The sequence below is a fragment of the Haliotis asinina genome, chromosome 8 (assembly GCF_037392515.1).
Source record: "Haliotis asinina isolate JCU_RB_2024 chromosome 8, JCU_Hal_asi_v2, whole genome shotgun sequence".
NCBI lineage: Eukaryota > Metazoa > Mollusca > Gastropoda > Lepetellida > Haliotidae > Haliotis > Haliotis asinina.
Genome location: NC_090287.1, coordinates 11,457,631 through 11,601,809, shown reverse-complemented (window position 1 = coordinate 11,601,809; position 144,179 = coordinate 11,457,631). Strand labels below are relative to the sequence as shown.

At 38.4% G+C, this 144,179-nt stretch overlaps 3 protein-coding genes across 4 annotated transcripts; 1 reads left to right on the top strand and 2 right to left on the bottom strand.

Annotated features, from left to right (window-relative positions):
• Nucleotides 1–48,135: 48,135 nt before the first annotated feature.
• LOC137294554 (uncharacterized) lies at nucleotides 48,136–123,042 on the bottom strand. The gene is made up of 12 exons (XM_067825598.1): nucleotides 122,843–123,042; nucleotides 120,892–121,176; nucleotides 98,206–98,321; nucleotides 96,152–96,867; nucleotides 95,309–95,414; nucleotides 90,228–90,357; nucleotides 89,193–89,259; nucleotides 83,680–83,835; nucleotides 82,961–83,038; nucleotides 60,940–61,022; nucleotides 57,615–57,884; nucleotides 48,136–53,298 (listed from the first exon to the last, which is right to left on the bottom strand). Exons 1-12 carry the CDS (start codon nucleotides 123,028–123,030, stop codon nucleotides 53,238–53,240), a joined length of 2,256 nt encoding a protein of 751 aa, XP_067681699.1. The 5' UTR covers nucleotides 123,031–123,042; the 3' UTR covers nucleotides 48,136–53,237.
• Nucleotides 123,043–124,524: 1,482 nt separating this feature from the next.
• On the bottom strand, nucleotides 124,525–134,697 carry LOC137294013 (SUMO-activating enzyme subunit 1-like). The gene is made up of 9 exons (XM_067824930.1): nucleotides 134,490–134,697; nucleotides 131,889–132,000; nucleotides 131,206–131,265; nucleotides 130,672–130,928; nucleotides 130,107–130,212; nucleotides 128,808–128,913; nucleotides 128,341–128,485; nucleotides 126,972–127,041; nucleotides 124,525–125,648 (listed from the first exon to the last, which is right to left on the bottom strand). Exons 1-9 carry the CDS (start codon nucleotides 134,573–134,575, stop codon nucleotides 125,550–125,552), a joined length of 1,041 nt encoding a protein of 346 aa, XP_067681031.1. The 5' UTR covers nucleotides 134,576–134,697; the 3' UTR covers nucleotides 124,525–125,549.
• Nucleotides 134,698–136,458: 1,761 nt separating this feature from the next.
• LOC137294555 (signal recognition particle 14 kDa protein-like) lies at nucleotides 136,459–140,850 on the top strand. 2 transcript variants are annotated; one of them, XM_067825599.1, is made up of 5 exons: nucleotides 136,459–136,535; nucleotides 136,653–136,725; nucleotides 138,147–138,253; nucleotides 139,008–139,040; nucleotides 139,583–140,850. In XM_067825599.1, exons 1-5 carry the CDS (start codon nucleotides 136,515–136,517, stop codon nucleotides 139,661–139,663), a joined length of 315 nt encoding a protein of 104 aa, XP_067681700.1. In that variant the 5' UTR covers nucleotides 136,459–136,514; the 3' UTR covers nucleotides 139,664–140,850. The 2 variants fall into 2 exon arrangements, with proteins under 2 accessions (XP_067681700.1, XP_067681701.1); XM_067825600.1 differs by having other exon boundaries at nucleotides 136,502–136,531; nucleotides 136,648–136,725.
• Nucleotides 140,851–144,179: the final 3,329 nt, after the last annotated feature.

Genomic DNA, 144,179 nt, shown 5'->3' with positions numbered 1-144,179 from the left:
TGTACTACAAAACGGCAACTAATTTATGTTGATTACTTTTACCTACAACAATAACATATATGATATCATCGCTTACCAACACAATATATAATCTAAGAGACTTTTATTTATCACATACATAGTGTACATTTCCTGACGTCACACTTACACAGGCTTTACCTGGATCGAAGTCCTTGATCTTCAATAAACGTCGAAAGATCATCACAAAATCATCAGATTTTGGTTGCTTAGTTACTGTTAAACATTTGAAGAGAGGAAGTCATCCCATTATGTGTCACGTCAAAACCATCTCTCATCCGCCCAATCAGAGCTTACGAGATCAGGAAAGTGGTAGTTGGAATGTTTTCTAATCATACAGCTCCGAAAAGGTTAACACGGGGTATTCCGAACGATGGTTGCGGGATTTACTTCTGAGTCCGCCACAATCATCGTCTTTCTCCCGCTAAAGTGAGATAAGCATTTGAACGGAAACGACTTTGCCATCCAATCTTTTCGTGGGAAACACTGCCATCCAATCTGATCCATCTATGAGAGTTTATCCTTTAGATCGGTTTTCAGTGTTTTTATTTACGAAATCGGTCCAAATGTGTTTCAAACGTAAAGTCTGGAACGGAAGTCGTCAGTTTGAAACTTTGCAGGGCAGCTCGAGAAAGATGTTTTCTGATTGGCTGATATCGCTCAAAGTTCGTAAAAGGGCGTTCTGGCATAAAATGGCATGCTATGTCATCAGATCTTGGTTTGCTGTAACAAGAACGATGATCTTGTTTCACTGAGATAGCACGTAACTATTTAACATCGAATATGGAGAAAGATAAATTCTACTTCTCCACCGAAAGAGATGCATTTGGCAGGGAAAGCTAAAAAATCACTGAAAATCAGCCAGGTGTGTAGTCTCATACCTCTGCTGAAAGATAAATGTCTCGGTCATAACGGGCCAGTTCGTAGTGGGTGGGATAGTGATGCCTGTATTGGCGAAGCAAGTGTTAGTGATGCCTTTGTGACTGACGGACGAGTACGTGATGGTTGGTTAGTGATGCCTGTTAATGATTGGTTACTGATGCCTGTATTACTTAAGGGTGGGTTAGCGATCCTAGTATTATTTAACCATGGGTTAGCGATGCCCGTGTGACTGACGAGCGATTACGTAGGGGTTGGATAGTGACAACTTAAGCATAATTTATCACCTGAAGTTCGAAACGATGGGATGTGTTTTCTGTCCAGCCTACTGGTAGTGCATCAAAAATGCATACTGTCAAACCTTGTTGAAAGGGACATTGCGCTTTCCGGGACATTACTGTGTCATTACCATCATAGTAGTACCTTATTAATCCGGACATTGAATGAATGTAGTTGTACGGAAGCCGTATGTCAGGTTACTACAGCGAACTGTTACTAAACAATGACGGCCTGTAAGATCCAGGTTACAAATCCGATAGATTTTGTCCGGCTCGTTGACGTGCTTCCACGTTGTCTTTACGCATTGCACAGATCGAAGCCCACGGGGTCAGTATCTGGACTGTCTTGTCCAGACACGACTATTTACAGGCCGTGGTGATATGGCAGGGTCATTATTTTGTGCGGCGCTAAACAACAAACAAACAAATACAACAATTCAAACAGTTTGTGAGTGGGTTTTACATTATACCTCTGCGGTTTGTTAGATCTCGCGTCAAACGATTCAAAGAAGTGATTCATGAGATACGATCCACACTTTTCACTTTTCGTGTTGACCACCCGATCCTCAGTTTAGTCGAAATTGGTGTACTGTGCACCAGGGTAGAACATGCCCCCAGCACTTGTAAGAGGCGATTCTGTGACCGGTCGTCAGGACCTGTGAACATCCCTTGTGTAGCTGAACAATTCATCTATACCTTATCTGCCCCATACACGATTGTGTCATTGCACAGTCAAATCCTGTTATGTCGGTGTATGAAGTGTCGAACTTATAGTTGTCAAGAAGTTCAAGTTTTGTCCCTGCGAGGTCCCTATATAGTCTTCATTTTCTGGTTGCTTCGAATCACGGATAGCACGAAGTTATGTAGGTCCTTTCAACTTCGACACAATGTTTGACAGTACCTGGGATAGTGCTGACAGAAAGTGTCAAGCACACAAACAGTCAAACATTGAAGGCGACAATGTCACATATAGAAATATACAAAAATAGACAATTAAGGATAAATTCACCTTTTAGATGAAGCTGGCATCAACTTACTTAGCGTAGCGCTACGGCAGTCGTAAGCCTATGATAAACTGTTAAGGAAGGGCAGGTCATAACATTACTAACGCTTTGTGGATCGGGCCTTGGTGTCTTTGCTAACTGCACATTGTCATGGTAGCGAGAGATGGAAGGTGTAGTCTCTAGACACCCGGTATCTTTGCTAAATGCACATTGTCATGGTAGAGAGAGATCGAAGGTGTGGTTTAGACACCTGGTGTCTTTGCTAACTGTTAACTGTACGCTATCATGGTAGAGGGTTATGTAAGGTGTGGTTTAGACACCTGGTGTCTTTGCTAACTGAACGTTGCCATGGTAGCCGGAGACAGAGGGTGTGGTAAGGTTGGAGCCTCGGTTGTTTGTCTGTTTGACAAGCGACCAAGTATTTGTATTACGGCTGTGTCAGTGTCTTTCTATTGAAGCTGTCAGTAAGTACTCACGTGGTACAAGAAGACGTGGCGCAATCCCGTGACCACCCGCGTTTACCCAGCTGTTGACGGTGTAGTTACAGGAGATATTCGTGAGAAAATCACGGACGTCACATGTGCCATACTTAGGCGCGTGTGCAAAAGCGTCGTTGAAGGATGTTATCAGAGACGTAACTGCAGATTCCTTATTGTTTTTCTTCTAAGATATAATCTGAACATCTATCAAACGGCATACCATACTCAACAAAACTTACCATAGTCGTAGCTCCGATTGCTTTCTGAATCGGATTCGGGGAAATAAATTAGACACCAGGTCTTCATACATGTTCTGAACATACACGTAGATGTATATTCATACAACATGTAAACCTCAGCGAAGACACAACAAGCACTCCTCAGGAAATGTCGAACAGAAGCAGTTGCATTCGATGTATAACGGTCACACAGACAACAGCTGAATACGTAACAGTTACAAAAAGACAGTTGAATGCATGACAGTTATTAACATGACAGTTGAATACATGACAGCAACATATACATTGCACATGAAGTAACGGCATGTTGGCATATGAAGTTCTTTTTTTAAACATCTAACGGCGCATCAAACACACCACCAATGCAGCCTTTGTCCATTAGTTCAGTAATGACTTGATGGCCGTGCTTACTAATTGCTATATAGACAAGTCTCATTTCGAAACCTGGTCAATGTAGAATGTAAAGTACGTGTAATTCAGCACTTATCCTTCTCTTTTGACTAGAGAAAGGCCATTACCGGAAGAAGAGGAAAGGCCGCGCTGGATCGAGCTACCATAGTAAGCGGGCTTCAACATCGACGGCCTAATCAGCTAACAGAAAATTCAAAAAGCAGGAGGATTGAATATCATAGCCCGTACAATTATCGGAGGATTTTATCCCGAGTCCGTGTCTCGAAGCGGGATATTAAAACAAACAGCTGTTCCAAGTCGGATTTCTGCGTCACGAAGCTGGTAAACAAACATATGGTTAAGATTCGGAATCAAATGGAAACGATAGTAATGACGATTGGAAAACAGTCAGCATAACAAAGCCTGAATAAGACTTGACCTTGTTTACCTCGAACTTGTGCCTGATGATTTGGAGAAGGGAGATAAGTCTTGTCGGTGATGGCCAATTCCCGAATTGCGTGAATAAGTAGTGATGAATCGAACAATTGAACAAATGATAACACTGGTTGTAAATGATCAAAGGGGGGTAACTGCAAGATGGCAAACAGTACGATTTGTCTGGTCGACGGTTTTGTTGCAGCTCTGCTAATGACAAGGATTTTACAAGATTGAGTTTCAAAATTTGAACGGTTTTGGTGTAAGGCACCTCCCCCATTTCTGAAAGGGCTTGTTACCGGAGCAATGAGTCAATAGCGGCAGAATGTTGGATTACAAGAGGATTTCAGATGAACTTTCAGATCAAACATGGTGTGCCACCTGACCAGAAGAAGACGAAAAAACAACAGAACAGATCCCCCCCCCCGCCAAACCCCACCAATTGACGTCCGTCTAATCTACCATGATGGTGGAAGCGAGGAGAGTTACCATTCTTGATGACGTAGTTATACTTTGTATTTACATACAATAGAAAGAGGGACGGTGTGCTGAGAAGATATAACCCAGGGCCCGGGTCCACCAAGCGATCTTAGGATTAAGACTGCGGTAACACTGTTTCAGTCGAGGTCTCTAGACCTTGGAATTAGTATCATGTGAGACTGCGACAATCCCCGTGTGTTACGAGAGAAGTTATTAAACGCTAGATCAATGTATATCAAACAAAATAAGTTTTCAAACGAGCACTTGTGTTTGTGGAAGTAGAATCGAACTTGTGAGGGCTGACCATTTTGTCCATAGCTACTCACATTTGCAGAATATACGTAACAATGGCAATTTTGAGAATGGAGCAAGAATGTTAATTTAGGACTGCTGAAGTTAGATAAAACATCTTTCCTCTCCCATGCCATAGTTCAGAGATATGATCGAATTTGTGGTCGACGGCGTTGTTTGCAGGTTCATAAAACAAAACAATGAAACCTTATGCCATTTTAATCGACTTCCTCTGACGATACAGCACAGTTATTCAGCTCGAATAGGATGAGACCAGAATAGAATGTCATACCTTAATCCAGACCAAACAGCTCATGAAGTATTACTGTTAGTTAGCAATTGATACATAATCTAGGAAATCTTCACAGAATGACCATTATGCGACTGGGACTCTATTATCATGTGCTGAAGAGCGATGACACCAGGTGTTGTTGGAAAGGTCTGCATGCTAGTAACATCTGTCACAAACACATTGACCCGTGAAGGTCCCGGGGTAGAATAGGCCTTCAGCAACCCATGCTTGCCATAAAAGGTAACTATGCTTGTCGTAAGAGGCTACTAACGGGATCGGGTGGTCAGACTAGCTGACTTGGTTGACACATGTCATCGGTTCCCCATTGCGCAGATCGATGCTCATGTTGTTGATCACTGGATTGTCTGATCCAGACTCGATTATTTACAGACCGTCGCCATATAGCTGGAATATTGCTAAGCGCGACGTAAAACTAAACTCACTCACTCACTCACTCACAAACACATTCAAAGCCACGTCAGATATTTGGCTTGCACCAAAGGAGAATGTAGTACAAGACAAATAGGGGAATTAAATCGGATATCAGTTTAATAGCAGAAAGTCAGTAAAAGTCAAAAGTGAAATGTCCTCTAAATTATTTAAAACTTTATTGAGGCCTTGAATGAAGGTTTAATGTTTATTATACAGCTCCAAGGTGTCTTGAACAAGCTGGTGTCTAATGACGTGTCCATTCTACATGAAACCAGAAACAATGGTGAGAAGATCGGTTAATATGTACACGTAATCAGAGATCCTCCAAAACAATCGTTCCCAAATACATCACTCACCTAGTATTCAAATTGGTAGATACATATGGATATGAGTTGTCTCTTAAAATAATAAATCCAATTACGGTTAACAAAAATAAGCCATTGTTCCAAATATCCAAACACAGGACCTTGACACAGATGCAAAGGAAATCTTGTCTTGTCATGTCTTGAACAATTTGTCGGGTTTATTTCCAACGTCTTGCTCTCATCCTCTGTCCGCAAAATTTCTTAGTTTTGATACACTTGCACGTGCTGACTATTGAATGCACATGATACATCAACTGTCATCTGTCATATTTCGGTTGTCAGATACAGCGAGTACGTTCAAACACGTATTGCTGTCTATGTCAATATTTCCTGAAGCAGTTTCCTAATGTGATAGAAAGCTTCGTACTGAGCTAGAAAAGGGTTGTTGATAGAGAAAACATGAAATGAATATACGCAGACTTTAATCATATCTATTGTAAATATCTGGTTTTATATTTCATGTGAAAGTAAGCTTTCCTCTTACCGTAGATGGTTGAAAAAGCACGGTTCAATTTTCAGGCGATGGCAGTTAACGTGCACATCTTCGTTGAACAAATGTATGTAAAGGTCACCTTTAAGCGAGGATAAATAAGCATCAAAAGATATTGACAGACACAGCGAACACCAACATGCATATGGTGATAAATGGTCATTTATTCCGTTGAATGTTAATTATTACATATAGCCGTTTATAATGTTCTCCGCCCCATATAAAGATTGATTACGAGTAGATTTCACTATAGTTCCACCAAGAACCTGCAGCTTGAAAGTATTGTTATTTCGGCCTTGACTTGTGATAAAGATTATGTGAGTAATTTTCACATTCACCGAAAGCACAGAAAAGGCTATTAACATGAATTGTTTATGCAGAAATATCCTTCTCGATAACCAAGCTCGGAAACGTGTTTGCCTTCAACGAAGCAACATATTCAACAGAGGGATGGAAATTATACCTCTTTATCTCTAGTGCCAGGCACCATTTGCACCCACACCCCTACCCTTGGGCAAAACACGAAAGGAGGGGCGGATGGGATAGGGTGTTTAATCCAAGAAGAGGGCTAATTAAGACAAATACGGCCATGCCTTTTGTTCCGCGTTGCAGGTGGTCCTAGTTTCTCCGCCGGTGGACTGAGTTACACAGGGATGTGTTCTCTCCCCCTCCCTATTAATGCTGCTCATTCCGGGTAGGCTACCCTACAACAGACAACAGCACTTCAATGTCAAAACGTGACGTGACCCAAAGACTGGAACAATGTCTTTCGCACCAGACTTAATTAACCACTCTTATCTCGGTGAGTGTCAGGCACAATTATCAGTAGTAACGAGACCAAACCTCATCATGTAGTCGCATCTACACCGGTACCCGCCGTAATGAAAAGGTCTTATTTCACACCGGGGTTAAAAACCATTGTTCGTTTCCGAAGGTGGGTGTCAGATTCACATGGGCCTGATGACGTCAACGGGTGCATCGGTCTATTGGAATCGTCCTGATTGGTGTTCGACAAGGAGTTTAATTGTCCCCCGTGTCAAAGGGGTGCATACGGAAGGGTCAAGGGTTTTATGGTATAGCAGTGATATTCCTAATTATTGCTCATAACGGGGAGTGTTTAGACGATATTGAGAAATCCAGAGTCCTTCAACGATGAATTAGGTATTGTCAAGTGCACTTATTATCTCTCGATGTTCATATCAATCAATCACTCGGTAACGTGGAAACGCCTTTTCCCTTTACACTTGTACATCTTCTGAAAAAATATACAGTACGGGTGTGCAAAAAAGAATTTTTTCAATAGGTACAGAATTAATGGCGTGATTTATGAACATTATGGAAAGACGCGTGTAATTTGGGGAAATCGATTGTGATTATATGGCAGGCAAAGAAACCATCTCCAAACGGTTTTATCGAATGTTTTATGTAACGCGGTACAGCATCAGCATTTAAAGTGATCAATTCCCATTTAAAGTGCAATCGAAATGTGTACAATTCGCGCATTGATTCCGAATTTAAAAGACGTTTTCTGTAAATACGAATACATTTAGAAGCCTTATTCATATGATAATGTATACACACAGCGGTAGAATGGCGATTTCTTGCGCTGCATCAGATATATAACTAGGAAAATATATGGAAAAGATTCGGGTTTGACAAACATTTTTGGCAAAAGGAAATATACACTTGAAAAACTCACAATTACTGTATTATGAATTGTGAACCCCACCTTCATCCACGCCTACACTTCTACACCGTTCGTTGAGCAGGACTGTGTTGAGATGCATGTAAAACTGGCATTTATACGGGAAAAAAACACATCGCATCAAATTCAAGTTTGTAATATTTTTACCCACTGGGTGATTAGTTTAGGATTTTTTTGGTTTTTTTGTTAATATTACTTGCAACTTTAGAATGCCTGTAAACTGTTAATATATATATACATATATATATATATATATTAACAGTTTACAGGCATTCTAAAGTTGCAAGTAATATTAACGACAAGTCATAGTGGATGATCAGCTTCTTTATCTTATCTACTTCTCTTTGTTTCGGTATAGATATGTATACTCAAGCTTGAAAACCGCATAAGTATCGCCGCTAATATAGAACTTGATCTCCCATATAGACTTGTCATTCCTAGAATATATTCTTATGTCAAAACCAGATATGGAGGAAAATGTCTTACATAAAAAGAACATGTTTTGTGCCGGCACTGAGTTTAATATATGAAAAAAGGGACATGTTTAAGATGGAATTAACTCACAGAAAGATGTTCTGACTTTGTAACCGGTCTAAATGAATATGAGATGACCGATATACATGCAAACAAAAACGTAGGGTTCAATTTGAACCCGATATGTAAGAACATGCCAACTACATGTAGAGAGAATAGATATGCAAACGAGAGTTCCCCCAGTTTCTCGTCCATCATGGGTAAAAAGAAAGGTATTCTATATATGTGCAGAAAGGTATTCATATGTGCAACCTGCAGATAAGAGCTGTCTTGTGTGCAACCGACAGGTAAGAGTTGTTGTTCCTTACCTGATATAAAAGAGAATACAACAGGGGATCATGTGTGCAACCAGTAGATACACTGTGTTCCCGTTCCTCTTCCGATGTACATGTACGGGCAACACATGTCCATATAAGGAACTGAAAGAAATGCTTGATCTTGCTCCTTTATCGATGTACTGGTAAGTGCAGCAGGGGTCCATTTGTGCAACTGGACATATCAACATTTGAAGCATAAGTGACCACGACGATGTCCTATTCATTTCCTAGAGAGAGTGCGCTCAAGTGCCATAGGTAGGGAGGGATACTTTCTCCTATCGCGAAATCCTGGTATTATGTATGTGTGTGTGCGTGCGTGTGTGTGTGCGCGTGTATGTGTGTGCGTGTGTGCGTGTGTGCGTGCATGTGTGTGATTATGTAGAGATATATGGAAAGGTATGCAGTTTCTAATTCTAGGACGTGTGCAACTGACCTGTGTTTCTCATTACAGTGGTATTTACAACCATATCATGCTACATTTTTTAAAAGAACACCCCCATTGTTTCGTATGAATACGTGCAAATATTTAGTTGCGGGTACCGCAGGCTGCAGTTAAGAAATTATTGTGACTATGTGTCCCAGTCCATCCAGCTGTGAATGGGTACCTCGTAAACACGGGAAAGCCACATTAACTTATGGCTGCAAGAGTTGTATGATTGAAAAAAATTGATTGAGATTGAGATTAACACCCAATGATGGAGGGACACATAAAACGCCTTTACGTCAGATTCACCATAAATTAACCACAGCCAACGTTATGTTTTTTCTTGATACAGAAGAGAAATTATACAGTATTTTCGTGTTGACGATTCCCTGTTGCTTCTGGCTTTAAATAAATTTGGGGCGGTTGAGTAGATTTGTTTTTAAAGTATTCGTTCGTTGCTTTGGGATGATTCTCCCAGCGTATATCTGTTAAAACTGTGTTTGTTAGACTATAAGGAAAACAAGACAACAGTATTCTCCACATTGCTACACTGTGTGAAGAAGCCCCTTCAGTTGTATCCCGTCTTGATATTGCTAGAATAATGCTCGAAGCAGTGTAAAGCACACTCCCTCCCTCACTCACTCAGAATGAATGTGGTTCTGCACAGAGAGTACAGCAGTTGATAGTGTATATAAACACAAAGACATTGCTCACGGCGGGGTAGCCTAGTGGTTACAGCGTTCGCTCGTGAAGCCAAAGACCCGGGTTAGATTCCTCATATGGTTCAATATGGAACTCGTTTCTTGTCTCCTCCACAGTGATATATCTGACATATTGCTAAACGTGGCGTACAGTTAAAGTCACTCGCTCACTATCTATGAAGAACACCTTTCGATGTTTTGTACGGTCCGAACCTGGAATCTGAACATGGATATGTATGCACAGCAAATACAGAAAATGAAATGGAATTCCACAGAAAAACAGTTGGTAAGAACATATAAAAATATATAAAAACACGTATTGTTATAAAAAAGAATGTATAGGAGATATATCTGTAAGGAAAACAAGACAACAGTAAGGCTGTATCTTGGGAGAGGTAGGGGTGTGCAGAAACAAGTACGTATTAGCATACGAACAAAACAAGACACTACAGCGAATACATTTAACAATATAAATGTCCCTCTGCAATTGTATTTGTAAACAATAAGTTGGCAGGTAAACAATGTTCATTTGTATGACAGAAAGTGAAATGCTTTCTGTTTATTAGCCATAGTGAAGCAACAGGTACAATGTCCGGAGATTTGGTGTTTTCATAATTACATTTCTTTACATTTTGGCAATAGGTGGTATGGTGTGACTACTTGCCAAACATTTTCAGTTTTCTAATTGTGTCATTTCTACAATTCCTGGTAATGTGACGAAATGTGAACCGTTTTCTTTTTTAAATATATGTATATGTATGTACGTGCGTGCGTATGTAGGTACGTATGAACGGGCGGACACACGCACGCACATACATACAAAGCTGCACAGTTATTCTGTTAAATCTATTAAGCAAATACTGTTTAGATATGACTAACATTTTAATCATTCAACAGTACTTTTGAATGTGAGCAAATGTGAAATGCTTTCTTATTAAAAACTTTCAAATTTCTACATAATTCGTCAAAAGCATGTTCAATGTAAACTCTCGTTCAACACGAACACATGTGACCGTCCATTTTATTCGATTTCCTCTTGGCTTAACTTGACAATGAACTCTCTTCGCGCTACACCCTTCAACTAAGAGCTATTAGAGCGCTGACATTGCCGATCAACAAACACAGCTTATATAAGTCACATGTGATCGTTATGAGGTAAAGGATATCATCTTATTCCATGTTTCCTTGAAGTGAAATGTAATACATTTCATTTGTTCCAGAGTAAATCTCCAGTAATGATTGAGCGATATATACAAACACGTGTATGGTGCTAATGGAACCCGTGTCAATATGGTATGTACACTTTTCGTTTGAATGACGCCTGTCAACCTACTGAAATTGACAACATATCTAATCGCGTCGTTAAACAACTGGCGATAATAGGCGATCGGGTTCTGTGCTAAATTTGCATCCACGAGACTCATTTCCAGACTGGTTGTGTTACATAACGTGTATGCTGTTCCGATGGAAGGAACTGAGAATGCAGACACGTCCAGTTCAATGAATAGAGTACAGTGAGGTCTGTACTCGAATGCCTGTAAAATGCTACCTACATGAATCGTGATCAATAATTGCATCCGTAAATGTATTGTTATACGTACTAGTTCACTGTACGTGTTCATGCGAGTTTAAATGAAATTAAAAATGTAATAACTGTGTTATTTTATGCTTTTTTAAACATTGGGTGTAAATAATATCAATGGAAAACAATTCACCTACCCGCCAGATAATAATCGATGTCTGCTGGCCGGCGAGAGAGAGAGAGAGAGAGAGAGAGAGGGGGGGGGGGGTCAGAGAGAGAGAGAGCGAGAGAGAGAGCGAGAGAGAGAGAGACTGTTGATGTCATTAAGGTATAGACATCTATGTAGGCATATAGGCATTTGCAATGCTTTTAATGCATAAACTTTATTTTAACTGATTCAATCATTTCAATATGGGTACTGTCGGTGGCGTGTATAAATGACACTTCACAATTCTATCTATTCGTGCATCCATTATTTAATGTCCTTTAGTTCAAGCGTCCCACGTCTTTAAAGAGAAAGTACTACGTACCTTTGAATACGTTATCGTCACACTGGTGCTGAATGTTCTGTTCTATATAATTGACTATCTGTGTGATGTGATAATCATTATCGTTCCAATACGAGCAGAGTTTCCATGGAAATATATGTCTACATAAATACGAAATGCAATATGTAACCAGCCTTGACAGAAAAGTAAAGTCAGACGCACTTCTAATTTATATGAAAACAAGAAAACGCCACTTAAAGGTCAAATGGCTCCTAGGTAAAATGCTCCTGTAACTCTAATTAACCTGTCCCGTCCCGGTGGCATCCAGTGCGCAGCCTACGCGACACTCTAATTGTCTGCGTCTAAACCGCTCCAGTTTCACCGGAGTTTTACCTGTAATCTACCTTAGATGTGCCCGTGCCCCTGGGTGGCCGGCTAGGTGGGTAGTACTCAGCGAATATATCCAAAATTCCGCGTAGGTGAGCGACAGCGAGCGCACTTTCTGTCCACCCTGAAATGGACGCTGTTATTTCGCTAGCTTCTTTTTGAGATACATTGTAGCTGGTACATCGCCGTTATACGGGCAAGCTAATTAACGCTGACAGACGAAATTACGGGACGAGATTGAAAGGTGTGATGGTTTAGATACAGTGGTTGAATAAAATGCCACTGGATATAATTGCCTCAACACAAGGACTGTTTTTTGGTATTTTCATCATAATTGGTTTGGGTAAAAATCTGACACATAGGGTATATCTTATTTACTTCAGTAACTCCTCGAATAAAGGTCAAGCATGTGAGTTTATTATTTGCATGGAACTTATCGTTTGTAAATGTTATGTCTCCTAGCTAAGTTAAAGTGTAATAAGACTGAGCTAAAACAATATTGTTTCTTCGATAATCTGTAAATACCGACTGGCAGCGGCGTTCACGTGGAAAAATAAAACACAATATAAGTTTTGAAAAGAAAACACTTCTCCGATGTCCATATCGAATAAGTGAACGACCTGGTTAATGCTTTCACTCAAACATCAAATGTAACATCGTATATACTTATCTGTGATGTATGCTGTCCACTGTGTCATATATGAATACAGTATTGTGTGAATATCCTCGTATGGACCCACATGTTCAACAGCATACAACCACAGTTCAACAGTACACACCCGTAGACACAAACTTCAAAGATATTAACAACACACATGAAACTTTATAAAGCGGACATTAAGAGAACAGTACTAAAACATCCAGATTTTAAGGGTTCCGTATTAACAGTGTCCATACTAAGGGGATTCTTTGTTTCATATGGGTATAGACAGCGGATGTCAGATAACAATGATGTGTTTATATCAAACAGGTTTATAACGATCCAACAATCTTCATTTAATGTCATATATATTGTCAGTTGGTTAATCTTTGACAGAGGTTAACCTTTAAATGATGTCATGCGATTTTCCTGTTTTGTGTTCTAGGGCTGCTTTTTCATTCCGCTCTATGTTTATCTTATATTTATACTCCTTTGTATATTTTTTCTGCAAATAGCTGATGGCAAAGACAAATATTGTTTCAGTTGGTATCCAAACCTATACTCGTCACGATCACCTGGGTATTTAAAACAAAAAAGTAAAAGTCATGAATTATTCAGAATAAATATCGAATTAAAAAATACACCCACTTAATATTTGTTTTGTAAATTGTACATAGCATTAACGCTTTTAAGACTGAAACCATATTGATACCCTATTTACTTACTAGGCATATTATTTATAATAAATATCAGATTTTGTTATGGCGAAAGTTATGTTTGTGGTATGATCACAGAGATGGATGGCAAATGGATACTTCGACCTATTTAGCCCTGAAATTAATTCAAAGAGATAATATCAATTAGATAAATGTTTATCTATGAATTGAAATATTTGTCTACTTTGTACAATAATGTGTTAACTTTCAAAATATTGTTTCTGCAAACAGAGTTTATATACTTTCAATAAAACCGAAAATGTTGAATTTGAACATATTATGTAATTACGAATTATATAAATACACGTAGATTTTTTATTTTTGTTTGTGAATTCATAAAAACGCCAACGCGACATAAACGTAAGTAAACACAGACTGTCATGTTATTCAAAAACGGACAAATATTTCAATAGAAATATTAAAGAATTCATTTCATACTTGAATCACCCAACTCATGGTTCGCAAACGAAGGGGTTGGGGGTTTTGGAGTTAGGAAGGTTGAGGATTAAATTGTATACAGGATGTACAAACAAGAACAATAAGACCTAACACATAATATACCTGACGCTTTAAGAGCGATATGATCGCATATGACACACACGGCTACCCTATTACATCACTTACATATTTGCACTTGATTCTACATGTTTGTATTATTGTACATTAATAATATCAACGCATTTAGTTTGCTGTGAAGCTGACACTGGGAAATATGTTGAACATGTGATATTAGCAGGAAATTTCAGTACAGTTTACAGATGCATTATCGTCATATAGGAACTATGGTCTGCTGTTGATGTTTGACCACACATGCTTACCAGCTCATCATCATCGCCAAGTCCGCGTTAAATATCAAATATTAATTATTATGGAACTAATGTAATTTTCATTCGCTGTATCAGCATATCAATCTTCCTCAAAGAGACTTAGATGAAAGTGGAATCAGACATGATTTTATTAGTCAACCGGGATTTAATTATCATAATGTAAATAAGACTATATATCAAACAGTTATTGTATGTATTTTGAAATATACTAACAATCTCTAATGTGTTATATGGTTGATTGTTTAAATTTTTCTTAAATCTTGGCGAGGGAATTTATTTTCTGAAACGATCTTCTGATATCGTTGTCGTGCACAGAATCCAGTTAAGAGAGTCCAGTCTTACTTGGACAGTATCGCAGGAATAGACAATAGCCTGTATTCACGTGGTCATTTATAAATGCAACACGCACCCTCAGTCGACTAACGAAAGAAAAACAATAAAACTATTGAATAGTGGAACATATCATTTATTTCAATGAATCGGGTGTGATATTCTATTGAAAGAAATTCATCAAGGTTGGGGTAGGAGGTGATTTGATATTTAAAATACACACACACAAACATACACAAACACACACACACACACACACACACACACACACACACACACACACACAATATCATACTGTTTAAAGACACTACACAACACCATTCACTGAACATAAATCACTATGCTGGACCTGTTATAATTGCTTTGTAACGTTAATATAGAAACTAATAAATATATCACAAACAACATCAATTCATGCTATACTTACATTATGGATTAACAACTACATTAAAGATGTATAAAATCATTTTACTTTGACTCTCTTAAGCAAGGTGTTACAATTAAAATGAAAACTTGTATTTATAAATACATCCCACATTTCAAATATACACAGTTCTGGGAGTATTTCATTTGCCATATACGCTTCTAGCAGCAAGTGCCCACAATACTAGCTCCTCGTGTCTACAATCCCTGTAACATTTAACCCATGTAGAAAAGGCGGTCTGTTGTCTAGAGTTCAAAAGCCGTGTTGCTTGTAATATAAGTCTTTTTGATGTGTTTGGTGACTTAAGTGGCTGCCCTGCCCACGGGAATATAGACAAACTAAATTGTGACCCTTAGTTTCACGTTAGCACGTCTGGTACATCTGCTCATATTGGTCTTTCCACTCGTCCAGGTTTGGGAATTTGCAGAGTAGATCTCTCCTCAAATACAGAGGTTTGAAGAGAGGTGACAACAAGCGATGTTACACGCTTGATTCTATGTAACGGTATAGGTAGCGATCGCGTAACTTCACAGACAAAACGGCAAAACAATGCAATTTATGTCAATAAAGTTTGTTAGTCGGCCTAAGAAGGGTTGTAAAAGTTTAAGCCAAAGACGGTTATTTTCTGCAGTAAATGTCCCCTCCAAGCGCTGGAAACTGAGATGAAATTTTGGAATTCCGTTCTCAAACATTACTGTTTGAAAAGGAAATCACACATAAATAATGACGACGAAGGGAAGCAAGGTTAAATAGCTGTATGCTTGCTTTAGTGGGGAGAGAGTCAACAACCCTCTGCGCTGAGAAAGCGCGCCTAGGGGCCATGATACAAGGTATTGTTTGAGCTGCTCAACGAGCACACAACAAAGTTATTGTTACATGTACAGTCTTGTCTGTTTGTTGATTTTTCACACCTTCGTAAGAAATTTGCATTCAAAGTTTTTCTCAGTAAGCAAAGGAAAAGATCTCGGCATGAAGACAACGGACACCCTCCTTAAGAAGAATTAAGTTTGATTCTGGCGCCAAGATAAATCGCGGACGGAAATTTGACGTTTATTCCCTTGTCTCTATCAACATGGCTGCCATTCAAACCAGCGATGGCACTGGGTTTGCAATAGGCATCTGTCACTCAAGTGCTAATAGCAGTAAAATGTGCTCAAATGTGCCAACAAACTATGGTTGGTAAAGGACGGTATTCATTGCTATACCATCGTTAATGGATGATTCCAGTGGTTAGTTTACTTCCGTAATAAGCAACTGGAGACATGTTGCTGGTGACGTCACGTCGCAAGCGTTTGTCTATCGCCCATCATTAGGTTTGTTTCGCGATTCGTGCATGTCAGTTTCAATGTGAAATGAATAACGGTGAAAATTACGCGTATTTGTTTAGTTGCTTTTCATTTCATATCCTAGCGTGTTGAGTCGTGGAGTGTGTTCGGACGAAGCGAGACTTTATGTACAAAGTGATTTTGGGACGTGCCTTACCGTTTTCTATCCGGCCCAGAAGCAGGGAGAGGTTTTCCGGTGCAAACGGCACAATTCGCAGAACAAAATGCATTTGTTTTGTGAGTAGCAAAACGGTGTACCATTAAGGCACGATTTATACACAATAACATTGACATGTTGTGCAACATGATCCAACTAGGCCACTGACTCCTGACCAGCGCAAAGACAAATAGGGGTGTAGATTGCAGTCGAAATACCCGTTGTGCGACATTAATATAGAAGAAAAATAATCCTGTTTAATGCCCAACTCAACGTAACAGTTCCCTATGTCATCTACCTGACATGGGTATGTTAGTTTGACATCATTTACTTTAGATTTCTCATGAAGCCACGACATTATGTTTTATCAGTTAATCCGTTTTAAACCCTCCACTCACATGACCACAACAAGCTAATGTATCATTCGCTTTAAGTATATCACCCAACACAATATATTCCTCAGTTTATTTAACACTATTTAAAGTAAACGTAATTTTCCAGCATGTTTGGAAATAAGCATTATACACGGTGTTCTAATGAAGAGGCTGCGTGTCGATGCGAAAATATACGACCATAACTTTACCTATGAACCTTACATTCAATAATGTGTATTATTAACTCAAATACATAGTGTAAAAGTCCAATGACCACTGATACGAATCAGCCTTAACTAAATAAACAAATGCATGTAAATGTGCACCATCAAATGCAACACGAAATGCAACTTTAATTCTAATAGTTTCACATTTTATTTACCCATTGCTAAATAGTCTTAATTTGTTTTCGACACGCGTCGAAAGTATCACTGCACAGGGAGCACAGAACGTGGAAAAGAAATAAACAAACCGATTACTATACCATCAGTCCTAACGTTGTGACAATATTTGGAAAATATCAGCTCATTTTACAATGTAATGAACCCGTTACAAGGGTCAAGGCATTTGAAAAAAACCTCTGTTATTACGCTCGAGTGGTCGACTACGGTGATCTCACTTTCGTTTGATCATGTGTAGTGAAATGAACTACAGTAACGTGATAGACAGGGACATGTACACATGTCTATTTCGTTGCTGTAGATGCGTTATTGGTGTTGTGTATAGTAAATGCCCTATAAAGATAACTGATTAACAGGCCGATTCGGTTTCGGTTCATAATGAACACTTAGCGTGTTCATAACATGTGATAAACGTGCTTGCATTTATGACAGTTTTAATGTTGTGTTTATTTTCCATGTCAAAGGAAAAGGCTTCCTTTATTTCAAACACACACTCACCGACCAAAATGAGAAAAACGTGATTATTTCTAAATGATTATGAATAGCAAATAATCAGAGTGCGGTTGTGCGGTGCATAACAAGTTTAATGGGACATTCAGAAACTTCACAGAAAATTTAATTAGATATGATATTGATGCATTCTAAGGTACTCTCGCACAATGCATCAGAGCAGTGTAATTACTGTCAAAGATTTGACTTTTAAACCAAGGAATTACATACAAATTTCTTTTAACACCGAGATACGTGCAAAGATTTCTTTGGTACGTTGTGAATCACCGACACATCATCACAGAAACAAGGGATTTACATTCAGACAAACTGTAAATGCGTGACATGTCTTGATTAAATGGAACTTTCTCGGAAAGGAACATTAATATTATATAATTGCATCTGCGCAGGCCTCTTTCGTGAAGTCTCCCATACCATTTCGCTGTGTGTAGAAAGTAGAAATTTTCATTTCACATTCTGCTCCAAAGCCATTGCAAAAACACCGTTACCGAACATCAAAGCCTTAATATGTGTATTTCAATAACTAGTTTGGAAAGGCAGAAAACCTTCTGATTAGAGACAGTGAGTTCAACCTGTATAAGAAGCAAGAAAATTGGATTTCTCAAATAATGTTGGCTGGAAATTAAAACCCGCTGTGCAAACACAAATCTTGAAAACGCTGCAAATTTGGACTGTATCCGTTCTCCGAGTGGTCCACTGCAAGGCAGATCTATTGATCCCTTTCTTTTGCCACTGACATTTTCCAGACGCTGAAAAAAGTTCAGAGGTGACCGAAGAATTCTAGCGGCTCCTTTCCCCGTATCTTACCTTCATTGAAAAGAAAACTATTTGCAATAAATGTGTTTAATTTACTTGGCAAGCGGCAGCGAAAGAAGCGACGCAAATTAGTGAAATGCTCAGAGGTCAGAGGTGGCTATATTGAAACATAGGACGCTGTTGCCATTTCGGCCAAGGATAATCGAAAGCTGGATAATTGGCAAGAAGAAGCTAATTAGGGCGGGAAACAGGATGAGTAAACACAAAATCCCAAACTGGGAGGTCGACAAAAATGAGATAAAAGCCCAACTTTTATAGTGTACAATATTCCCAATTGCTTGACGTCAATAATGCGACGTACGTCGAAAAGGAAGAGGTTTCAGGCCTTTATGTTCTCCCAATCACGACTTTGAGAGGCTACTTTACATCTCAGCTATACCCGTGTAATTTACACCAATTCAAATCTAAATTTCAAAGTACACACGTAAAACAACAATTCTGCGATTTCTTCAATGACGATCTTGATTTGAAGTAAGTCCGTCTTCCAAACCGACCCAGGGAGTGGTTTGTCCCCCAGGGCTAATATCCCGACGGATTACACTACTTAAGAGTCCTAGAATCGAGCGAATAGTTCGGAACGCAACACAACAACATAAAAATACAATATGACCCCTGAATATCATCAAAAGGCTATTTTCTATAAACAATTCTCCAGTTCAAGCGGTGAGTCAACGATCTTCGTTTGTTTGGCTCGTTAAACGACATCTGGTTAGAGGATTGGGATTTGTATCATACGAACAGATATGCCGATATTCCAAAATATTAAATATAAGAATTCTGGTTAAGTGACCCTTTAACTAAACCGACAGATGTTGCATTATACCAACAACAAATATTTCCGGCTTAAGGGTTCAACTGTCAACGTGAAATTGACATGTTAACTAATTCTTGGCGTAATTGCATTGTCAGTATAATGAGATTCTACCAGTGAATTAGTCAGTTTAGTAGTATAGCGAGAGAATCACGTCCACGTGCTGTTGTGTTGTGGCCAAGGGCGATCTTGAGAGAATTTTGTATTGGCAATGACACGAGTGTATCAAAAACGACATAAATGTTCTTAAATAATTAGATATCAGCGCAGAAATAATCTCTGGGTTGACAATATTTTGCGTTCAGACTTTTGACAAACGGACTATTATGAAACGTATTAAAATGATTGATTCTTAATAGTTAACTATTAACTGTAACTTTATGTGCATGCCGTTTTCATGATATCATTTTCATGTCTTTGAGTGAAGTGACTTCGTACGTTTGATAGAACACAGGATAACAAAGATACAGAGGTTGTTCATTCGCCATCATCTTCATGTCTGAGTAAAGGACGCAATACAAAGGGTCAAATTCAGAACACATACTATCACAGTTATTCAGTCACATGAGTATTTATTGATTTTAAGGTCACCAATAGAGTTAAGCTGTCAATAATCTATAGAAATGACAACGCGCTCTGGCGAACAGAACAAAGATGACCTTTGACATCACGCGCCACGTGCTGCACGTGCATATATCCGACAAGTGTCGCGAATGACCGCAGTACAAAATACTACATTATACTAATTTCTGTTGCATTGTCAATCTGGGCGTGTTCTTTATATACCCTACCCAACACAAGTTGTTCGTCGGACAGTGCATGTGAGTAGCCCCCCTACCGATCAATATCATCGTTTTAGCCACGTCGCCGTTTGAAGTGTAAATAGGAACGAAACAAAACATATAAGCTGACTTTAATTCTACGTGAAACAGACAAGAATTCAGGAATCCAGGAATTGTGACCACCGGCCCAAAACTTATAAAATATAACAAACTTATAACAGAATACCATTTGGTTGATCAAACGCCCGATAACGTTAGGCCTATTGCCATTGTAATATATTTATAAAAGTGAAATCTCTTATAGTTGAAACGTTTACAAGACATTTGTATAGTAAAATTATCTTTGTACAATATTTCTACAAAACTACCATTTGATTGGTCGTCATTAATTTTCTGCATGACTATTGTCTACAGTACACACTAAAGTGATTTATTACAACGAAATATAACGAAAACCGGGAGATATCGAAAGACCAATTAAAACTCTGCATGTAAATATTTTCTTCAGGAAATTGCAAGAGGGAAGTAAAAGCGGATTTATTGTATTTGTACTCCTGCACGTCTTGATTATGTAACGTAGATTACAACATAGGTCCTATCTCCAACATTTATTCAAACTTTAACTACGCTCCATTTCATAGATTTATGTTGTGTTATACCCTAGTCCAATAACATGGGCATGTGACTTGAAACAAATTCGGCCTCGGTCTCCTTAAAATACCATTAAAATTACCCAGAGTTTGACAAATTAATAACGCTCTTCATACTGTTCCATTGTTAGCTGAGGGGACACTGAACACAATATGGGTTGTATATCATTCAACTTTGTTAATAAGTTCGTTGAATCGTGTAAGTGACAGACCCGTGTGTTGTTAAACACGGCGGGGCCTCGTTCTGATCAAAAACACCTCTTATGAGGGTATAAAACCAGGCAACTAAATGATAAGGAAAGAATATGAAACAGTCGGTTAAATCTCTCGGTCTTTGATATGACAGCTTTAGCCTGCAGTAAATCCCAAAGGGAGGAGACGGCACCTTGCATTTCCTAGGCCACAAAATATGTTACCGCTATCGCTTACACTTTATAACCATCTTTTGATCCGGAGGAATATTGCTTTCAAGGAAATGGATCGGTGGTACCTGTCCACCCTGAAGATTGGTAATAGGTCAGGCTATCGTTTCATATCGACCAGTCGATTTGACCGTAGAGGTCGAGTATGAACAAATGTGAAGTGAATTTACATTGTTTGATAATAACAGATAACCTGAGATCTTAGGCTTGATTTATACATGAATGCAATTGACTTCCAGTGTTGTCCCATTGGCCGTCGAGGGTTGGACTATTACTAAATGGATTTTATAAACATCAGTGAGACATATAAAAAAAATCACATACCTACCCACATTACAGAAAATAAGCATAATCCTATTAAATCCGTCTCCGGATTAAGATTTTAATCGAAAACGGGAACAAACGAATCCTTTCGTCAGCTCACGTTGAACGAGGATAAAGCTGATAAAGCTATATAGAAAGCCTCGGTAACGTCATTGTGGCTATACATTACACAAATCGAGTTGTGCAGAGTTCGTTCTGTGCAAACGGAGTGTTGATATTTGAGTACATGCGCATGCACGTGTGCGTGTGTTTCTTGCGTGCGTTTGTGTATGTATTATTTAATGCCGCTTGACCAAAAGGCAAGCGAAATGACTGGACCTATGTTCGAATCTAAAACCAGACACACCAGGTTTTTATATACTCATGGAAACTAATAAGGGAACACATGAACATACCAGTGTTCCTTTATTCTTTTCTAAGTATCCTCACAAGGTATGAATTGCTCCCGTAGGTGAAATTCTGGAACCAACCAAAGGAACACTTGTACTTTCATGTATTCCCTTATTTGTTTTCTTGAATATATGTTTCAAAAAAGCAAGGATTTAATGGTCGCAACGATCACACGCTCCCCACCGGAAACGCCTGCAAAACGTCATCGAGCCTGAGCTCCTGGTCCATCAAGTCAACCCTCGTCGGTCGCTAACCGGTCTAACCCGGTTCTTCTTGTTTATTATATACTAGCGAATGTCGTCAACAGCTAATATTAAAGTGACAGAATAGAACACACGTGCTCCTTAGTATTAATGGGAATGTTCTTGTTTGTTTGTTCTTTGTTTGTTTACAGCTGCACGCAGTAATAAGGCAGCTGTCTGTAAAGAATCAAGTCTGGACATGACTATCCAGAGCATTGATCTACCAATGTGGATCAGGATACGATGTCGTCAACCAACTCAACCATCTTGACACCCGTACCTGTTAGTCGCCTTTTACAACAAACATTTCTTACTGAAAACTGGATCACCTATTTTTCAAAAGCGAACGTCAGCAGTAAATATTTGGTGATAAATAGTGGACCGAAGAGACTACCAATGCTCCAGTGAGTTTAGGGTGGATACAGTGTTATCAAGATGCTGGAAAATCATCCAGTCCCGACGGCCCAGATCGTCTCTCATGCTATCGATCATTGGGTGTACGTTTAGATTTGATTATTGAAATGCCGCCACCAAACACGTGCAACGTCGTCAGACAAATTTCACGATAAACAAACATTAACTCAATCTGACTATCCTACGTGTACATATCCAACAATCCTCTTCACGGTATAGATGTTTTAGCAGCGGTTTGAGCAATGGCACGTTTCAAACGTTGACTGAAACTTGAAATCATGACATAATTTCATTACACCTAGGATAATGTTGGTATGAATAAGCCTTATCAGCCGCAGGTATCGGAAACCCTTATCTCCATAAACATGTCACCTATCTAATGTAAAGATAATACTGTATGAAACACGGAAAATGTGGAAAACTGACAGTTCATCTCATCCATCGTGACCTCTCATGTTGATTTACAAACATTCGAGATACGCGTACAGATATCGCCAACGTGTTAACAATCATGAAACTCTTCCACACCAATTACTTAAGGTTGGACATAATGAAACACTACAGACAAGCAAGCGTGAAGGTATTTACTGGCCTTAAATTTTAAATCTGCATCAACTTACAGGGTTGTCAAGAGTATAAGAAACGACCACCTACCCCCATAAAGGAGATTTTAATACCCCTCCGTGCGGGTTTTATCCCACACAGAGATGCGTTACAAACGTGCTGCAGATTAAGAGACACTGAATATGTGCTTGTATCATTGTTGCAGCCCTGCTAGGTTTTATTTTACACGTTTCGTGGATATGAAAGTTTTTATTCCGGGCAACACATCAACACGTGTCTTAATATGTAACGTGGTATGACCTCTAAATCGAGGGTTTCGAACTGCTGACGACAAGGCGTTGACATGAGACATATAACATTACAAGCTGAATACACGGGATTTGGGTATTACAGGGCGCACACCTCTGTGTTATTCTGTTCATGGTATGGTGCAGAGATATGTTATCTTGAATTTATGGCTTTTGAAAGCATAATGAGTTTGAATAATCTCTTCGGATAGCGTTGATAGTACAATCGCGATCGGCAAATAGTGTGTTTCGTGTTTATCCTCCTCAACAGGACTTCAATAATTGTAAACAAGTAAATTCGACATATCACTGGTATCAGAATTGTGAATATAATGCCAACCATAACAAACACAAATAAGCCTGAAATATTGAAGCACCAGAAGCACCAGAAGCACCAGATGTAACACTGTGCATGTGGATGTACATATGTCGAGTTTAGATTAAATGTAAATTTCGGGGACAATTGTTCTGTCATTTGAGACGCCCAAAATGTACCTGCAGAGATGTGACATGCCATCCTTGACTCAATGCCTGGCAGTACCAGTTCTAGTATTACCAATATCAGCTATAGTTTATGCAGTATTATTCGCACTGTGCATCGGCTGTGGTATAAACAGTAACTACTGAAGCAAAACCTTATCTGCTGTAGCACTGACTGGAGAGGTTGTCGAACGCTGTTAGATTTAGTATAGCCAACAGTTTTTATAAAGTATAAACAGCAAGCACGGGATGTAGTATAAGAATATGTAATACTATATATAAGTATATAACCTAATGTAATAGTCTTATAACGTTATAAGATGCACATACTGTAGTATAATTAAGCAGGACAAGTTATACCATAAGCACCATTAGATTTTGTACATGCAGAACATATTGTACTACAAACAGAGCAAGCCATACTATAAATATCATCTGACTGTGCTTAAGCACCAGGCGGTCAACAGACTGATTGCTTTTGTACACAAGGTCCAAGTTCGACCATTAGTAAACCCGTACTTAAAATTCTTCGTATTCCCTCTATATTTCTTTGAAAGCCGGCTATAATGCATTATATTAAATTTAAACATTCGATATAATTAGGAAAACTTCCCGACACAACCTCTTCAGTTAGTTTCGGTTTACCTCTATCGAATATTCGTAATATCAAGATTTGAAAATATCTAAACCACAGCGAAACCCGAAAACAGTTCATCCATTGAAGTGATGACCGAAGAGACATTAAAAGCATCCGTTTGGGGCGTTTCGTATGTTAAAGCAACGTCACAAAGTTTTGTCAAAAATGGATGAAAACTCGCACTTGCCAGAAAACGTCGCAACGAGGTGTTGGCAACGCTGTGCAAGCAAGCTCTACATCCCAATCGTGGAGCCAGGGAGCATCATGCACATTCACACTCCGATATGGGGCTTAATCGTCGGGTCATTTCTTCTGATCGGTACACAATTCAATTGCGAGGAGTCACGTACGTTGTAAGCGTTGTCTCCGCACGTGACGGAGGCCCGTGTACCACCTCGGGGAGACATCCTATGAAATGTAAACGAAATCACCCTAAGTATCACTCTTAATTTGCTTGCCCTGCTATCTGGTTCCGGAATATTTGTCTCAAATCAAATTTTTACTGTTTGCGAGGCTAAAATAGTGTCTTGGCAAGCTCGTCACCGCATTGGGGAACCTGGATAATTTGTTGGTAAACAAATTAAATCCGAATTATTCTCTCTTTGTTGGTAGACAAATATTTTCCACTGTACCTTGGATTGTCGGCTGAGGCCGCTAAATGGACTTCAACGCCGAGGTGTGAACAGAAACGTTGTGTGTAGATATTATTTTATCAAACTAACCTCCCCCCCCCTTAACTCTACCTTAACCCCAGGGCATATCGCTTCAACCTGAGTCGGGAATAACATCGGTTATATCCCCAAGTGAACTAGACAAAAATCTATACTAAACCGTCGAGCCGTTTGTCCAACGTCGACGAGGTGAGGAGATTGCAAGGTAAATTTAGAGGACTCGTTTGCGATGAGGTCTTGTATTTGGGATGAAAAGGCGCAAGAATTTGGATATTTTGAAGAGGAAATTAACAACGTTTCCCAGAGCGATTCTGACAATAGAAAAGCGAGAAAGGTTGGTGGTTTAAGAAACATGGAGATTACGTGTGAACATTACCATGAATTCCTGTCAATACTCACTCCCATAGCTCAGGTCGCACAGCAAAAGCCATCAAAGCTAACCAGACGAAAATGTCGGGACAAACTGAGGAGTTGCATCCATCAACATTTGCACATTTGAAATTATTCCACCGCCTCCGGAGACGCTACGACCGATCGCCCAATGGTCTCTCCTTGGCATACACTGTTATTCTGCAGTCCATGTTTTGAAATAATCTCTCGTATCGTTGTAACCAAATAGTAAGCGTCACTATTAAATATAAATACAAATAGTTGAAAACTGCCAGTTTTGTCCAAAATAAAGTACGATGGCGCTATATTGTAGATATAGGAAGCATTAATATATGTTACGAAATCTGAGTCGATAGTCCCATTAAACATCGTTGATAGAGGTTTTTGTCAGCCGTTGAGAAGTACAACATGGCGTCATGGTTCTCTAACGTTTCTTTCGCACACGTAATACGTAATAACTCTCCTATGGGTTCTTTAAGTGGCGTTTTTCAAACTAAATTCTACTGGAGAGTGATTCTGCCAAACAGTAATCCTCTGCTCTGTTGAGCTTCACGTGTGCTTAGAGCTGATCCGCGCAGACCGCGGGATTAGAGCTGCCCTCAACACTCAAGGTCAGCTCAAAGACGTCGCCGCTGAAATCGACAACTGACATGAGATATCGTACTGAGACTAGCCTTCGTCTTACTCTCACTGGGATCTCAGAAGGAGAGGTTTCGCTCCCACTTCGGCCTCTCACAGGGCCGCAGGTTGAAGGAGAATGCTGTCACGCTGGTTAAAGTGGATAGAATTAAGCTGTTTTGGTACTTGAGAGAATTATCTATCAAAATCGACACCGTGAAAACCTAATGACAGGTTCAGGCATTGAAATTGGGTTTAGTGACAGCTAGTTGAAATGTACATGACTACTTAGAGAGAACGCCGTTACCTGGCGCCTGAATGAGGGGCTCACCCCAGCGGTCAGCAGCTCACCTGTTGTCTGGACCGTGTCCACTGATCGAAGTACTGGTCAGTACAGTAATTACCGATCGATCGCTTCGACTGTTCATTAAATTGGTCCTAACAATCTGGAGTAGTTCTAGTCATCGAATAGTAGTAGTTATACAACGGGTGTTTACTCTGCTCAGGTCAATACTGTCACTACACATCGAGTACTTGCACTCAATTGGTCAGTACTGTTATTTTAGGATTATCAACACAGGACAGGCCAGAACTGTTGTAACAATGCAATATTCACACACACGTCCTGATGAGTCTGGTGTGGTGGTGTTGTGGTGTGGTGGTGTGGTGGTGTGGTGGTGTGGTGGTACGTGGTACGTGGTACGGAATAGTTAAAACGTATGTCCAGCATGTTGTTACACAAAATGGTTAAACAGTATTGTCAAGCATTCTGTTACACAGAATAGTTAAACAGTATTGCCCAGTATGTTATTAAACTACCTAGCTAAACAGTATTGTTCAGTATGCCACTGAATACAATAGTTAAACAGTATTGTCCTGTAGGTTATTGCACAGAATAGTTAAATAGTATGGTCAAGCATGTTATCACACGGAATAAACAGTACGGTCCAAGATGTTATTACCCAGAATAGTTAAACAATGTTATCCATCATGTTATTACACAGAATACGTACACCGTATTGACCAGTATGTTATTACACATAACAGTTAAACAGTATCATCCACTATATTATTACACAGAATAGTTACATCGTATTGCCCACCATGTGTTTATACTGAAGAGTTACACTATATTGTTCAGTGAGTTAAACTGCATTGCCCAGGTCAGTATACCATTATACAGAACAGTTACATGTATATTATTTCATAGAAGAACTATATTGCTCAATACTGTTTCAACATATTGAATTTTCACACTATATTTTTCAGTACCGTTTTGACACACACGTCAGATAAACTGATAATGATCAGTACCAAAACCATTCCTAATGGAATTGCTTAACAGTCACAAAAAAGTATAGACAACAAGCACGATACGTTACGGTCTTTTCAATAATACGATTCATCATTCATCATTCATCATTCATCAATTCATCATTCATCATTCATCATTCATCATTCATCATTCATCATAGACGGAGTAGGACACAGCTGAACAATGATGTTTCAAACGGAACTCGTTAAAACACTAAGTACAAAGGGAAGCAACTCGCGGTAAATATTTTAAACTGGATTTTGTTATGTAACGTGTAAAATAACGGATGATAACAAACAACACCTCAACAGTCTCACGGAGCTTATAAACTGACGGGATGCTGTCTGTATATTGATTGTTTATCTGTGAGTTAAATCCAAGCAAATTTCGATGTCAACGACAGTGTGTAGTACTAGTACATTCTGGTTCCAGGACAATCTATAATGATCAAATTAAACACGATGCCTATCTGTCAAGAAAAATAAAATTAATTTATGATTTGTCTAGTCACGGTTAGTTCAGCCCTGGAGCTAATTATTGTTCTTGACTCAATGTGATTTTCATCATTTTATTTCATAGGTATATATTTTCAAACAATATAACTGTATTTCTGGAAAAGTTGTTATTCGGAACATCCATCCGTGTTGACTATTAATTATCTCCCAGAGAAGACAATTATTTTGCATTATAACTGTAACATGTCAGGTCAGCGCGATAGACCAAGTTTCAGTGTAGTAAACAATGCACTGTGGTAATTAAAGGACATAAACAAATAATTTAATATTGGTTACATAACCTGTCCTTTAAGCACAGCGTAATAAACAACAGCGTAATAAACAACAGCGTAATAAACAACAGCTAATAATGACTATGTAAACGTCAACTTGAATGGCCGCTTATAAAAAAACAAAGACAACAATGAACCGATTTTAAGTGTAACATGAATCACGCTCCCCTCTTGTGAAAGTTCCACCGCGTTTAGGTCCATATTATAAGTTCTGTAAGTGCCTTGCAATTATGCTCCACTTAATGCTCTCAAATGACAATCCAAACTATACTTATCACAATATATTGAAATTCGTTATGAATGTACGGATTTTTTAAATTTTGATATTGTATCTGCTATGTTCCAGCCATATTACGAAGTGAACAAAGTGTGCCATATGAAATCCCCCTTCTAAAGAAAACCACTATATGCACAGAAGCATGTGGAAATTAACTCATGGAAATATGAACATGATATGTACCGCTCTGACTAAGAAGTTAAACATTTTAAACCTATTGAAAAACATTTTGCATGTCATCATTTGAAGATTGCAAAATCCGAATATAATGAGTCACCATGTCGGTTAACACACAACTGATACCTTGTGTTGTCATAGAGGCAATATAGACTTGCTCACGGGATACAAGTTTCAATAGGTTCACCCATGATCCTTTGCGTGACACTGGACGGTGAAATACTATAGAATTAATTTATAGAACTTGCAGTAGCGAGAAATCAATTTTCAAAAATTGTCTTCACATTCCCCGTTACACTTTGAAACATGCAAACTTGAAATATGTTTGCACTATAAAAATCAATTCATCGATAAAATTCGTTTTTGAGTTCACACCAGGACGAAGGATATGTCAAAGAAACTATATTTTTCAGGTTTGCGATCAATCAGTAAACAGCCATCCCGCTTGCCATGTTCCCAGCAACACTTGAATTTCCTCGAAATATACAGCGAATGTGGCAGTGCCACGCTTACTTTTTTTCCGAAGTAAACTATTTCAAACGTGTAAATATAGTTTTAAACACAAAATTTCTTATATCCATATTTACTTCACAAATAGTGAAAGCTTGTGAGATGAGACGCTCTTCGGAAAATATTCTTCATGATATTTTCATGTCAGATAAGTTATCGGTTACGTTTTCAATGTCTTACACCATTTTTTAAATTATCTAAATGGCTGTTTACATATTCTCAAATATCTGATTAGATTCAGCTCAAGGCTGTGCATTGTTATGTTTTGCAAAAGTCATTAACTTGTCTTCTACATGACATATCTTAAAACGTTTTCATTCAAATGGAATATTCACCTTGGCAGCTTTGCGTAATGAAGCATAATTCACATAATGAAACTTTCCTGGTAAATCAGATTCGTGGATATTTAAACTCATATTTCCTCATTATTGTACTTAAATGAAATTCAAATTTCTATTACACTATAACTCCCCGAAGAAGTTATTTTATAATACAAAAAGTAAAAACAAGTAGACAACTATTATTAAAATGCATCAATATACTTCGAAATGTGTAGTAATTCTTTACCGTTATTTCATTCAAATGAAAAATAAGGGTAACAGACACAAATTGTTGCTTTGTCATACAAGTTCAAATTAACAAGATGTAAATATACCCAGCGTTCAAAACGTATACCGAGCAAAATGATAACAAACTATCGATAACTAAATAAATACTATTTGGGGTCATACGTGAGACGGTCTCGTTTGTACATTGTAAACTGTAAATATTTTAGAGACTGAATATCGTGTGTTTACAGTTCACTTCAAGGCAAAGAAAGACGTGATTTTGTCAACACTGCATTCTGAAGCAGCTTTCTGTTGATATCAATACACTTTATTGTAAATTCGTTTTCAGTTTACGGTGTTGGGGGATGTCATTTTAAACTGATAAAAATCTTAATTTAACAAATAATTATGCAGTAAGTAAGATGATTTGGTTGTCTGTCGAAAATAAAACTAAACTTAGTGAATTAGGTATTTTATCTCCACAACATGTACTAAGTGCTATCAGAGTGAAACTGTGAAGATCAGCAAGAAACTGATAACAAACGAGCTGTTTGTATGTAGGTATGACAAGCGGGTGTTTGTCTTTTCAAGCATCCCAAGAAACGTTGATATCATTATGTATGTTTGGTAGTCATAACATTATCAACCTCATGATATCAGTTTAAAAAGATAGGCATGCCATTTGAAAAGAGAAGGAAAATATTCCTTTCTTTCCTATCCACAAAAACGTATGTATGTTGGACGTCTCGTGGGGTAGTAGAACAAACACTAGAAATAGATGTTACCTGCGTTATGCCACGGATGTTGAAAGTGTGTATGAATAAATACCCGTTTTTCTTGACAAAATAGTTTACGTTCACTTTTAATAGAGTTTATTTTTGCAACATATTTGGAACGCCTAGGGATGGTTTTACGTATGCGATCATTTATAGTCTATTTTGATATGGAAATCATGTTGGTTTGGCCGGTCGTGGCAGGGAGGAGGGATGACGCCATGAGCTGTGGACAGAATAGTGATATATATAAGAGAAAATGTACACAAATTCATTCCCTATAAATCACAGTGATAATACATTAATTAAATCACATGGTTAATAAATCAAACATAACACTTTTATTACGTCTGAAATAAATCTCTTTCTGCAATAGTTTGAAACGAATACCACATGACCGCAAGCATGAGTGAATGAGTACTGTTTTACGCCGCCTTTAGCAATATTCCAGCAATATCATGGCAGCGGACACCAGAAATGGGCTTCGTATTTTGTATGCATGTGGGGAATCGAACCCAAGTTCTCGGCGAGACAAGCAAACCGTTTAACCACTAAGCTACCCCAGCCCTCTGCAAGTATTATATTAAGTATTTTTCTGTAAACTGTGAATCTGATGTGCGCTTAGTTGTACGTTATATGTTGCATTGTCTTCATTCAGAATTTATAGTAAAGAGAGAGACTAATGTTTTGATGAATTAGTGACGCAGAAGACGTCTCGAGAAAATAGAGTGAGGCAAATACAATTTGTGGAGTGAGTGAGTGAGTTGGCTTTTACGCCTTTTGATCAATACTTCATTTCCGTACCTTGTGGTATACATCTATGCCCCTGTTGAGTGAACAGAGAAGGAATTAATAATGGCGCACGACCCACCAGCAGACTCCAGACGCGGATAAGGGAGACAACCGATCATTGTTAAACGCGTTACTAAAATCACTAGGTCGAACACAAAGCGTTCGGTTGTGCAAGTGTTCCCAGAAAGACCCCCTTAGTACATCAAATTTGATTTAAAATGCACCAATCTCACATACCGTACAGATTGTTTTGTTTATGCGTCCTCTTATAACACCTCTTAGCTGAAAACAGAGGTAGAATTGTGAACAATTCATGGTTATCATACGAAGTAAGGGAATAATAATCGATGACATATTTGAATAATTTATCAGTTTCAAATCTTTCCACTCATTTTCAGGGTTTATTCTCAATTAATCCGACTATAATGGTAAAATAATTGTCTTGCCTTACATGCCACTGGTATGCTGATTGCAACTGATATTTGTGAAGCAAGAATTTCACACAGTAATACCCCAGTGCCACGTAATGTACTCCACGTCAACGGATCCACCTTTCCCAGCTTCCCGTGAATCCTGTAAGTACAAATAACTTATTACTCCATTCCTCTTTGTGTCAAAATTTAAATACCGTTATATTTCATCAGTGCTCGCGAACCCAAAAGAAAAGCCATTTGATAGTTTGAAAAAATATCTTCCAACACGTGACATGTAATAGAGCTCAATACAAAAAAAGTAATTTTTTCTGTGTATTCAAAGCACTCCTTTGGTACTTTAGTAGATAATAGGGGGCGACGGAACGACGTCAGTTGCGACATGCGCGACATCGGCGTGTGGGCACTTGGTACAGACTACAGAATGAATTGACAAAATTCATATCCACGCATCTTAATCCCTACTACGGGATTATCTTGGTTGGATCTCTGGGCACGTTCTGGAGTCTGACTCACCCCGATTCAGGATTATCTAAATAAAATTTAAAGGTTCGGAAGTACGTCTGTCTAGCATAAAACAGGAAGTTGTCCTGTTTCACACTTCTGGGATAAACTAGTCACACATATGTGAACTCAGAAAAAACATCCAATGGCAGTTGTCGCAAATACGTTATATTTGTTTGTTCTCTTGAGAATTCAACTGGCAAACTTTATGAGAATATATATGTCACATATATTTCAATAATTAGAAGAAATCATACACTCTTTTAACATTTGAAGGAGGGTGTCAATTTCAAGAACATGAGTCTTAATAATGACTTTTGCTCTGACTTGCTAAACATGTTATAAATATGGCGGTAACTAATTAAACATTAACACCCGTTACTTTAAATGTTGTGAAAAATCACCAAAGAATTAAAATTGTAGACGTGTAAATCACAATCTTAACCCTACGAAGCATCCGCCTCATTTGTCAATGGCTCTGAAACATCCCACTTAAAACACCCTGTTCTGGATTGTCGCCCATCGACTCCCATTCACTGGTGTTGCGACCAGTGGTAGTCTGGGATGGTCGTTTTAATTAAAGACGTGGTATAAAGGGGCTGAGATGGACTAGCTGTCATCTGGAACATCTAAGTCACTTGACTGCTATTATCAAATCATGTTCAATCCTTGATCAGGACTTAATTTCCCGTGGAGAATAGGCCCGAATAAGCGCTTGAAATGAAGCGCTCCCGAGTGGCCAAGCTCTTCATGGGATATACCCTTTTGCGCGAAATACAGGAACTCGCTAACAGAGCATAATCTAATAAAAGCAGGCGAATTCAGAATGCATCTAAATTTTGGAAATTGGAAATTGCGTAAAATGAACAATCAGAAGCAGTTTTGTGTAAATATGCTGGCTTTGGAGTAGGATAAATGTGATTTGTGCCTTCTACCCGTCAATAGGATTCATTGTAAACGCAGACCAACGCAGGGGGCCTCGGAGATGAAAGTCTATTCAAATATTTACCCTTACATTTCGCCAGATAATTTCCCATCATTACGGCTTTTTCGTAGGAGGTTGAAACTGTCATACTTTCCTCATTCGATCCCGTTTCTTTATTCTCGGCTTAAAACCCTCCCCTACTTTAATTTTTTTCCGTTCCGTTTTAGTCCCATTTCGACATATGCGTAAATGGCTTCTAACGAGAGGCTAGCCTGTACGCATTTCCATCTTGAAAGCTTCTTCTCTGGTCAAAGGTCACCTCCGCCTAATTACGTCGTTTTGAAAAAAAGTATCCCTCCGCTTCTCGAGTCACTCAGTGAAACATATTTGATTTTCGGTTCGGTGATGCGGTTCCATTTAAAAGTTGACAAACAAGTCCGGTTTTTAGTTGACAAATGGAACGAACGCATTTGGTCTTATTCAATTTCAAACACGCTAACTCCACGAACGTGCGCGAAATATATGATATTAAATTTCATATTAACAGCTACCATGTTTGGTTTGAAATCAACATTTTACGGCGGTGATCGTCCGTATTGATAAAATTCCGACCCTTCTATTATCAGCTAATAGATCTGAACATTATGTCTATAGCCATGTACACGGCGCCTTTAACGATAGATGTGGCTGTGTGAAGGTATTATATGATCACGACTGTTCGAGTAGCATTAGAACCCTGTATGGTACAAGCGACATATTGCTAATAGAAGGGGGTCAAGTTGGGCTATGGTTGGGCATTAATTGGCCACCTCGGGGCCGAAATATCAGTCACCTATTGTGAAGATTCGTACTTCACCTTTTGCACAATCGGAAAGTACCAATGGGCCTCTTTAGTTTGGAATTCTGTCCATAGAATTCATATTCGGACGACCGTTGCCAACCAATTTTTTTCATGGTCGTGTTAATGCAGTACTTCAAGCGAAATAGGTAATTTAGAATAGAGTCGTGTTTTTAACAAGCGTAGCCTTAAAGGGGTAGTTTCGGAAAGAATGATGCTGTCTAGCATTACAAACTTAACGAAACTATATTGTTATTTGAGATCAGCGTCTAGATCTGGAATCATCCATGGCACTCAACGTTTAGATTTGGTATTAGGTGATCGATAGCGAGGTCATCTGTGGTATGTCGTGTTGTGGTTGGGGTGCTGAGGAATCGTCATTTAAAGGTATTCCGTGGAGCTAGTCATTGCTCTTGTTTTGAGCCATTGCGTTGGCCTGACATGACATGACATGGGGTGACTTGGCGTCAGGCCATAACGTGCTTCTTGTACATGTGGCGATCCGAGACAAAAACGCGATGCTGAAATACATTTTATGTTCATTTAGGACACACTCTTGCGCAAATATGTATATTTTCAATACAAATGAGTGTAGGAGGTTAAACACATTTATGTACCTTCACGGTATGTCAGCGTCGTGAAGAGGGAAACATGAAGTGGATCTTATATTTTGGCGACAACCACGATCACAGTGTTGTGGATTGGGTGGGTTGGGTTAACGCAGCTTTTAGTAATGTTCCAGCAACATCATGGGGGGGTGGGGGGGGGGGGGGGGGAGGGTACGCAAGAAATGGGTTTTACATATGTGGAACGAGGGTAAGCTTTAACCATTAGGCTACGCCAACGCCCCATCACGGGATAGTATTGACAAACAACGAGCATGGCCACGTTGAATGCAGGATTCGAACACATGAGTGAGTGAGTGAGTGTGATTTTATGCCGCGTAACCACTAGGCTACGTTACCTCCCCACAACTACTGTAGATTATTGTTGTCATCATACCCATGGTATTATTGGAGCATGTTATCAGTAGACATTGGGCGAGGTCTGCTTGGGAGGATCCTGGATATATCATGATACATACCGCACAATATATAAGCGAAACAAATGACGACTGTGGACTTGCTGGACACAACTGAGTGGGTGGGCAGATTGAGAAATATCACTGATGTTTGTAGTTTGGAGTCACTAAAATAAACACTCCATTTCAAACAATAAAAAACATCAACACATACTTGCAGAAGACCATGATCATGTTTGGCATTTGAATCAGCGGTTGCCACTCAGCGTATAATCAAATATTTTAACTTCCATATTTAACAAGCCATTGTGTCCACCCGATCCCCGAATTTAAGGCCGTTTGCCGAAATGATGAAAGAAGACAGGTTTTATCGTACGATGTAGTTATGATTTTACAAAGCAATGCCATGATATAGTTAGGGTGTTAAAAAGCGTTAACTGGACACCATTCACTGACAAGCTGACGTTTAGTTGTATTAGTGGAGTCATGTTCTCGGTTTGATTCAATCAAATCTATACACTTCCCGCCTTCTCCGGATATCTGATGGCGAAATCGTGGCGTCCAACTCCAGCGATAACACCAAAATATTGACAATTAGGAACTGGAAGTAAACAGTTTTTGCCCAAGGAAAGCATTGAAATCCCTCCATTTTAACCAAGCATTAACTAGTTGACGATAAGTATAGCCGCCTTCGATTGGATAACCCGGTTGAACATGCGACGGTATGGACAAAGGGCTCTGCGATTAACCGGTGTCACTGTTATTTATTCCTTTTTCAGACCCTAAGTAAATTTGTGGAGCCAATGACTGAAGAGTGGCGGCCAAGTCAATGACTTCACAATTTGTTGCCATTTGCAATCTTTGGTTTACATGCAATTACAACGCCAAAGGGAACTAAATTACATCATGACGTATTTTCAGACCAAATTTTGCGAGTCATACCAAACACGCTGTTCGTTCTTGAGGGCTGTCTGTTGCACGCCGAACTTTTGGTCGGTTCTTTGTAAACAAAAGGTATCGATCTAGAAAAGGGCCTTCCGTCTGGCTGGTCCAATGCAAATAAATTCAACATATTTCTACCGGTGTTCATGACAAAATGCGACGACACATCATCCCTTGAACGACGGCCAAGAGAACAAACAAAACGTCTTTGTTTTAAAAGTTTGTGAGAATACGAGCGTTCTCATGGTAATCAATGCAACCCCTCCCTCACGTCACTTTCCCCCTCCGTCCCCTCATATAACGCCCTCCCCTCCATGTCTCACAACATTCGTTGTCAGTTTAACAGTATTTGAAACAAACAAGTTCTGGTCCAAGAGGCCCATCCTTAACCATTATTGTTCGTGGAATGTTCGAAACTTTTCGATCATCTGGGGCCCGTTTCATAAACCGATCATAACGTTATGCCTGGTTTAAGTTCTATGTCTCATTGTATTAGTGTACGAGACCGTGACTGTAACACTACGACTGTAGTAAGTATGTCTAACCAGGGATAATCTGCAACATATATATTCTCCCTGGTTTAACACCGGGTTACGTACATGCACGGCCACCAATGCGCTAACACCGTTTTGTGCAACAGCACCTTGAAATAATGAACAAACTTTACTTGGATGAATTATAAGCACACATATTGAACCTCTACATATCCATGACAACGTAATCAGGTTACATATAGTGATTGAGTAATGAGTGAGTATAGTTTTACGCCGCTCATCTCAGCAATATCATGGAGGGGTACAGACGAAACAGCCACACATTACCCATACTGAGAATCAAACCCGAGCCTTCGCTGTAACGAACTAACAATGAAGACAAAATATCTTTTTTTCTGATAAGCATAATAGTAGAAAAACATGTTACATCAATCAATGACTCAAAATTGTAGTGAGCTGAGTCTACAGAGGCTCTGAACACACCTACATGTCGATTTACAAACTGAAGCAACAGGTTACCACTGAAGCGAAAGGCAAAAGTATTTGAAATCGACAATTAATAACGAAGTGCTGTATGTAATTAATAATTATATTATAACGTTAACTAGGTTTACAAATCAGTTGCAATGGCAGTACAATTACAAGAGCAATACAAATATACCTAGAAACGGGGAGAAGCACCAGGTAAGGCCTTGGTTGGATATCCAGAGAGAGAAAAACCTTAGGGGCATGTACTTGCTCCCGCACATCGTCTGAATTCGTTTTTGAAAGTTCCATACAGTGTTGAATTACTCTTTTCTACAAACTAGCAGATTACACTTGAGTGCAAAAGCATTAAACGTACTATCTTCCTGCAAACTGTTCCTCGCTTTAGATAAATATATATGACCGAGAACTAATTTTTAATGAAACATTTCTGCGCGTCTCCTTAATCTGATTAAAAACATTTGTAACAATAACTCTACAGTCATATACTAACAGCACATCGGTTTCATGGGAGGAAAGATATATGTTGTAGATATAGATAGAAGACGGTTACCACGGTGATGAAGCTCGGGCGTTGACAGTTCAAGGACTCGAACGCGAGACCAGAACGTGCTGGCACCAACAGAGACCCAAATCTTCACTGTGAGATGACACCTAGGACACTGAATCACCATTTCCCCGAAAAAGAATAACAAAGGTTTCTAAAGAGTAATTTCGATAGGTAGGTATTTCTCTACAGTATCCACATAACCATAAACCATATGATTACACTGATCACTGGTAGATTAAACGCAGAAATATTCACTCATACCAGTGTCTTAAACAAAGTTATTTACAACAAATTGTGTGACATGATTTTGTGAAATCGAACTAACATCAATCAGTACGAAAGTTTCAAACAATTTCAGGCACAAGACTATATTGTTTCGGTCAGGAAAAAACGTCACAATAAATGACGATACTCATGCACCAATCATGTGTGTTACTTTTACTTATAAATTACAACTATATATACAGGAACATAATCTTTGAAGTACTGTCACAGAGCCTTTGTAGTTTTTAGGTGCTTGTAACTCTAAACATCGACATACACGCCGACATATAGCTTTAATATCATCGTATTCAACTTGGCGATAAGAAAGGGTTTAACCGTGGAAGCTGAGAAGAAAAAGAATTACAAAGTATCCGCAAAAGAATTTGACTCCAGAAGTGTGAATTTATCATTGAAGCTCGAAAACAGTTTGCAATAAGGTCTGGCAAAACCAAACATCAAAAGGCCGTCTATGACAACAGCGTTATACATGAAATAAAATTTTATCCAGCACCCTAACGCAATGCGGACATGTTACTTCGTACATTTAGGACTGATTCGCGAAACTTGGCGGGCGTTCCAGCCTTCGTCCTAGACGACGTGTTGTGTAGCATACGTCTTCCTTTAGTCACGAGTAGTGCGAAGACGGGGTTTAATACGCTGACAAGATAAGGTCCAGCGAATGGCATTAAACACAAAATTTTGCATACGATGTTAAACACTCCTGGTCCCGCAACATCAGCCCCCTGTCATCAAAGGAGGCATTTGGTATGTTCGTGAAAACACTGGAGAATTCGAACCCTTCAATCTGATGTCTCAACGCACGTCGGCTTTGTTTGACGATAAAAGTTCAGGTCTGCAACTCATAGTTTACATATTCTGGCAGGGGATTGAAGCGTCGTGTCCCTGTCAGCGAGGAAAATACTGGAAGTATGAATATTAAGCAAGCCGGAGATTAATGGGACATGTTTTGGTTTCTACAAGTACACAGGAACGAGGCTGGGGTGATGCTGTGCGGATAAATTGAAGTCCACTAATGATTCCTTTTGTCTCTTGTCAGGATTGTATTTATACTAAAATGCAGACAGATCAGTTAATAAAATTAACTTTGACATGTCTGCTTGTACTGTTATATTTCACTTCAAATGCCACTTCAAAAGTTCAAGAGCATTATACAAGCTTTATTTGATACATGTCTTGTACCCGTATTAACAAAGCCGGCCCTTTACTATTTATTTACTATAATATATTTCAATGAAAGCCTAAATGTAAAAGCATGTATCAAATAGGATAAACACATTAGGCCCGCATTGAACAACACAGGTATCTTCTCCTAATGTGATAATATTTACTCAATACATATGACTTAAAAATCGATTTTCCAAAAGTAGTCGTTTTTCCAATACAAACCTCTATATATGAAATGTGTTTGTAGTTCTTGTGGCATGCACAAACTAACACACTGAGTTCGATATCAGTTATCTGATATGTGTCGTCATAAATCCATGGCAATAGTCCTTTCACCGTATATTTACATATCTATGGTATGCTGTTTGTTTCTCTGTTTGTGGCTGTCTAACGCCGTCCCTACCAATATCCCTTCTATATGACAGGGATTGTAAATAATCCTGTCTGAACCAGACAATCAAGTGATGGACAACATGAGCATCGATCTACGTGACTGCAGTACGAGGAAATGCATGTCAAGTTCAACCACCCGAACCAGTTATCACAACCGCCTGTTATCACAAACAACTTGCTAAAGATCAGTTCTACCCCCTCTTCAAGGGTTTCTCATCATACGAACATGCAACCCTCTCAACAAACACATCTTTTCCCTGCACCAGCATGTGAGCAGAGACCAACTGTCACTTAGATATATCCGAAACTTTAACAGTTGCCAAATTTCATGGGCCTTTACGATATATGGATATAGAATTCCATCTTCAGATAATTACAAACATCAGATAACTTTCTAAGTATATTCCAATGTCAGTAAGAGAGAATAGTTCTGATCATTATACGAATGAAACACTGAAAATGTGTTATAACACCAGGTGTTCTCAAAAAGAAAGTAGAAAACATTACTTATTTGATCTAGGTGCAGCTGTACAAAGCGATCTTAGAAGTGAAAGTCCCCTCCTGTAACATCGACTAACCACAGACGTAGCGCTGTAGGTTTTTTAAAACAAGTACATTTATCCGTATATACCAGTAAACGTGTATATTTCATAGCATTATCAGATTAAAAGGAATATTCCAAGAAGGACCAAATTTCACTGAGAGGCAGTAAACAGCTTTGATAGTCTTCCCCACGCGCTACCTCCGAATCTGATGACCTTCCAGATGACCATTGTTTACACAGTGAATTCAACATGGCTCTCTGTCATTACTGGGTGGTACAATAATGCTTTGTAGTTTACATACATACAGATTCTAAGAGGAGTCGCGACATCATAACTCATATGTTTTATTTCGTTATCATTTACGTAGGAAAAAAAGAAAGCTATTATGCTGAGAAGACCACACGGCGCCCTACAACAATGTTCTACATGGTCAGAACTTGGGGACTCGTGTAATCCCTGTTCGTCTGTGCATAATGTTCCTCGGGACCCAGGGAACGGTATCGTGTATCATAATACATATGTTTGTACGGATTTGAAGGTAATTAACGATCAAAAGAAATCAAAGCAATCGGCATTTAAAAGGAAAACGTAATCTCGAAAATGGGAGCGAGTTTTCTCTTGCTGCTTGAAGCAAGGATTCACACGTAACGTCACGAAATAGGAAGGGGACTAGATGAAACTAAATTGACGGTCTGATTTGAACAAACAAATGTGGGAAGAAATTTCCTTTCGTGCAAGTCTAACAGCGATAGGTAGCATTGGCCATTAGTCAGTTTGGGATTAAGGGAACGGACAAACACACATTACCAGTGAGTGTACGCACATTGCTCTCTCTCAGGTCCACGCATTACGGCGCGGCAACATCAAAGGATGCCGGTTTCAGCTGAAACCCTTGACCATTTCTGGTGGCGGAAGAGCCGTCTCGATGAACCAGTGAGATTGAGAGTTGCAGAAACATCTTTTTAAATACTTCAGACTTGTCTCAAACACATACATATGGTGTTTGAACATCAAAGGGAGCGCTTGTGTCAAGGCAATCTGTCACTCTGGGTAGATATGATAACAAATACCGACAGTATAAACGTTAGCACATCTGGTATATAATAAGGGGATGGCAAAGATTAGAAACGCTTCGATCTCTTCAAATTTGAGGTCATCAACACAAACATAAAAGCTAGGTTGCAACAAAAGAGTAAAAGTTTCTGCTTAGTGTAATTACAAACGTGCAATATGTGATGAAATTGATCAGTCCGAATAAAACAGTGTCCACCTCAAATACTTTAACACTAATATCACATGCAGACGTCTAACACAGTCTGGATGGTCTCATAGAGGATTTGTCGTGTGTTCGCCGACAGATTCACCTGGGATTCAATGACAAAAGTGATGCAGCTTATATGAAAGGGTCAGTGAAAAAAATAACGACATCATATGTGCACCGAAAGGCAAACATCTCCACTCGCATGGTTGGCAAGATAATCCAGTAGATTTGCCAGATTTGGCAGCAAATATACCGATCTATATTTTGGTATGTATATACCTCATTCCAGTATTCTGTTACCTAAAAGGGTGGGGTAGACTTGTGGCAGAGGCGTTGGTTTACCATGAAGGTTCGAGACCTGCACATGGGTAGGAGATGTGATGCTCGTTTTTGGAGTCACGATCAATGATAATGGAACAATGTTGGAAGGGCGTAGAACCATAATCACTCACTCACACTGTCAGACAATAGGCAGTTTGTTAATCTGCCTCAGATTCAGCTATGAAAGATACTTTTGAGTCTAAGAAACGTAATCAATGAGTAACAAACCCAATAATACAGGTTGCAACACATGTTAGGGCTGGAACGGGAATTTCTACCGGGTCCCTCACCCCCTATTAACCTACCCTACCAAGTTACACGTTATGCTAATTCTTGACATCAAATCTGAAAGAAATGTCAATGTATATGTTTTAGCACGGAAGCTAAAATCTCGAGTTTTTCCATGTCTTAACCATGCATCATATTCAACAGAAGTGACTTCAAATCATATCTCAATCTTCAAGGTATTGCAACCCTTTAAACACGGAAGAATAACATATTACATCGTTAATGTTTTTCAGCCACATGATCATAAAGGGCCCGGTTATTAAGGCGGGTACACGGGTCCAACTCAATACCCACCTGTCCAGGGTATCTGGGTTACCCTTCCCAGTTCTTTGTACACGTCTTCGGATATATCAGAGATAATGTATTTAATGTTCAGTTTGTATTATTATGGGGTATTTATATAGCGCACATATCCATGCAACTAGTGCTTGTCCAATAGCTGGCATATAGTTCCCTCGACATTGGATGTCAATGCCAACGGCCCATCGTATCAGCAGTCGCAACTCCCTTGGGAGTATACAGCTCTTGCTGCCACTAGGCGCACCAAGTTATTTGTGGCTTTCTCATCCTAACGAGGTGCCCATTCACAGCTGTATGGACTGGGACATATACCCACAGTACTTTGTCCACGTTTACTGCACGTTGCTATACCCGAAACTAAGTGTTTGCACGTATGGCACGTGGCCACCATCTGGTCATCTACCAACGTATTCGTGGGTTCTTTTAAGCGCACAGGGTGTATACTGTACAATAGGGGTTGTGACAACACTGAAATCGTCTGCACACAATGCTGACTCCAAGGTTTTTCACACCCGTTCACAGATGGGCTCGATCCCGACACCTCAACCTCGCTGGATCACTACCCAGGTGCTTTGGTCAGATCGCCAACAATGCCCCCATTTTGTAACAGATTTAAGTTCAAACACTAAGCTAGACAGAACTGATTCGTGTTTTTCTCGAATGCAATTAGCCGTCCGTGCCCTGCAAATTGTTATACGAGAGAGAACTACAGCCTGATCGAAAAATAGGTCTAAAACGGGATCAGTAATCGCATGAGTGAGTGAGTGGGTGGATGGGTGACCGAGTGAATGACTGAATATAGTTTTATGCCATTATTAGAAATATTCCAGCAAATATAGTTCGGAAAATTCTCTGGACATAGGACCTTACGTGACATTGACAAACGGTCCACGCGCAGGCAGGGTATTTATATATTTCTGGACATATAGCATACCATGTATAGCATAACATGTATACAATGTTTAGTGAAAAGATACATGGTTTAAACGAAAACAATTCAACTTGTGAAAATGGATAGTTATTCGACGCTACGCAATATATATAGAGAAATGACATTCCAACACACCTCCAAACATTTTTTGTGCCTGAGATATGTCACATTTAGGTGCCCCATTTCCCTGTCCCTCCTCCGGAATCAGGCCCAACTACCCCCATTACACGCTGGTAAGAAGTGTCGGGATGAAAGCCTGTATCTCCCATCATTATGGAGTCCGTAAAAAGGTATTGAACCAGACTGTCGGTATCGAATCTACCTCATTGTTCAAGTACTGACCACCATAGACCTCTGCTATAGATTTAAATGTGTCGATGTTCCTTAAGCACCCTCAGAGGGGTCATTTCGCTTCGTTCCCATAGGGGGCACTTTTAACCAGGGTTCTCGTGCTTAGATCATTCTAACATAGATTAGAACATGGGAGATGCCAATAGGGCGGGGACAATTGGGCTGGGTCACGTGACCCTACTCTCGCCCACCCTTTAGAGGTACCCAGGTGCTTCGAAATAACAGCTTTTGTTGTGGTACATTACTAAAGCAAACACGACGCTGAATAGATTCGTTCGACATATATTTTCGCACCGATTTTTTAAGGGAGTAAAGGGTTTGCTGAGACACAAATATGGCGGTGCTCTGAACGACGTATGGGAAAGTTATTAAAAGCATCTACGTTCGCCTTGCAATATTCTTCCCTGGGTATAGAATTTAGAGAAAAAAATCCCGTTATGACTAGATCAAAGACTCCCGAGACGTCGCTCACAAAGCCGGGGAACAGGGATGTCAGGTTACGTAGGGGAATGGGTTTAGAGAGTTGAAAGCAACTGTTCTATTATCAGGGACATGTAGGCGCGGAGTTTAAGTCCCCTCATCCTAAGTTTTAAATGATTACGTACAAGAAATTGAAAAGAAATAAATTCCGTTCGGTGTCATCTCAATGTCGTAGGCAGTTTGCTGAGTAAGAAATTACTCATCATTATACATATTTAAATATAAAATGAATCACGTCATATGTACGTAAAGGACTAAGTTTGTGCGTTAAACAAATAAAGGTAATATAGCTATACTTTTTTCGTTGAAATGTTTTAGAACATAACAAGTGCCATGTAGTGTAGACAATTTATGTGGGCAATTTCACAATAAGCGATCGGTATCATTTTCAGTCTTCGTATGCACATTCCAATTAAGGATCTGGTACTATGCATTGAACACACGGAGAATTTGCTCATTTCAAATAGGTGAAATTTAAAGAGATCAGATCCATTGTCAATAAAACATATGTTATATACACCCAGTGTAATTATTCTGTAAAACAGAAATTGCGTGAGAATGAAACTGAGTTTAAAGGTATACGTTAGATCGTGCTCAGTCTGTGGATATTGTTTACATTAATATTTCATATAAAATATTTCTTCACATGAGGCTGAAGTTTGTTTGTGATTACTACCTAGAACATGAATATTTCTTTCACATCAAAGCTATCAGATATCAAAATTATACATTTGTTTGTTTCAGCAACACATTTTAATTAACAAACACTCACATGTTACATCTTGTTACGATTGTTATCTGACAAATATATAGGGAGATTTCGTTTCCTGGATGCATCAGACTCGCATTACAAAATTGATTGTCATTGCGTAAACGGGACTGTCACATGCTATGTCGTGGCACCAATATAATGTTTAGTTATTATCATGTGATCACGCTTGTTTAACATAATAATTGTTAGCGTATTGATGCAAAACGGGAGAGCTTCTCAAACAAGCAGTAAAGACTGCGGGATCGTCTACATATTGTGCTTAAGGATTAAGTGAGGGGTCAGAAAACATTGTACGACACCTTTCTCGACAAATCTACAAGCTGGGTCGTGGGGTAAAGCTTACAGTGAAAGCTCCCATCGCCTAACAAACGTTTTAGGCCGTGATGTTTGACATCCTAAATAAAGTAGTCGTTTTGAGCAGACTGTTACGCGCTTGGCCAAGCGTTAGTGAAAAGTGGGAAAGCCTTTTCACAAACATGCATACTCCGGGACGGTAAACTCTGTGTTTCTTTTGGCACAAATCCTAAAATGTGTTGCGAAGTACAATATAATTCCAACCGAGGGAAGCAGTTGAAGCTGTAAAGCGTCATGGCCTTGTAGGATAATCCGGCGGATCTACCGAAACGTCTAGTTCGCACCAGTTAAGTCCCTCAACGTAGCTCCTCGCTGGAGACTTAAGCCCTATTCCTATGCCAATTGCTGGGCGGGGAAACATTTGCAAGCCAATTGGAAACGTAAATTTTATTTTAGATAAGGAAACACTGATGGGGAGTTCGAGATGTGTGTTTAATCGGGGACGACTGATGCCCTGACCGTTTTTACCTTCCTTACTGACATCGTTGCTGTCTTACTCGGTATTTTGAGCGTATCTATAAGTATGTCAGGCATGATAGGTGTTTATGGTGGGCGAATGTTGAGGTACAAGCGGCTTACAGTGATACTACATAAACAGTTCGTGTCCATGAACACTATACAGATTTACACGTGAAAGTCCTGCCTTTCCACAACAAGACTGTGTTAAAAAAATCATAAAATAGCATTTCTCGCTTTGATGAACAGGTATTAATAAGGTTGCAATACTGATTTGTCACATTAATTCGTTGGTGCAAAACCGCGCTACGTCATCATCAAAAATTGTCTCCAACAAATATAATAATTTAGAAACAATAGACGTGGAGATAACAATGTAAAATATGATGGTTCGTATTTTCAGTAGATTTGTGAATTACATGCGCTGCCTGTTAACCCAATCCTATAGTCCGAGACCTCAAGTTAGGTGTATGAAGACATTCTCGACACCTACTGCCGCCATCAAGTGAGTGTGTTCGCTCTGTTTCGTACGTTCTTGGGTAGAAAGTGTATCGATCATGAAAAATTTGAATTGCTATTACAATCATCACGAGTGAGATTAGTTTTATGCCGCAGTCAGCAATATTCCATCTATATGACGTACCAGGCAATCCAGTGATCAAAAGCATGCACACAGATCTTCGCAACTGGGATACGATGACATACGTCAACCAAGTCAGCGAGCCTGACCATCCGAACCCGTTAATCACCTATTGACAAGCATGGGTTACTGAAGATCAATTCTAACCCGAATCTGCACGGGTACAATCATCATGACGCATCATTACAAATATATGGAAGTTAAATACACAAGGTAATGAAAGGAAATCAAATTCACGATGCGATAGACAGTTGGTTTCAAGATTCTCGATATCTGAAACGTGAGACATTCGTCCGTGGAACATTCTAGTTCAACGTAAGCCTATCTAATGAAGGTCACCCTTGACGATAGCGCTTAAGTAGAGGGTTTTCCCATAGCTGACCACAGAATGTCTGCTATTGTCCGGCTTCAAGGGTTGTTAGTAATCCACTTAGAAAATCCACATTTACATAGAGTGGGAGGCGAAACCCTAAGTCGCGGAATAAGTGTGGAAATTGTTTTCTTTGGGCTGGTCCTGGTTGACAAGTAAAGGCATTGCTTCATGTCGGTGTGGTCCGCTCGTACAGGTCACCTGTAATAGGATTAGGTCGGAGGAAGGTCCTTCTTAAATGAAACGTTTCCAAAACAAATATGGTTAAAATTGTTCCCTGACCTGTCAATTACACGGTGTAGTGCCATATATGAGCTGCAGTGTGAGAACAAGATGCCCTTTAGTCAGCATTCTTGAGTATGAGAATAAACGTGGTCTACATACTGTATATTAATATCCACAGTATTTGTGATTCATCGCGTACGAATTCCATAAATGGTTTCATAAAGGAGAATAATTGGTGAAATGATTAACGCAAACAAAGGTTTCAGCTAAGCCTGACCTGGAAATATGGCAACCTTTCAAAATATGATTTCTTCAAAATACCATTTACTATGCTTACTGATGGACTTAAACGACAAAGAGGGCTAATCAATGCATGTGCTGTATTCACAGAGAACATCTTTTCAAACTGACCATTCACTGCACATGGAAAGAGGGCGACATTCACCAAAGACTACACAAGTGAGGAGTCCAAATGATCTGCATTCGCTGCAGGCGTCCAAGCACGTCATGGTTGATAATTTTTCAAAGAAAGATTGAAATACAAACATGTACAGCATACAGACCTACAGAATGAGATGACACTAATATTACTCATGGAAGAGTAGTTCTTAAGTTATGCTGTCTCTAATTCAGTCCAGTAGTATTAATGGACTTTTAGCATTGGGTGACAGCTGGATGGTTCCTAACAAGGTGTGACGTGCGTGCGCCATGTTGTTTTGAAAACGTGCAGGGTTGGGTATTTTATTTGAATTTCCATGTACATTGTCCTTCAAACGTGTGAGGCCCAGTTAGTAAGCCTGGTCATATTCGTGAGACTGGTGATGCTGTGGCGGTGACGTTTTGAGTCTACATCTGTCCAACATGAAACCTACGGTCAACAGTACTGAAGCAGTATAAGTACATAAACTGCCAAGTATTGTTGTCAGCATGCCCAGGGTGTGAGTAGGCTCTGGGCCACCAGGGCTTTGTTAGGATTCTCTGTACCTTCAATATCCTACACACACGCACACACGCACGCACACACACACACCAATGATGAAGATCTACAACATAGAATGAATAATGAATGTGGATTATGTACAACAGACACAAACATTTGAAAAGGAATTGGACGGATAGTTAAAGGGATAATCGCTTAGTGCTGGGCAGGTAATATAACATAAATGAATAGATGCCACCTTTCATGAAGCTTGTGATCCCTTTTGATACCAACTTGACTTTACCGACAAGGCCAATCAGAACAGCAGGAGTAAAGGAAGATGCAATACAACACCACATCGTGATGTATAGGAATATTTTATTACAGATGGTCACTCAATATTGTATGTCATGGGGTATTTTACTGGGATGTCTTTCCCACTGAAAGGCAGTGGTCCCAAGGAGGATGGCCATGAGACAAAACACTACACCAGCAAACATATACTGAACAAAATATGTTTGGGATATTGGTATTTTCATGATTGTTATTTTTTCATTGTGTCAATGAATGGATAGATCATTATTCATAATTTCAAAATTTACCTATATCCCTAGCTATTTTTGACCAGTATATGTATAATGTGTATAGTGAGATCAAAATAATGCTGAAAACAATAAATTACAAAGGAAAAACAGTGGCTGCTTTGAACATTATTCTAGTGTTATCACAGCAAGTCAGGTAATGTTGGATTCTGTGGAAAGTGATTGAGTCTTCAGATAAACAAAGGAACCACTGGGCCTGGATTTAAACTGACAATCACGACTTTGTGGAGTACCAAAAGAACATAACTCAGTGAAAAAGTGCAGATGCATTTGGCACCTGGGCCATCAAGGTATCCTGGCAAAACAGAGCAATATGTAGCAGATATAAATCTAAATCTTGCATGTTACCCTTCACTCAAAATCACAAATAGGAATTGCTCCCACATCTCATATAAGAAAAATATGTGTGCTTGGGTTGAACATTTGATTTTCTGAAGCACTGGAGTGTTTGATGCAAACTACTTGTTCCTGGGAGGTGCTGGAACAAATTCTATTCTTCTGTTTTACAAAAATACTACACACTATTCACTTGAAACGCTGTCATATTATCTGTGGGTTACAGCCTAATGTTTGTGTTCTGTATATGGAAAAGAAAAAGTGACTTTTGAGGCACTGACCTAAAAAAAGATATTGTCTCAAACAAACTTCCCAGGCATTCCTTTTAACATCAAATGGTGGAAAAGACTTCCTTAAACCTCACATAAGGCACATGGTATCCACAGAACTGGTATCCACAAGTGAATGTCATCTTTATAGTTTCAATAGGAAATGAAACTAAACCAGGCACATATTTAAACCATTTTCCTATTCAGAACCATATAATCAGAAATAATTTAAAGCTTTCAAATAGTGAATGAGATGACAATATGCCAAGTCCTTTAGGGGATGTGTGGTGAGAGTGTGGAGCGTGCTTAAAGCTGTGCACTTGTTGCAGTACAGACATCCATATGAGTATTTATGCACATTTCTGTTAGCATGTGGGCTACATTGTCCTTGAGACGACTGACAACAAGAGAACTTCCTAACTAAGGAAGAAATCACAAAGATGAATGAAGACTGGAATGCTTTCCTTACATCATCAATACACACAGCTGAATTATGGCAGGAAGGCACCTCTCAGACAGGACATGAAACATGACATCACATATAACATAAATAATACCATAAATGTAAAGTCACACTCATATATGGAACACACACAAGTATAATGCAGCACCCTTAAGTATATGTAGCTCAAAAAAAGCAAACAAAAATAAAGTCACTTTTTAGCCTGACAAAGGTGTAAGAATCTACATCAAACTGTTGCATTATGTAATGAGCAAGGAAGCTCAATAAAGTCATATTCTTCATTTCTGACTCAGGAATGCCAACCAAACACCAAAACAAGTTTCTGATACACAGTTCTACATAGCATAATGTTTGACTTCTCAATATTGTTCTTTCTCTTTCTCTTCATCTCCGCCATATGGTTGGAATATTGCTGAGTGTGGCGTAAATCTAAACTCACTCACTTTCTGTTCATCTCTTCATGAACTGTTCAAGAGTTGCTTCCACTACACAGGTTTGTGTCAGATCATTAATAAAAGGACTGTTCTAACTTGAGTCATCTGAACATTTGACTAATACCAGTACAGCAATATAGTATACTTGTTATCATCCACAATCGCTTCCACATCGCTTTAGTAATCATAGTTGAGCATTAATGAGTTTTCCATTCATGGATTCACATAAACATTTGATTTATTTCTCAATATGCTTGTGAATCTGTTTCATCATTTCACAATCACTTTGTATCATAATTATTTGTTCATTTGATTCATAAACATATGTTCGTAAAGTGGCAGTACAATAGTGAGACATCCTCTGCTTATAGATACATTTTTGTCATTTCTATTCACCGGTGGGGACCAAAAGGTTGATAACCTGGAGATGTGGCTATGAAAACAATATACTGCTACCAGAGTGGACACCTACTAGAGATACACCCTCTTCAAAATGTCAAGATTATGCAACTGGCAAAAAGAACCCACCAATAAATTCATTTCATGATGAACTCTCAGATCCCTATTGCATCATACTTCTTTAAGACAAACAGGGATCCCTGATTATTTTATGCTACATCAGCTGTACCCTGTTTATTTAAAAAGAGACAAAATATTCCTGTTTAAATAATGTGACATTATTAACAAAGAACAGCATTATCTCAAACTTCAATACAAAATCTTTTTCCCAAAATCTGAAACATATATTTATGAAACACTGAATAAATAATGGAATGAAATATTATTATAAATCAACAATATAATATTCAATATTTACTTAATAGTGCACATTAAACACTATGACAAATATATACTTAGTACACAGTCAGTAATAGTATATTGGACTGACCAACCTTTCAAATTCTTTTGAGTTAGTTTTCTTCTTTCTACATAAAGTATCAATACCTATTCCACCCTCAGTTTACTATTAAAACAGTTGCTTACACAAGAATTTACAATCATGTCCTGTTATTATAACTGTATGTGAATCTGAAAGGTATTCCTTACTTTACTCATTCAAGCTGTGAAAATTACAACTATTTTGAAAAACGCAAACATATTGCCATCACAGTGAATATGACGGATAAGCCTTAGAGTAATATACCATTCTTTGTCATGATATCTGTATGAGAAAACATTTCTGAAATGATTTGAAACGTGGCATTCAAGACAAACTTCACAAATATATGAATATTGTAAAAATAGCACATACAAATGAGTACTTTTATGTAAACAAAATCAACAGTATAAACACCAGGCTGGTAATACAAGTCAAAGTAAATGCATACATTTTCAAAACATACAGACTCTTGCCATCACCAAGGTTATATCTGATTGTGAGGTATCTGAAGAAAACACCCGATTTTCACAAAACACTTCAATCATAGCACACACACACAATGGAAGACATGTACAATTAACGTGGAAAACCTGTCAATTGTCATGGAAACCAATCATACAGAAACAGCTTATATAACGCCTCTGAAAGTTGACTTCAGGAACCCTTAGATGTGTTTTTGTGCATATATCATGACATATAGAAACACCTTATATGTCCTTACCTCCTGAAAAAAATTAGATATAATTGGGACTGACAGATGGCATTGTTACATGTAGTCAACAGGACCACTGGCACAGACTCACTCTGTGTGGATGTGTGTTTCAATGCTTGTGCATGTGTATGTGTGTACATGTGGATACATGTGTGTTCATGTGTATTCATGTGCATGTCTGATTGCATGCATGTATACATGTGCATGTTGATGTGAGTGCATCTGTATACATGGGCATGTCTGTGTTTGTCCATGTGTATACATGTGCATGTTGATGTGAGTGCATCTGTATACATGGGCATGTCTGTGTTTGTCCATGTGTATACATGTGTATGTTATGCACGTCTGTGGGTGCATTTGTGTCCGTGTATATGCATGTATATAAGTGCATATCAATCAGTGTGCATCTGTATACATATGCATTGTTGGTGTGTGCATCTGTGTGCATGTGTATACATGTACATGTCTGTGTGTGAGTGCATGAGCACACAAATGCATGTCTCTGTGTGAGTGAGTAATAGAGGAAGTAAACAAGTGTGGATGTAGTGGAAGACAGAATTCCCAAACATATATCGTCTGTTAACGTCAATCATCTTCAGAAGCTATGACAATATTGCCTGATAAAGCGACCATTCAGACCAGGTGTCACAGCATTAATATCATGCCCAACACATATTGCAAATGAACAAGGCAATAAATTACATACATGCACAGAAAACCAATTGACTAACCAATCACTAACATGCAATAAATTGGACGGTACTGTTAGCTGCCATAAAAAATCTATCACTGTCCCCAACGTATCCTACCTGAGGGGCACAAACCTCACCAAAGGAACAGAAAGGGGTCAATGGAAGTTATAAATCCTGAAATAACTTAATTAACAAGGGAACGCAGCTTTGGTAGTGAGGAAAGGTTTTCAAGGAAGATTTATAAACACTCCATTGTATATAGCTGTGATAAATATACACTGGGCAAGCTCCTTGAAGTTCAAAGTCTAAGATATAGCATTGTATTGACCACAGTTTAAGCACAACACGGAGCAGGACAGTATGAGTGTGAACTTCCACATAATGGCATATTGATGACAATAATATATGCACTTAAAGTGTTACAGGTGATATTGTGACTAAGTGTTTTGAATGTAAAGTTCCAGATCAATGGTACAGTGGTATTTCATTTTAATTACAGCTTTTAATGACCAAAGAATGAAAGTGTAAAGTGCTATAAAAACAGCATTTGTGCAGAACATAACCTACAGGTTTGTTTTTCACATATGATGTAACAGAAGGCAGTCACAATACAATTCACAAAACATTTGTTCATATACAAGTAGTTGGAAGGCAACATTTTGTAGAAGTTTCAAAACATATACAATAATTTCCTTGATCAGTTCATTTTAAAAAACTTTATCAGTGCTGTTCTATCAGGAAGACATACAAAGACTGTTTGAATTGGCAAGGAAATACTCTAGAAATAATTAACAATGATAAATATACAATACTATGACTATTCTCAGGTAAAGTCCTTATACATACTGAGATTATCCTAAAGCAGTACATTTACTGGCAAGTACGTATACTATAAATGCAGGATAAAATACCTTCTTTGAGGACTTCTGAAGGACTTGTATTGGTAAATATTTTGGCATAAATATAAATATGACTAACAACTTTGAGCCAATCAGAAAATCAGACAATGACAAGGTCATAAATATATAAACAAGTGTAAAGTATGAATATTATGGAAGACTATGACTTGGATTTATTTAGAGCTGTAGCTTTCAGTGAGTTTACGCTGGAGAACAATCACTTGTCTCTCAAGTCTGAAACAAATGAAAACAATACATACATATAAACTGGTCAGAGATCAGTCCATATCATTTATCTTAGAACACTGACTTATACATGGTAGAGAGCTGGTCATAGATGGACATGGGGTGTCTCGTCAGTCATAGGTGGTGGGTGTCTGGGATTAGGTAAACTCTCTGTAGGAGAAAGGAATGGTGTAGTCAGCCATGAGAGGTGGATGTCATGGAATAGGTAAACTCTCTTTAGGAGAAAGGGAATGCTATGGTGAGCCATGGGTTGTGGGTGTGTGGGATTACGTGAAATCTCAGTAGAAGAAAGGGAATGCTATGGTCATCCATGGGTTGTGGGTGTGTGGGATTAGGTGAACTCTCAGTAGAAGAAAGGGAATGCTATGGTCATCCATGGGTTGTGGGTGTGTGGGATTAGGTGAACTCTCAGTAGAAGAAAGGGAATGCTATGGTCAGCCATGGGAGGTGGGTGTCTGGGATTAGGTAACTCTCTGTAGGAGAAAGGGAATGTTATGGTCAGCCATGGGTGTTGGGTGTCTGGGATTAGGTAAGCTCTCTGTAGCAGAAAGGGAATGCTATGGTCAGCCATGGGCAGTGTGTGTGTGTGATTAGGTAAACTCGCTGAAGGAGAAAGGAAATGGTATTGTCAACCATGGCTGATGTGGGTTGGGATGAGGTAAGCTATGGATGGTGGGATATGGGATGTGGTAAGTTATGGATGTTGGGATATGGGATATGGTAAGCTATGGATGGTGGGATATGGGATGTGGTAAGCTATGGATGTTGGGATATGGGATGTGGTAAGCTATGGATGCTGGGATATGAGATGTGGTAAGCTATGGATGTTGGGGTATGAGATGTGGTAAGCTATGGATGTTGGGGTATGGGATGTGGTAAGCTATGGATGGTGGGATATGGGATGTGGTAAGCTATGGATGTTGCGGTATGAGATGTGGTAAGCTATGGATGTTGGGATATGGGATGTGGTAAGCTATGGATGTTGTGGTATGGGATGTGGTAAGCTATGGATGTTGTGGTATGAGATGTGGTAAGCTATGGATGTTGGGATATGGAATGTGGTAAGCTATGGATGTTGTGGTATGAGATGTGGTAAGCTATGGATGTTGGGATATGGGATGTGGTAAGCTATGGATGGTGGGATATGGGATGTGGTAAGCTATGGATGTTGGGATATGGGATGTGGTAAGCTATGGATGTTGTGGTATGAGATGTGGTAAGCTATGCATGTTGGGATATGGGATGTGGTAAGCTATGGATGGTGGGATATGGGATGTGGTAAGCTATGGATGTTGTGGTATGAGATGTGGTAAGCTATGGATGTTGGGGTATGAGATGCAGTAAGCCATGGATGTTGGGGTATGAGATGCAGTAAGCCATGGGTAGTTGGGGTATAGGATGCAGTAAGCCATGGATGTTGTGGTATGGTATGTGGTAAGCTATGGATGTTGTGATATGGTATGTGGTAAGCTATGGATGTTGGGATATGGGATGTGGTAAGCTATGGATGTTGTGGTATGGGATGTGGTAAGCCATGGATGTTGGGGTATGGGATGCAGTAAGCCATGGATGTTGATGTATGGTATGGGGTAAGCCATGGATGTTGGGGTATGAGATGCAGTAAGCCATGGATATTGTGGTATGGTATGGGGTAAGCCATGGATATTGTGGTATGGTAAGGGGTAAGCTGGATGTTGTGGTATGGTATGGGGTAAGCCATGGATATTGTGGTATGGTATGGGGTAAGCCATGGATGTTGGAGTATGGGATGCAGTAAGCCATGGATGTTGGGGTATGAGATGCAGTAAGCCATGGATATTGTGGTATGGTATGGGGTAAGCCATGGATGTTGTGGTATGGTATGGGGTAAGCTATGGATGTTGTGGTATGGTATGGGGTAAGCCATGGATATTGTGGTATGGTATTGGGTAAGCCATGGATGTTGGAGTATGGGATGCAGTAAGCCATGGATGTTGGGGTATGGTATGGGGTAAGCCATGGATGTTGGGGTATGGTATGGGGTAAGCCATGGATGTTGGGGTATGAGATGCGGTAAGCCATGGATGTTGGGGTATGAGATGCAGTAAGCCATGGATGTTGGGGTATGAGATGCAGTAAGCCATGGATGTTGGGGTATGAGATGCAGTAAGCCATGGATGTTGGGGTATGAGATGCAGTAAGCCATGGATGTTGGGGTATGAGATGCAGTAAGCCATGGATGTTGGGGTATGGGATGCAGTAAGCCATGGATGTTGGGGTATGAGATGCAGTAAGCCATGGATGTTGGGGTGTGGGATGTGGTAAACCATGGGTAGTTGGGGTATGGGATGCAGCAAGTTCTCCAGCAGACCAAGGTGTGGTAAGCTATGGGGAGTGGGGGAAATGGGGTGTGGTAAGCTATGGGGAGTGGGGGAAATGGGGTGTGGTAAGCTATGGGGAGTGGGGGAAATGGGGTGTGGTAAGCTATGGGGTGTGGTAAGCTATTGGGATTGGGGGAAATGGGGTGTGGTAAGCTATGGGGAGTGGGGGAAATGGGGTGTGGTAAGCTATGGGGAGTGGGGGAAATGGGGTGTGGTAAGCTATGGGGAGTGGGGGAAATGGGGTGTGGTAAGCTATGGGTGGTTGGGGGATATGGTGGTGTAAAACGAAAAGAAGTAAAACATTTTATTCAACTTGTGTGCATGTTGCATAATACAGTTTTCTAACTTCATCAGTCCCCTACCCGAGTGTGTCCTAATACCCATCATGATAAACAAATTCAAATTAACCTAATCCATATCACAACTGGCCATTTCCCACAAGATGGGGAAAATGTCAAAATTGCAAAAGCTCCTGTTTCTATAGTTGTGCGACTCTGGACTTAACAACACATCAGCTATAGAATCATGTACTGAAGCAGGATCGGACAATCTTGACGTTGATATTGTGAGCAATAAACCAAATAACCAAACTTGACATCCCAGTCCATCTGGTAACCTCTCATGACAGCACAGTTGCTGGGGACAATTCTCTAACCAATAATCTACACAAGATAAAAGTACATGATGGGACAAACACCATTGACTGACCACAGCCGAAAGCTGAAACTGTTATGTGACCATAAACTTTGTGAGATTATTTTATAAGTCAAATTGATAAAAATATCACAGGGCCTGATTAAATACTGGCGAAAAAATTGAAATTAAATTCATTGACCATGAGAAGCGAACATGTTGATTTATGACAAGGACAATGAAATAAGGTTGTAAGTGACAGGTTAGGCTGTTGTTTATAAGCCATATGCTGTTAATCAATACAGCGACACCTGGTAGCCAGGCCTAGTGGCATGAAACAAGTAACACAATCACTGTAGGAAAACAGCATCCGAAGGCTGTTATACTGCCTGCACTGTAAGTCCCACTGTAGGGGATGTGAGGCACAATACTGGGGGAGATTATGTAACATATGGCTGGTGGATTTCAACAATAAAGACATACAAGCCTGACTTTAACAATAAGAGAGTTACAGACAAAGGGAGATGACTCCAACTTGATAGGCCTATACTCCCAAATATTTCTCAGTGTCTCCCCAACAATGGCATGCAATGCATATTTCATGATTATGCTTTATCTGACTAAATCATGGTATTTAAATGTTGTGATTGGTGGTCCCCCTCCCAATCCCCCCACATGTCAAACATTTCAATGCAATTTCATTACTTTGAGCTATTATGGCTTAGGTTACTGTGTTATGGCATATGAGTGAGTGAGTGAGTGAGTGAGAGAGAGTGAGAGAGAGAGAGAGATTTGGAATCCAGTATTCAAGGTTTAACACAGCATCTCAGTTTGATGTTGGGGAGAGACTTCTGTTCTAAGCTCAAAGCAGGTAATTATGTAACATTATTTCTTCATGAATAGTAAAGATATTTTAATTGTAGCCAACTACTGAAATGTAGGATAATATGTTGGAGACACCACAGTCAGTATGAACACCCCACTCAGGCACAATATACTGATTGAGCCAACCAGTCCTTGTTGTACCCATTAATGCTGATCGCCAGGTAGGTACCAAGAAGTACCATATTTTAATGTGTTTTGGTATGGCACAGCCAGGGATCAAACTTGCTACCTTCTGCTCTTTGGGCGACAATGAGTAAAAAATGAAAACTCTTCATAGTTTTAATTATCCTAAAGGTTTAAAAAATAAGACCAAAATATGTAGAAAAGACCCACAATCCACAACCAAAAGCGTCTGGTAGTTAAATGGCGACCTAACGAATTATTTCATTCAGTCAGCAAGGTTATCATTTCCATAGTGATACATACCGCTTGTTGTTTTCCTTGGTGGTCTTCAGCTGCAGGTTCAGATCATCCCGCTCCATCTTCACATGCTGCAGTTGACGCACAAGTTGGTTGTTCTCCTCTCTCCACTGATTGTTCATATGCTGAAGGTCAGACATGTCCTTGAGAGGTCCATCACCGGCCCAGATCCTCTCCTTTTCTGGTTCCTCCATGGGAGAGCACCTGGATTTGTTCTTCTGTTTCTGTGCATCTAAGGTGTTGTGGATCACTTCTGGTGACAAAGACTTCTGAAGGCTAGAAAATATACACAAGTACTGTAAAATCATTGCAATGATATAAAACAATTGACAAATGCACACAAATATTACATTTGAAAACCTTATATGGATCATTACTGAACTGACAATTGCCAACCAATACAAGCTTGACATGTCAAAAAGGACAGGGACACTCATCATAAGCTTTTGAAGGAAAATTGCTCACTCATTGCACTGCCTGTGCTGTGTGTGCTAAATACTTTCAAAATATTTCTGGGTAGGTCCTAGGTGACATTAAACATTTCAAACCTGTTACAAACTTCACTGTATACAACTGCTTACTTTTCAAGAAATTTGAATCAACAAAGGTGTCTCATCATGTCAGTTATTAGAAAAGGGTTAACTCTGACCTTGCGACCCCCATATGGATACTGATATGATTTAGATTACTATTTTTGACGGTTACATGGATCTACAGATATGGATGATCTATAGATTTTTCATATTTTGATCCGTAAAAGTAAACCAAGGAACAGGGTACAGGGAACATAAACAAACATGGAGGGTACGTCAACCCATGCCGCCTTCCCTCCTCCTCTTCCCCTCCCTCCCCTGACCAAAGAACAACTTATAATATATACATACTACATAAAATAGACACTTACAAATCTAGGTGAGTGAGTGAAGTTTTATACCACACACAGTAACATTCCAGCTATATGGTGTGTAAATAATCCAGTCTGGACCAGACAATCTGGTAATCAACAGCACGAGCATCAATCTGCGCAACTGCAAAACGATATGTGCCAGCATGTCAGTGAGTCTGACCATCTGATCCTATTAGTTGTTTTAGTAGTTAGTTTTAATGGAAGCATGGATTGCTGAAGACAAATTCTACCCTGGATCTTCACAGATACACTTAAAAAGGACATCTACAATGGTGACATTGACCTTCAAAAGTTGTTGATAAAACATAACTGTAACTTAGTCAATCTTTCTAATTATGGTAGGGATCACAAACATATGGAAAGACAAGTCAAACTAGGAAATAATACATCAGGTGTTAATAAAGCAGAAAAATCTAAGACAACCTCTTTTGTTACAACAATTCTGAGTTCAGAAAAATCCATTCAAGAACCTTATCCATGCTGATGAACAATATTGTGGTTGATTGAATCTGTGACTATCAATCACTCAAGATCTACCATCAGTTAGATTTGTTCACTCAATTTAGCTCATCAGGTACAGACCACTCCATGGAGGAATGATCACTCCGGTCCCAATCCATCTAACAAATCTGAATATGATCTTCTTGTAGAAACCAATGAATATAGAATCAGCTATGCTATCCAACAGTACTGGTCACATCAAGCTGAGGAACTCTATCCTAAGTCAACGTCATCCACTAACACTACCTCTGGAGACCAAACACTGGAGCATTGTGGCAGTATGGTGGATGATGACAACATCAACACAAACACAAGGTTGGCCACACTGCCCACTGAAATCTGAACTGCTGATATACACACAGCAAACCCTTTCACGGCAACCTGTCCTCAAGACATGACACCTCCAAATGGACGAAGTTCCCTCGGGAGAAAAAGGATCTTGTTCTTTTGGTTCCTGCCTATGAATGGGGGTAGGGTTAAGTGTACGAAATGTACAACATTTGTGTGGTAAGGTCTGTCATCGAAAACTAGGATTAGACATGTAGTTGTCTGTTACTAAAATATAACATAACAAAATGATATATGTTCTTTGTCTGGCCCTTTGTGTGTTCTGAGTGCATAAAAACAACTTATTTTAGGAAGAATGTTTCCTATCACAATTTTTTTCATTCATTTTCTTTGCTTGATAAGGTTACGTGTGACATGAACAACACATAACCATAGATTTCCAGTTATGTATGAACTTCTTGTCAAACTGTTCATTGTGAAAACATGTCATTTTGGAAGATGAGGTAAAACCAGTATGTCCATGATGTGTAGCCTCTTGCATTATTAATAACAATTTACAGAAATTCACACCATCAATATCCACCTAAACAATTTTCTGTTATCTCTTACAGAGATGTCACTGGACGAGACCAAGAGGGGCATCAAACCTACCTCACTCATTCACTCTTCCAAAAAATAGATTTATTCTTTTTGCATTTAATCTGAAGTCATATTCCAGGAAAGCATCATCTGTCTGGACAACTGCATGTAGATGTTTGAAACATCATAAAGGGACTGGTACACAAGTTGCATATATGTAGGGAACCATGATAGAATACCATCTAAAAAGGGAGGCGGTATGTCATTAGTGATGAATCATCACTCAAACAAGGATTTAAGAAATGATATAGTCTTAAGTACAAACTCAAACAAAATGCCAGCACCTAAAACAAAACCACCTTATCCTGTTCTAAAATGGAGCAAAATCGTAATATTCTTCTCATCTGCATCCCAGTACAACTGTCCAATGACTTAATGTGAACATCAGAAAAAGGATTTGGTTGGCATATCATCATGGTAATGACCCATTCCCTCCTGGAAGTATCATGTCCCTTATATGAAAGAAACAAATTCCCTCCAAATGCTGGCTCCGAATGACATACGCTGATGTCTTTGATGCTGGATGGACCTGAGGGACAATACCAGTGTTGGATGTTTAAACATGAAATGGAATGGTTTTTGAACTTCATTACTTACTGTGAAATCATGGACAAAGAGAGATTCCGATATTTACTCTGTGATGCGTTCTACATCACAAATATAAAATAGCGGGACAATTTGCAAAATGTCTAGATAGAATGATATGAGTAGCATCCAAGTACACAACTACTCAGGGCTAACTTAAGCTGAAAGTGAAACAGACCTTTTGATAATTTTGTAAAATTCATGGTTTTCAAATTAGAAAGCTTAAGAAGGTTTTGCTTGGTTTGTTTGTTGGGTAATGCAGCACTCCACAGTATTCCACCTCTGTGGTGGAAGTTTGTAAATACTGGCACTTGGGACTTGTTCTCCCTTGTCCCTACAGTATTGGTGACCTATACTCCCTTGAACACCTACAATACTGGGGACCTATACTGCCACTTGTGTTGAGCCCACCTGTAGGCTAGCTGTGTGTGTTGCATGCTCTCTTCCATGTGCTTCACCTTCCTCAAGGCAGTATCCCTCTCCTGCTGTAGGACCTGGAAACAACACAAAATGACTAGAATGTTCAACCTGATTCAGCTTAAGGTACACAGCGATACTAACCACTTTTTATGGCCATGTTTAGTATCACAGGACCTTCAGGTGGAAAATACTTTATATTCCATAGAATTGTGAGAAGAGTGAAATGGTTGCATCATGTAATATCTGATTGGGACCTGTCATTTATCTGAGGAACTGTGACTACTGTATCAAACACTCAAGGGTGAACTTACTGGCACTTCGAACCTTAACAAACACCTTATCTGTCAAGACAGTTGCATAACTTAATATCAACTTTTCCCCTAAAGAAACCAATATTTTAATAATATTTCATAATGCTGAACTACAAACCCAAACAAGCTGAAAAGGAGATTTCAAAGTTTAATGCATTTTGATCCAAACAATCTATTTAGTGGTTGGAATGTATATATGACATTAAGAAATTATGTGGTGTTTGTTTGTTTGTTTGGATTTTTTGCCCTTAATACCACATTTAGAAACATTCCAGCTGTAATGTGGATGTGTGTGACAAGTCTGGACAGGAAGATCCAGTGACTGATGTTTTGAGATATGGAAATAGCCTATTCTGTGCAACTATTTAGCCAGGAACAGATCCACAGCACAAGCATATTTATATATCATCATTCCCCATATTATTCAACAGCTTGCTTTGTCTTGCAATTCTTGTCCTGTCGTAGATATTGTTCAACCTGGCTGGGAAACATACAGAGAACTATACAACAGTAATGGATGTTCATGTTTTGCAAAAATAAACAACATTTTCACTTCTACACAAAGCATCAAAGAACACCATAAGAAAATCTATATCAACTTGGAATCCTGCTGCATGTGCACCAGCTCATCCCTGTCAATTAACCTTTACATGAATACCATATTATACTCAGCTCTCTATCTTCAAACAACTTTCTGAAATATATTATATCCCATTAGTAGTCAAAATCAATTCAGATAGCAAATTATCTTCTTAAACTGCTGATAAAAAAAATTAAACTTATACCAGTTTGAATGGAATCAGTAATTGGCTCAAAACCAACATGAAGAATGGAAATCAGCAAACAGTTTTGTTTACCTAAAATTAACACACAATGCTCCTTCAGATTTGAAATTCAAATTAATTTACACCTTTTCATTGTGTGCTGTAATACATATTTTATCATAGAACATTGCTTGAAGCACCTAGTTCATGACCTTTCATGTGAAACAACATCCCTGGTGCCTGTCCATGAAAACAAGGAAGGTTGGGAAAACTGACAAGGTGGATTAACGAGCCCCTTCAGGTGGGAATGGCAGCTAATTTACATGTGTACAAAGCCCAGGTGGATGATAGCTCGTGTCATCACACCACTAATTGGTCCAAATTTGTAAGTGAGGAGATAGCTTGCGTCTACAGCACGCGTCTAAATTGGATGAAAATGAAACTGTACGTAGAGGACGAGTTGGACGATGAAAATCGGCAACATTGCCACAGCCGGTGAATTTCAAACGAAACTGATGGGAAGAAAATGGCTTTGAATTTTGCACAAAAGCAAACATTGGCAACAGAGGCCGTGCAGTGACATGAAGAAGAATCAATGTGGCGTGCTGTCCTGAGAATTGCCGGAGATTCTCTGCGCCCGTTTCACCATATTCGTAGTGTTTATTTTTCATGTCTGGGCATGCTAATGATAGAATGACTTGATACCCGCTTCCTGATTCAGGAACATATTAATACACTCCCGCACTCAGATGAGACCAAGATGAAATTGTAGAACTTAGGAACAAAGCCCTTACACATCCATCCCCCATTCATTAGCCTGTAGGCCTTGTGTTGTCAGCTAATGAGTGAAAACGGCTTGTTTTCTTACCTAAAATCCTCCACCAGGGAAAGATCTTTTGATAGAAGTTTATGTTTTTTAAAACACAGGAATTTCCCTTCTGAATGTTAATGATGTTTGACAGCGGGAAAGTTTCTTAAAAAGAGTTTCATTTAAAAGGAATAAATTTTACCTGATTCTAGGGACTGTATTCTAAATTGGGTCTAAACACAAAATTTATGTATTGACTGAAAGGATTTGGTCCTTCACATTTCAGCATCCACAATTATCAAAACCTAATCTGCCCATAATGGTTTCTTTAACATAAGCCCTTATGTCAGAAAAGAGAGTGTAGTTCCTTTGATGCATGAACACATCAATATCTTCCTGCTTTATAGTCACTTCTTTAATAAAACACATTAAACATTTGAAAAAGTACAGACAACCCAGGATTACATCATTATAATTATCACCAATATCATATAAAAAACACAAAGGCACAAAACAGCATGCATGCATCCCAAGAAAGATAACACTGCAGAAATTCTGCAATAATTTCATCATTTTCTAAAATATTTACACAGATACTAACATAACCTAAAGAGCCACAATTCATCATTAAGGCAACAAAGAACCTTTCACTGTACAAAAAATGAAAAAGGTATATTTACATGAGTGCCATTTGGCTATTTGACAAATGACATGTACGTGAAACATGTTCTGGACGATCATCTTCACCACTGACTAAACTTGCCACAGATTTAGACGATTCATGAAAACCAGCAACCAGCAATCAAAATTCGCTCAAAAACAACAAATCCATGTTGGAGATGATGACAAAGCGACCTCCAACTTTGACGAGAGATTACAAGCAAAGCTGTTCATGTAGGGATTAGCAAAGCCCCAATTCACTTCTGTGTCGACCGATGGATAAAGCACTAATCCAGGGATTATTACACAGGTTTTTACTAAACACTCTAATCTATCATGGCCTCCTAGCCAAGAAGCTGTCAGTTAGGATGGAGAGTTCTGCATTCTTTTTCAAATGTTCAGAATTTGATGTCAGATTGATATCTCCAAGGAAATAAATTTTTATTTGCATGTTTGGGCAGGTCAAAGTAGAGTGAGGGAGATACCTTCCATTTCTGTTTTTCGTAAACTTTTAAAAACTAGTGGAGGAAAATGTGCTTTATCCTCATTTTGATTGAAGACACTTCACAGTATGTATTTACAAGTGAAGTAATACTATATGCATTGAATATTTTTCTACTCTTTCACTGAAATACACATCCTCTTGTAAATCCAGCCGTCATATATTAGCAGCACCTGGAACACGACTGGTGCACTGGCTGAAATGTGAAACTAATGAAGAAAGTGCAAAAAGTTGCGACAAATATAGTATACCATGTCAAATACAACAAAAAGAGGATGTTCACAATTTTCATCTCAATCTCCATATAAGGAGATCAAATTACTTTAAGATATTAGTATTGTCAAGACATTCTAGTATTTTCTGTTTCATAGATATGTAGAACAAAAACCTAGACTGTCATAGTTTATAGACGAATATCTGTAATGAATGTACATTCTGGACATGACCCCTTATTTCAAATTTGTCCTTGATCTCAAACCAATTCTTTCTAAAGCTTGGAAGTAATTATTCAATGTATGACAGAAAGTCTTCCCAGTAAATGTAAAGTTTGCACAATATGTAACCCGAAGATGCCACACTGAATCAAAGACAAGAGACCTTCAAGAGTGCTTTCCTGAAATATTTGAAAAATTCATGAAGATTTTGGATCTTTAGTCATGGGATTTAGCTGCTCGCAGGCTTCTTTTCGTACTTTGTTGACATCACCTACGGATTGGGGCGATTATACCTGCGAGCTTTTGTCAGTGCGTTGTGGGATAGGTGGAATGGGATCGATTTTCGGCATTTCTGTTGCGGCTTGGGACATGCCGTTGCCATCACAACAGGGCGCGGCATGGAGCAGCCACATCCTCTTGACCCTGGTTTTGAGAGTGACAGTAACACATGGAGGAAAGAGATATCGGGCTAATCAACTGTCAATTGTGCCTGATCAATACATGTAATAACCAATCCATGATGCATCTATATTCACGGCCATACTGTTTACCTTCCCTACAGGAAAATAAAGGCCAGACCACTACAGATTACACCTTTTCTCTGTCACATAAAAGGACAATGACGTGGTCACTTTGCATGATATATACCACCGGTGCAGCGAAATTGACGAGCCATCAGTGCTGTGACCTGACTAATAGTAGCCATCTTGTATTGGATGAACGGTCAATACACAAGCGATACTGATAATTAAGTCATAAGGAGGCCAAGCCCAAAGACAACAGGAAAACAAATAGGGAGGCCATTAAATATCCATTTCCTTGCTTACATTTAGATGCTACACCTTTCTCTGTTGTTTCAGATCTTCTGTGGCCCACATTCAATAGAACTTGCTGTCTTCACTTGATTAACTCACTCTACAACAATGTCAGGTGATTCAGTCCAAACGATGACCTTTCTCCGGGAAATGAACACTTTCAGAGCTTGATGATCGGGAAGGATATTATATGATGGCCAAATCAATATGAAATGTGATAGCAAGAAAATATACAGGGATAATACTAAATATAATCATGCCTGTAGTGTCCTGTTTCACACACAACTTCCTTCTAAAGTAATGTTTACCAGATCACTTATAAATGAATAAAAACTATAGGGATGAGTACATATGTCACAGACACAGGCTTTCCATGTTATTGTTCACTTTAACATAATTTTTACAAAATTCTAAAATAAAATGAAAACATTATTTACACAAAAAATCTCTGTTGAATGACCAACCTTTCAGCGAAATCTAAACAAACATAAAATCTTGTAAACAGTGTAGGTAAACATGGAACTTCACCGAGTAAAACAGTGAGGATGATGAAAGCTCTCATGAAAAATCTGTTGTACGATTCCAACTGTATCGTAAAGGTGTTTATTTACACCTGACAAATATTGCTAGAATAACCGAATAATGAAACAGGGTTCAGAGTCGTTCCCAAATGACTGCTCACCCCCCTTGACTGCTCCTCCCATTTAATTGGCAGTTCATGATTCAAAAGTAATGATTCCTTATGTTTTCACAATTACTACAGACATTATAATTAATTATAATTATTACAAAATACCTCCCTAAAATGTGTATCGCCAGTGAAAACCCTTATTCTGAGCTTGAAGTATTTGTGGGTGGTATATTTCAGTTTAAGTCTGAACTGATGAAAAATAATCATAAAACTACACACAAATATTCTAAATGCTTATGGTAGATATTCTATAAATAGTGACGAACAAAAGAAAATTATCTTTATTTATGCAACAGCTTTGACTGCTGGTAGAAATACAGAAAGAGACAATATTCCAATGACATGTTCTGATTTAATAAATACTATGATTAATGTCTACCATTAGCGACAGGTCTATCTATCTCTGTACAAACACTTTAAAGAGGTGTAGTGTTGGTAATGTTTTAAGGCTGTCAGTTTCATTGATAAGGTGAAGTTGTTCCGCTATGTTTGTTGGCTAAATATTGTGCTAGTTGAGTGTATACACAATGAGGGAGAACTACACTGAGCTTTCCAGCACCACGCTCATTCATTCACACAGACCAGTCAGTCAATGACTGACACAAATCTACAACGCAAACACACACCATGAATGCTTATAACTTGCACTTATAATTAAACTTAACATTTCACAAGAAATTTTGACATTACCAGTGTTGTTGCTTTAGAGAAAAATGTAAAGTAATTAAGATCATTAAGCAGCAGTATTAGTTACACCACTTATTAAATGATTACTTACAGACAAAAATGGTTTTGAACAGTGATTAAAGTCATAAAATCAACCACTGAATCACAATTTGTGTGAAATAACTAAGAAATTCATACAGTCAGAAGATTAAGTCAGGTTCCAGTTGCAGAAATAAGTCCATAACAAAACTATTTTCCCACTAAAATTAACATTAACTATGTTAACCCCAAATTTGTGTTCATATACAAGTATTGCACGAACATATTAAACTTTTCAAATATAGAAAATAATTAGTCTCACATCTTGCTAATACCCTATAAAAATGTGTCTTAAATTGCCAAAATATTACAACTCAAATATTTCCACGCTATTAAATCAGATACCTAAATCTTAATACACATCTACTAAAAATGAACAAAGTAAAAAATTAAAATTGTAATTCAACAAGCAAATCTTTCAAAGTACTTATTGATTAGGATGTATAATGTTTAATACTTTGCCATACAATACCATGAAAGTATAGCATGCCTATCTTAAATCTTATCTACAAGAATCCATTAGTCCATACACACATCTGATGATCCCTAAATCTTGCTATATCCAGTCACAATGCTTTGATATGGCTTTTCAGTCTGCCATTAGAATTATAGGGATTCGAGTTTTACATGAAACCAGCCATCGTGTATTGTATAGGTGATATCATAAATACACTCCAGTGTATGAAAAACGCATAAAGAGTTCCGTCTCAAGACCAAGTAAATAGTCCTGTCTTTGTAGCGAATCTCCTCGCTATGAAGCATATTGTAGTTGGAACTTTCAGGTCTTCAAATTTTCTATAGATGGCCAATAAAATGGGATCTTTCATACAATCACTATTTAAAGGTAATCATAAAGTTGATGTATTTTGCCTCAGTAATTTGTATTCTGTTCAATGTACGATGATTTCCCTGACCCTGAAAACTAATAATAGTTTATCAACATTAAAGCGCTTGACATTTCTAGTCCCTGTGTAAATACAGGTGTGGACCGATCCCGCTTAGCCGCCCCGGTGACGAGGCTTGCTTCGGGTATGTCTCATTACCGGGGGCTGTGCATAATCGCTTGGCCCATCTACGCACTATGTACGGCATGCGCGTGTGATTTCATCCAACGGGTACAAGATAAAATCTTTAATGGTAGGCATCTGCAATCGATGATTTCCTGAAAACAATGAAACCTGAGTTTATAGGACAATGGTATTGCTAACCGCTTCATAAATGAAGACAAAAGACATATAACAGAAATAATTTGCTTTGAAAAAAAGTACTCCCCGCTCTTGAAATACTGTTAGCTTTTAAAGTTATCCGTCATTTTAGTTTGATAAGCTAACATGAAACACAATTGGTATTCACTGATTATGTTGAAGGCTGCTTTAAGTGGATGTTTGGAAAGGCTTATTATTGTCTAAATTTATGCTGTTCATGGAACTGAAATGACTTTAAAAAACATAAAAAACATTCATGACAATGACTTTTTTCTATTGTCTCAAAGTACAAAGACAATGGAGAGCTCTCAATTTACCTGAGTGCCAAACAAAAACCTATTCTATAGCTCTGATGTCATCATCACATAGCTGAAATACCTTTAAATTTTTTAATAAAGTTTTTTTCAAAATAACAACAAATGGTATCAATACTTCCTACGTCTAGTCTACTCACACTGAATCGGGAAATTTTGTGTTTAAGTCCACAAAGGGACTTTAACACACACAAAAAAATCAAAACAATGAATTTAATGAATTTTTGTTGCTAAGTTACACAAATATTGAACATGACAGTGGTGAAAGTTGTTTGCCAAAAATACCATACAAGCATGAACAGTAAGTGACTTTTCTGTTACTTTAGTCTCAAACACTTTGTCCTGACATTTGAAGTGGAGGACTCCACATCATGCTTGAAACATTTCACAGTAATTCCAATCGAAATGAGAAAAAAGTCTCTCCCATCCTTCCATTATCTCCCAAAACCAATCAGCGAAATAAATGTTGTGGCCGAGATGTACAGCTTCCTTAAATCCTTCCTGGATAGACAGTCAGCGAAATAAATTTCATCATGGTTGTCTCAAGTTCCTGCTTAAATACATCCGTTGGGTTTGAACGAGGGTGAGTATGTCCACAAATGTTAACCTTACTAAACCAATGACGGCAAAGATAAGAAAAAAACAAATTTACCTACTCCACGTTCCAAACACCTCAACACACCCCCTGTGATCCTATCATTTACGAAAATCATGTTTTGTTCACTGTAGTTTGATTGTAAATCATCCTGATTCGATGCTGATGAAGATTGGTTTTATATGAGGATATTAGTGCTGGTATAGTTGCCTGCCGAGGGAAAGGAACACACTATCAAGCCATTTTCTTGTATTCCCACTTATCAGTTGTGATTAGTAATGTCATCAGAGAGTGTTGACTGTGTCTATTTACATTAAAGATGTGTTCGCAACTTCTACACAAAACAAATTTACTCTACTCAAGAGGTGGGCTAATTTAAGTCAACACCGACAGGTTCCTATGTAGTGGAGTCTACAAACAAAGAACTATACACTATCAAACGCTAATTCATTCATGACCTGGATGAGAGAAATATTACACAACACGTTCGCTCAACGAACAACACCGAAAGCTTGGCCTCCACTCTTTTGTTCAGAATGTAATCTCTCCTCAGTCTTGGTCAATCCCTGAAACTTAGAAGATGATGCCATCTTTCTGGCTCCTCTGTCGTATTCTCGACACTTTTAATTTTGCCTGTGCAAACAGTCTATGTACGGTGTATTAGTGAACGATCTGATGTGAATGAGGCTGGGGTAAGATGACCCCTGAGGAAGCCCCAGCCCTGATCAGATACCCTCAGATTAAACGCCAAGGGGGCCAGCAGGATGGATTCACAGCAAAGGCGTTGAGCGATTAGGCTGCGTATGAATACATCACTGCCTCACCCATGACCTCCAAAATATATTCTTCTGTAGACACACCAGTAGTGGGCACTGAGGGTATCTTGGCAGTTGATGTCAGTGAGGCAACCTAAGGATTTATACTCAAGTCATAATTCTTGATGATTTATTAATATCATATTGTCCAATAATATACTTTCTGTAAAATCAACAACAATGGAACAAAGAATAATGACGTTATTGAGTGATATATGAGGTGGGGGTTGAACAGGAACAACGTCAAAATCAGCACACTTAAATAGTCATGTGCATGAATGCATGTGTGAGTGAGTGTGGGTGTGGGTGGGTGCTAGTGTACCAGCAGTGTTCTAGACCCAGCCCAGTGAGATACCATGCGGCAGCTTACAACTGACAACCCAGTTGTGCACATTATACACACTCTGAGCCTGACAGTTCTTGTTTTATACCCTTGATGGAGAAAGCCAGGTAGGTAACATCCTCGATATCTCCAGGGTATACGTTCCCATAAGTCTCCAATATACCGTGGATACATCTACAGCTAAGCCCGATAAATTTATTACCTCCCTTGGCTGACTTTTTATCCAATCAGGTGTATACGCCAGGAAGTTGAGCGAGCCAATCACAACACACTTTCACTTTTTAAAGTATCTAACCGATTAAATTCTGAAAGAGGCAACAGGAGTTCTTGCATATATTTTTTTTGGAAATTTTCGGACCCATCAATGTGTCTGTATGATTTCTCCTAAATCTGAGTCGCACTGCGAACAAACCTTCACAGTTGCAACTGCTATCTTTATTGACACCGGCAAGTTCAGGTGTAACGGCGGCTTAGCTGATTGGCTGATTGTGAGGATGCGAGCCAGTAAAGGGAGGTAATAAAATTTTCTGACCCGAGCTGTAGATGCATCCAGGGTATGGTGGAGACTTATCGGAACATATACCCTGGATATATCGAGGATGGGTAGGTAAAAGCAAGTACCATCTTTTATCACTGGATGCTGGACCATACAAAACAAATGTCAGTAACGTGAGCTATGGCATTAAACCAAATGACCATCATGAAACCATGCTGTTTTACCAGGGCATTAAACCAACTGACCGTCCTGAAACCACACTGTTGGACCAGGGCACTAAACCAAATGAACATCATGAAACCATGCTGTTGGACCAGACATGCCAAATATCATGAATGTCACCAGGCTGTTGGACAGGCAAACCTAATATCTTGAAATAATGCCACTGGACCAGACAAACATAATGTCATGAAATTGTCACCATGCTATTGGACCAGTCAAACCTAATGTCATGAAAGTCATCATATTATTGGACCAGACAAACCTAATGTCAAAACCGAATGCCCAAAAGCTGCCTACTACCAAACATCCCGTTAAGCTGCATGTAAAGTGATGTGTGAAGTTGGGCTTGACAAGATTTTCATTATACATTTAATAGAACGCTCCCCTTTATTTCGACATCAAAGAAAATTACAGATAAAGAATTTATCTTTAAATTTCATCTATGATATTCATACAAGAAGATTCATGTCAAATTTCCTGATAGGTAAAGTATTATTTCTTTCGACCTTATAAATGTTGAACTGTTTACTGATTCAGCTCATGTATGGATAGGACTTGATAGGATGGGATTCACAATACATGTCTAAATGGTATGCAAAAAGCTGAAAGCTGCCTGTCTGCATAAGGAGCATAATTAACACAAGAGATTCCCCTGATTTTCCCACACTGTCTGCACTGAGTCATTCCACACCTGGGGAGGTAGCATCATATTCATCTTATTTATAAATCATCCCAATATCTGTGGATGTTATTCCTGGGTGTTACCTGCTTACACAAAATCAGTGGTCTACACCCCCATGAAGTGTGTACTTTCATACACCTTAACTCATTCAGCATCCAGGTATAGATGAAACAACAACACAGTGTGAATACGAAGCAGGGAAAATGGACACAAACTTAATCAAAGCGTGAAACGTTTTGCCATCCTCCACAATTCTCCCCGACCACAGAACACTTTTTCTCTGGCCACAATCACACTCTCTGCATGAGAAACACTCAGCAGCATTCTTTATCTACACGCCACAAAAACCAAAGCACAATTTTTAACTCATCCCCTTGAAAGTTCACCTGAGTTCATGAAAACACAGAAACAATATTGAGGCTACGGAGACCGAGAGAAGTGTCACCTCATTGCTAGATGAAGGTAGGCTGGTGATCGTCAAGCTCTCTACAGCATTCTTAACACCTGGGGATCCCTCAGGCTATGGGTTCTGAGGTTCTGCAGCCCCCAACACAGAACCCTATTATCCTGTATACAGACATGAAACCTTCACTTGTTTTGACATTTGTCAAGCTGTGTATTATGAGACGAGCATCACAAGGTTCATACGAACATTATAGGTATGGCATCCTGGTCCAGGTGTACAAGATGTAACTGCCTTCATCGCACAGTAATAGGATAGTCATGTGCCTATTATAATCATGTAATTGAAATTGACAAATACGAAATATTTGAGGAGGCCAGCAACAGAACTTGTGCCCAGAACAAGTGTGAGGAACAAGTGACCTGTACTCACTCACCAAAGAAGTAAAAAATATTCTTGGGCAGATTAAATTTTCAACTGAAAACATGAAAGAGGTAAAAAGATCCTTGTGCTCCTTGTGACCCTATTCAATAGTTTATCCTTGATGGGGTACAATTTCAATGGTAAAATTTAATTCAGATCCGTGTGGTGATTCAATAAATATTAATACTCATTCATTATAAACAGACATCATCCACTTAAATTTCCTTGATATATATATATCTGTGTGTGTGTGTGTGTGTAACAGTTTGTGTATGTACAGACAATGAGTCAGCATCACGTTTAATTGCATTTCGTCTCTTCTCTTATCTGTGTGCGTTTCCTAGTTCATGAGGTGTAACCGGTGAACAGGATGACCAACAACATGCTGACTTTCTTATCATGAACTAGGTGTGGGTTTGTTTGCTTTACTTGGCTAAATATGTGATACCCATTTTAAGAAGGCCTTAATTACTATCATATTAATATGCAATTATATTCACAAATTTATTTGATAACCAAAACCAAACAATTCATCAGAAGTAAACTAAAACTAAAATACACAAACACACAAGCTTCGTCTGAAGGACATCACATTCTGAGCAGGGTCTGTACATTGTTGCAACATTGATGACACACACTTACTTCACTTTTCAGCAGAACAGTGGATGGAGATTTTAGCAATTTTATTAAATGGTTAGAAATTGAGCCTGTGATTTTGTCTGAAACATTGTGAACGTGTAACACAAATTTCTGAAGAATGCTGCTTGTGATTATTTGAGTGCATGATTTCAGCTAAAATAAAATTAGCACTGAAACTAAAACATAGCTTACAGGTTAACTATAATTCACCTCCCTCATATACTGGACAAAATAAGTTAAGGATATTAGTATTTTTATGACTGATACTTTATCAGTATGTCTGTGAATAAACACAACATTATTCATAATTTCAAAATTTATAAATATCCCGAACTATTTTTGTTCAGTATTTTACAAATGTATCAATCCATGTCCTTTAAGAAATAATTCTGTCTGTAGGAAGATTTAGAAACAGTAATCTTCCTTTCTAGTTGGTCATACCCCAATGAAATAGAAATGTTGCTTGTCAGCTGTACAAGTTTAACATAACTACTATACTACTTCTAAGGAAAACATTGTCAAGTGAAATATTATCCATGAAATGAAATAGTTAACTTATTTCTCATCTGTCACAATGCACCACATCACTACATGCCCGCAGCTTGCCCCATCCCAGCAGGGAAGCTCTTGACACAACTGAATACTATTTAGATAATCCAACTTTATTATTTAGAATTAAACCAAGTGGGCCAACAGTTGTTTGAGGGTATCATGAGGTGTTATCAGGGAGCCTTACATGTGACCACTCCATGACGATAACCAAGCGTGTCCAACATGATGCATTTCAGGCAATAATCAAGTGGACAGCAGATTGACTGGAGTGGACAATGATCTCAGCCTTCCGACATTACACTCAAACTAATAAAACTAGTCACAATATCATCAGAAATTTGTAACCCTACTCCAGATGTTAAAAAGCTTTCGCAAGCAACATCAGTCCTCTTCCCAGATCACCAGTCCTCAATGTCCACTCAGAGAAAATTGTCGACCTTTGTCCCTAGAACTGGCCATTTCAACTCCAGCTTTTAAAGAGACCATTAAACTCATAATAAGACCTCTGTCCACAGATGAACAGAAAGGGCAGTTCTTTTCAGGCCAAAACTGCCATGTGCACCGTTAGGGTCTACCAAACAAACCTCAAGACAAGAAGCTAGAGGAAAGAATGGAAGGAGAGAAAGAAAGTTGGACAGTGTGATAGAATCTATAGTAGCACAGAGACAAGGCAAAGAGCGTTCAATTTGGTTCTATCTTTGCCATCTGTGCGCAGAAGAGGGGTATATTGTTGGCGGACTGCCTTGTACAGTCGTAATCGCCAAGTGTCAACAGTTTCGGTAATTGCAATCCTGCTGGGTGCTAAGAAGAGGACAAAACTAGGGTGATAATATTGTGATGACTTCAATGGGATTCCATAAATCAGAGGCTCCATTAAATGAAAATGATCGGCAAATGAAACCAGCCAAATGAACACCAAGCAAAAATGTTATTCATGGATGTTATTCTTGTGCAGATCAAAGTTTGTTTGAGTGTCAGTGATTCACTGCTTGTTCTTCGATCTACGTCTCAGTTTAGAAAGCGAAAAAGTCAGGATCAAATTTCATGCATAACAAGCATTTAGTCTTCTTAATTCTGGCCAAATATGCCAAAAGCACAAAACTTGAATAAATGAAGAAAACAGTTAAGAAGGGGAAAATATTTTGACAAGTGACAAATCTCTTTGTGTCACACAGACATGATGCAGACGCATAATCAGAACTTTAACACTGAAAAATTGATTGTATTTATACAAGATTAAATTCAAACCATCTTGGTCAAATACCCATTGAGGACATTCAACCATGAAACACTGCAAGTCACACTTCATCTTCTCTTCCCCTCTTAAAAAAATATGGAATGAAATTCTGAACAACTGTGAACACTGATGACAAAATTGAACACATGATATAACAATGGTTGACTAAACTGTACAGTAAAGTTTCACATAACTGCTGTTATCATTTCATGTTAAATGAAATTACTAGTATGGCAGAAAGCTTTAAAAATCCACAAACAATTAAAAAAAGCCACTTATGAGAAACATTTTGTATGAATATTTACACTCCTGAAAGTTTGATGCTTTAGAAAATTCGAAACATCTGCATGTGGATACATTATATAGTGCTTTGTAGAGGATGGGAGACAACTCTTGGTAAACATCCCTCACACCATAATAACCATCTCTCAGTGACGTTTTCCAAAATGCCTCCACTACCAAACCCATTTATTGAAGATGACTCTGAAAGTTACATTAAGTTCTTCTGTGCCATAACACTTTTCTAATTCCAACAAAATTACAAATATGAAAAAACACCTTGCGAACATGATTCTTTAATTAATTAGCAAATCTCTCTTAATTAAGAAACATACATAGAGAGACATGATGCAAGTTAACAAAAAATATACCCTAATCCTATCACTAAAATTAATTAATACAAACTCAGCAGTGGACAATACCCAGTACATGAGAAGATATGCAACTGTTCCTAAAATAGTCTGTATTGCAAACCTCTCTCATTACATAAAGAACCTAAGCCTTGTTAAATGCGATAATTAAAGGACAAGCTTTTCACACCTAGCTCTGAAAACTAATGCTAAATCTCTTTTTTTCTCTTTCGCACATCCCACCAAAATCTTCGAAATACTCTCAGCCTCAAGGGAGCCAAATCTGCCCGCAATTTTCCTTTACAGACCCAATGGTATAGAAAATTGAAGTAGCGAACCTGACGAGATGTTTAGAGCTGCTTTGTTGCACACCGAAAGCTTCAATCAAGCTCATATTAAAATGCTCTAATGACCGCCTGTTATTGTTGTGCCGCCTGTAAAGTGTTAGTGCCCCATCCAAACGATAATTACAAAAACGAGGGGGAAAGTCGCAAGGGAATGTGTATCATTTATGGCAAATTGCTGCAATGAATATTATAGTTTTTGTTATAATCACACAGCTTTTTAAATGGAGCAGGTAGTTTAATGTCATACTGAAGCAGATCAATACATCTTAAAACTTAAACTATAAAATGTGGAAGTATTCAGCTAGAAATTATTCAGTAATGGATTAATGTTAAAGTTTTTGTTACTTGTTGAAAAAGTGTCACAATTTAAGATTGTTCATCATTTTTATATGAAGGGTTTAAAAATTTGCATTGTGCAATAAGGTCTTATTTCACCTTTTCATGACATCAAAGTGACGATATTTATCAACCTTTTATGTAGAAAACTGGGCAAGTTGTGACTATAACTGGAATAAGCAAAAGTGCCACTATTACATAAACAAGAAAAAGCATCATCAAATTCTTATTGCACATTTATTTATCCAAGTGGGAATCTCGCTGACATTCCAGAAAATATTTCTTTGAGAAAAAAATTCTGAAAAAAGTTGATAAATTTCATTGCTCTTTAAAGATTTATCTTCAAAAGTCAAAAGACTTTCATCACTTCCTGACAAACATGTTTGTGATTTCATCGCTAAAAATTGCACTTGATTACAATTCTTGAAAAAAGAATTTTTTCAAGTTTTATTCTTCTTAAATCATCTGATCTTATTCTTGAAGATTGCCTTTTTCGTCAAATAGAAAACTGTAAATCAATCAATCTTTTTACAAAGATTTTAAAAAGTATGCTTTCTAACCAAATATAAGATCTTGTCAATCTTAAGTTAAAATCATGGAGACAAAATTAAAATAAAAGTGAAATTTCATCTTTGATAGAATCAAAACACAAACTTCTATCCAATAGTTTTAGTTATGGTTCAAATATCCTCCCCAAGGGATGAACATCTAATAATTGCCCTTCTATCAATTTTGTTATAATATTTACAACAGAATGTCAGTTCCCAGCTTCTAACAGATGATACCCAGACCATAGGCAGCCATTTGTCAGAGGTGCTGCCACCTAGGTTCAAGCTCCCAGACCTGCGTTGTGGTTTAATTTGGACGTTGGGGGCAAGGGGCAGATTAAAATTTGTCAAAATTGGAATGGATGTACAATTTTGATAGTAAATCATATTTCATCGTTCAATGGCCTATAAACCTCTGTCTGAAATCCAAGCCAATTTCATTTGGGCTTACCATACTTGTTTTTTCATGGAGTTATTTGTGCCTTATTTCTCTGTAATGCTGACCAAGTTGGGTTGACAGTGAAGGGCAGTGCATGCATACACTGCATGCAAACACCTGGTTTCATCACTGATTTTCAGTGATCACTAACATAATTTCCCTAAAATTTTCACTTTTTTATCACCATATGAGTGCCTTGGTCAGTTACAATTATTACTACAAACTATAAATATCCATTTCATAAATATGTGAATCGTTTGAAGTGTACGATCCCATACCCTTGCTTCAAACAGTTCCAAATTAACATTGAGGTGTTCAGTAAGATAAATACGCTGTTTACTGGTTCATTCGCCCTCCATATATCTTACCTCATACATAAATTTCGCTGTCTGACTGATTGGCTGAGCGCTCTTCTATTATTTTCAACATACCCAGTATGTGAGCGAATTGCACTGCAATACACCCTACTGCCGACAGCAACTCATTCAGTACTTCATGGTAGGTACTGTTTTTTATCTCAAATAACATCAAATGATGCATGATGCATGGAAATTACCGATGGTTTGGGAATAGAAAGGGAGATAACTCTAAGCCTGCTTTTCTTGTGTCGTCCGCAAAATCTAGGGATTGCTACGAAATGTTTGACTCTCTTTTTAATAAACAAATTTCAATGAAACATTCAAATGTACTCCCTCAGAATATCAAGACGGGAATTACATCGCGGCGACATTCTGAGACAGTACCTACGGGAAAAAACAGAAACATGCAAGATTCGAATAGTTTGATTCACACAGGTTGGCTGAAGTGTACAATCTGATACCCTTGCTTTAAACAGTTCAAAATTATCATTGAGGTGTTTGGTAAGACATATATGTTGTTCACTGGTCCCTTGGGGCCCATGGGTTGAGGTACCCTCGATGTACCTTCGGGCTCAGGGAACATAAACAAACATCGAGAGTACCTCAACCCAGGCCCTCCTCCTGACCAGTGAACAACAATATATATGTTTATGTGTTTAGGCTATATTATGGTGGCCTGTACGTAACTGAGCCAAACAAACCAGTGACTGATATCATGAACATCTTATGGGCACAGTGTTACACCTGATCAATTCAGCCACCTCTTTTATCCAGCACAGTCCTCCACTGGCTGAAAATCCTAATTTTGTAGTAACGTTTTTTCTTCACAACAGAGAGTGTTTTTAGGTTATGCTGATCTACATGTATTTACTGTTAGATGTTACCCAATAATTATACTGGACATCATCAAAAACAAAACTTCTAGTGTTACAATTCAAATGTTCTGATTTTATTCAAAATCTGTGGGATCTGCACCCAAATAAGAACACTGGATTATCAAATCTCACACCAGACCAGCATTCAAACACTGTTGCAGTGACAGTCATATAAACAGACTCTTTTCTGCGGTTCTTTTTGTGAGCTAATCCAAAAGTATTCAACATCCATACAAAAATGACAGTAAAACAGGCTTATGAGAAGTCTCAGAATGACATGTAGATAAGCTAAAGAATACCCAACTTCTCATTATCATGCTCCATAGATAATCTGACATCCTTGGCTAATTTACTATAAGAGTATGAAAAATATATGATCCTGATTTCCTTTTAGTAGTATTTATCAGATCTTGTAGAGATCACTGGAGTGATTGATTGAGTTCTATCTCTCAGCAATATTTCAGCAATATCACGGAGGGGTACAGTAGAAATAGGCTTCACACATTGTACCCATGTGGGTAATAAGTGAAATCCCAAACCACCTGGCTACCTAACCTTCCCATATGGAGAAAACACTAAACACAAGGTAATGAATCATGTTGATATTTTATTTGCATATACACTTAAAATAAACAAAGATTAAAAGATATTACACTGCAACACCCCTGCTAAACTGAATCCTGATCATTACAGATATTTTCACAGAACCCCTGTAGAGAGGCAACATTCAGCCAAAATGTTAAGGATTTTACTGGGGACTTAATGGTAGCATCTAAGTTAACAAGCTTTCACTTTACTTATAAAGAGTTAATTGAAGGGACTAGGGCAGGTAATTGGGGAGGTTTTGGAGCCCCACAGTATTTCTGAGCCTTTATTTGCAGTTTGGCTGAATGGATAATACCAAGATCTAATCCAGAACCTCCATACACAATCAATGAACCTGTATGCCAGTATATTTAAACTCACCACCATCAAGAAAATCTGAGGGATCTGTGCAGTCAATCTGGAGAGAACAACACAGTGATGCCGACACACACATCTGCACTCTGCGCACCAGCCTTTTCACACTTACTTAACTACAACAGGAACTACGTAAGACAGAATCAAACTCAAACTTAAATTGCAGGTATTTCCGGGACACTGAAATATACTCAACTAATACTGCTACAATTTGTCAAGTCTAGCAGGTTTGTGTATAAGGCTGGGGAGCCAGCGTGTTAGGCCTGTGTGTGTATGTGAGCAGATCTCAGGGTCAAGCTTTTAAGCCATGTCTTCCTTTGATGGGGAATTCCCTCCGAGACTGCATTGAACAAGCACTGTTTGAAGTGGACTCACGGCAAGATTTGAGGCTCACACAAAATGCCAGGTGAAAATGAGAACTCCAAATACAATATCTCCTGTCAGATTGTTCTGCATTGTTACATAGAAGTGGTGATATTAATTTCTGGCACAACAAAATTGTTATAATTATCTCTATCAAAATGGAGATTTGGAAAGGAAGCATCTCCTCTTTGAAAACTAGAGGCAAAGGTTCCATCTGCAAAATTATGATCAACCAAAATGTTATCCATTCAAATCACATCAAATTTCATATTTCATATGAAAAATGATAATTTATCATAGGAAGGCTGTGATACATTTAAATCACTTTGGAAAGACTTACAAAAAGCCATATCTGTTAATATTTAAACATTTCTGGCATTAAATACAAATCATGCATTTTTTTCAAAACTTTGAGTCCAAAATCAATATTTAATTACAGTGTTCACCAGTCCCCAGTTACTTAAAAAGAGACAAATATTATGTCAAAATCAGCGAAGGAAATCTCTCCCTGCATTACAAAGTTTATCTTTGGAGCTGCAGAGGAACCACAGAGCTAGTGCAGTGGGGCAGAATTAATTAAGGTCTGGCTGAAGCAAAATGCACTAATTGGGGGCTTCAAGGTAAACATGTGTTACAAACAGTTCATTTACAGTTTTTCAATGCCATGCCAGTATTCACAACAGCTGGATATGGGAAAAATGTTTGAAATGGAGATATACTTTGTGTTGATGATGAATAGACTTGTACAAGCTGATTGAGATTACTCTTGTCAGCCTGTTTCTTCCATTTCACTTATTTTCAGCTTTCCACAAATTAATTATTTTCATTAATCAAACTGGTCATATTTTCCGAACTGAATTCATCTTGCAATTCATCTTGTTGCAATTTAAATTGAGAAAAATATGAGATATGGGTGAAATGGAGAAAAATCCTCAGCGTCTTTTGCTGAAGTTGAAAAGTTGGTGATATAGTGAAATATGTAAGATTGGTCAATTAGTGACAGTGAGTCACACCAACCTGGCTAGATTTATTTAGTTACCCAAAACAGAATGCTGTGTCTGGTTTTCACAAAAGAAAAATGATCAGGGACTAATGGCTTTCCTTCCCATCTGAAACAATGGTGACAATGTTTAAAGTGGGATCAGAAGCCTTTCCGCACTTTTTAGAGATGTCAAAGCTGCATAGTTTCAGTTCAACATACCTTCTACTATCAGAGGAAATGCCTAAAGTGTCAAAAAAGATGGACAGAGACTTGAAGTGATCAATCTTACAAATGTGGTCCATGCACCAAGCTGACTTTGGGTATTCAAATTATGAACTGTCATTGAGGGAGGCGCATAACCATAGTGTCTCTTTGAGGATCTCAATTTGAATTTTCCACTTCCTTAGAAGTTACTTAAAGGTCACATGCAACGTAAAACACAACTTTGCAGATTCTGGTACCTTTCGGTATGCACTTACCGAAACAAATCATAAAAAATGCTAATTCAACCTATAAAGTTGAAAAAAACGCGATGAAAAAAAAGCCCGCGAAATCGGAGTTCAAACGTTTCACTAAATTCCCCCCAGCGCTGGGGGGAAAACTGGTTTCAACAGCTGTGCTGCGCTGCGCCCATAACGCATGCGCAGTGAATAGGTTCGCGGAACTTGAAACAGTATGCATGCCCAGCGTCTGAGGTCGTGAGCAGTAGTCTAATCTTGGTTGTGTACACAAACAAGTAAATGATCTACTCGTTACGTAAAAAAAACTTGTTGATTGTGGTAAGCAGTCTCTGTCACAGGGAAAGCTCAGTGTCTGGTTTATTCACACCTATATGTCTGCCTGCCTGTCTGCTAAAGACAACATGCAGTACACAGCTTCAATCATTGACCACGAGTAATTTGAACTTAACACCTATCAGAGTATACGACATAAAGAAAATAAGTTGATTTATGACTCGTGCACCCGAGTCCCGTCTCTGCCACATTATGTAATTAGGCATGTGTGATACACATGACATGTTTTTATGTCTGTGGGTTGCAAACAAACTACATTCACTTTTTTCGGATGACTGGATCTGACGGAAACTGGTGCAAACTCTTGTCAGTTTCAAGTCCTGCCTTGTACTTGGACGAATGACAGATTCCAGCCATCGAGCGCAAATTCGGAGAACATGTATTTTCAAAACCCAACATCTCTATATACATTCTTCATGGATAACGACTTGTTTTAGAGTGTATGATTTTGTTTGACAACAGTATATGAATCCATACTGAAATGACGCATCAAGTACACAAAAAGAAGTTGTTATCCATAAAGAATCTTACTTTCTTGTGACTAGCCATACTTATAAAATGCCCATGAAACAGATCATCTGTCTGTACACACAATGAACCATCAGCAGATCAGCAAATGAAACAGCCAATCAGAATCCGTCGTTACACTTGAGTGCACATCCAGGTGCTAAGACTGGGTTCGGTCTCCCGAGGGCTTCGTTTCGGGGGAAGTAAGCCCAAGTACAAAATATTGCACTTTTGAATCGCGATTGTACGCTTATAATTTTGTCTATTTGTTTTTTTAAAAGCAGCAATGTATATTATATGTCATGAATAAGTGATAAATGTGTTTTAATTACGTTTGATTTTTTGGCTGCATGCGACCTTTAATGAGGATAACAAAAGTGTTTATTGGTGCAGCCATGTGTACATATCACGTAACTGCTGCCTCTTACCGGACCAAGCTAACCAACGGTGCACAGTGAAACCAACAATCGAAGCCAGAAGGGTACAAAGCCACCATCAGCCAGGATGCACTCTGTTATAAGCGTGATTGTTGGTGACGTTTGAACAATTGTATTGTTGCATTGTTGCATTCATTGAGAGTCACCTGTCTTCCACAATGCAGCCTGCATTAAAGCTCAGGGCAAACTAGGGCAAATCATGGTGAAGACATCCATCCATTTCGTCATTATCATTTGACAGTGTAACAGTGAGGTCATCTGGGCTTTTTCAGCATGGAACATGCCAGCTTGGTCTGTCTAACAAACCCATGACATATAGCCTGTGGATCACACTACCATCAATGCAGGTCACTATTGGTAGTAGATCGTCTCTGTGGTCATTGAACAATGTAGACTTTAAAACCCTTCCTTTACCATCATAACTATCGAAGGAGAATTATAGGTTATCATCCATTTGAGCTTCTAACAAAACACTGCCAGATTCACCCTCTTTAGGAATACAACAGTCGAACATAAACAAACAGTAGTAATATCTCACAGAACACAAAATACCCATACAGCGTGAAGACCTCTCCCATCCTGCCAGGCTTTCACACTGTTGGAATATAACATTTGAACATAGACAAATTGCAGCAACATCTTGCAGGGCACAACCTCCCCATAGAACTGTCAGCTCTCCCCAAACCCTACCAGTTCCTGCTGTTCACAAACATCAACTGAACACTGGCATATAGCAGCAACATCTCACAGGACAACTTACCCAAAGAGCATGCTGGTCCTCCCTGAAACTGGCCATATTCTCCCGCTGTTGGCGCAGGTCACGCTCTGCCTTCCTCCACTGTAACATTAGATATATTACACCTGCATAAGAGCAAAGGACTTTGTAATGCTTGGTGACTTTACTCATGTGGATATTGGATTAAATCACAAAAGGATCTACCCTGGTTTTCATGCCTAAAGAGATCATTTAATCACTACATACCCCACTAACTCCCACAAGAACTTTAGATAATATCCATAAGACATGACCAATCTGTGATTCAAATACTCTCTGTAACTTCTTGCATTTGACAAATCATATATCTGCCTATCAGTTATATAGTTAATTATGACAAAACGCTGGTTTACGAGAAGGCAACACTTACATGTTGAGTACTTATAATCAATCTCATGGTCTTTCCTCAGTAAGATACTAAACTAAGACTTATCATCATCATAAGAAGGTCATATTGTCAAACAACCAATTTAATAAGTGCACTATGTTCTTGAAATGAGCATCACCAAACCACTACACGAGTGTGTGGATAGGGTTTTACACAGATTTTAGTAATATTCTAGCAATATCAAGGTTGGGGAAAGCACAAATGAGCTTCACGCTCACTTGGGGAATCAAACCTGGACTCTACTCAGCAAATGATTCAATGACAAGGCTACCACACTGCCCCTCACTTCAACGCATTCAAAGATATGTGACACTACCTTGGCTACTGCTCGGTCTCGAGCAAGGATGACAGCTGTCATGTCTTTCTTCATGATTTCTCTCTCTGCCAACATCTTGTCAATCTGACTGAGGAGACGACAGCTCATCTGGTCCACTGACACACTGTTCTTTGGGCTGGAGCTTGAGGAGGATGTCTGAAACATTCAGTTCTGTCTAGTGCATGTCTGAAACATTCAGTTCTGTGTGGAGCATGTCTTGAGCATTTAGTTCTGCATAACATCTATATAACATTTAGTTCTGCACAACATGCCTGAAACATTTAGCTCAGAACAACATGTCTGAAACATTTAGCTCACCACACAAGTCTGAACCATTTAGTTCTGCACAACATGTATATAACATTTAGCTCTGCACAAGTCTGAAACATTTAGGTCTGCACAACATGTATATGATATTTAGTTCTGCACAACATGTCTGAAACATTTAGCTCAATACAACATGTCTGAAACATTTACTTCTGCACAAAATGTCCAAAATATTTAGCTCAGTACGTGTCTGAAAGATTTAGTTCTGCAAAAGTCTTGAACATTTAGTTCTCCACAACAAGTCTGAAACATTTAGTTTTGCACAACATGTCTAAAACATTCATATTTGTGTAGACTTTGTCTGAAACATAGTTGGGTAAAACAGACTGGAGTGATACTGATGACACCTCAACTTCATAAATTAGCTCATTCCCTACTTTTTGGATGATTAGCGAAAGGGGAATCGTGGAAACTGTCACTTCAGATGGTGATGGATACTGTAAACATTTACTTCAATGTATCTGTCTAAAGAACACTTTCTTTTGTGTGTCTGTCTGTAAAACACATATTACTGATATGTTTCTGTCTAAATATGATGGTAAAGGAAGGGTTTTAAATTCTACATTGTTCAATTTTACCTCTATAAATATCTATAGGACACATTTTACTTCCATGTATCTGTTTATTCGATACATTTTACTTCTATGTATCTGTTTGAAGACATAGTTATTGACTGTATAAATGTCTAAAGGACACATTTTACTTATATGTATCTGTCTATAGGATACATTTTACTTCTGTGTGTCTAAGAACTCATTTTATGTCTGTAAAAATGTTTAAAAGACACATTCTAGTTCTGTGTATCTGTCTACAAACACACTTTACTTTTGTCAGTGTGTCTATAAGACATAATTTACTTTTGTGTATCTGTCTATAGGACACATGTTTGTACAGAGGAATTATTAGAGACATATCACACGCAAACATTCACAGTTCGGAAATAAGCACTTCACATTTCATGATGTACAAATATCAATACAAATCAATGTTTTTAGAGATATTCATGTATAGTCAAGTCTTGCTGATCCGACACTGCCCAATGCGCAGCAAATTGGTGGATTAACAAGGATGAATAATTGAGACTAAATTATGTTTATTCAATTTGTTACCAATAAAAGCATTAGACAAAGCCGACTCGCATAAATGGAAGTCGGATTAACAAGACTTGAATGTATATGGCAAGAAACCGTAATAACTGTTTTCTCGTGGTTGATAAGTTCATAGTATAGTGTATGACCTGATTCAGTATCAATTACACCATATGAGTTTTGCACATGCTATTACATCACACAGTGTAATACTTCAAATGTACCAAGATCAAGCTTTCATGGTTATTCAGATTGGTCTAATCTGAAAGGGACACAGATTCATACCCTACCTTTTAAAACCCATTCTGTCATTGATCATAGAACCCTGGGAAATTATTTGTTATGTAAATATTACGTCAACTGCCAACTGCCAACTGCCAAAGATTTTCATCTAATGGTTAAAATTTAACAATTTTTATTTTCCCCAGGATATGCATAGATCTTGTTGGTTAGCTGCAGTGTTGATGAGGAGCACATGCATGTCAGCATGTGTTTAGGTGAGCGAGTGAGTGAGTTTAGTTTTACACTGCACTCGGCAATCGTGTTTAGGCCTGTGTGATGTACGTCTATGCAGGAAACAAATGCATCCCTAAACACACTCTGACAACCTTAAATCCTCAAATAGAATTAACTCTATCATATACATGCTATGGTAGGTGTATATTGTATCTTTTCTTGATTCACCCTACTTTTCAGACCATAAGTCATAACATGTAGATGTGACTGTTTCAACTATTTCAGCATCCTTATCAAATGTTGAACATTATCATGACTATCCAAAGATTTGGTTCAATAAAAACAAGGACACTGTTTTCACATGCGTATCTTACTATCAAGTCAAGTTCATTGTAAATGACATTTATCCAAGCAAGAGATAAATTTACTTTTTTATCTGTTTCCAAAATTAAATACAGCCTGTCCCTCAAATGCCTCTGCTTCGAACGTATTCATCAGCAACTTGATCATTTTCAGATGTCCGTCTTACAAAGGCTGACCCAAATATGCCCATTGTGCGTATGTTTACTCATTAATATTCCACAATTAAGTGGAGGTTGTTGAGATTTTATACTTTCTCTGTGGATGTCAGTCGTCGTAGACATGATGATTTCAACAAACAATCCATCGGTACTTTAATTTGGGCAGAGAGACGGACAGCTTTGACGGGCCATAGAAGACCCTCATCGGTTTGGACTGGACTCTTGGATTAATTCAACTTGAGAAGGGTCAGTCAAATCAGTTTGAGCGGAATGATTTGACAGAGTAAACAGAGATGTCTGTCACTGTCGCACAACCCTATTTCCACTGCCTGAGTAAAAGGGTCAGAGGTCGGTGCGAAACTCTATGTTCCTACCAATTAAATGTGTTGATTCGGTGGCAAAATGACGGAGGCCGAAGGAGCCTCTTTCCGGAGCCAAAATGGGCGCTACAAAGAGGCGACGACCCTCCAATATTTGCCCAAGTGCTGCTGGACTTCCCGAGGTAGAGTGGTCTAGGGGAAACTGACCACGAGTGGAAATGAAGTCTCAATGCCAGAGGTAGAGATGTTTGCTTTCTTTCCACGCCAGCAGAATTAAGAGAGTAAACATTCATTTATTTCCAGCTCAGCTGACTTGATCTATATGGCTGTCCATTATGCCTCTCATTAGTCACCGACTCCCAGTTTTTCTCTCCTAGCGAGACACTGCCTTTTTATTCAAAGTTCTTTCACTGATTTTCTTTTCAAAAGCTCATGTCCCAGACAGATTGAGATTTCTTAAGTCGCTCTCAACTCCAGTCAGTTTCAATTTCTCTTACAATGACAAAAAGCTCTCACTATCATGAAGGATAAGTCCCTTAAATCTTCAAATTCTCTCTGATAGAAGCCTGAAATGTTTACCTTAATGCAAATGAGAAATGAAAATAGCTTATTTTACATCAGCAATGGTCATTGCTACAAAAGGAAGGAGGCCAGCAACATTATCAAGCCCTGGATCAGCCGACACACACAGACACATTGGTGAGACTTAGAGCCATCCTTCGTTGTTGATAGGCTTCTTGGCATTTCGAGATCTCTCGTCTTTGTATAGTCAAAACTATACCTTAGTGTCACTTGTAGTGACAGTTGTTGCCTTCCGTACTTTCTTTCTTTTTGAGAAGCTTCTAATAGTTTGATGGTATAGATAGATCACATTCTATTCAGCTTTAAAAGTGACTAAATTTCAGTCAAGATTTATGACATTTTCTGTATTGTTCACTGAGACCACACAGAATGAACAAGTCAATTACTGAGTCACATAAACTAGTCTTACAATAAGTTGATAAATGACCCTTATCATGTTATGTGTCCCACAAATATTCACATTTTCTTCAAAAAAAGCTTTAATTTTTAAATAGAAATTTTCATGAGTCATACTTTTTACAGATCTCAAGATGTCCCGTTCCTATAAGTGCCCCGAGTCAATACAGTCGAAGACAACTATCACATCAGATATCATTGGCAAAGTGAGTGAAAGCAAATATCCTTGAGTCAAGCAGAAATCAAATAAAAATTGAAAAATATCAGATTTCAATAAAATATGTCTCAACATAAGCAGAGTCTACAACTTTGAAAAAGTGGTCATATTCAAGAGACCACTCTGAAAATATGTAACAAGCGTTGATTTCAGCTTGAAATTTAAGATGCTTTTACCATCTAAATAAATCCTTTTAAATCCAACATTCTTTGCCAGAAGAGCACATTCATGTTTACTAAGCATACATATCTAAAACACAAATTCTAAATACCACTAAATGCTCATGATCTGAGTATTTGAGCTCTTTTTCATACATTACTCAAAAGAAGTTACAAATCTTTCATATAATTATGGTAAAAAAAATTGGGTGATCTTTAACTTCTTTTGAGTAGCATCAAGGCAACACAATGACCCAGGACAGAACAAATTTGCTTCAAACACCATAAAAAGTGTTGAAGATGACAGATCTCCCCCATGAAAAATTGAGAAAAAACCCACATTCATCTGATTCAGAATGGGAATAATGTTTTATGGACATACAACTTCTTTATTCTGTATTGGTGATATTTTCAACATAGATTCTAATGTTGTTGCTTGACAACTTTTAGAATGCCATTCAAAAAAGTTATCTGATTGTTACAGCAAGTCCTACAAGAATGATCAGTCCAAAGTACAAATACTTGTATGTCATCAGTCTGTATGTATATATATATACATGAGTAGTTATCGATATATTAAAACATTACCATAGAGTAGAGTAGGGACTGTCGATCACATTTCAAGGTCAGTGGCCTGACACCCATTCTGAATCATTGTCACATTTACAAACAACATGCCCATAACAATGCAACATTAAAACATTAAACCTGGGTTCAACAAATCAGTTGTTGACAGCACCTGCATATCTACAAAACACTATGAATTTTTCTGCATTATACAGAAGCAAATCACAATCCAACAGCTGTGGTCTCTCAGTGAGTTTACATCCAATGGATGCTTATCAAAATGACAAAACCTTGAAGATCAGAAAATAAATTCACGATTCTAGAGTCAAACGCATTAATGATTAGCTTTCTTTTGAACATACTGCCATTTAATTATTATTTTCTACTAATCTTATATCAAAGCCATTTTTCAAATTATGTGTTGTGACAACTAAAGATAACGTCACATGTGAAGGAGTCCATTTAAATGAACCACCATAGTGCTTGCCCATCTTGTCTCTAGTGTTTGTGGAGACAGGTGTTGGAGTGAGTGAATACAATTTTATGCCTCTTTGAACAGAGTGAGTTTAGTTTGATGCTGTTTGTAGCAACATTCCACCAATAACATGGCAGGGGACAACAGCAATGGGCTTCACACACTGTACCTATGTGTGGAATAGAACCCAGGTCTTCGGTGTGATGAGTGAACACTTTAACCACTAGGCTACTCCATAATCCCTTTCTTTAAACAGAATGTCAGGATCATCCTGTGTCATTTAGATGTAGAAGGACAAACTATAGTGATGCAGATCTTAGACATTTACCACTTTGTTTAACCCATAGGCATGCCACACACACACAAAAAAAGAGAAAATAATAGCAGCAAATCTTGGATTTCCTACCTGCATCAACATGAGATCTTGGTCACTTTCATCTGACTCTCCAGACTGCTCACTTGCTGCCTCTGACCTGAGACAAGAGAACATATGATGAGGACTGAAATTAGCTGAATATCTGGTCTTGTATGGGGTTATCTCTACATGAATGTGGATGGGTCAGCAAATGTCAATGACTCAGGTAGGTGACATGAAATAGGGATGGACATTCTGTTAATGGTCATTTCGCTTATATAGCGATATGCCTGTACTGGTTGGTTTAGCTGCTGGTAGTCATCAAGATTTCTGTTGGATTTTTAGTGTTAACCCAGAGAGATATTGTCCCTTGAACCTTTTGCTCTCCAGGTCAACACTGTACCTGCTAAGGTGGACCAGATGAACCAATGGCTGATAATATTGTAACCATATTTCATTGCTTTTTCAGGGGCAGTGGGTTAGTGCAGTGGTTAAAGTGTTAGCTCATCATTCTGAAGACCTGGGTTCAGTTTATCACCTGGGCAGAATATGTGAAGCCTATTTCGGGTGTTCCTCGCTGTGATATTGCTGAAATATTGCTAATAGTGGCTTAAACCTAAACTCACTAGCTCCATGGTTTTATCACAGGAGCCTCCAGATAATCTAAACGTGACCACATTCTACAGAGGGATTCTATTTATGCTAAGGTGACTGCAACATTGATTTACAATCCATGCAATGCTAAGATTGTCTTGTGGAAGAGGAGTCATGAACCAGAATAACCAGTGGTTAGAAGGGATATTAGTACACAATCTGAGCATTTGTCCACAACAAAAGCTGGCTGAAGTGAGTGGCATTGCATTCTGATTTGTGACATATCATTCTCTCTGTCATCAAACATGCAATGTGAAGACATGACATTCACATTTCATGAATGACTGACTTTATTATCATTTCATAGGAGTGCAAGGAACAGCTGAAAACTACACCATAGTTTTGCTAAAAATAATTTCGACCACAGTGGATGCAAGGAGATGACAATCAAGATTTAAATTTGCCAAGGACAAGCTAAACATGGAAACAGACCTGTCATAAGCACTGGTATCAAAGTACAAAGCGTTGTGAACATCTTCGTCAGTCTGGTCAGCAGGTCTCATCTGTTCCAGGAGTTTGTCTTCTCCATGTTGGTGGGCCTTCCGGAATTGTTTCACGAGCTCTGGAACATGTATAGATGCACAGTGTAGCAGTCTGTGCCTAAACCTTTCAAGTTTGCTTGCTAGAACTTGTATTTTGCCATTTATTTAAACTTAAATGTTGTCTTAACATACAGAATAGCACTAACAGATAGAGTTTATGTTATTAGTCTAGAAAAAATCTTACTAGACTCAGGCTTTGGACTACTGGTTACATTTCTTCAGCAATAGTATTATGTTCATCACTGAAAATAATTAGTCAATACATACAGGGACTCTATCTCTCAGAAATGTATACTTCTTTGGGAAATAGTTTCCATATTCAGACAGACAGACAGACAGACTTTATTTGGTAATTTTTTTATTCTCAGTGTTTCACAACACTTTAAATATTGGGTATATTTCCAGGGTAAATTCTCACATGAATACACTTCCCAACCTCCAAAGAAGTTATGTCTTTCTACTGTTCTATGAAACCCAAATCTGAAAATATGTAATGTATATGAAAAAGACAGGTAACATTTCTGATGCCAGCAATACAAAATTAGTATTTACACAAACCATTTGGGGGACTGTTTTCAGGAAAATGAATATTCATATTGGCAATGGTCTAGACAATGGCAGCAATATATCAACTTGATAAAACGTCATTCCCTATTTGGTGAAGTCAAAGCCTAATAAATAGAAGTTTATTAGTGCTGATGTCAGAATATAAAAACATTACTGGTTTGCAAACAAACCTGACTTTCATCAATTACCCTCCCTCATCAATCTGATAGAGTGAGTAGGGATCTTTGTGTTGTTAGGTTGGCTAGAGTAATGAATGTCTTCATTTCCTTGTGAACATAAACATCACTAAATGCTAGCTAAATCACAATGGCAGTGCACAGAAATGACTGATAACTAACAAAATGAAAAAAGATCTTTTACGATGCCTTTCCTTTATAAACATGTTTAAATGAGTTCATTCGGTACTAGTTTCTGGCTGTGAATATCAACCAGTAGAGAGAATTAATTGAATGTGATAGTTGGGATATTTCTGTACTAAACTTACCATAGTACAATACAATAATATTTGGACTGTTTGATAATTAGTTTTTCACAACAAATTGTTGTGGGAATGCAGGTAATAAACTTTCTTCCTGACATCAATGCTGTACTTGATATGATGCCATTTGAAACTTTAAAGAGGAATACTGCAGTTGGTTAGCCAAGTGGTTAAAACATTGGCTTGTCATGCAGAAGACCTGGGTTTGATTCTTCCCCTGGGTACAATATCTGATGTCTAAAGCTATGGTGTGGGATATGGGTTCATGTACCCTGCATGTTAGTTCATGCTCCCTGACCACGAGGGAGAACATAAAATATCATAGAGGATACATCACCCTCTCATTAATTCAACATACTAAAATGTCATTAGTATTTTGTACTTGAAACAATTCAGCAATGTGAAATGGGCCATATGAAACTTGTCTCATGTTTTAGCTGGGAACTCTGAAAATATATCTTTGTAATTTTATGATCTATATCAGAATTGGTAAACTTGAGGAAATGATCAAAAGACAGTGATTTCTGAGACACATCTGAACAAATTCAACATGAACAGACAACATAAAGGGCTTGCTACTAGTCGGACAGGGCATGTTTACTTTTTGTGAACACCTGGTGTCTTCACTGATTTTCAGTGGTCCACTCCTAGAATTGTTCACCTTCAAGGCAATCTTCTGAGCCAGATTATTGAAACTGGTTATTTTCTTGCTTTGAGTTTGACATTTTACGTTTCAATGTAGACGATGACACTGTTTTAGTGACATTGCAGACATTAATACACAGAAATGAGCAACCATCAATATACACATCATCTTAAATCCTTCTATAAAAATGATAGATTCACCATAAATATTGCCATACCATGATGATCACTGAGTCATCAGTTGTGATGGGATCTAAAATGTCTTTCATTATTGATTTTGTTTTAAACTGCACTTTGGTTGCCACAGGTCAAATCTATTTTGAAAATTTTGTGGACCCCATCAAATTCCACTTGCAACATCGGCATTGACAGCTTGTTGTACATGTCTGTCCGCCTGCACGAGTGATCACAGTGCAACTTTTATGCTGTCCTCTCTAACTATTCACCAGGACAGGTATAAATGACTTTATATTTTGATGAATACCATGGCAAACACACCTTTAAAATTGACGAGGGAAATGGATTACAGGTAGTGCAATAAACGAGCTTTCAAGATATCAGCCTATGGGGTTCCACCTGGCTATAATGTGCATCTAGATTGCTATAAATTCACAGAGCTGCCATAATCCATATGAATCATGATGCTCTGTATGTCAATATTTGTCCAGTTAACGGTTATAGCTCTGAGCCATATAGGCGTAACACTGATATTTATGCTGCTTTGGCATTCCTGGTGAACTTTTGATGGGATTTCTCAGTCATTCACGCTAGGGAAATGATAAAATGTTTTTAGCTTTAACACTTTTAGGAGAGGGAAAATTAAGTTGTCCCAGGGCTAAATAATTTCCCTTGTTATTGTAAGTTGGCCACAGAGAATGTTATGGCTTAAAGGAATCTAACTCATCTTTGTCTACCAATGTTCACAAGAAATCTATGTTTGACGATTGCCCTCTTAACAACATAATAGTCCTTACCTTAATTTCATCTTGAACACACAATGAAGAGATAAAAAGACATGTCTGTAGTCAATGTTTCTGTTTCATTAGGATTAAAGAAACTACTTATGTTTGAAGTGTATGCTGGAATTAATTTAATATTCTAATGATAATACAGGTCTATATTTGAGAATGGAGCAGAAAATGTCTAGTTGAAATATAAACATCCTGTGATGTTCAAGCAGAGCTAGACTGACGTTTGACCAGGAGATTTAACTGTGTTAAGTTGAATTTGGAACCAAACCAAGCATAAGTTTTGAAATATTACCTTACTCATGGTCGATTGTACAGATTCCATTGTATACTGGAAATGTGGTATTTATATCTCCATTCAACTTTGACAAAACTAAATGTGCACTCTTTGGTTTTAGCTAAGACACTAAGAGAATACTAAGACACTAATGCAATGATTCAAGTGAAGTGTTCCCGAAGGTTTCATGATTCCAATATACAAGCCAATAACAACCATTGATTAGACTTTGGTGCTGTATGCGGTGAACTATTTTTTAACTCACATACAAATCTGTCACTGAACGTAAGAATCAACTTTTGAAGCAGGAGCCTCAAAAGAAACTCAAGTGGGCCTGGTATGGATTGATTACACATTTCATGTCATTGTTATTGCCTCAGAGTAGACATTGGACACAAGGCACCAAGTTACAGAAAGGGGACAGATTTCATGCTCTATGTGGTCCCTAAACCGTAAATAATTTACATTCACTTTTACACCACCTTTAGCAATATTCCAACTAAATAATGGCAGGGGACACCAGAAATGGGTTTCACACATTGTACCCATGTGGAAAATCAAACCCAGGTCTTTGGCAAAATAAGTGAATGCTTTAACTGCTGAGCTATCTGATCGCCCCTCACTTTACTGAAGCATGAACACAACTCTGAATTTGTACCTTGTAATTGTATTAATAATTATTTAAAAATGTCAAGGGATTATGACTGAAAAAGAAAGGATATTCCCATAAATATCTACTTACACACAGCTGTCAAAGTTGCTTTTATCGCCTGAGTTGGATATTGTGAATTGATATCTCTGATTGACAGAGCAGCATTGCGTAATTTCCAAATTCATGTTGGATTGTTCATGCAGTGCTTTACAATTACAGCAAAAGTTCAGAACTGGGACAATCTACACAATCATGACTGATATCACCTGCTGTGTCATAAAACAACAATATTTAGATTGAGGTAATTTGGTGTAATCCCACTTAAGAACCAATTCACTCATGTCAGGCATATCGACTAAACGGAAGAAGGCCAAAGGGAAATTCAGTCACACTCATGGTATTCTGCTCTCCAAAATGGGACAACTTGTGGTCAGTATATGGAACAATACTGTTGTCAGTTGGGTGTCAAACTGTGGCAAAACATCAAACAGAATTTCTGTTTCCCGGGAGACACAAACTATTAGTGTGTGAAACTGAACAGTTTATACAACTATGACAGTAAATAGAGTGACCCTACATTCAACAAATAAATGCAAAATACAGCCACTTTGAACTTTGAAATATCATTCATTTTTCAGAAACCTGGATTCTAGAAGAGTTCTGCTTGCAATACCTTCACAAACACAAACATGTACTCAGAGTGTACCCATGATTGATATGTCATCAAATAAAGTAAGATGGGTGATTTCAGAGTCAAGATCAAAAGGAATTCACATACAGTCTGATGTGCTAACCACTGGGCTACAACATGATCCAGTCTTCCTGTTAAGAAGTCTTTGTGGTTACCTCTGCAGTATATCAATCTAGGAATACTCAGAATCCTCTGTTTCAAAGACCACCTGACCTACATCCTTATATTCCAATGAATGGAATTCATGGATGCATGTCATCACTAAGGACTGAGCAGTAATGGTTTAACGATAGTGAAAAGCACACATTAATCTATAAGAATACAGTATTCAATATTCCAGGTGGAGAGTTGGGTCACAGGGTCACATTGGTTTTTGTTCAAGAAAAATGACTCTTCAGTCACAACAATTATTTTTTCAGCACATCCATCATGCCCTACACAAACATTCATTTTTTTAATAATAAAACCACAAATAATTTGTCACAGCAGTCCGTGTAACGTACAGTTCTAACCTATCCGTAAATAGATACTACAGGTTCGCTAGCGATTCATACCTGAATGCAATTCACCATGACAATCAATTCACATGAAACCAATGTTCAGAAGCCCATCAGTTGGTCTCAATGGTGACTTATCTCTAGATGCAATGAAGTCATGTATGTGCTCCTTGTGTGGAAGCCTTTTGCGCAGTACCTGCAGCTTTCTCCGTCATCTGTATCCTAGCCTCGGCCTCTTTCTGCTGACTGTGGACCTGGATGGTTTTCAGTTTACATTCGGCCAGGGTGAGGCTTTCCCTCAGCTGCAAGAAACAAACTTACTTATTGTGTCTTCATAATTCTACTTTGTTTGCTTTGTCTGCACTGTGGAAAAAAATATTCTGAAATGCCCCCTTCTAAAGCTTCCTCCTATCTTAAACATACAAATAAATAAAAGCCACAAAAACATTCCTACATTAAAACAAATCACTATTTAAAGCAGAGCATACAGTATGATTCTGTATGATTCTGACTGTATCAAAAGTTTGTTTCATTTAATCATCATCAAAAAGTCATGATGGTAAATGTTTGTTCTTTTGTGTTCTTTTTCTAAAAAGCACTGGGCATATCCTACACACACACTATTCTGATAATTCTACTTTTCAGGTTTTTCTATCCTCAACAAATCAACTGCATCAGCTGATTCTAATGTTTATACATGCCATTAATGAGTAAAAAGGTTTGCAAAGGTCACATTATCGGATAGAATCATGTGTTGCAAGCATAATGTAATTAGTAAATTTCTTGAAGCATTCAAATTTCAAAAGAAGTAGGTCACTGTGACCAAGTAGAAAAAGAGAATTCAGATTCACTCTGAAAGACCTTTCCATGCCCTTGAACTGATTGAGGTCATTCAAAACATTCTGGGAGACTGAAATTCCAAGAGAAGTAGGTGTCACAGTGACCAGCAGAAGGTGATGTACTTGAAACATGACCTAGAACTAAATCGAGGTCACTCAGAACATTCTGAGCAAAATAACAACACTGACAAGGGTTTTACCTTCTCATTGAGGAGCCTCTGTGCTTCTACCTCAGCAGACAAACGCATCTTAACATGAGTTGAGTAAGATACAGGAGGTGGCATCTTTTGTGCACTTGGGTGCAGGCCAGGGTGACCGTCATGACCACCAAAACTCATGTACATAGGCTGGTACTCAGATGCAGCTGTAAATCTGTTGGCCCTGGAAGCCCCAAGATCAGATGCATGTTGGACATGTGGAAGTGGAAACCCAGAGCTGTGGTTACTTGCATCTTTCTCTTCTGCTGATACAAATCCAGATTCATTACTGGAAGACATGGTCATCTTATCAGGGGTGATGGTCTTCTCAAGTGGGGATGAGGGCCCTCGGTGATGACTGAAGTGAGTGTGGAATGGAACAGACCCTGGTAGTGACCGGAAAACTGTGGGTGGAAGCTGATCTGGGGACTGATACAGAACAGGAGATGAGGAGCTCATGTAGCGACAGAATGGCAGATTGGTGACAGGTCTCCCACGTGACTCATGGGAGTATAAAGGGAGGTTTGTGCTGTAGACTGGAGCTGGAGGCAACACTGGGGAAGCAGACACAGTGTTGTTGGACTGTCCGTGCATAGGTCCTTGGATCTGTTGTCTCATGCTTGCAGGGTCTCGCTGAGGATCAAGGTCAGATGTATCACTTATGGAGTGTCGACGTGTGTCAGCACCTACAAGTTGGGTGGTTCTGGTATTGTTGAAATCTACAAAAAAGTGAAAGCACTGTGTTTTCATTATTATATAATGTTTGTCCTGAGTTTTTATAGTGATGACATAAACAAACCGAAATAGTGAGTTTAGTTTTACGTGGCACTTAGGAGATAAACATCATGTGTTGGCCAATTTCCGGGTGTTATTGAGCATTTAAAGCACGGGAATGCATTTGGAACCGACGGCGTCAGCCGGAGGTTTCAAATGAAATATTCCCGTGCTTCAAATACTCAATAACACCCGGAAATTGGCCAACACATGATGTTTATCGACATTGTAAACACAAAAGTAAACCAAAGGGTTTCACTGTCTGCACTCGTTTACATCGAGAACGAGTACAGCAGTGAAGTGTCATCAGCTGGCCGTTTCAACTGGTTCCCATGGTAGCATCTGGAGTTGCTCATTTGTGACGTCATTCTAATTTTACGTCACAATATGATTTGAATGACGTCACCACTGTTGATGACGCACCAAAACAATTGTTTGCGAGGTTTCTACGTGTCAGTACGCAGTAAATAGTCTTGCAGTTTCCGGAAATCTAATACCATTTAATCATGTTTTTCAACCAATCAGATTACAGGACACAGTGACTTTTGGTTTACAATCAGCAATATTCCACCTATGTGTTGGCCATCTATAAATAATCAAGGCTAGACCAGACAATACAGTGATCAACAGCATGGGCATCAATCTGCACAATCACATATGACATATGTAGAGTCTGCAAGCCTCCACCTGATCCTGCTTCTACGACAAGTATAGTCGCCTTTCGTGGCAAGCTGCTGAAGACCTATTCTATACCAGATCTTCATGGGTCACAAACTAAAATATCATATTTAACTTTTAGGTTTAGGTTTTTCATTTCACATGTTTCAATTTTAAAAACGTAACAATCGACCTCACAATGTCACAAGCAGCAGACTACACCTGTAGAATACTTCTGGACCTCTTTAAATGTAGATACTGGATGCAAACAAGATTTCTGTGACTGAATCAGCCATAACGTAATCCAAGTAGAAAAAGAGAATTCAGATTCACTCTGAAAGACCTTTCCATGCCCTTGAACTGTAGATACTGGATGCAAACAAGATTTCTGTGACTGAATCAGCCATAACGTAATCCTCAGAACTTGCTAAGGACCACACATTTGATTAAAGGTGACTAATTTGGTCCACAGCAAATGATTTTGATAACATTTAGAGCACTATTACAGATGCTTCCACACAAATACTACCATTCCTTGGATATGTCATCAAAGCTTGTAGGGAGTAAATCATGTCATCCATGCTTATGATGACAACTCCCTAACTCTAAAAGGAATGTGTGCTTACCGAGACGACAGCGAGCACCCACTTGTTCTTTGAGATTCTCTTCTCTTTCACCCTTCTTCTCATGTGCCTCATCTTCTCTGTTGTCCAGTCGAGCAAACTGTTCCGCCAGCTCATCACTACAATACAAGAACACAGTGGATACTTCAAACTGGCTCTCTGGCAAGAAAAGCTGATGCCTTTTCCAAGTGTCTCATTTAACATTACTCACAGCAATATTTCAGCAGGCTGAGTAATGAAGGCTGGGCCTGACAAAGAGTGACTGATATCATGGACAACCATTTTCAAACAAAAAGGAAAACCAAGTTCTGCTGATGGTCAACTTCTTTATTGCAATGAGTACAACATCTTGGTGCATCACTAACTTGGTAACAGTGTTCATGAACTTGATAACAGTGTCAGCATCTGCACCAAAACATTACATTCATTACAATAAAGAAGTTTCACAGAACTTGGATATCCTTTATCTTCCAACTTTAAAATGCCTCAAATATGTTATTCTTATGATTGAGCATACAGGCACATTATTAACAATGTCAAAAACCCTGACAAATCATCACTGTAGGTCCTCTACCACAAACATTGGTTGCAAGCTTTAAATCTAGAATGACTATGGACTGGCCTTATTGAATGTTCTATCTGCAAACCACCTCATCAATACTAAGTACCATTGACCAGCATGCCTGCTACAAGCTTTTCTTTACATTTTAAACTCCAATGTAATGGTTCAAAATTATTAGAAAATTCCATTTCATATATGCTGAATATGAAAAGATCACAGATATGTTGAGGAAGGATATTTCTCCATGTGCTGCCTGATCACACAATTAAACGAAAATGTAAAATATTGATGACCAGTAAATATTCTTGATCAGTGTACATGCCTTTCTTTGTTTCAGGATGTATTTTCAAAGCAGTCGTGTGAATGTATATATTTTCTCGACAATGACTAAGTTTGCATTGTGCAGATGTCGGGAACTGAACCCAGGTCTTAAGCATGATGAGCGAATGCCTTACCCACTAGGCTATACCATCCCGTTTATGACAAAACCAGTATGGACAGTGAGTTTTCTCGCGACGTATGATGACACATTTGTGCATTTGTATCCTCAAAGGTCTTCGGTTCGGTGAGCTGCACATGAGAATGTCCTACTGTGTGCAAGCTTTGCAATTCAGTAGAACATATATTTTACATTACAGGGAAATGGGAATACCGAATGGCAGTTGCATGTAGGTAGTATTTGATAGATGGTTGATCACATGTGTCTGTTTTGTCCTTGTGTGTAGGACCTATAGCAGTGGCACTGCGAGAGTTATTGAGCAAGTAATAGATACAGCTCTGAGATGATTGGCCTGTCAGGTGACACTGGCGATATAGCACATTAACTACTAGCTGTCAGAACTTGCTCAATGGCTTAGACAGCAGCATCGTAATGTAGTCACTGTTTGGCACCAGCTAAGCATCTGATGAAATAAGAACACACCATGTGCCCTTTATCAGTCTTGTTTTGTTTAGTTTGATGCTATGCCTCAAGTCAGTAATGTCTTTATTTTGTTTTCTCCTTTCATCAAATGCTTCACATACAAAAATAAATCCCTCATGTTCTTGATGATGAAAAATGAAATTTGCCTGCCAGCTACACATTTTTGATGAAAATGACAAATGATTCAAACACTGAAACATCCACTTTGGCCATGTTGGTAAATTCAAATACACTAGACAAAAATAGTTAAGGATATATGTAAATTTTGAAACTAGGAATAATGATTAATCAAAAGATAAAATATCAATCATAAAATTACCAATATCTGTATCTCATTTTGTGCAGTATATTTAGTTTTCCTTGTAATGTAACATGTACCCCACAATAATCTCTTGACATGGCACCATTGAAGACTTTAATTGGGTTAACTGGAAGCATCCATAAGTACTTCAAGCACTTCTGCATGCACACACAGACGCACAAACTGAGCATAGATGCAAACGATTTACAATGAGAGCTTCAAAATGAATTGGCGGATAACATCTTATTAATTAATCAATACTGATAAAACTGTCTAAATGTCTGTTTCTGGTTAAATATACATTTAAAGTTGTAAGTGACAGTAGATGATCTTGATCATTAAAGTCCAGATCCATAATAAGATGAAGGACTCAAGGCTTTCAAGAATGTCGTCGATAACATCCTTGGAAATCAAGCAATGCACTGGATCAACAGAAACTATTGCTCAACTGAGCATCCCTAAAAACAGATATCATCTATGCCCAGATGCCTCAATTCCCTAAAACATTTATCACAAATATACGCATGCAAACTTGGATTAATAGATCACATGGCTTAAATGAGGTACTATAGATTTTGATAATAACACACTTATTGTGTATGTTACGTATACAGAACATAAACATGCAAAACGGTGAGTGAGTGAGTGAGGAGTGAGTGAATGCATGAGTGAGTGAGTGAGCGAGTTAATATTTAATGCCACAGCAGCAATATGTCAGCCATATCGTGACAAGAACATATTCTACAATTGCAAAAAATTGTGAAGACTTCAATATATAGGTGAAAGGTAAATATCTATTAAAAACACATTTTTCATAATGAACCATAGCACAGCAAGCATTTTTATTTGACATTCTGGTACATATCAAATAAATTCTGCTCGACTATGACCATGTTTTTGTCAGGTGCGAAAAGGTTATTACCTCAGGGTGCACTGGGTGCAAACAGTTTTCACTTCCTTAAATCAAATCCTTGTCACATTTTGTTGTTGTGGTTATGTGTTCTGCCATAAAAGTGCCAGGAAAGAGGTGATATAATACAAAAACATTTGGCAAAATTGCATCTGTTGAATTAACAACCACAAGAGAAAATATTGTCATGAATGTATATTCATTAATCCATGATGAAATGCACAAACATTGTAGAATATCGCTAAGCCAGGACACTTCCATCAAGTGTCCCATATCTTATATTACAGATCTGCATGTTTGACAGGTGCCGCCGTGATACACGCCACACCTCAGAACATCAATAATCATACTTACTAGACACAATTACAACAACAAAATAAGAAAATACCAATATCAATAATTAAAGGGATTGGGAAAGGCAGGGACCTGTGCCATTTTGCACATTAAAATAAGAAATGGCCCACTACAACTTTGAAGTTTCCTCTACAAGGGCAGTGGTTCATTCTAAATTCAAAGAATGGTTAACAATTCTGAAATGGCCCAATGCAAAAGTTCTCTTTCCCAATCCCTATAATTATCAATAAATAATCAAATACAGTTCAGAAAGTATTACTACACCTGAACAGAAATGAAGGGAAAATATGGATCAGATAAAAAAGAATTTGACTTAAAAATTCTTTCCAAGTGATGTTACATTTAAACATGTGAACACAGAAATGATGGTATGTCAGTGACTTCATCCCATGCCCACAGAACATCTCAATAACTAAACCATTAACACCAGACAATAACCTTGCAAATCAATTCCATGACATTCAAAAGAAGTAAAAGCGGTGTTCAACTCAGGAGTACTTAATCCATCAGTGCTGCAACACAAGCTCACTTAGTAACAGCTGATATCACTCTCTTTCATTCTTCATATCACCCATTTCGTCCAATGAGAATAATGTCTATTTCAAGCTGGATATAATCAGGTGTTGATCAGAGATGCGTCATTACCTTGCTTTACGTTCCGTTTTCATATATTGATAACATGCATGGTTGAAAGTGGACCCAAACCTTTCCCTCTTGTACTAGCATTCACGCACAGTTGATGTTGCAAAAATCAGAACATAACATTTCCACTGATTTAATGTACTTTAGATTTCATATCCAAATGATTTTTTTTGCTAAATGTCACAGAGCCAAAAGAAGCAACACAACAGGTATAAAAGAAAATATAACATTAACACACAAACAAATTAGGTAAGACATGCTCAGGTAAATTACTGAAATAAACAACCTTCTTCTGATTTGCAGTGACGATGATGGTAACAGCTGCTGAAAACTAGTTTATGCCACAGGAATAGTACTAAATCTCAAAGCATTCCTGAACAAATAAATCTGCTTTCAAACTAACCAAAAACACTGCAGAAATCCCTGTTATGAGTACCATCAATGAAATGTAGAACAATTTGCTCAAATATAAATAAAATATGTTTTCTCATATTGATGTATTATTAATTAATTTTCAAGGCAAAACCATAACATGAACATAATTTTACAACAGAAACTCACTTACAAAGCCGATTATAATTAAGCTGAACGCTAATCACGAAATTGGTAATATCCATGACGAAATGATTACAATTAACTTGAACACCAATCACAAAATTGGTAATATCCATGATGAAATGACCAGCATCACATGTACATATCCTTGTTGAATGATAGACTCTGATAGACACACAGCCTACACCCATCCTGGAAACAGTGACAAACGCCAACCCGGCACGACGACTTTATACCCCGGCGTAATGAGGATTCAAACCTTGCAAATATTTGATGTGTGGAATGTTTATAAATAATGCCTTAATATTGCCCTTCAAATATTTAACTGGGCCCAACCTCCCTCAGTATTTGAAGTTTGATGAGTTTACTCTTTTAACATAGAAAGAGAGTTCAATATTGATAAAGTTGAGATAAGGTCCTGCCCACTTTATGTACCCTGACATGGTAGAACGTTTTCTCATTTTGCTCCCAATCTCTTGATGAACATGTGAATATTTGTTTTCATATTGTAAGCAGAATGAAAGCTGTTACGAAAACAAACTGTCATTGTTTACAATGAGCACCGAGCAAGTAAAACAGTCATTTGCAAGGTCTGTCCAAATCAGGGATGCAAATATTTCCTTCGCACATAATATCTTGTGAACAGTGTTTGGTTATCCCCATCAATCGGTCTATAGACCAACACGATTTATAGTTTCCTTTATGAAGCAGAATCAACACCAGGAAGTCACATTTAATAGCATGCACAAACATATGATCGTAGCAAAAATCAACAGATCAGACTTAAACTGTTTCTGCTCTTACATAGGTGAATAGCACAAGGACAGTCTAGTATTTTCATTGTAAAGTTTGTTCAGGGCTCTAAACATACATGGTTATGGACCACGAACACACACAACGCAAATTTGCTTGTGGTAATGAAATTGTCATCAATGTTCCTATAGGGTTTGCGCTGTGGAGTCTAGATATGACAGCCATGTCAATGTCCATTGAAGTTAAGGGTGATTCAGAGATTTTATATATATTTGTTTAATCTTTAGACGTCAAACAGCGATTGTGGATGCCAAACAAGTCTGTCCCATAAGTCCTTGTGTGAAAACGACATGAGGCGTTAATCAGGGAACTGTGTTAGACAACTGTCAATGACACAAAAGCTGCCTCCCAAACAACTGATAGGTCAACTTTCAAGGGAAAACATACACACTGAGTGCTCATTCCATGCTGTGCTGACAATACCAATGTTTATTTCATAGACCTTTCTATTTGCATTTCTTTATTTACAGCTTTGGCAAGTCTATACAAATTTACAAAGAGATGTAAATAAACACCTGCTACCAGATTAGGAATAAGTGTTTATAAACCAAGCCCACTGACGTGGAATACACAGGTCAATACACATATTGTGTTGAAGTTTATGTCATCATTCTCCATTAAACTCCACAAAAAATATTGTGTTAGGAACAGTTCAATCAGGTCTGTTCTTGAAACTAATAAGGTACTAAATTTTGAAAATTCTTTGAGGAAGTGTTTTCAGTTGTTACCATTTCATGGTGAAAGATGGTGACTGGTATGACAAAAATGTCTGATCTAAAGCACAAAGCATGTACATGGCTCCTATGAAATGGATTTCAAATTAACCTAATTCTAACTTATTGATCAATGTTCCATCTCAGTGTATAATGTATAGGAATAGCGTGAAACCTCAACAGGCACTAGAAATCAATTTTACAGTAATTAGAATCAATAATTCATTTTCTTTTTCAGCATGCTGTGAAGCACTTTAATGAATGTTTATAATCTGCAGGAAGGTAAGAAATATAAAAACTACACAACAAATGTCCTGATCACTGTTACTGTTGTGTTTTCTTGTCCTATATGTTATCATTAACTGGCTAACAATTAAGGAACTGTTAACTATGTAATGTTTCAGATGTTACATAACACTGCATTTACATAACATTGTTTGGTTAACATAAACATAACTATGTTCTCTATCATGACAAATAACATACCATAACGTTTGTCCAATTCTTCGCAATAATATTCAACACCCATATCACCAATGTCTCTGCCACAACAGTTATATCTACAATATCACCATGTTCCCTGCCACAACCGTTATATCACCCATATCTGTGACCATGTTCCTGCCACAACAGTTATATCTACAATATCACCATGTCCCTGCCACAACCGTTATATCACCCACATCACCATGTTCCTGCTACAACAGTTATATCTACAATATCACCATATTCGCTGTCACAACCGTTATATCACCCACATCACCATGTTCCTGCCACAACAGTTATATCACCCACATCACTGATATATTTTATTCCCCGTCAATAACTCCCACCACATTACTGCTAGCTACTGTCACAGCAACCACATCCCCGCCTGTTTTCAGTTTTCAACAACTATGCAATTTCCAACAACTTCAACAAATATCACGATTCCTGCAACTACTTCCACAATACTGACAGCTGATACTAGCTTTGAACCCTTAACATATTTCCACCAACATATCCAAACACCATGTCTACCGCTTAGAAACACAATGTGGGTTCAGGACTGAAACTTACCCACATTATCAAGTATTACTTTCATATTCAAAACTTAACCTTTCAGTTAACCATACTATATAAATCAACATGAAAAAAGTCCAACCTCAAGAACAATTCCTTGAATGCATAAACATTCCTCACTTACTTTTGTCAAAATTATGCTCTTTACCAGAAGATACTTCTGGACTGATAATTGAATTCTTTTTAAAATGCCACTGCCATGAAACTGTCATATTGAATAAATGAATTACTGTTAATTATCAAGTAATGGGAACATAAATACACTGTGAAACTTGCCGATACAATCTCCCTCTGACAATGGGCAATGTGATCAATCCTGTGAGTGGATGTTTTAGACACCTTTGATAATTTCCCATCTTGTGGCACTTGAGCTGATTGATAGACCATGTACTGGCATTCCATTAAACCTAAAAAATCTCCCCACTGAAAATGTGATAATCAGAGAGAGTTAGCTCTGCACAACAAAATTCCCCAGAGAGCAAAAATCAGAAATTGAAGCAGCTATGTCGACCATGATGCGAATCTTGGAATCAATGCAAATGGATGAAGAACTAAAGGATTTACAGTGCATGAACAAGTGTCAGCATCAAATCTATTACACTTTTATTTTTATTCCATCCATTTTGTCTCCTATTACGGAGATGGAATCAATGAGATGGCTTGAGGTGCGTTTAACGCTGGTAACGTGAGTCCCTCCAGAGACGTGTCTCATTATAAGTGAATTATCTCCACCACTCGGTACTCGCAGGGACCTACGTTTACCTAACTCACTAAATATCAAGAGAATGAGGCAGTCTGGACAAGGGTCATAATGAGAGATCATGTATCACTGCCCATGCTTCAATCAACAGACACAACATTATCATGGAAAACTTTCCATTGCTGATTAGTGAAACAGAAATTTGCCAAATCTGCATGGCTTTCTGACGAAGGTCTGCACCTGATGAGAAATGCATGCAAATGATATTTCGGATTTAGACGCAAACGGGAGATCGGACGAATTACGTCCGAGGATCCCTTTCCCTCCGAGGTTAATTACGCCGTCGGTCTAAATTTACCTCTTTACACACAAATGAATTACCATGTATTGACACACTTAAAAATTGCACAAATTTCATCAAACATAATTGAATAAGGCAGTGTTTGCTTTTCCTCCATAGTCGAACAGATCAAACAAGCTATCAGTGGTCATTTGTCTTGTTTTCAACCGTCCCAAGCAAAACATCACCCCAGGGGATCGCAGACGGCCCAACAATCAATTTTAATCACAACAAGTTACCATTCCATAGTAAATAATGTTTACTTTAGTATAGTGATCAGGCTGGGGTCATAAATTCGAACCCTAACTTGCCAGGCTTTGCCACCAAAGTCATCGGGCTCTGCTGACGAATTTCCCGATTATTGCCCATCTTTAGGGTACGTCTAGCGTTTATAATCAACGCGCTCTTGTCGTGGGGCAGATTTATTGCCCAAGACAACATCCACACCTTGTGGGAGGCCCAACAGCCCCAGATTCTGCCTCAATGAAAGTTGTCAAAATTAAATGCTGATAATAAAGACCAAATTGTGCCAGCCCAAAACTGCAACAATAAAAAGGTAAATAGGGCCCTGTCTTGGCAAACGTTCCAGTAGCATTTATTTAGTCTCTCCTCGGAGAGTAAACACTCATTTGTGGAGGAAATGTTTGCAAAGATTGGCAGAGAAATGAGATCATCACGTCCCAGCAGTTCCTCAATCATATTAAAACTCATTTCATAACCATAACCTCCTGCCCCAAATTTGACTAGTAAAGGAATATGCCATCCTCATGAAAGGCCCAAATTTTGTGTCCATAATTATTTTGGAATAAAGCGTTAGACTAGCAAACTGTTCTGTTTCAGACTAAACAAAGGTACACACTCTGTCATGTAGATTTTCCATTCGGGAACTGGGTATCATAATGTTTGCCAAAAATTCCACATGAACTTTATCAACCTTCACTGTAAGTGGATTCTAAGGGGCAGGAAGCAGGACTGATACCATTCAAATTCTCACAGCAATATTGTCATAAGACTACCATAATTATTTTAATCATATGATCACTTTAAACAGTGACAATTATTGCTGAATGTACAAACAAATGAAAATCACTACCTCAAAACTTGAATACAATTATCTTCAACAACAAATTTCAACAAGGCAAACACATTTTGACAAGACTTTGTCAAAATTTCCTTTTCAGGACACAGATAACAATGAAAATGTCTGGAACAATAGTAAGTATTGATATTTTGCTTATTATAAACACTGTTTGCAGTGACAAGAGTCCATATGATCATTTGATCATCTTCAAACACATCAAAGAATTCATATATTTCCTTTCACAAGTTTAGACTCACTCATGTCAATATAGCCACTTACCTCAGGCAACTGTTCTATAATAAGGCTTGCAAAATATTCCAGTGCTGTTTATAGGTACTGTTTACTGATGTACTGTCAAACAACATTGAAAAGATTATTGTCTTGAGTTCAGTGAACAATAGAAAATTGGAGAGTTCTTAAAATTTTACAGCAAACCGCAACTGCTCACATGCACATCTATCTATTCATAACATACTGAATGTTTTATTGAGTCTAAACTTTGAAAAGAAGCATACTTCACGGTAAGATATAAAATGTATTATGCTACTTATGGTGTGAGGAATCAACAAACAACATAACTGTGAGTCCACTATTCACAAACATGCCAAATGAACACAGAAATATAGAGTTCCTCATTGTACCAAATTCTTGACAAGACATCAAAAGGCCATCTAATGAACTTAACTGATAAATCCTACCATAAAGTGCACTACAGTATCATAATTTCATATTGCTTTACAGGACTCTATATTGAATGAGTATATATGGATGACAACTTCTTTCATTCTTGAGCACAAAATTTCAAAACAGGTTCTTGTGTCATGTTACTAATACTTGAAAATTATACAAGAACTTGTATCGAAACATATATATGCATGTTCTATCTGACTTCCAACTCAAACAAGACCCTCAGATCTCCTGCAAGGTCCCTAGAATTAGAAATGTATTACTTGTGGATGCCTAGCTTTGTAAGTCATGCCACAACCCTGTTTTCTAATGATCCCACTCATGGTCCAAAGATTACAGATCCAGTGACATTTGTCACATTTTTTAAGTTAAAAGGAAGAATGTGCATCACGAAAGTTTTGTTATCATCACATTGCGTTTTCAGATGTGTCAATAAAACATGGCAAGAAGCCAGACTTCAAGTCATTTGGCAATTTGTAAAAAAGTAGTCATTTCACTACCTGTATTCATACACAATTAATACATCTGTGTGAAATAACCTCTTAAACATACATTAAATTATCATAAATAAATCATTATGGTTGTGTGTCCTAGCATCATAAATATAGAAATTGTCCTCTGTGAGTCTTATTTGAAATACACTTTGTTCCCACAGGATATGATATTTATGATACAGTACTGTCTCTGCTCCAAATCTCCATTGCTGACAGAAGGGTAAGCCATCACTCTTCCAAGGCTCCACTCCTTTGATGGAGGGTTGACATGTCTTCAGCATATTTCACAGAATGAAGAACTTTACTATGTTGCTGGTGCACTTCATCTGGATCTGCTTTCACTCTCCACTCTCGGCTATAACCATGATTTGTGTCAGTCTGTCATCTGATTACAGAGCATGAATCCATCTGAAGAATACAGCTGTAGATCTATATCCAGCTTTCTTTTCTTGGATTTGTATTCAATGTGGCAATAGATTTAGAGCCTTTTCATTATTTTGTTGGGAGAACTTTCAACAGGATACTATTGCGCCAGTGCTTCCAGCCAGTCTGGCAGCAGACACATTATGTTAGATGTTTGGTTTAGAGATCCAAGACATTAGAAACAACATAGCAGGGGAAATAACTGAATACAACTCGGATTTGTTCATTGAATCCACTTAACTTCAGTCTTGAACAAATACATCTGTGAAACATGACATACTTATAAATATGCACTGCTCACTGATGGAACAAAACATTATTTGACATGTCTTTATCAAACTAATTATCCATTATAAAAGGGATATTATTCTCAACTGCTCCTCACTACTGTGTTATGTAAACAAAATACTCAACAAAACACCATGCTAAATGAATGGTCAGAAAATTCAAAGATTTCAAATGACCTGTTAGATGAAAACAATTTCTAAAATTTGTTTCCACCTCATAATCAGGATGTTTCACAAAAAATCTTAAATAAAGTAAGCACCAAAGAATGACTGGTCGTTTGTTTAGCATCCATCAGCTTGATACCAAAGCAAGAATCACTGTTATGTTGCTAACAGCAGTAAACCACAAGTTCCTATGCATTAAGTTGTAAGCTCCTAAAGCAGCCATGATGTCAAACACAACTTTCCTCTCGTAAAATGTATCATACTTTGAAACGGAAGCAGACTTCTAAACATACTGTTACTGATTTCATGTGTGAATCCACTTCACCAGACAATTGACAATTTCATTTTTATCATGGTCATAAACATTGACACAAGATTGCTGATGCCATGTTGTTAGGCCAAATCACCTGAGTCTCTTTCATGTTTAAATCTAACACAAGTCTATTTCTGCTAATACAAAAGCCAGCAAAGTTTTCCCATGAGCCAAATGAATTAAGTGGCTTAGGTGAAATTCTCTGAACACTCCATCAGGTAAAAGTGGGTATTGCCACCTGGCATTCATCTACTATGTCAAACAATGTTACATTTTTCACTGCCACCACAACCATAAGTCGGGGCTTGTTTCTTCTAGATAAGGCCTGCATGGGTAATATAGCGATTGCAATATCAAACTGAGGTTCAATAAACAAAACGCCATATCCCTCCCCTTGTCCCATTCTTCCCCTGTCCTCCTCGTAAACCACTACCTGCAATATGCCAGATCAAAGGCAACTATAATCGTAGGTGCTGCAATATCACAAACTAAACTGTGCTGGGGTGGGGGAGGGGGAGGGGGGAGAGAAAATCTTATGAACCACATTCCAAGCCAGTTAATATCAGATTAATAATAATTCATCGGGACCATCTGTCTATTCTGAACAATCACTGAAATCATGGGAATAGCACGGTTTCCGATTCAGACTCTGCCAAACTTCATGACTCATGTGTTATTTTACGAGTTGTGAAGCTACTTGAAAGTCTTCAAGCAAAATTATTGCTGTTCTTCAGATTGGCTGGAAAGATTAATTAGCAGAATATTCGTTAACGTGGGTCGTTAATTGTGCAAGTGGCTGAGTAGAGTTAACTGCCATGTAATAGCAGGAGGATTGGCTGCCATCTTATTCAGTTTGGTAATGCTAAGCCTAGAAATGAAATACCAATTAGTAATAATCTCAGACTGAGATTCAGATCAAATAACTGAAAATAATTTTCTAAATTGGAATTTATTCTAATTGGAATTCAGAATCAATTGAACGGAAAATCGATGAAGAAATGATAGACTTGAGCAAATATCAATTTGGAAAAGTTGTTTTTATTCCATGTTCTCAAAGACATGTGAAATTAATCTGAAATAATCACGGGTTCCAAACGAACCCCCCTGCTGAAAATATTTGACAAAACTGACTTCATTTCTCAATTATTTGTCATTTAACATAGCATGTGTGTTAATATTCTGCGACAGTGTACCAGGAGAAAAATTATATCCTGATAAGGAAATTAAACAAAGTTATATATACTTGCAGATTTTGTCAAATTAATATTTTTTTTCTCAGTTTTTCAATCCTTCACGTCCTTCGCTTCAAATAATTAAATAATTAGAATGAACAGCCACTATACTCACATACTGAAACCACACTGAAGTGTTTGTTCACAAGTGAGGAAATGATATATGATTGAGTTATAATTTCATGCTACACCAAAGATCCTGAGTTTGGTGCAATGGTGAACACACCTTTCTAAAAATAAACTAAACCATCACAGTTGAGTGGTATACAGCCAATAACATTACAAAACTTGTCCACAATACCAGTGGAAACATAATTTGTAGTTGTTGTGAATATACAGAACAAAATTGTTTACTGATGTCAGTTTCAGTGTCAAATTGTAGTGAAATCAAAGCATTGAAAAATGGTCAGGAATGAAAATCCACAAATGCCACTGGTTTTTGAGAAATGTCATCATTGGGCATCTGCTAGTCTTCAGAAGAGTTTAGTTGCATTGGGCTACAGTGAATTTTGATGACTGCACTTTCTTCTCTCTTATACATTCAAGACTCTATAGTACAAAATACATGTATAAGCATAGCATCTGCAACAACATAACACAACTATTCAACATAATTCACAAAATTACAAAATACAACACTACATTAAATGTAGGGCTGGCTTAAAAGACTGATAACTGAAATATAATTGAAAACTTATCATCGTACATTAACTTTTGTGATAAAAAACCTTTGAAGCATTCACAAAATACACCACATTGTTCTGCTTCTAAATTATGTTCATGATTCTGTTTTGTTGGTAATCCCTGCATTAACACTTCACAACTCACCACTGATGGGAAAAATAGTCATTTCTTTCAGATACTCTTGGCTCAAATTTACCTCTGCTATATATATCAATAATTGACTGCTATTTTGTTAATGATTATTGCTCTCCATGATCTATATCTACACAAATGTATCCATAATTCAGACTAATTCCTGGAGAAAACTGAGCTGTGTCTGGTCAAACCTTGGCAAACAGAGCACTATGACACTTTCTGAGAAGGCGAAGATAATTGGTGACCAACTATCTGAGTAGAAGTTCATGTTGCCCAAACTTTTCTGTTAATTGTTCGTATCCCGCCCAAGTTGGCAAACAAAGGTCATGACCTACTCTGCACCCTTGACCTTTGAAGGCTGGATCACACCTGATCCTAAACATTATCTTTAAATTTGAACGCAACTGCACACACAACCCAAATCAACATGTTTAAACATGGATTAAAATATCATAATACTCCTCCTAATGTGAGAGCGCCAATCTCTCCACAGTTCTCTCCAAATTTTCACTATTTGCTCCAAACTCATCAGAAAGCGGAAATCTTTATATTTCCTTTTTGTTTGCTCCTAGATGGCATGTTTGCAGAGTGGGAAAGTTTGGCCGATTCCAGTGGAATAATCCTTGTTAATCTATGGCTTTCCCAGCAATTAGAGAAGGTCCTCTCGTGATTACATACTCTAAGACTTGATTATCAAGGGATGTACTTTTTTGCAATTACAGCTGAATCCTGGTGTTCCTGGAGGCCCGAGAAGGATATCATCAGGGCCAATAAGTCGTCATGAAAGACCTTGTATCATTATTCTGCCAAGAAATATTCCATCATCTCTTCACTGTTACCATCTGACAATCACAAATGCAGCGACACAATAAGGATTTTCAGTTCTGACCTGGCATCATAAATATACTGATTAAAAATAATAATAGAAAAACGTGAAATGGAACACCGAAAAAACATTTGAGTTCCAAGTTCATAATAGTTCGAACAACAACAGAAGGCACAGAAGGAAACAACAGAAGCAGGATTATTTCCATGAATGGTGTCAGCATTTTCCACCCTTCGTAACTGCTGCACAAATCCACAGGGATTCTGGGTAGTGTTAAAGGTTCCCAACAATCTATGGTCACAACATGCAACTAACAGACTGGGCGGCTGGGCCCAATGATCAGGTACCTCACTGCATTCAGTTTTGTTGTTCAAGGATCAAAGTGTCAGTTTTCATATTATCTGCTCTGACATGGATATATTTTCATAAAGTGTAAACCAAACCCAATTCTTAGAAGTAGAATTCTTCAAGTAAAATTGTAAATCTTGATGCTCTCACTGCTGTTGTCATAGCTTCATTCCAATGAGTTTATTGAACAAATATATTTATCAAATACTACTGTATAAAGTTGAAGAAGGATCGATTTATTCATAGCTGGGTTATGTGTATACTTGATCAATTATCACTGGAGAGCATTGCAACACAAAGCCTGCATGTTCTTCAACTTGCTTGGAATAGTACACTCCATCAAAAGTACTTCAAGATATTAAGGAAAGGACAGGTAATTAAACCTGGACGACTTCAAGGTCACTATATTGAGTAACAATACTAACATGGCACCTGGGTTGTCTCTGACACAAGGCGATAGTTTCACCCTGTTTGAATTACACAGGCCATAAGGAATTACATCAATCCAAATCATGAGTACTGACATCAGAGTGAGTGAGTATGGTTTTGTTCTGCTTTTAGCAATACTCCAGCAAAATCACAGTGAGGGACACCGGAAATAGACTTCACACATAGTACACCAGCAACATCACAGTGAGGGACACCGGAAATAGACTTCACACATAGTACACCAGCAACATCACAGTGAGGGACACCGGAAATAGACTTCACACATAGTACGCCAGCAAAATCACAGTGAGGGACACCGGAAATAGACTTCGCACATAGTACGCCAGCAACATCACAGTGAGGGACACCGGAAATAGACTTCACACATAGTACGCCAGCAACATCACAGTGAGGGACACCGGAAATAGACTTCACACATAGTACTCCAGCAAAATCACAGTGAGGGACACCGGAAATAGACTTCACACATAGTACGCCAGCAACATCACAATGAGGGACACCGGAAATAGACTTCACACATAGTACTCCAGCAACATCACAGTGAGGGACACCGGAAATAGACTTCACACATAGTACACCAGCAACATCACAGTGAGGGACACCGGAAGTAGACCTCACACATAGTACACCAGCAAAATCACACTGAGGGACACCGGAAATAGACTTCACACATAGTACACCAGCAACATCACAGTGAGGGACACCGGAAATAGACTTCACACATAGTACACCAGCAACATCACAGTGAGGGACACCGGAAATAGACTTCACACATAGTACGCCAGCAACATCACAGTGAGGGACACCGGAAATAGACTTCACACATAGTACGCCAGCAAAATCACAGTGAGGGACACCGGAAATAGACTTCACACATAGTACGCCAGCAAAATCACAGTGAGGGACACCGGAAATAGACTTCACACATAGTACGCCAGCAACATCACAGTGAGGGACACCGGAAATAGACTTCACACATAGTACACCAGCAAAATCACAGTGAGGGACACCGGAAATAGACTTCACACATAGTACACCAGCAAAATCACAGTGAGGGACACCAGAAATAGACTTCACACATAGTACTCCAGCAACATCACAGTGAGGGACACCGGAAGTAGACTTCACACATAGTACGCCAGCAAAATCACAGTGAGGGACACCGGAAATAGACTTCACACATAGTACTCCAGCAACATCACAGTGAGGGACACCGGAAGTAGACTTCACACGTAGTATACCAGCAAAATCACAGTGAGGGACACCGGAAATAGACTTCACACATAGTACTCCAGCAACATCACAATGAGGGACACCGGAAGTAGACTTCACACATAGTACGCCAGCAACATCAAAGTGAGGGACACCGGAAATAGACTTCACACATAGTACGCCAGCAAAATCACAGTGAGGGACACCGGAAATAGACTTCACACATAGTACGCCAGCAAAATCACAGTGAGGGACACCGGAAATAGACTTCACACATAGTACGCCAGCAACATCACAGTGAGGGACACCGGAAATAGACTTCACACATAGTACACCAGCAAAATCACAGTGAGGGACACCGGAAATAGACTTCACACATAGTACACCAGCAAAATCACAGTGAGGGACACCAGAAATAGACTTCACACATAGTACTCCAGCAACATCACAGTGAGGGACACCGGAAGTAGACTTCACACATAGTACGCCAGCAAAATCACAGTGAGGGACACCGGAAATAGACTTCACACATAGTACTCCAGCAACATCACAGTGAGGGACACCGGAAGTAGACTTCACACGTAGTATACCAGCAAAATCACAGTGAGGGACACCGGAAATAGACTTCACACATAGTACTCCAGCAACATCACAATGAGGGACACCGGAAGTAGACTTCACACATAGTACGCCAGCAACATCAAAGTGAGGGACACCGAAAATAGACTTCACACATAGTACGCCAGCAACATCACAGTGAGTGACACCGGAAATAGACTTCACACATTGTACTGTGGGGAATCGAATCAGGGTCTTTGTGGCGGCGAGCAAACGTCTTAACAACTAGCCTACCCCATTGGCCCCTCTGTCATCAGAAAATGGGACTTTCTATCAAGAGTTGATTTACATACACATATCCAACTAACAGCTTACCTCATTGAAAATGTACACTGGTTCTCCTGCTCAATGTGAAACACAACAGGTCTGTCAGTGAAATATACTTTGCAGAATATATCTGTGAGCACCAAGACTACAGAATATAGACAACAATGTATAATAACAAGTACTTGGCTATATGTAGATTAAATTATATTTCATGCAGCATACAGCTGTTGCCGTATCTTCTCAGTTACATGCATTCCCACTGTCAGCAACATTCTGCTGACAAATGACTATGTTAATGCTCCTTTTCACAAAGCAACAATGCTGGGAAGCTCATCTTCGGTTAGTATTAAGAAATATACACTACTCAAGTTATATTGTAACTTCACTGAATGGTACATGTTACAGGGTTGCAGAGTTTGTGGTCGGTTTTGTACATGCGTACAGATATAAAATTATTAATATTTAGTCCAAATCTTTTGTGCAATAAACTTTCCATTACAATCTAGAATCATTTCACAATTTAATGTCTTCTAAATACGCTGGTGTTATAAAGTACTTCTTAAATTAATTAGATCAGAATTTAACTGCATCCAAAAGATGTAGGCAAACATAATGTTTGAGTGTTTTTATTACCTTTTGAGTGAAAAGTGCTGGTTTCTGCGTTAACGTGAATACTGGAGTTGTCAGCAACAAAAAACTTGCAAACAAATGTACACAAAACAATACAGTGACAGAAATGAAAAATCTTTTGAAGAGTGCCACAGAGCACCAGACAGGTGTACCTTTGTCAATATGAGTGTGTGCATACCTTTTGATAATACAAGTTCAACTTTAAACACACTTATGTCATTTCAATTTATTGTCTGCTAAATCAGTACTCATCATATAAGCCTGTAAAACATAAGAGCTGGATTTCCAAAAAACGATCAAGACTGCAAGTATAGTCGTTCAGCTTCGTTTGTCCTTGACCTAGGGACAAACAATCTACGTTATCATCCTAGCAGACTTCCTCTTATCATCTGGCATTCAAAATGGTCATGCCATTAGGCACAATTCTGATCCCTGCCATACACTGATGTGTCACGGAAGATTGGTAAAAATGGCTAATTATTGTTATAGTGAAACATACCCGTGACAAAAGGTACAGGAAGCTTCACAATCGGACTCATGTTTACCATCAGTCAAAAACCCACACTCATATTAAGAGTGCATAAGGTGAAGCAACTCCAAAGCGCTACCTAAAACGGCATGATGCAAAAATACTATTACTGTGATTCGAAATGCGACCCATGATGACAACCACACAAAACTCTAAACATTGTGACCCAATAGTAACTATCACTTAATCAATAACACAAATTACAGAGAACTGGCTCTCATAACATTATGGTAAAAAATACAACTGGTCCAGATGATAGCCTGTGCCAACTTTTTGCAATGGTGGGTGAATGTATCACATTTTACCCAGGTCCAATACTCCAGCTACGTCTCACTGAACTGTAAAGGATCTGGACCAGACAAATCCGTGGTTGACAGATGAGCAGTGACTCAGGGAAATGTATCTCTCATCATATGAATCCTATGGTTGTGCTTTGGGGAATATGCTGTAAGACTAAGAGGAATCATGACTTCTCAAATACACATCATTACTGTTTTTCTTGTTGTGGGGGTCAGTATAAAAACTGCAACCCATGTTTGTTGTTTGAGGTGACTGGTGAGATTGGGAGGTCAGGCTTGAAGACTTGGCTGAGGAATGTCATCAGATTCCAGATGCATAAACCAATACCCATGACGTTAATCACTGGATTATCTGGTGGTCCAAACTCCATTTACAAACTGCTGTCATAAACCTAGGATATTTGTTTATTGCAGCACTAAACATCAATCAACATGATAGAATTGCAACTGTGTTAAAACATGTTTCTGCCCAGACACCAAAGTATTTGTTTAATATACGGCTTTGCGAGAATATATATCTAGTGTGATGATACCCTCTTCACTGTTTAGATACCTGTAAGTGACTGACCTACAAGCTTCTTCTAGAGAACTTACTATGTTATATTTAGTGTGTATTTCACTGTGATAGGTAGATATAACATGTATGTACCAGCTAGGACGTATGTTGTATAACACATCCGTCATCTATCAGTAAATACAATACTTCAATGTGTTGAGTCAGGTGTGAATTGTCCGATTATCTGATGACAAAATTATGTGTTTTGAGCACCACTGATGCAGTTAACACTAGTCGTACTGTTAAAATAAGATCCCATTCCCAGAGTAGGAAGGGATATTTTTCAGTTTCATCAGGAATAAATACATTTATACAACGATTATTCCAGCAAAGCATCATCCAAGCCAGATATATTACACTCCATATGCTACAATGAATACATGCTTCACCAGCTTGGATATAAGCATTCAAAATTTCTGTGCTAAAGGGTGGAGAGAACACAAGTCTCCAAAACAATATCTAGGTGGTTCATTTCAATGAATTAAGGGGTATGCTTAGTTTCTGTATCTGTATAAGATGTAGGTGAATCTTGTATTTCTGTCACCGTGAGAGTCACCAGGATGAGAATCTTGTATTTATGTTACTGTGAGTGTCTGTGGGCTATCAGTCTTAAATGTGAGAATCTTGTATTTGTCTTACCTTTAAAGTGTTAGGGCTGTCAGCCATCAGGGTGAGAATCTTGCATTAATGTTACTGTTTGAATCCGTGGGCTATCAGCCATCAAGGTGAGAATCATATATTAATGTTACTGTGAGAGTCCGTGGGCTGTCAGCCATCAGGGTGAGAATCTTGCATTAATGTTACTGTTTGAGTCCGTGGGCCATCAGCCATCAAGGTGAGAATCATACATTCACATTCAGGGTAGACATGCTTCAAAAACCTTATCTGACTCAGAATCCCTTCATGGACAAGCATTGGTTACTGTAGAACTATGCTGACTCTGAATACATTTACTTGTATGGGTGTCACAGGTGTGATGGATGATGCACCATAGACCATCCAGCCCTGAAGTCACGTGTGATGGATGGGGTCCTGTGGACATATCCTGTCCTGGTGTCACAGGTGTGATGGATGATGCACCATAGACCATCCAGCCCTGAAGTCACGTGTGATGGATGGGGTCCTGTGGACATATCCTGTCCTGGTGTCACAGGTGTGATGGATGGTGCACCATAGACCATCCAGCCCTGAAGTCATGTGTCATGGATAGTGTCCTGTGGACAAATCCTGCCTTGTAACTGTGTGACATGGATATGGCATTGTGAACATATCCTTCCATGGATGATGGAGTCACATGTGTGACAAGGACGGGGTACTGTGGACCCATCCAGCCCTGTAGTCTAACTATGACAGTCCCTCCTGGATTGCGCGGTTGCAGAAAAAAATCGCTGAATTTACCTTGCCATGCAGAAAAACATCTGGTTCGCGGCAAATGAATTTGTGTGCAGAATCTGTGCAGAATTTGCCACTTTTCTGTCACTGAATTTGTATATTTCAAAAACTGAGTGAAAACTGACTGTCGGCCGAAACAAAAAGTAGAGCTAATGTCAAAAACAGGGCTGGTTAGACATAAAAAGGACTGACATATTTATTGTGACAACATTTTCAAAATAATTATGATTAAAGATACTTTATTAATAAAACAAGATACTTTATTAATAAAACATTTTTCAAGTAATATTAGATGAATTTGACACTGCAATTACCTTCTCATAATCGATCATTTTCGTCTGCATAAAAGTTACAATTGAGAGGAGAGAAATAACTTTCTGAATGTGTTAAATTCTCAAAGTCAAACACAGAGAAAGGACTGGATGCTTTGTCACTCAAGATGTGATGTGTACTGTTGACTTAACTTTATATCTGTGTTTGACAATCAAACTAAGAAGGTCTGTATAATGTTTTTGTTGTTTTTTCTAAATGTTTTAGTCGCAGAATGTTTTGCAGAATATTGAAAAGGGGGAGCAGAATTTGCTTAAATTTGCCACGAAATTCTCAAAAATTTGCTGCGGAAGCCAGGAGAGACTGAACTATGTGTCACAAGGCTGTGCATACTGTGGACAAATCCTGTCCTGGAGTCACATGTGTGACAAAGATGGGGTGTGGTGGACAAATCCTGTCCTGGAGTCACATGTGTGACAAGGATAGGGTGTGGTGGACAAATCCTGTCCTGGAGTCACATGTGTGACAAGGATAGGGTGTGGTGGACAAATCCTACCCTGGAGTCATGTGTGTGAAAAGGATGGGGTAGTGTGGACCATTCCCAGCTATAAGTGTCCATCATCCATACTATGCAGACATGTAGACATGTATGCATATTCTTCCATGTTCTTTGTGTTGAATTATGTCACTGACATTGTTCCATACTGCTGTAGTTGTGGCATTTTTTTCTATTTTTTCCTTAGTCCGCATTTTTTTGTTGTACAGCAAATCATATAACAGGTAATTTCACATAAATTTTATGCATCACTGAAGAATTCATATAATATCATACATCAGTTTTATAACCAAAATTTCACTGAAAAGGGTCAATGAATAGAATGGTTCAAACAAACAGCTTATTGGCAACTGGACAAAATTTGACAAATTTGACTATCCTAATTATTTATTAAAATTAATCAAATTAGCTTGGACTAAAGAACTGATGATTAACACACTTGAATGATCAGGATGAATCTGTTAGTCCAATATAAAGGAATACAATAACCTGCAACACCTACAAGCTGCTACTCCACAAGCTGTCACAACTGGCTGACACATCACCACAAAAAATGCATGAATCATAGTTGAAGGGAGGTAATTCATTCCTCCATGGAAATCACAATATTATCTCCCTTGCACCAAACACCTTGGCAACAAGAAAACCCAGAAACCTTACGTCCATGAAACACTAGTAAAGGTAACTGATGTCCGGACAGTTACATATTTCCATATGACATTGTACACATAAACTTTTGTTTTCAAATAATAAGAATAACATGAACAAAATATTACAATAAAACTATCTCTCAACATTATTTAGAAATAGTGACCACAGTAGCTTTCACTTTTTAACTAAACCATTTTCTATTTTTCCTTTGGTTTTAGTTTAATGACAGATTATCAATAATCCATGATTCAATAATCAATAATCCAAAGGCATTCTGTTTGATCTTGACTAAAAGTAGTCCAGTGACTGACATCTTGAGCATCAACTGGTGCAGTTGTGATACCACTTGCATTGACCAAGTAACTCTGCCCATCCATTACTTTTAGTAGCCTCCTATTATGAGTTATGCCACACTCAGCAATATTCCAGCAATATGGTGGCAGTCTGTACATAATCGAGTCTGGGTCTGACATTCACCATCTATTCCATTCTGGTGGCCTTTATAACCAAAGATGAGCGGTGACATGACATTACCAATACAGACGGAATGCAAAAGTGGCCTATGACTTGGAAATGATTGTATTTACTCACTTGCCTTATTTCTGACTATTCTGGAACATATATAGACCTATTCTGAAGACAAAAGGTCTATTTGTCCCTCTAATTTCCATTTGGCCATAGTACATGAATGCAAGTTAAAGATTACTTACACCATTTCCTCGGTAACTTGGCTCCTTGACAGAACATTGTGGTTGTGCTTCATTATTGTGGAGTCCAACACTTCATCAGGCTTTCTCCAACCTTGACCATTCTGCTTGGGTTGCTCACTAGCAGGGTCCATCTCAGATGCAAGTATGTCTGTTTTGTTTGCCCTCGGTAACCTATCTCTTAGTTCACTGTTAACATCAGAACTTTTGTACATATCAACCAGCTGACCCTTCAGCTTTTCTTCCACAGCAAGTCGTAAAGATCTTTCCTCTTCAATGATTTTTTCTCTGTAAACAAATTCATCATCATTGTCAAGTATCATCTTGAATTAAAGAGTGAATGAGTGAGGTTAGGTTTATTCCAGCTACATGGCGGCAGTCTGTAAACAATCGGGTTTGGACCGACAGTCCCGTGATCAACAGCATGAACACTGATCAACACAAATGGAATATAATAACATGTGTCAACCAAGTCAGCGAGCCTGATCTCCTAATCCCATTAGTAGCCTCTGGCGACAAACAAGGGTTACTGAAGATCAATTCTTACCCGCATCTTTATGGGTCCTACTTGAATGAGGATCTCAAACTCAAAGAAGTGTGGGCACAATGTATCCATTTAACCCACAGAAACCATTTCAATACATACCAGGAATTCCCTCATTTAACCCCTGGGCTTAAATACTGAAAACCACTGTTCCAGTGAAGAAATATTTTGACCATTTTTAAGCCCAGGCCAAAATTTTGAAATGCACAGTATTTTAATAACAATAAAAAGAATTTTGGAAACCTTTTTAATCAGGAAACTGGTTTATTAATTCAAAATGGAAAATTATGAAACTGTCATACTGTCTACTGTGAGTAGATATGAACATAAATGATAAGTTGACAGTCTAATTAATGCAATATGCTAACTTCTATGACAGGACTGACTGACATCTAAGACAATGACTAGTCTCAACAGAGAGTATTTGAAGCGTCAAAGTCTCTGCATTTGGAATGTTACCATAACTTTGAACACCCTAGAATTAAATCCAAATTTAAGCCCATGATCATAAATATGAAAAGAAATTCTGTATTTTAGAGATTCTGTATTTTAGCCCATGGGCTAAGTTTCATGAGGGCCTAAATACAGGAATTCTCAGTAACACAACCACCTTTCTATGATAAATATAAATGCAATATCTGCATTATTGCAGCAGTTAAAGGACACCGACACTTGACCAAAGGCAGTTGTTGTCCAACTTGGTTTAACAATGTTTCATTCTGGGTGCATATATTGTATATTCAACATGAAAAGTGTAAAAGCATATGAAAATAAAAGTTGTAAAGTGAGTGAGAGAGTGAGTAAGTGGGTAAGGAAATTCATGTCTGCTGTTGTCTGAAGATATTTTTCATGACTTTATAATTGGTGAGCTGTGTGACACTGACCGTCACTATGTAAGCTACCAGAAACATATTAATGTGTCTTATCCTAAGAACAATAAGACTGAAACATAATATCAACATGTACAGATCCAGTATCTCACAGTGACATGTTTACCACATATATTGCACCTCAAACAGCACTGTGCGAAAGGATGTCTGAATAACTGATGTTGAGATTTTTCTTCATGAAACTATAAAAAGAGTGGGTATTTGATTCCATGATTCAAATTTCCAATGTCCAGATTAACCAGAGGTTAGTTCTTCACTAAACGTTTTTAAACTGAGCAAGTTATAAGTAATAAAGTGTTTAGAGAATTTGTTACATGTTGTCAGAGCTACACGCTATTATGACACGCATACATACACAAAATCGATTTTTAAAATCAATAATGTAGGTATAAATGTTTCAGTGTCGTTCGTAAATTTACAGTTTTATGAACAACAGTTAACTAATATGAATCGTTCCCAGAGATTATTTTCTGTCATAAATCTTTAAAAAAGGCCGCCGGTATCACAATTTGACACAAACCGTTCTTCGATATCCTCCTTTAGTTTTCCAACAGATGTCACTGTTTTCTCTGTTGCTCTTCGAATTTGACTGATTAAGTTTTTGTCGGTGTCAGGTAATTCATGAAACTTTTTTTCTGGTGTCCTGTCCAGCCGGCGGTGGTACCCGATCACTTCGGCTGCTCCAGGTATGGAGGGCCGACCAGCCATATTGGTGTACCTGTAAACAAAGGTGCATCATGGGATCTAGCCGTCTATAGTTATCTCCCTTTATTGATGAACCATTAATGGCCGTAATATATTTTTCTTTCATTGACCTTTGTTTATTCTCCCAGGCTATGTTGTTTCAAACGAAATATTCAAGACTGGTATCAGAATTCGAGTAATAATCATTAGTTTTTGAATGTACAGAAATTTTGATGGAACATTTAAAAAAATTGATAACAAAAAAGACCATGGTCTCTAACGATGACTTTGACAGTGGCAACAACACTTTATTAGTTGCGGACAGTACTTAGAAGAAACGTGTTTCTCTCTTTCCTTTTTTCGTTCAAGTATGTATATTTTAACCAGTATCAAACTTCTTAAAGTATGGTATGCAAAATACCTCTCTGTTTCTGTATATACATATTCCCAACATGATTTCAATTTCCTAAGTTTCTGTCGACACATGAATGATATGTCGCGATGTTTTCGGTTTTCACTCACTCACTCGGCATGAACTGTGTATTCTAGGTGCCGTTAGGCATAAATGATTGAAGCGTCCTTAAAAGATACGTGGCGTTGATATCATGAGCGGTTCACGTGTATTTGTGTTACAAGTTCCTTTGTACACGTGAAAAAGTCGATCCAGAATGTTCAGAGTAAAATGAGGCAACCACAAACAGATTGCATGGGAATGTTAAAGATTTGTTCAGTATTTCAATAATACATATGCCATTCTTCAGTTCATTTCTCATCAACGAGTCACATGATTTTACAACGCAACGAGTCACATGATTTTACAATGCAGGAGCGGAGACCACATGATTTTACAATGCAGGAGCGGAGACCACATGATTTTACAATGCAGGAGCGGAGACCACATGATCTCTAGTAGGAGCAAACCATAGCCAGGACCTGAAGCCTTGAAGAATTTAGCTGTTTCTTCACATCATTACCACCAAAATACTGTCATTTTCTTTTCAGTATTTTCATTCCTTGCATTCAATTGTTATAAATTGGAAGAATAACATCAGTTGTCAAATGTCTTTGTAAATATGATTATTCTCTCCTGGGGAAACAATTAAATTTCTTTTATTTTTCAATATGGTACAGAGATTCTGTTGAATGTCTACAACACAAGCTCACAGTGCAGTCTCTACTTCAGGAGGTGAAGAAGACCACCCTGAGATCCATCCAAATTGTACTCTGCATGTGATACCCCACTGAAGATTAATCTCTAGGGCTGTGAAGACTGAATATGGAACCAACACTTCTGATTCCACAATAACCTTGTTGTTCAGCTCTTCAATCACCAATATCTCGGTGATCAAAATTGTAAGTGACAATCAAGGTTGTCGGTTAACAGGGACTCTAAATCAACCACGTCACCGCATTTTATCCCCCAATCCAATTGGCTGCCTTTTATAACAAGCACAGATTCTTGGGGATTGAATCTTAGACACAATCATCACAGGCAACATAAAAACAAACACAACGACACAAATATATTGCATTTATTACAAAAATAGTCACAAGCTGGTGACCATTCCCAAACTGACAATACTTTGATGAAAATGTTTACATGTGTGCTTGATCTCCGTCGGCATGTCCTTGTGGAAGTCTAGTAACTAAACTGAACTGAGAAAATAACTTTCCAAAGGTCTGTTACAATCCTACTTTTCTAGATACTTTAATTTAGTTTTTCACACAGTTTTTGTTGCAACAATAGGTATGTGCAAGTTAATCTGACTTGGTACCTTTTGTATGTTGAAATTGCTGCCTTGGCTAAAACTATATTGACCAAATTTAAGTGCCACTTGTTCTGTGAACAATGTATATATAAATGTTATCATTTCAAAAAAGATATAACAGTGTCTCGTGGTTTCCCATAAGATCATGTGATACTTTAACAAATCTTAGTTCACCTGTGAACAGGAATAACTACACATCAATCCAAAGAGGAAAAATGCTTATGAACCATGACATGAAATTGTCCCAGGTGAGCTTAAATGCTTTCTGGTTGGCAGTGGACAATAAACTTAACACTAGTTTGATTCAAAATCAGAAACAACAGTTCATTCAGTTGAGACAAAAAAGCTGGACAGAAACATCCCTCACTGTTTCAACCCAAACACTTTTAAATCATGGCATTTCAATCCATCTTTATATCTGGGTATAACATTAGATGCAGAATACGGAGTACCTCCTCCACCTCCATCTCACCTGACACTATATCCTTATGAAAAAGAAAGAGGATCTTCTAAATTTGGTTGTATGACAAAATAATGGCATAGGCAAGCAACCTGTTTCATTGTAAGTTAATGAAACGTTCCTGAGTTTAGTATATTATAGATGTTTGTTGTTGGCAAAATAGGTGTTAGCAGTGGGACAAAGATCAGCCTTACAATGTGTCTTAGATATTTATGATCAGTTGTCAGTGTTGAGATTTGCATTGATTCTCAGAGTATGTAAAGAATAACATTGAGGCTGGTGTAAAAACTTCAGATACATAAAGAGTCATGATGTCAGTGCTGACTGCTGCCAATGTTGTCCACCATGCCATTGCCGTCAATGCCGTTGTAGAAGAAGAAGTTGTTGTGTGGCTGGTCTTTCTGGGAGACCGCCTGAAAATATACAGTGAGTTAGTGAGGTGATACATTGTAATCATCAACATTGATGTTGCAGTGTGTTAGATACAGAGGATACTAAACGACCTTCCGTGTTATACTGTTTTTATTAAACACGTTAATGAACTGGAATCAAACAAGAGAAAGCAAGTTTGATACTAAATCTTTGATGAGTTTTATGAAAATGGTATATCACGGAAGCCAGTTTAGTATTTATGGCCCAATTTCACAAAGCAATCATTAAATAGCTTTGTGAAACGAGGCCCAATTAATTACTCTCCAACATAAAATGATAGAAACTGCCAACATTGTGATGGCTCTCAAGTTTCCACAAGTCAAAGAGGTCAAATACCATTGTGACAGGTAGTGGTGTTATGACGTCATAACAGTAAGCCATTATGACATCATTCATCTGGCATCACGCAATGTTGCTCAGGAAATATCAACATTTAGGCACATGTGTTGTAAACATAGGATGACACGGGCACTCAAATAATATGCTCTCTTTAATAAATGAAAATAAATAATTCCATATCGTACATTACATTTGATGACTTTCTAAACTGCACCCTACGTTCATAACATTACAGTTATGTCAAGGAAAGGGTGTTTCTTGAACGCCACATTCAGCACTCTTGTGTAATATAACTAACCAACTTGTATCATATCTGTGATTGATAATGACCAAGAATCCATGCAGTTAAAGTGAACACACTATCAAACAAGTCCTGATCCATTTGGTAGCCTCTAGCTGAATCATGATACAGGTTTCTCATCATACGATACACATCTTTATACAGAGGTCAAGATGCGATACATATCGCAATACAGCATTTTCGACATTTTGTGCATAACAAGCAGCCATTACATTAATGGGAAGTTGTCTGATGCTGAAATCATTATTCACTGTAAACCTCTAAACAAATAATCCAAATCATTTCTGTTACAGACAGACATTAATAGATAAACTACCCATCAGCCAAGTACCCATCACTCACTCTCAACAAGTCATGTTTGCTGTTTTGTGTAAAAAATACAAGAGAGAGATATGTTGAGACTCAAAATAGTAATCAATATGTGTAGAAAGACATTAAATCGATATAAAATCAGATGAATCACGTATCATACAGAGCAAATCTTGCTGATGATGCACCAGTGCATTGGTGCACTGTGACTTCCTTAGTAGCCTCATATTTCCTGAAGACCATTTTAACTGAGAATTTTCTACAGAGGTGCAAGGTGAAAAGAAAATGTTCAGACCTTATGCAGACATATCAATTATTTTTAGGGTAAGAATGAAAATCAATGCTGTGCACTCACCTTAATAATTTCCTGTCCCAGCACACCTCCCACGACAGCACACACAGGACTCAGCTCAGCAAAACAGAAACTGCAGCAGAAGGGCTTATCTTAGAGTCATTAAAAGTCTATCACGGTGAGTGAGTGGCTTGTTTGAGCCTGACCTCACAAAGACCACAGAATATTCACATGCATATAATGTGCCATATTCACACCCAAAATGTGCAACAATATTACTCTTGTCAATGGATCAGTGTGCACTAAGGTTTAATTGTCAGTTCTAAGGAAACTTTCCAACTAAAGCTGCTCACTAGACCAGTCTAAGTAAACTTAGTCTCAGTACTTTTTGTTACACTCCACTACTGAGTCTAACAAAACCTAACAGGAGGTCGCGTCAGGTAAGCTTTGAGCGAACTATGACCACCCAGTCAAACACAAAAAGGCCGAATAGATTTAACCAAGTAGACAACAGCTATTGTTTAGGGTTTGGCAGGGCTTGAAAAATTCGCTAGCCACCAACACTGATCCCTCAATAAACGAAAATCCGCGTAACAGACAGGTATTTGGCCTGCAGTATACATGTTTAGGGCTTTCTGATGACATGGTTACCATTAGCTAACATTTCCGCAATCTAACATCCTTGAATATTGACAAAAATGTTATTTTTGGCAAAACTGTTATTTTCAGTGATTGTTTACACACTGTTGACAGTATATTGTAGCGTGCTCTGTGCGCATTACCCTGTAGCAATCACATGGGAAAATAGCATTAGCAATCGTTTGGGAACCAACCTTTCCGAGGTAAAAGTTCAAAAGGTATGTGCGAATGTCTACTTTTGCTATTTGGTAAGCTGTGATCTGATTGGTCTATCTCAAAGGTTACCTGACGCGACCTCTTACAAGGTTATGTTAGACTCAGTAGTGGAGAGTAACAAAAAATACTGAGACTAAGTTTACTTTGACTGTTTACTAGACACTAGCAAAGCCAAATGGGTGGGAACGATGGCATACTTAAAATGTGTCACTGATCTAAGGTGATGCCATCATGTTACAGTGACAATGACAATTCAGGAGTCAAGCTGCCGACAGTGGCTCCTTCTCATGACTACCTGATTTGTGACCTATACACAGTCTATATACAGTGTCAGTTCTAACAGAGACAATCTGAGTGGACATGTTGCTGCAAAGGTCTAGAATGGGTCACATAGCCAGTAACTGGAGCAGAACATGTTATTAACATAACATCATACAAATACAATGTGCCTTACAAATCTGCCAAGAATAAAATAACCATTCATTTTCAGTCCCTCAATGGAACTGATGTGGAATCTTATGACTAGGGTCAGTACTCAACAAAGTCACTCTTGTTTAACCTTCAAGCAAAGTCTTACCCTGCAAAGTCCTCTGGCACAACTTTCTTGTCCACCTTGAGTCTGTCTAGAGTTGTCTCCCTTATTCCATTCAATTCCACCACATCTTCCGATTTTGATTTAATTAGAGGCCTCCGCTTGTGTTTGCCATAGAAGTCGAGAAGCACTGAAAACACACAAAATCAATAACAGTTACAATATTATCAGACCTACTGGATTTAAACAGCATTATTTCACAGCATTTAAAAAAAAAAATGCATCAGAGTTGTGTGGGGGTGGTGAACAACACAACGCTTGTTAAAACATGGAACATGTACAACTAAAACAAGTAAAGGACTATCAGATACTCTCATATTACTGAAGATAATCTGTCATGAAATTAGAGATGGTCTATTGCAAACTGACAAAAGCATAAAAAATCTAGGATAAATACGTTCTCACAGCACTTCATTATCAGAGTTTGCACATGCTTTTCATCAGGACCTTACCTTGCATGATGAAGTATGTGTTGGGTGTTCTTCTCAGCTTCCTTTTCATGTCATCTAAGCTCCAGTCAACACTGAGAGCATTTTCAAGGCGCTTGAATGTCATGCACTGAAAAGCAGCAAACAAATCACTAGTTACATACTGAACAAGAGATTTATTACAGGAACATTATAAACACTTTACCATAAATACCCCATCATTTACAACCAACAAACCCAGGAAAATAGATTACTGAACCATGTCAGGAAGATCGCAGAATATTCCAGTATAACAGTGGAAGCGGACCACAGGATTGTTATATAATTTGTCTGTGTGTTTCCTCTTGAGCTCAAACATAAATCTGATATAGATGGGTCAATCTTCATTGCCGTGACAACCCATACACACAATCCCATTCAAATAATTCCTCAGTCGGCAACTGTCATTCCACTGCTTTTAAAAAAGCACCGTCTTGGTTTCAGTCACTTCCTGAACAGCCAAGCATTAGTTTTCACCCCTTACGTAAGTCACTCATCACTGTCCAGAAACCACATGGTCCACGGGTATATTATTAGTTGCACAGTGTTTTGAAAGAGTGTATGAGACTATAAGACCCTTGAAAATTCTGTATTTCGTTTGGTACAGGAAACTAACTATATCAGAGCATTGACAAATATCCACACTCAGTTAGCACTGTGACACAATGTAACCACACACCCAGGTATTGTTAGTGATAACAGTCCAGTCATTTTTTCAAGATCATGGATGGGTGGCAGTATGTCATCAAACTGAATCAGGGAATGCGTACAGGTACACATATGACAGGCTCAACAGGAGGGTCATAAAAATATGTGTTTGGGCAGGCTCATGAAAAAATTTGATAAGCAGTCTTACTCGAAATCTAATAAACCTGTAACACTCAAAGAGACACTGATCATAATCAAAACATAAGACCAACTCTGTGAGGCTTTTGCAGAATTTAAGCCCTAAAATAAAAAAAAGTTGTTTAACAAATTATCATAAAAATATTGACTCGGTACACTATTTGTTACATTGGAGGAGTGCAAAGAAAGAGACAGCCCAGTGTGTGAGAAAGCATGGAGACAGCACAGCACAGGTTAATGAACAATTAACTTTGACATCACTAGTGCACATGCTTCTCAAACACCTGTCTGTCCTTTTCTCTGCACTCCTCCCTCGTATCCAATCGTGAACCGTAAAGGAGGTTAATCATTTCAAGTACATTAATACACAAGAAAAATTGATCCTGTGAGACCTCTGACATGAATTTTGTATGACATGAGGAAATAACATTTCTATACCTTTTTCACAACAACAGTTTCTGGTTCCTCTGTCTTTGCTTTCTTGGGTGATGGTTCATCAGTCTCCTCATCATCAGCCGCTTTGGCCTTTGTGTTGGGAACCTCCCTACAGAGTCATATATACATCGTTAATACACCACAGTGTGACATGACACCTCCACAGACAATGCTATATTTGACTGTTCACAACCTCATGTACTGATATTCTAACTACTGCAGCCAAGTCTGACCTCTTGATCTACTGGGTTGCCTTGGGTGTATGTTAAGACCAGATGAGTTGCAGCTGACCAGCTGAGGTCAACAGATTGGAAATAGTGAGCAAGTGAGTGGGTTTGGTTTTATTGGCTTTATGGTTGTTTTGACATGTTGTGTTTTACTGCCATGGTTGAGGACACGTGTTCCCCCACTGGGTGGTCGGGTAGCCAAGTGGTGAAAGTGTTTGCTCGTCATGCTGAAGGCCTGGGTTCGATTCCAGTCATAGGTACAAGTCAATGTGTGAAGCCCATTTCTGTTGTCTCGTGTCTGGATATTGCTGGAATGTTGCTTAAAGTGGCAAACAACTTACTCTGCATATTCATGTTCACCTAGATCGCTGAACATGTAACCATAGTAACCAAAGACATCCCCACTGAAGAACTGAATGTTGTTTTCTGCACAAAACTTGTTGATTCTGCACTGAGTGGCTGCTGGACAGCAGGTGACACATACAACATCAAAGTTGGTGAAGAAGGCATCGTCTTTGCTGTCAACATCTCCAGAGTCAGCTGTTACTTGGACCATTGGGTTGAGCAGCTGGACCCGATGAAGGGAGGATTCAGCACGCTGGGGACATGGAAAAACTGGAGAATATCGAAACTTCTACCATTTGTATGAGGTTATTTCATATTTTGGAAAAAAACAACTTTTGTCTGAACTCCATAAGAAAACATAACGGTATCAGTCTCAATTTCAGTAGTCTTCCACCTAGCACTTACAGTCACAAAAATTCACACAAGAGTGCTTGCCTACAGCGATTAATTGTACCTTTGACTGGGGAAAACCCACTTTGGGTAGTCCTCACTGAAAACCAGTATTTAAGGCATTGTCTTGTTTAACTTACATTTTTGCCTAAATCAGCTCTGGACACAAGGAAATGAGATGTGCAGTCTTCATTGTCAACCTGTAATCAGAATGGCTAGTGAAATCACATCTGAATATTTTCAGTCTTACTCCAATGCCTAAATCTATCCATGCTCTAGATGACTGATTTGGTATTTCAGGATATCACAGCACAGTGGAAGCTATCAAAACCGGCATCTCCCAAATCCGGCAAGTTGTCAACACTGGTTTAAAATCTCAGTTCCATCTATTGAGAGTACATTTATCATCAGCTTTACAATCCAGCATATTGTCTAAACAGGATTATTTTTTCATTCCCAAAGAGTGCCAGTTTATACAGCTTGCAGTGCATGTATTAAATACCAAACACAATACACAAAGTTCCATCTTTATTCAAAGGTCAGCTCTAAATTATTATCAACACACAAATATATCACTACTCACAAGTGATGTGAAATCTGTGGATATTCTTCATATGTATATTTGACTGAAGATGCTTCTCTTGATAATCAAATGATATTTTGTTAAGTATTCTCTGTAATTAATAAATAACCCTAAGAGTTACTAGTGTCCAGTTCACTGGAATGTAATTTGTTAACTTCAGTATGATAAGTATCATGTTCATATGATCAACATGATTAACAGTAAATCAGGATGTTCATTATGAAGAACTTATGTCCTCACCAGCGAACTGTCAAGTAGAGTGATTGATTTGATACCAGCGAGGACAATATTCTTGGCCACCTCTGCTCCAAGCCCCTTCACTCCAACCAAAAGCACACGTGCTGCACGAAGTCTGAAAGGCACATTGACTTCATGTATCAAATATATAAACCGTTAATAGAATCTTATTGGTCTATATAGTCCTAATGGCCTACAAAATTCCTGATTGTATATTACATTTCCTGAACTAGTTTTCACATGTCACAGAGTTATTGGGATTCGTCACTGGTTTGGACGGTAAACTCAGATGCGATGAGTCTACTGTCTTGATTAACATGGCAGAAGGCCTTAAAGGGGCACTGATGCGGAGCGAATAATGCTTCTCGCTAACGGTCTAATTACGAAAGCAGACCGCAAATTGGTCAGCGCCCACTCCTTCGACCGTGACGGACAAAGGAACTGGGCTCCTGTCCATATTAGCAAAATTTCTTCACTTAAACAGTCAGGAGGCCGGATGCCCATCACATGCCATTTGTTTAAAAATATCCATGGTATTCCTTGTCTGATCGTAACCATATATCCCAGCAGTGTAGTTCTTTTCAGATGCTTGGATGGTATACTTACTGATCCAATTTGATCCTATTTCTGTGTTTTTAACCTCGATATTTAATCATGTTACATGGAAATATGATGTCTACAGGCACGTAGCAAGCCATTTGTTTCAGTACGGAAGATTGCAAAGCTGTATATTTAGGTAGTTTTGAGTGTTGGTTGAGCTGTGATAGCAAATAGCATACGTAAATTTTGGTAGCTATGGTAGCTACAATGGTTTATTATTTATGATAATAAAACACACAGTTGATTTATTTGAATTCGTAAACAAAAAAACGATGACCTTGGCTTTGGTAGAGAAATCTGAAAATTGTCTTACGTAAAAAAAACGTATTTCACTTATTTACCAAAGTACACAGCAAATGCCTGTGTGTATTCCTTATGTAACGAAATTCCGTTGGTATCCTCAAAACAGTTTCGGCCCATAAGTGTTTTCAGGCTGCATGCGACACAGAGATTACATCTTCCTTGCTGTAACTCGCGTTTGATGGTGTAAACCTACACGTGTTATTTGTCATCATTCTCTTGATGGTCAATTCATGAATTTATAACAGGTATAATTAGTAGCAACACCACATCGGTTACTCAACAAAGGTTCCCATTTGGCATTTCTCCTGTCTGGAGTAAATACTCAACATTATAAATTAAGGTCTGTAATGGCAAATGTATTGTATGTTATGTAATATGTGCATGTAAGTGATGCAAGAGGGTTTATCACCTGAGTTACAAAAACAAACATCGATCAAAGGATTAACCGATAACACACTGATTGATTAATTACTTTTGTTCTTCTAGCGGATTTGTCAAAAGGCAGTGTGTGTAGATGACTACACCCTGTCGTAAAGTGTGAGTGCAAAAACAACATCCTCCCTTCAAAGAATTAACCACCCTTGCGTTGATTGATTGATTGCTCAATATTGGTCAACTAAATTACTTAGAATAGTGGACATCATACAATTAGTTGCCAGGTGTGCTATCTTGGGAGACCAATGAGAGGTTTATCTAGTTTTCACCAACGAAAGACGTGAAACGATGTGTTACTTTTTCGCAAATGAGACAGTTGTAAGACACGCGACACAGAGCAGGATTGTTTACCAGCTGCAGATGAATGGAATACGATTTCTTTTACGTGGATATTGATGGATACATTTCTGAACAAGGTAGTAGCCTGACACTGTTGCTATAAAATTAGTCTGTTCATTATTTGCATTTTGTTTTAATTTATTTGTTGTAGCATTCAGCAGAATCTGTATGACAGAAAACACACACTAGATCGCGTATGTGTGTGAAATAGGATCCACATTGGCAATCTATACAATGTATAAATGTTGCTGTTATGTTAGAAATTTACTATGAGTATAAGCAAATCGTGTGTTCTTTTATTAATTTTCAGAATCATACAAATATGACAATAAACTAATTAGGGTTATGAGACAAAATATAGAGACGTACATTTGCTTCGTTATTTTTCCGTCCTAATAGTTTTTTACCATTTCTACCACTGGCAGATGATTAACCTTCAAAGTGTTTCATTTGTTTTCATAATACATTTGTAATGAAGTACAATTGACTTCACCTCAGTTTATATGTCTATAATTAAACTATCAATTGCGCTTACGGACTGCGCAGCAGAGGTCACGAACCAGTCACGAATTCTGGGATATCATCCGGGTACTCACGGGAGAAAAACAATAACAAAAGTTTACACCAGTCCACGGAAAATGCTCCGCATCAGTGCCCCTTTAAAGTTGACAATAGATTGGCCTGACACTGACTGTACCTTTTGAAAGCTTCTGAATACGAACTTCTTTTCAAAGATAATTCCGTCTGTTTGTTCAGGAATAGGACACACGTTCACACTGTACTGTACTTGTAAAGAAACACGCTCTTTACTACTCGTCATCATACAACTGATCAGGATTTGAACAATATAACACGAACACCTGCACCATCCGGCAATGACAAGTGCTCAAATCTCTGCAAATTCAACTGGCCATTTTTTCCACCAACCTTCTCTGGGCGTCAAGACCCCACAGACGAATCTGTCTGTCGTAAAGTGCAGCTTCGTCTTCTGTTATGTTTTCCTCTCGACCCATGCTTTTCCCACAAGTTGCAATAACACAACACAAATCTACCGGTAGACGCTACATTGGAGATTTGTAACGGAACATTCGATTGGTTAGATTTGTCAACATTAAAATCCGGACGATGAAACATTATCCACAAAAATTATGCAATGATCAATTTTCCAAGTAAGAACGACAACTATAACGAACGGAAAAGGTAACCCGAGTAGATCCGGGTTAGAATTGCTCTTTAGTAGCCCATGTTTGTCTTAAGAGGCGACAAACGGGATAGGGTTACTGTTGGTTGGCTCGCGGACTTGTTTGACACTTATCGTATCATAGATCGATGCTTATGTGGTTGATCTCTGGATTGTCTTGTCCAGACGCGATTGTTTGCAGACCGCCGTAAGCAATGCTGGAATATTTCGAAGCGTAAAACTAAACACATTCACTCGAAAAAGTAAACAAATACCGAGTGAGTGAATGAGTGAACGTCACTTTGAACAGTAGGAGCGTGTCACGCACGGGGTTGAAAAACATGGCTGTCTATGCAAAGTTTGATAACACTTTGACACTGATCAAGACAAATGGAGGATGACTGTCCAATTCCATGCATTCTTCACTGCTTGGAAACTCGAACTAGAAAATTCCATGTTCGATTTGGGCAAAGTCTATAAATGTGAAAATAATTAAGGGAATGGTTGTTTATTACTTTTGGATGAGAACGGAGAGTAGGAATGATTCTTGGATCTTATCTTTGAAGGGTATTTAGAAGTTGAATAAAATTTACCTTACAATCCCTCTTGCCACATTATTGTTTGCACTGTCGCAATCCAGTTATCACGCCCTTTGTTTTATGTATGTTAAGGGAGAGGAAATTGTCTTTGCGCCATAAACTCATCAATATTTTTCCTCTACTCTTCCACCGATTGGCGAATAAATACAACCCAGGCAGAATCACCATCATCAAATCTGAAATTCAGTCAGTCTATAAATGAGATATCCAGTCTTTTGTTTTGAGTGTGAATAGGACAGGGGACTGGATACAGCTTTGAGGAGCACCGGTACCCACAATTAATATTAACGCCAGAAAGAGTTGAATTGGCCCGAACACGTTGAGATAGGTTAATCAAGAAGGCCTCTAACCACTTGACTATGTTACAATTTTATTCCATGTTCATCGCTTTCCTTATCATCAAGTGTGACTGGTTTTGTGTTGAAAGCAGAGAAGAAGTCCGCAAAGATGATTCTTACAGTTTAAGACTTACCCTGCGCCTGACCTTGAAAGCATTAGATGTCATGTATTTTGCGTTACGTTCAAGATAATTCGTTCAAAGCAATCTATGATTAATGGCGTTAGAGCCATTGAGCGGTAGTCACTACTGAAGGCTTTGACTTTGGGGAACGGAGATTACATGCATTGTTTTCTAAATTGTCGACATATGATGGGCGTCGATAGACATCTGAAACTCCACTTACTCTGTATATCTCGCACCACTGTTCACCCTCTCATTAAGATTATCGCACATGTGATATCTGATAATCTGTATTTATGTCAAATATATATGAAAATCTGTCTTCTTTCGGGATACGTCTAACCAACTGAGACCAATCCGGTTTAAATATCCGGATTCACTGGGAACTGCATTTCGACCAATCAATGCGTCTGTTACATATCCAAAGCTTCGGTTGATTAGAAATATCCGAATGGAAGTTTAGGAAAATTTCCGAAAGTTTGTTTGAACAACAATGACACTTTCGTTTTTACAAATATATGTGTGTCCATCACTGGATTGAATAATTTAACTACATTTGTGTGTTAATACGATTCAATAAATGGAATACTAACTTGGTATGAATGTTCCACTATTTAATAATTCAATATCCGTTTCAGGTGAAGTATACTTATAGTATTTCCTTCAATCAACATACTGACTTCATTGCAAAAGAGTTTCACCGTGTTGGCAGCATGTTGTTGGAAAATGACTTTGTAAGTAAAGCATTTGTTGTTTTTAAATCACGAGTTCGATATTGGGTTTTATGCACAAATGTTAATGGATGTTTTCTGTTATATGGTTTGGTTAATACCCGCCTACTTCCACTTCAGTTTCTCACGGAGCTCACCCGACTTTTCCAGAAGGGTAAAACATCTGGATCCATCAACCTCACGATGAAGCGATGTAAGACTGATGTTGTGTTTGGTTGCCTTAATATAGAGACCTACAGTTGAATCAGATTCATTTAAAGTGATAGTGAGGATATCACTGTGTCGAAAGTAAATTTGAATGAGTTAATTTTTATTAAATTTCACGAATTTCAATTGATGTTGCAACCAAACTCACTAAAAGACCAACTCTGTTCCAGTCATTCCAGAGATATTACGTATAGTGATCTCAGGTGACATTACCATGTTTATCTTGTTTAATTTAGCTTATTACTGCTTTAATTCAGTTTATTACTGCTCAAGATTGTATTTTTTTCCTAAAGAAACATCTACCTTTGGGTTTTGTAGGATTTTCATTTAAATAAAGCATACAAATCTGTGACTGTTCTTACTAGCCATCCATATGCTGCTCTTGAAAGCATCACCAACAGCCATTTTGTGCTGATATACCATGCAGTACCATGTTTTCGGGCTATTTCTTTTTCCCCGTGATTTCTCGTGTACAGTGCAATGACAGCGCCACCTGTAAACACCGTCTCCCGTGTGGAGGCTTCCGTTGCAACCCGGACACAAAATGTTTGAAATATCCAGCTTTCATGGATGTTTTGACTGAAATCTCTATCAAAGTACTAAAATTCTACCCTGGAATGTAATGCACTTTCACAACCTTCATAAATGTGAACATAACCTTGAAACAAAGCTCGTAACTTGTCAAGAGTTGCAGTATTTTACCCGGCTTGTGACCACTGGGTTCAATTAAAATTCTGCTGCGATGTCTTCTGCGCAGACATGATATGATTTAATGTCCCTGCCATGGCATGCCATGCAGCCAAGAAGAGTCAATGTGTAAATGATTGAATAACTTACCAGTAAATATGTTTAATTTTTAGAATTTTCACAGAAAAATCCCACTCAAATATTAAGAAAAATATAACCGTTTTTTTTATATATGGTATGGAAATGCCACATTGCATCCGGTGATTTCCTTAGAGAAGAATGAATCACCTGGGCTTCTGTATAAGGTCGTGTTCCCACACTGTAATGTGTAACTGGAAAACATGGTACTGCACTTCTCCCACTCGGGCTGGCGGACAGTCATGAAATGTTCGCTCTATTGGAAAATCAGTGGATGACAGAACATTCTTACAATAAATTTATGAAAGCTGACATATTTACAGAATTACATGTTTGATAATCTACTGATATGCAATGATTTACATGATCATCATTTGTGTTATTACCTAAAAAACACGCTACACCATGGAATGTTATTTCATTTTCAGCCTTTTTATAGAAAGTGCAGTAACAATTCTCACACATACCCATGTGAGTAGTTTCTCACAGACAAGAGAATTAACAGAATTAACATTTTTCAGATGCAAATTATCATTTCCCGAAGATTAACTGCATTTATTTATGTATGATAACTTTTTCCAGATGATGGTAGGACAAAACCTTTACCCAGAACTGGACATGTACCAGACCCAACAGAGTACAAGTGTTTGATTCGGGCAACCCTTGGTAGTAAGAAGATCAGTACAGTTGTGAGTAGCTCAAAAAGACACAGCCATGTCCATCTTAGTCTAGCACTAGTGAAAATAAAGTCTCACTTGATTTTTTTTGTATCAAAAGCCACTTATTTTGCACAATCTGTTGGATTACCAATTGTTCCTACCCCTAAGTAGCTTTTGCACATTATACAGTCAGGTTAGAAGGTTTAACCAACAGCTGCCCTTGAAATACCTTGGGTTTGTGGAATAGATAGTATAGCATGTATAACAACCGAAAGCAGTTCATGTGGAGTTCTATATTCAAGAGACATGTCAACATTGATGGTATTTGAGTCATCTAGAAAGCCATCCAGTGTGATATCATTAAATCAAACTATCATACTATATGGTTTACGTCAAAGAATATTCGTGAAGATTTTGAATCTAGAGAGGTTATTGATTCAGTATTAATATACACTGTGATTATCATGTCTATACAAACAAATGTAGTATTTTGTACTTTTCTGACCATTTTAGGAGACATGCAAGTGAATGTTTTGGTGCACACCAACTCAGTCAAATCTCTGATTTGTAATATTAACATAGTTCCAAAATTTACAGTCAAATACATGGACTGGTTTATACGGTATGTTTACTTCATAAAGTTCATTACTATGATCATTTGGCATATCAAATGAGTTTAACATGCTGAAATTGTTTACAAAGTAGCAACCCTTATGATCTCATTAACTACTTGTTGAATCCTGATTATGTACATGGATGTGTTAATGTGTGTGTTTGTTTTCAGGTGCATCAGAAAGATGTTAATAAGTTTCAGTTGGTAAGTTGATTTCAAATTTTATCGGATTGCTGGCAAGCCCAGTGGTTAATGCGTTCGCTGGTCCAATAAAACACCCATGTTCATTTCTCCACATGGGTATAATGTGTGAAGCCCATTTCTGGTGTCCCTTGCCACGATAATGCATGAATATTGTTAAAAACGTCAAGTGTGAAGTGTAGAACCAAACTCAGTCACTCACAGAGCAAACCTCAACATAGCCAGTGCTGGTGCATGTGGAATAAGTCATAGAGGCTATAAATTGGTTCATCCCAGATGTTGACTTGGGTTACAGATGTCATTGTATTCCAGTTGAATAGATGATGCTCATGCTGTTGATCACTGGTATATATAATCCATGCTGGATCATTTCCTGATGTCACCATATAGCTTGAACATTGCTGAGTGAGACACAGAACAACAAACAAAACAAAAATATATTATTCCATTTCCAGTGGCAGCTGTGCTGCATACTTAGAATTTGAAACCCAGAGGACATGTAAATTCAAAGTGTCTTGATGTGTTGAATTGTTTTCATCTGCCAGGCATATGCAAATCTTCTCAAAGGTAACTTGGATGGTATGAAGAAGAAAGACAAATCGAAGAAGAAGAAAGCCACTCAATAGATGCTGCTAACTCCATTGTCATAAAATGTCATCACCCTGTCCAGTGAGCATGTGAAAGGCGGTGGACATAAACTTTGTTGTGGTTTTGATGACTCAAGTAGCCTCCTATCATTCCACTGATACAAATTTATCAAATACATGTAAAATACATCTCCAAATCTTGTTGTATATAGGAGGCATTTGGTGAATTTCATTTAAAACCATACACACTACAGTTTAGCCCATATGTTTTGTTTTGTTCATGCCAGAACAGCTGTTCCCCCTAATAATAGGCTTTTAGGCTGCCAGTCATCCTCGTCATCAATTGCTATTCAAGAATCAAGGTCCATAAGAATTGAATATGAACCTTGCTCTATTGAAGTTTCAGTTTTATTTTTGAAAAACTCTTTTTTCTTATCAACATGAACTCTATTACTGTTTCTTTCTTTCAAGATGTGGGAAGATAACCTAATGATTTTGTTTATGTTGTAAAAAAGAGTGAGAAATTGTGCTGTGAGATGAAAAAACGAAGTTCCATGTTGATGATGATATTTAACTTGTCTTCCCCAAAGATTCAGATTGTAACTAATTTGCTCAAAGAAAATGTTTTCTGTAGAATGAAGTATATATCAGGTCTACACATTTTTTTAGTTTAGTATAGTTAAGGTAGTCTGACTTTGTGCATGAGTGCACAAATTATGAGAGCTGATAGTGTGCCGATATGCAAACTAGAGTTACTTCCCTTACCTATATTCTCTGTCAGTGACTTTGTACAAGCTACTTTTGAACTTCACAGTAAGCTGACATGAACTGTTTTTATGTATGTACTGGCATATGCTAGTGAATAAATTATGGTTATGTTATGGGTAATAGAGATTAAATGTTTCCATGTTGTAATCCTTTGACAATAGCTGCTCTGTGTGCTCCCTTCGATGTGGATGTGACAATATGAGAGCGCCGTCACATATTTTATGCTGAAAGGACCTATAACACTTGGCCTATGGAATGATTAGCTGAACCTTGTGTCAAGATTTAATAACACTGTATATTTGTTGTTTAGCCAGTATGTTCTGTTTTGGAGGAACCGAGGACATAGATGAGTTGTTCAATGTCTGAAGGTGATTCAGTAATATATGGTATTTCTTTGTGACTCAACACAATGTGTGTATTTATATTGTATATACAAACACAGAATAAAGCTCAGTCAGAAGCCTAATGTATTTCTTGTATGTGGTGGTGTTGGTGTTGACATTTAGACTGCATCCTGGTAGCTAAAACCCATAAAGGAGACGTCCCCATGAAGATCAAGGATAGAATAGGTCTTCAGCTACCCATACTTACTACAAAGGGCAGATCTGCTTGTGGTAAGAGCCGACTAATGAGATTGGGTGGTCAGACTCCCTGACTTGGTTGACACATGTCATCAGTTCCCAAATGTGTAGATCGATGCTCATGCTGTTGATCACCATTTCAGATTTGATTATTTAGACTGCTGCCATATAGCTGGAATATTGCTGATTGCAGCGTAAGACTAAATTCACTCTCATAAAGAAACAAGTATTTGCTCCCTGTTTTAATCCTGCTAATGCCATGTACTCCTGGTGTGAGCCAAGTGTTGTATGTTCCTGCTAGCTGTATAAAGTCGATTCCTGACCTGACTATCCAGTGATCAGTTATATATAATTACTGTCAACCAAGTCAGGGAGCCTGACCATCAGATCCTGTTAAGCAGGGGTTGCTGAAGACCAATTCTAGCTAGGATGTTCGAACCATAAGTATAAGAGCACTAGTAAAAAATATAAGAATGTGTTTTCAGCATCCAAGCAGCCAAAAGAGACATGGGTTTATCCACTGACTGGATGATGCATGTCATCATCCGACGATTCCCAGTGCTGTGTCCTTTGGGCATGGCAGAAACGTGATTGGTTCTAGTATGGCTGGCCCCGATTATGTTTCTGGGTTCGTCAGTGCCACGCTAATGTTCGCTGTATTTGTCTGAGGGATGTAATACAGCAGGGCAACAATTGTGTTGGCAACAATTGTGTTGGCTACATCGATCAGCACAGTAATGAAACACACGCCCCGCCCATTTATCAGCCAATCAGGAAACTTTTTTCAGTTTATGGGCGTGGCCACTATTTCTATCGTTTTATGGAAACTGTTAAAACTGTTCACTTAAGAATCCAGGGAATTTCTTGCATTTTATGCCGTGGGTAGTCTATTTCGGCTTCTGTGGAAATATATTATGCGTTGTGTCAGGAAATGATCACAGTATGCGTTTTTAAGAATGGTTATTTTTATTGGAGAAATAAAACATGCTTAGGTTTTTCCTCGATGTAACCAAGGACACTTAATGTGTTACCCTCTCACAGATGATAATTTCCCTTTTTAAATATGAAGCATTTGTGTGATAAATGCAATCCGTGTGTTAAAATGTTTTGTGTGGAGATATGACAGTGAGGCGGTTCGATGTCTTCAGCTCGACGTCGATCTTGGCATGAGTCTTAGACGTACTTCTTTAAAGTTTCGAGGTCTTGGCACTCGCAGACGATCCTGGCAATTCCAGCTGGGTCAACCACGCTCCCGCAATAGGAGTTGAAGCACGCCTCCAGGTCCTGGAACAACCAATCACAGAGGTATGTACACTGGAGTGAGCTGGTGAGTTTAGTTTTACGTCATACGCAACAATATTGGCCCTATAGGGCGGCAGTCTGTAAATAATCGAATCTGGACCGGGACATCCAGTGATCGACAATATGAGCATGGATCGGCCCATCTGGGCACCGATGAAGACCGTTAGACCTACACAAATAGTATGTACGGGATGGAATGGGCAGGGGAGAGAAGTGCTCTTTATTATTGGACCCATAAACAACGACGACTTGGGCACCATAAACCCTACTGGGATCCTCATCCCAATGTGACTTATATATGTTTTATTATCCTCCCGGCATGTAATGCGGGGGGATATAGTCGACGCCTCGTCCGTCCGTCCGTCCGCCCGCCCGCCCACCGTCCGTCCTTCCGAAATCATTTTGTTTCCGGAGCATAACTCAGAAACTATCTCAACCTATAGTTGTGCCTTTGGCTATTTACAGTGTTTGGGCATTTTTATTTATTTTATTTTTTTGTTGGTTTTTCCATGGAACATTATGGTGTTAGTCTAATGGTGGGGTGGGCTTCGTTTCCAGAGCAGAACTAAAAAACCGTTCAGTATGTTTCTGCAAAAATGTGTGGCAGACCCCAAAGTGGTGCCATTTACTGGTTTTTGTGATTTATCATTTTCTCGGTTTCCATGGAAACGTTTCGGACTATTTTTCTGCAAGACTTGTTACATACATGAGTCAGAACCTAAAGTGGTGTCCTTTGCTATTTACAGTTTTATATATATATATATTATTTTCTCGGTTTCCCTGGAAATGTATCGGACTTAGTCTCAAAATGGAGGGATGGACTTTGTTTCCGGAGCAGAACTCAAACACTTCTAAATATCTGTCAGCACAATTTGGCAGATATGTAGGGGAGAACCTAAAGTGGTGCCTTTTGCTATTTACAGATTTTGTGATTTATTATTTTCTTGGTTTCCATGGAAACGTTTCGGACTTCGTCTCAAAATGGAGCGATGGACTTCGTTTCCGGAACACACCTCAAAATCCGTTCTTTGTTTTCCTGCAAAACTTGGTAGATATACCAATCAGAAGATTGGTGCCTTTTGCTATTTACAGTTTTTTTTGTAATTTATGATTTCCTCTGTTTCCATGGAAACGATTCAGACTTTGTCTCAAAAGTGAGAGGTGTGTTTCGTTTCCGGAGCACATCTCAAAAAGTTCCTAATATTCGTCAGCAAACCTTGGTAGGTATATGTGGCAGACCCCAACGTGGTGACTTTTGCTATTTACAGATTTTTGTTGTTTATAATTTTCTGGGTTTCCATGGAAACGATTCGGACTTAGTCGCAAAATGGTGGGATGGGCTTCGTTTCCGGAGCACAACTCAAAAACTTCTGAATATCTTTCAGCAAAACGTGGCAGATATGTAGGGGAGACCCTAAAGCTGTGCCTTTTGCTATTTACATAAATTTGTGATTTATCATTTTCACAGTTTCCATGGAAACGGTTTTAACTTAGTCTCAAAATGGAGCGATGGACTTCGTTTCCGGAGCAGAACTCGAAAACTATTCAAGATCTTACAGCAAAACATGGCAGATATTTGAGGCAGACCACGGAGTTGTGCCTTTTTCCATTTACAATCTTTTGGCATTTCTATTTTTCCTGGTTTCCATTGAAACAATTCTGACTTAGTCTCAACATGGAGGGATGGACTTCGTTTCCAGAGGACAACTCGAGCACCATTTGATATCTTTCAACACATCTTGGCAGATATGTGAGGCAGATCTTTAAGTGGTGCCTTTTGCTGTTTACAGATATATGGCATTTATATTTTTCATGACTTCCATGGAGACGATTCAAACTTAATCTAAGAAAACATCAAGTAACATTCAGATGATTTGTCCTCTCAAATATGTGGGGGCCGGGGG

What these genes read in the sequence shown, in the direction of transcription:
- LOC137294555 (XM_067825599.1), top strand. Translation starts at nt 136,515, where the DNA reads ATGTTGTTGGAAAATGACTTT. An exon ending in TGTTGTTGGAAAATGACTTT is followed by an intron (nt 136,536 to 136,652) that starts GTAAGTAAAGCA and finishes CTTCCACTTCAG; the next exon opens with TTTCTCACGGAGCTCACCCG. An exon ending in ATGTTAATAAGTTTCAGTTG is followed by an intron (nt 139,041 to 139,582) that starts GTAAGTTGATTT and finishes TTCATCTGCCAG; the next exon opens with GCATATGCAAATCTTCTCAA.
- LOC137294554 (XM_067825598.1), bottom strand. Translation starts at nt 123,030, where the DNA reads ATGGCTGGTCGGCCCTCCATACCTGGAGCAGCCGAAGTGATCGGGTAC. An exon ending in GATACCAGTGCTTATGACAG is followed by an intron (nt 89,260 to 90,227) that starts GTCTGTTTCCAT and finishes CTCTTGTCTCAG; the next exon opens with GTCAGAGGCAGCAAGTGAGC. An exon ending in AAGATCTCATGTTGATGCAG is followed by an intron (nt 83,836 to 89,192) that starts GTAGGAAATCCA and finishes TGAATGTTTCAG; the next exon opens with ACATCCTCCTCAAGCTCCAG.
- LOC137294013 (XM_067824930.1), bottom strand. Translation starts at nt 134,575, where the DNA reads ATGGGTCGAGAGGAAAACATAACAGAAGACGAAGCTGCACTTTACGAC. An exon ending in GGTCTTGACGCCCAGAGAAG is followed by an intron (nt 132,001 to 134,489) that starts GTTGGTGGAAAA and finishes TGTGCCTTTCAG; the next exon opens with ACTTCGTGCAGCACGTGTGC. An exon ending in GAGCTGATTTAGGCAAAAAT is followed by an intron (nt 130,929 to 131,205) that starts GTAAGTTAAACA and finishes CCATGTCCCCAG; the next exon opens with CGTGCTGAATCCTCCCTTCA.